Raw genomic sequence first — 144,179 nt, 5'->3', positions numbered from 1 at the left:
TAATTTAACATATTATTAAAAGTATTGTCGTCACTTATCAAAACGCAGGCCATATATTGTTCCCCCTGACAGTGTATATTCACTTCTACTAATTTTTGTTCCGTAGAAAAATAAAATAAACAAAGAATTTCAATAAATCCTCATACAAAATGCTTATTATTTGCACACCGATTTTAATTGTAAAGAACAATAAAACAAAAACAAAATACTCATCTTACTCTTCATATATGATTAAGTCAAACTGAGATCTTCAAAATAAGTATAAACCATAGTTTTCGATTAATTTGTAATGCAATAATTTTTTTTTGGTCATCTGCTTGAACAGAATATTTTTTTTCATCAAATTGGGTATCAGAATATTATTTTTTACAGAAAAACCATAACCGCCGCCCCCAACTTTTGAAGTTAAATGGTCGTTTGCTAAGGGGCTCCGTGAAATCTAAAGGAATCAGAATTAAACTGGTGACCAATAGACAATGGTATAAACATATACATCTGATATTGAATGCACACTTACATGTACATTTGTATGTACAGGGTTGTGTTCAATATCGTAGCAGCTACATAGGGCTAAGAAGATTTTTAACTATTGAACGTGTAGCTAGCCTAGCTACTAAATATATCTTTATAGCAGCTAGGCTAGCTACACGTTTGGTAGTCAAAAGTCTACGTACCCCTATATAGCTAACGCAACCCTGGTACGATATTAGGGGGTTGTTAATCATTGTCTGCTACCGACATTTTATTCAATAATTCAAAAATATTTTCACAATATATAGGGTATCTGACATATCTTTTTAAAAGAAATACAAATCTGTAATAAATAGTCTACATACCAACTTGGCTAAAGAGAAGATGTTCGTTCCTGCCTTTGATAATGTCTCTACCAAAACAGGGACTATTGCAACAGATAACTGCTACCAAAACGGCAAGCACTGTAAACAGGTTCATGCTTTGACCTCTAAAATGTACTGGTGACAATTTAAAATCTAAAACCCGAAGATGAACAAAAGCCAAGATGTGCGTTATTATATAGCACCGCTATGCAGAAGGATATCCGAAAGTTAATGCCTATCATCATCATCTTTATTTTATAACACATGGGGGCAAGCAGGAAAACTTCAACGTCCTTCCGACATTTGTTTTTTCCAACAAGTTTGGCAGAATACAACACATTTTTCTGCGTGTTTATTTAATTACGGTGACCGTTTAAATAACATTTATAAGGTTAATTTCTTAACAAAAAAAAAAATGATATCAAACTTGATTAATATCAAAAGAAAACTTAATAAATGATTGTGTCTATTGAATTGGTGATTGCTTAATGTCCAGTGGCAAATATCTCATACATATATAGGACAACAACGATACTAAAATTGTTGATAATGACGATAATAATTACTCTAAAGACAAAAGAAATTATATTTGGACGAGCGAAATTGTTGGCTAAAACTCGGTCAAGTTGTGATTTTCCGATCAGTAACTGCGAGGGTATTTTACGAGCAGACATTTCAACCACTTCCTTGTAGGAAAAAAGAGATATTAATGTATGCTTCATGGCTATAATAACATCATTTGTATAAGTCACAATTGATTCAAATAAAAATACTAAGAGGAGAATTAAAAAATCAAACGTTTGCAAAAAACAAATTAATAAACGACATAACCAAACCAGATAAAAAAAAGAACAAACATCATGAATTAATTGGAAAATCTCCAAACGATACAAAATCCAAAACACAAATTTTGAAAATTAAAAAAAAAAATAATAGAATTTTGAAAATTAAAAAAAAAAAAAAAAACTAACTAAACATTGAAAACTTTTTATAAAATTTTGAATTGATAAGTGTAACATGGACAAACAAGCCTTAGTTTCGGATTCATATATTGGCCACTCTTTTGATACTCGTGAAGACCTCCTTTTGTGTGTCGCTTCTCTTCCTTCCACAATAAATTAATCATCATGTCCCTGTGTCCTATAGGTACCATGCATAATCGCATTTATATTCCATTATTATGATTATTCAGTTTGGATTATTTTGAGAGAAAAACGGGGAAAAGGTGTCATACCACCAATCTGTTCAACCAAATTTTGCAATTTTCACAGCTTTCTAATAGTCCATCAGCTAGTTCTCAAAAGCGCGCTAGTTAAGGAGTTTGTGTTACACCCCGGGGTACCGCGATTTTTTTGGATAGAATTCAACTTTATTTTCTTATTGATAAAATACAAGGTGTTAGACTAAAAAAAAAGTGTCCAAAAGAGGATTTAAAACGTCCCTTCCAATGGTCCCCTCATTTAGCAATCACGACTAAGTAATTTTTAATTAAAATTTTTAATATAAAGCGATTAAAAAAAAATAAAGTATAGGTTTAAACAACTAAAACAGATACAAAACTATCATATTAAATTTAACTCGGAAGATTTTTTGTTTAAAAAAAAATGTTTTTTTACATTACAAACAATCCGATTTTTTGGGTTCAAATTAAGGCATATTTTCTCCTTTCAGCAATAAATTCGTTATACAATTACACGTTTTAGTTAATTAAACTTGAGAATTAATCATTATGCAATGTTTAAATCATTTGCAGTATTTATATATCGTTTAAAATATGAATTATTTAATAAAATATATGTACGTGCAAATACTCGTGAAATACCGGAAATCATCAAATTACCGTCTTTGATTCAGTATACAACATGTACAATGTATTCACTCATAAGCATTATCAATTTGCAACTGAAAACAAACATTTAATTGTCAGTTTATGATGTTTTTGTGAGACAAATTATTATATAAAGTGAATGTGTAACGAAATATTTATGAAAAAATTACAAATTAAGGTGATTTTTTTGCGTTCAGAAAAGGTGCACTCTATCGAACTCAATAAAGGTGTGCTTGATAACATTTTGTGTTTTAGCTATGTAGTGATTGACTTAAGATTGTTAAGTCATTCAATCGACAAACATCGCTTTGAACGAACGTCAAATAGTCAGTTGTGGTATTTGGCAATACTTTTTACTTTCTTAGGTTTCTTAGAGATACAAAAAAAAATGGTTTTTTGTTGGTTTCAGTTTAAATAAAGATTCTGATAAACGTTGGTTGCTAAAATTATGCACATGAAAGAGCTTCAATATCCTTAGAATGTCGAGATTTGGTAGGAATGGTGAACCCTGAAACATCCGCCCAGAAAGAACTCAGAAAAACTCGAATGAAGCGAGACGAAACTGATGTTTTGAAATTGTTTCAGACACTGCAAAGCTGGCCAATTCCATTATAACATCTGAGTAGTTATATGGCTTGTTCACGGGTTATTTTGCTTCTTCGGAATTAATGTGCGACCTTCTTAACGCCTATGAAAAGGGAAAATTTGCTTCAGAAATTTTCATTACGGAACGGCTTATTCAAAAGTTAACCGATATCTTCAAAACACTCAAAAGAAAATCATTGCTTACATTTTTAAAAAGGGAAATAAAAGGCAAGCAGTTATTGGCTGATAAGAACAACACAACATTGAGAGCAGATAAAAAAAAAATGTCGACTGCTTGTCATAGCCCAGACAAGATAGTTGGTTATGCGATAGGTTCTCCAGTTTGAATTAGGTCCTCTTTCAGTGTCTCTTGCAAACTTTGATGGTACACATGTAATGAAAAATTAAAATATGTCCTGTGTGGTCTTTTAGAAAAGGCTCATTCCTTAGGAAAGCATGTGGATATTTGATGACATGGCAGTTATTCAAACCATTACTAGGATACCAAGCACTTATTTTCGATTTGGCAATTATTATTTTAAAAACCATCCTTTTAGTTTCGAAAAGTGGTCCCTCATTGCTTTTGTCACTGATTATTATCCCACAATATTCATAAAGAAATTAGAACGGCAGGTCCTTGGGAGGGCAAATCATTATGATAAGTTCTAAACCATCACAATCGTGTTCTTGGGAATGGAAGAAATGTTTGTTAGTTGGGGGAAACAAAGTTGCTTTTGTTGAATTCTTTGGTTTTGCAAAGAGTAAACAATCTTATAATTTACACTTGAATGTATTGATTTATTTGTATCACATGGAAGTATGTGCCACAAAATATATGTTGAAAATGAAATAGCGTAGAATTGTTTAGCTTATAATCTAACAGAAAGAAGCCGATAAAAAAATGTTTCTTAATGCAAAAACATGCAGCTGACAAAGGTTACGACTCCCTTGTCAAAAAAAACTTCTGACACTGATGTGGAAGTATTGGCTAACTATTTTCACAGTTGCATATCAATTCTAACATTGTAAGTCTGACAAATACATCTTCGAAATGCAGATTATTAAATGTGTAATCAATGTGTGCGAAATTTGGTGAGAATGTTTGTAGAAAACTGCCAGGATTTCACGCCAATACAGGTTGTGATTCAGTAAGTGTTTTGTCTGGTCAAGAAAAAAAGCAAAGCATTCGGCTTTTTGACACGTTATGTGAAGTTTTCAGAAGGTATATTCCATCTTGTTGAAACCTTTGAATAGGTTGGTGAAGAGTTGTCAAAACACTCGAGAGGTTTTCGTGTTCTATATATGGCTAAGAAATTAAAAATATCGATGAATAAAGATCAGAACGTTTTGAAATGCAAAAGAAGCAATGTTAAAGCACATTAAACAAGCCAACTTTCAGACGAAGATTTGGAAATCTGCTCTTAAACACAACACTGGTCTGTTGCCAAACAAAGTTCTATATGGTTGGATTGTTTAGAGCACTTTGATCAGTATCAATTTGCTAGACCAACCAGCGTTAGATGCTTTGATAATTCTGATGTGCTGTTCATGTAAAACTGGTTGTGCAAAAAAAGATGTTCATGTGTTCAACACGGTTTATCCTGAACAGATAGCTGTATGTTTATGGTCAAAAGCTTGTAGATTATCCAAATGATATTGCTAACGTTGACGACGAAGATGATGGAAATGATGATAATGATAATTCGGTAGATGCATGTGACCAAACTGATGATGATTCTATGGATTGACCTTCTGTGTGACCTTAAAATTTGGTGATTCGATTGTTAAAAAAAAAATAGAAATCTAGAAACCCTGACAGTTTTGTGTGTTTTAATATGTGATTTATTTCATGAATATGATGTATAAATTTGTGACAGAATCGTGCATTTCTGGTTGCTTATGTTTGTGTTTCTTACCTTTAATTTTTTTTTTCAACAGCCTTTATATACTTTATGCTCTATGTTTCAATGTGAAAACATATACCATTTTATCAAAAAAATTAGTACGTATGGCACTTTTAATTCAAAAACTTGACTTTTGGAAATTACCCTCCCCCTTTTATTCTTGGTCCTCTACGATTTAAAAATAAATTAAAAATTAGCCTGCGTTTTAATAAGATATGATGTGTTCCATTTAATAAACAGTATAGTACTGAATACTTGATTATTTTTACATTTTTCTGTAAATATGTGCAAAACAAATTGTTTGATATACCCTTAAATAAGTCCCCTTTTAACTCCTTTTGGACACTTTTTTCAAAAGTCTAACACCTCTTAAAATATTCTTCAGATATTACTCTTTAAATTTATACAAAAAAATTGCGGTACCCTGGGGTGTAACACAGAACTGAATTTTTACCCTACCAGCTGATGGACTATAAATATTTTACCTTAAGTTTAACTTCATAGAAACTAGGTATATCAAGAATTATACAGGTGTCACCTTTCTGCATGCAAGTTTTCAACATACATTCAAAATTATATAAGAAAGAAGAGAGCTCCCGAAAGGAGGTACCACTAAAAATAACCCCTGGTTTTCTGGAAATCTTAAATTAGTATACCATGGAGCGCATTAATCCTCAATTTTAAATGCAAACTCCTAGACAGGTAAAATTTGGCTCAAAATGGTCTTAATATATTTCTCTTTCAACAAAAGTTTCATTTCTGCAAATTTGTTGGTTAGTTTAGGTGAACAATGACATCAAATGCACTATTTTTTGTCCGAGTAGGCCTACTTTCACATACGTTCTAAATTTGAGGGAGTAATTGGTGGTATGACACCAAAAGGCGTCCGGATATTGTGTCCGTCATAAACAAGACTTCAGTTTGCAGCTTAAAACTGTTTTAAAATTTCACATAACTTTCAGAAGTACTTGGGACAGGATATTTATTTTCACGGTTTTCTGTATACTATATTCATACATATATATACTTTTAATAAAATGTGTTTGCTATTTACTATCAGTTCCACGTTTACTATCCACTGTACACGTGGTTGCTGACGTGCTAGCTGATATATATGACATATACATGTAGTATATAAAGAGTCTCTATATGTATGATATATCATTGACTGCCTTGACCTACTCCTTTGTCCTGTCAACATCGCACCCGCAGGCTAAGAATTTTGATACCTTTCCTGAAATTAGCCAGTCATAAAATATTTTACAAAAATTCATCCTACAACAGTTTACATACTTTCAACTACGCACAAAAAGCCCGCGATTTCGCTGGTGTGTTCTAGTAAAGTCTAAATTGTAAACCTCAGCGTCGAGAATATACCTTTTCGTAACATGTCTAAAACTTGGAAATAATTGCTTACAACTGTATGTATGTACGTAGATCCCCCCGTTTACGGAGCACCACTCGAGAGCTACGAAAGTACAGTGGAATCCGCTTAACTAATAATATCTTATTCTATTTTATTTTATATCCGCATTGCCAAGGCATCGACCATTCATATCTTGTGAGGATAGCCGTGCATGTTTTTATCGACTTTAACCAAAACAAAAATCAGACATACTGTTAATTTCAGAGAGTATCATGACATGGTGTTAAACAAAATGTTCTTAAATTTTTCGTTGATAAATCAGGAAATTCAGAGAAAACTAAGATTCCAACTCCTTCACACCAGTGGTGAATTTGGCCAATATCTATTCCCTTTTGGCCATGTAGCTCTTTGTGTGTTCAGGTAATATACATTCTTCGCTTTCAAACGTTTGGGTTGTGCATTCCTGAACAGGTAAAATAAAACTAAAAAAAAAAAAAAAAAAAAACACTACCGGCGCTCGAAATTAATAAAATAATCTTTCTATTTATACAGAAAAAAAGAAAAAAGATAAAACACATGTTAAATTTTATTTTTATCATATTTTTGTCAATAGAAACAACTATTAATAACACTTCCCTTTTGAAACATCATATTTTTCTCAAGAAATTCAGAATCAAATAATTTGATAAAAATAAAAATGCCCCTTTCCCAAAACAAATAAATTGTCGGTATTAAACTAGATTGGTTGATAGGGAGTCCCTGATTCCCACTTTTCTACCCCCAAACTCCCATTTCCTTCCCCTAACGCCCAGATGAAAATCGATCAAAAAGCTTCCTCAAAATATTCCTTTTTGATCTCGCGTCTTCCCCCGGTTCCCGCCCCCTGACTCGAGTCCCTTTTCCAGTCCCTCCTCTTTATCCCCCCCCCCCCCCCCTGTGTTCCCTTACCGCTGTCCATCCCTTCTAACTAGATCGTATTATTGCTGACTTATTTTCATACAATATAAAACAGGTAAATCTGGGGAAAATAGTTTCCGGTCATTGGTTGTATTTCTGAATCTTTGAAATATTGTAAATCAAAATAAAACAACGTTCTGTTTTTAGCGTCACAACAATGATTAAGAATGAAATTGCATATGCAACGGTATTATAATATATTAAATTTCTGGTAGTGTAGTTTAGTAGCTGTATATTAATATGTGCAAGTCGATAGCTACATAATTAAATATAAAAGTTTTTATCTTTTGAATTGTTGCATATTTTGTCCTACAGGAATCTTTTATAGATTAACATACGGTCTGAGTTTTGGTCATTGTTGAAGGTCATACAGTAACCTGTAATTGTTCTCATCTTTGTTATGGTCTCTTTGAGTAGTTGTTTCATTGGCAATTATTCCATGTCGCCTTGAAGGATGTCTTAACACCACAAAGTTCGCTTTACTTTTTATCAAACAGTATTTTAATGTAGGTTGGACATCAAGCGAAATGTCTGATGAGTACAGATTTTATCACAAAAATAATGGTCAGAGTACACAGATATTTCCTAGTTCATTTTTTTTTAGACAATAAATGTAAATAAAAAAAATCCCACCTGCACTTTCACAATAATACCGGTGTAATTATAGTGTGTTGTAGTACTTTTGGGACAAACTATATCAAAATTATAGAAAACTTCATCAGCTCTAACTCAAAATATGGACAATTGTATGTTCAGGGGTCTTGAAATCTTCTGAAAGCTTCCGAAATGCTAATTTTTTACCGTTTCAGCTGGACCAAATCACTAATTTACTTTAAAATGCATGAGCCACTTTTTTACCAGTGAAATGTCACCCCCTCCCCTTACTTGCTATTTGAGGCATACAACATGAAGAAATCAAAGTTAGAAGGGGTATAAAACAAAATTGGCTAGTAACACACTCTCCACACTAGGGACTATATTGTGCCTTACAATCTGTTTTATCAAGATGATAAATAAACATAGTTATGAATATATAAAATCATTTGATTAATTTTTCATTAAATGAATTAAAATATTTGAATATTTTCCTCGGTGTTATAAAAACTAAAATATTGCGGCCACAATGACGTAATTTCTTGGTCCATACCATGAGCCGGTGATTGGATCTGCTACAAGGAATATAAGTGTATATGTGCGCCATGCTAAGTCCGGATCATACTCGATGGGTAATCCATCAAAGCTATCTAAATGGACACCATTTATGCCATATCCAGCATACTGTAGGTTCATTTCTCGACTATTTATGCTGATAAAACATCTCGTTTTACCATCGGACGTAAGCTGTTTCTTTATGCAGTCTCCTTGGCAAAGATATGCTTTTGGTGGAGGGATATTACTTCCGACGCCTAGATATGGTTCTTCGGGTGACACCTTGAACATATCATTAAAAGCAGTGTAAGCCAATTTTCCGAGCGCACAGAACATACCAAATGGAGGCATTTTGATTGGCTTTGGTTGTCCTTGTACACTGATTGTCTTTGCTGCGATTGAAGTTGGATACATAACATTAAATTGATAGATTTTACCCGGCTGTATAGCGTTCACATAATCATCTTGCAGGTTAATATCAAAAAGTTTCTGATTATCAAATGCTACTATGTGAAAGCGGTTGTCAAAATGCGATTTCGTTACAACTAAATAGGTACCTCTGAAGAAATAAAAATAGATGATAATATTAATTCATGATGTGTATGTTTAAAAAAAAGGAATAACTATAACTTGTTTTTTTTAATAGTTAATACAAACTTCTTCGAATGTGTCCGTGTGGTGTCAAAGCGTGAATTGATGCTTATTCAAAACACCGATTTGAAAGATTATTTGCAGCTTTCCACTCTTTCATAAATTCAACACAAGAGCTTGTTAATATATAAAAATAAGAAAATGTTGTATGATTGTCAATGAGACAACTATATCTATCATAGTTTAAAAGAAGAGAATTTATCCTGATTAAGAGTAGTTTCTCGCAATTTGATTGGCTGATATTGTCCTAATACATTTTTTTATTACGTCAATTGGAATTATCTCCCTTGTACCATTGAGCTAATAATAGTATGCACACACATATGAGCAATTTGTAAAAACGGAATATGGTCTACTAAGTTTGCTATATATTAGTGTATAGAGCCTATAATTGTAATTAAAAAAAAAAAAAAAAAAACAGGAACACTTTAACCTATTTAAGGAGGCTCGCGGGTACAAGTTTTTCCGAAAAAATTAAAAATTTATTTTTCATTACAAATTTTTTCAATTACCTTGAGTAGTTGTTACTTTATCGTGTGGTACAAAAATTATTAAAAAAAATCAATTTGTGTTGGCCCCAGGTGACTTTTAAAATGTAGATATCATTGAAAAAGCTCCAAATTATCTCCCTTTGGTGAAAAGATGCCATTTTTTTTGGTATTAAAATTGAAATATCTTTTTTTTAACTCATCGGCGACCTATATTTTTATTGTTGTTCTCGAATAAGCTGTACATTAACCAAATAATTGTAAAATTTTAGCGATTTCTGTAATTTAGTTCTTTTTTTATTTCGATATTACCTCATTTTCTCCTATCAGTTCAACAGAAATTAAGGACTTTTACAAAAATGTATGCTTCTTTCGAAGGCAGATTGTGAGCGTAAATGGACGGTGACCCCATTTTTTTATTTCAATTTTCTATTAAGTATAAGATAAAGTTCATTTATAGAAAAATATAGAGAAATCCTATATTAAATAAAAAAAAAAAAAGATTTAGACCCGCTACCCCCTTAGGACAAGAAATCCCCTTAAACTACGCTTCTAGCTGGTTTGGCGAAAGTAAAGCGACATTGTCATACTAAACTAATATTTTTAAATATTATTAATACATTCACGCGCATATCTACGTAGAAAACCATGATATTGTTCGAAAATTTAATCGTTTCTAGATCGTTTCACTTCACTTCATTTTTTCTCATAAACAGGACTCGGATCAATCTTGCATTTTTGTCGATCTTGAGATATTGTGTCACGGAAGCGAGACATACTGATACTACAATCTGATGGACCGGTGGAGTTTTAATTCCCCGAGGGTATCACCAGTCAGACCAGTAGTCAGATGATGTCCACAATGCTCTTCAACTTCGGACTTTATTTGGCCTGTTTAATTTTTAGGGATTCGAGCGTCACTGATGAGTCTGTTGTAGAAGAAACGTGCGTCTGGCATAAATACGAAATTTAATCCTGGTATATATGATGATTTTAATTACTATTATGTAGATAGAATTTATGGTCAGTCTGTTGTTCAAGTATTTTCAGACATCAATAACTTTGTCAAGTTTTCATTGAATTTAATGAGATGTTTTAATTTCAAAATACAGTTGTATGTTTTTCACTGTATGCTTTGATCTTGTAGTTTCTTTAGTGAACTCATATTTCGTAATTTTTCAGTCATATGTATAGTGACAATATATATGATATTAAAATGATTTATCAATATTACTTACACTTCCGCCATCCTACTTGTGGTTGATTGTACACAGAAAATATTGTAACAGGGACATATAATACACTAATTGTATTAAATGTCTCTGATTATAGTATATTTTTTTACAAGAAGTTTAAATGTCTCTGCATATATTTCATAAGAAACATACTGTTGATTGAACCCTTGTTTATCTTTGGTTTTTCATAACATATATATATATATAATCTAGAAAAAAAATTGTCATGTAATTGAGACACAAGAAATGATTGAATTTTTCAATTGTGAACGTTTTCCAGATTTGGCTTTATAGCTGGTAAAAATCAACGCGTTTATTTCGAGCTGCAGTGTCATGTACCAATAGTTGAATTGTGGATGTTCCTGTTGCATCTTCTCAATCCATCCATCTAAAGATAGAATATCCTGCGTTGTCGTCGCAGCCATCAACATACTCTTAAGAAGAATGTAAAGGGTACTTGTAAGCCGTTACCTGATGTGCACGTCGTGTTCTTGTGACATGAATCGCCTTCATTCGTCTTAACTCGGCCGATTCCGTACCCTCATCTAACCTCGTCCGTGATACGTAGGTTTCCATTACTGATCTCCTGTAAAGAAGGGAAATAAAGTTTTAAAAATATTAATCACTAGCAGTAAACCGGTCATCTTCCGGCAAAGAAATGTTAGGCGTAGACACATATCACATACCGTATTTCAGCCGAGAGATAGAAGGAGAGTAGATTCTACCGAGGACTGCCGAATGGATCGCCTTAAGAAATGAATCCGATGACCCATCGATTCGGGTATTTTAACTTTTATTCTGAAAGATTGTCATGTGATCAACGAGAAAAAGTAAGGCACAATGGATTATGGGAGCTGATTTATGCAAACGTCGACCATACATAATCTGACAATCTATTTACAATAAATTAACAGAAATTTAAGAACCGTCAATAATTCAATTCTACACTTTCATTAGAATAAAAGGAAATGTGATTTGTAATTTGTATGTACGTCTTTGGGACAGCAACTTTATAACGTCATAGGTAGGCATGACATCTTGAGATCATTATAGGGTAGCTGGCGTCAATACCATATTTCAAACTCTTAAACTACAAGATTATATGACTAAATATAACTATAGACAAATCAACACAGACTATCGAATATCCATTAAATTCTTCAAATAAGTATACGCTTATAGTTGTTTTCAGGGAAAGACTTCTAAAGAAAGACGGATTTCGATGGACAGTATATCCTACAGTGTATTTAACGTTAGTACATTTATTTCTTGCGTATGAAACATAATTATGTCGTATTTGACCCCCAATTTTAAAACTGACTAATCATTATACAATTACGTTTTCAAAATTGCAAAGATTTAATAGAAAACTCTGCCATGTCGATCAATTCAAAAAGATTTAAATGCTGACATTTTTAACATTTAACTAATAATTATTATTCTAAATCATAGTAATTATGACTTTTTGTTTGCAAGTTTTTTATACAGTGATTTGATTCTTATTTGCTAACATTTTTTTTAAATTTCAGAAGCTCATTTGAATGTAGAAAAAAAAATATCACTGCCATTCAATTGAAAAAAAACCCACTGAGAACCTGAAATTCCGTCTTCAAGTGCCAGTACATACATGTATTTTTTTTTAGTATTACACGATAAATCAATTACTTTTATTTTGAAAGAAAATCGTTCGTCTTGTTCAACAGATTATTAACCACTACACGAAGTTACGACAGATGAAAGCATGTGTATTTAAAGATGAAAATAGAATAAAATAAATCGAAAAAAAGGTGGAGGTTCGAGAAGATTTACTTTTAAATCTTTAAGGATCTGTCATATTTGTTTTATTTATTAATATGCACATTACAAAATCAAATGAAATATGAATCACATCAATCACAAAGAAAACAAGAGGGTCTCAATGGGGTTTACAGAAAACAGAATAATAAACAAACAATATAAAGATAAGATGAAAATACGATAAATAATAAAGAATGAAGATTATTTCTGTGTTTTTGAGCATGCCATTATTCTTTATTCTTTATTTTTTATCGCATTTTTCTCTAATCTTTATATTTTTGTTCATTATTCTCTATTCCTAATATTTCATCATGTAATTATTCTCTGTTCTTTATTGTCTTGTCTCTTATAATCGTTATAGTTTTGTTCATTTTTTATTATTCTCTATTCTTTATATAGTATAGCATCTCACATTATTCTTTATTTTTATTGTTTTGTTGTATTTTTTTCTAATCTGCATTGTTTGTCAATCATTCTCTATTATATATATATATATATATATATATTTATATATATTTCATGAAAACTAAGCACAATCCCTCCCGTTAGGTGTTTAGCATCATACCATTAAAACATATATGAGAAGAACATGACCCGTATCATGACAACAACTGGTTTTAGGATACATATATTTATTTCCGATAGCAAGATCCTACGAGAGAATTAATATTATTTATACCAAAATATCCAATCCTTAATGACCTGGCAAAGTATCGTAACTATATTCCTTCTGAATTATTCTGTTTTAAAGGTTTGGTTAAAAATATAGCTTTTTTGAGGTGAATGCCATTTTTTTACTTTTTATAGAATATAACCAAAAAGACGTTCTTTTATAAAATTTTTGTTTGACTGAGTTACGTCCCCTTAGAAAGGTACGAATAATAAATATTATATATTCGGTGCATAACGTTTGCGCGCATTAAAATTATATTCGGCGCAAAAATCATTACGTTTGCGCGGAGATTTTGATTACAGTTGTGCGCATTTTTTGACAGATAAACTCCGCTAAACTCGGATAAATAAGGTAAATGCAGGTAGTAATACTTTATTAAATAATTTATATTTAATCATTGACAAGCCAAGTACCCCTTCTGTTAGTCCACTGTTCAGCAACGAGGAGGTGAAATCTGTAATTAATGTTATACTTACAAAACCAACAATAACTGCGTAAAGAGTGATTTGTGAAAAGTTACATAATATCTCAAAGATAAAAGATGTTGAAAAGGGGTTAAAACTGAGTTCAACAGACCATTTTTTTCTTAAAATGTCCTTTACCAAGTCAGGAATACGGCAGTTGTTATCTAATAGTTCGTCGCTATGCTATTTGGCGGTTTTTTTTATGTTGCACTTCAGTGTTCCTGTTGTTCCTTTGTTTTCTTTTTATAGTTGATGTATTTTTCTTGGTTTTAGTTTGTAGCCTGGATTTGTTTTCTCTCAATTGATTTATTACTTTTGAACACCGGTATACTTCTGTTGCTTTTATTTAAATCATGTTTTTGCATTTGTAACAATATCAAAAGTCTTCAAATGTCATCACATGTTCAGACAAAACACACATAAATTGTTTTATCCTTATAATGAAAATATCTAACTAATTTTTAAATTAATACATGTTTTTTAAAAAGTGAGGTATCAATATAGATAAACAATATAAGGTGAATGTCAGAAAAATATAAAAAAAATTGTATGAGCCATAATGAGGCTGAAAAACTGGGGAAGGGCGAGGTCCTCCGACCCCTATCCAAAACTCGTGCCGAATACAAAATTGACCTAACATGTTTTTATACTGAAACTTTAATTAATTCATTGATAGCTTTTTATATCTTAACACAAATGTCAAACTTATTTTAATCCCTTAATGAACCCCTGATTGTGGAGAAAGTGTTCCATGATGAAATTGACATTGCACAACATATTTTATAGCTTTCAGTGGACTTTGCAATCATATCACTTTCTCTACATGTATGTCTTCAATATATACGATTGCCCCTACATTCAAAACTAACATGTCAAATCGGTAAAATGTTTCTAATAATATTTACATATTTTTTCTCCTAAAAAAAATGTAATTACTTTGTTACGAAAATATAAAATATTATGTTTAATTGATGGAAATGTAGATTCAATTCGAAATTCAAAATTTCATTTATGTTCGTTCTTTGACAAAAAAAAAGTCCGTAAATAACACGTTTGAAATATGAACACTTTTGTATAGGAAAATTATATTCATTATAAAGCACTTATATAAATTTATTCTCAGTAATGAATTCTAAGATTCTGAGTGAGTCTATCTGCATTGATCCCTGTTAAAACTACTCATATATTTTTTGAATTCTGGTTTTATGATAAATTTAAAGCGCGTCTACTGGCTCGTATTTTAACATGCATTGTTTGGATGTGTCTTTCTATTTAATCTAAAATAGCATTTCAAAAGTAAAAAATATATGACGAGATTTAATTTCTGATTTCTTGATTTTTTATTTGATAGATTTACTCTACTCTTATTGTTTTTTTCTTGTCTAGCTTTATAGGTCATTGCTTATATTTTAAAACCCATTTAATCTCATTTTTTTTAAAATCTTTTATTTTTGTTTTATTTTCCGTAATCCTCATCCATACCCTCAATATATTAAGATAACAAAAAATACAGTCAACATTGTAATACAGCGACCAGACTAGATTTTCATTTGCACAGTATAATTTGCATAACAGGATGTGTAACAACAATAAGTATATTAAGTTTTGTGTCCTTAGTTCCTATTATTTGCACTTAAAACATATTTAAGTTTTACGCATTACTAATTAAGGACAACTAATTCATCTTTATACATACAAATCTAGCATTTTCTACGAAAGTGTAATACACTTTTAGAATAGCAAAATGTTTTTTTTTTTTAATTTCTTATTTCGCGTAAAGACAACTTTATCATTTGCGTATGGCCATGATGACAATTCATATTTTTGTCCTTTATTTTCTTTTACACATAATTCATGTTCCACAGACTTTTTACGTTTCTCCATCTTGTAAAATTTCACCCCTCTTTTGTCACAAACCCGAGAAACCTTCATTTATGCTATAGATGTCCTTGTGAAAGATATATGTTTTAATTTCTTTTCTTTTCAATATCTACTACGATACAGAATTTTGATAGTGGTTGTTTGCTCTTAATGCTTAATTATCTACTTCTAAACCACATCCAATACACTACTATGCTTACCTTGGGAGTTGTAAAATGTTGAATAATATAATCTTTATCCATATCCATGACAAAAGGACATGGATGCTTACATTATATGCATGATTTTTTTATTAGTTGGTTTTGGCTTTGTACTAGCTCTCAGTAATTTCGAATACTTTCATGCCTATACTTTTTGTTTTGGCCCAGAGGATGTAAAAGTATCCACCCACGTCCGTTCTGTGTTTTTGTAAGATGCATTTCTATTTTATCCGTCTGATGAGTTAATAGTTTTAAGAATATGTGGAATAAGTCCCGATTAGACAACTCTGCATCCAAGTCACAATTTGTAAAAGTAAACCATTATAGGACAAAGTACGGTCTTCAACACGGAGCCTTGGCTTAGTTTTCTATGTTGTGATTTGTATACTGTTTTTCATTTTGTTTATTTTCCATTTCTGAGTTTAAACATCCCTTTGGTATCCTTCGTATGAGATAGCGGTTCCAAATTCTCGAAAGCAGACATCTATTCTTTGTAAGCCATAAGTTGTACACAATATGGGGTTGTTTGTTGAATGATAAGTTTTTCCCTTTAATCTTGACTTAAAAGAAATTAAAAAAAAATGGAATGGCCAGGCTTTTTGGATTAGACTGTTGATCATTTATTCTTTCATAAAGTGTTATTCGTGTTTCACACACTGTAACATTCGATATCGTTCACAATATTTGGAGAAACAAAGGCAACATTAGTATACCGCTCAAGAGAAGTGCCCTCCAATCCTTATGACAATGTGAAATTTAACATTGAGTCGTCAACGTTTTTGATCAAGAGTAATACACCGGTATACCATAATTTAGTTTTTATGTTAAAAGTAAATTCACAAAATACTGAACTCCAAGGAAAATTTTAAAAGGAAATTCCCTAATCAAATGGCAAAACCAAAAGCTCAAACACATCAAATGAATGGATAACAACTGTCATATAATGTATATTTGTTGTTGTTTTTTTTTTTAAATTCTGGAACAACAATTACTAAAATTATAAAAATTTAGGTATGTGATATTGTAAAAAAGGGCCAAAAGATACCAGAGAGACATCCAAACTCACAGATCGACAACAAACTGACAATCCCATGATTAAAAATGAAAAAGACAAACATACAAATAAAGTGGACAAGACCCAACATAGAAAACTAAATTAAATTGACTCAGAAACGACAAATAAAGGAATTTAAAATCCCGAAAGGAAGCTTTCGTCTTCTTCAACGACATAGATATTCCATATAAGTTTCTTATTCTTATTTTTAAATTTGAACAGAGAAACGTAAACAAAGACGGACGGACAAACAGACAGATATCCCATGTCCGGAGCCTGTAATTCAGTAGGTGTCGTTTGTTTCTTTGTTGTATATTTGTTTTCGTTCATTTTTTTATATAAATAAGGCCGTTAGTTTTCTCGTTTGAATTGTTTTACATTGTCATTTTGGGGCCTTTTATAGCTGACTATACGGTATGAACTTTGCTCATTGTTGAAGGCCGTACAGTGACCTATAATTGTTAATTTCTGTGTCATTTTGGTCTCTTGTAGAGAGTTGTCTCATTGGCAATCATACCACATCTTCTTTTTTATAGATAGACAATGGTATAGCATAATACGTTATGAAGCCGTATACCAAAGCATTCAGACCATAAACAAAATGGTAGAAAGAATAATGACGAAAGGAGATGTTAAAAAAATTGCGACATTTCTAGCCAGGCGTTGTCATTTTATTTTCGATTTATAAGTTTGACTGTTCCTCTGGTATCTTTCTTCCCTCTTTCAAGAAACTGCTTAATATCTGAAAGCTTTAGCTCCTCTTATATGGAATAACAGTACAATTTTAAGGTACAAAAAGCATATCAAACCAAACTATACTAAACTACAAACTACAATGTGGATAACATGAATTATTTGCTGGCTTATATTGTGGTTGGACATTTGTGTTCTCGGAGAAGTAAAATATCGCATTCGTTTATATGAAAAATAGCGCACTATACATGTAAGAAAAAATATCGACTTCTATAACTTTACGTTCTAAAGATTTAATAAATAGATCGATATATTTTATTTGGGTGTCACACATTGATTGATACATTACATATTGTATACAAATACATTAAAGTAATATCTTTAAAATGCAATCAATGCCCAGCCAAACAGTTGACTTATGAGACACTACACTACAAAAGTCAAAAAGTCTGAAAAGACCAGTTTTTGTCTGAATTTGCATGAATTTTTACTCGACATTCTTAATTTGTCTTAATAATTTTTAAAAATTCTTGACATAGTAAGAATTTGTTTAATAAGGTTCTTGATTTTTCTTGACAAGTGTCTTGGCAGTATGAACATTGTCTTAAAATTTCTCGACACTTCCTGTATCATCTGATAAGAGTCTGGATAAGTCTCGACCAATTCTTGACTGTTTTAAATTTGTCTCGATCTGTCTTGACATATTCTTGACATTCTTAATAATGTCTGAATATATCTTGACATATTCTTGACATTCTAAATAATGTCTTAATATGTCTCGACACATTCTTGACAGTCTTAAATATGTCTGGACACTATCTCAACAGTATAAATTTGGCCTGAAATGTGCACAGACATATTCTGCACTGTTTATGACATTCTATTGCTGTTATATACTCCTATTTTATTATGGCTAAACTAAACTTTGAAGAATCAAGGATTAATTAAGTATAGTAAGATACCCTTTTGGTGCATCTAAGTTGGAATACTATGAATAATCCTCCATGTAGTTTAATTTTGATTTATTTTTGATAAACGTTTAATTAATTGTTTTCACTTGGAATATAAGTCGAAGTTACTGAGAAACAGCATTTAGATTTATGCCGTTCGCAAAACTGCCAGTCAAATTTGCTTTTTCTAAAATAGGTGTCTTGTAGGCAGTTTTGAAATATGACCATGTGTCTCTTTCGGATCACACAATTCATCTTTATGGTGTGTGTGGCTAAAAAAAAGGGGGAGGGGCTTTCGTTTAGGTCAAAGAATTTGTTCCCATCTTGATTCAAAAACCTTATTCATTTTTTAGGACTACCAAAACACATTTAAATTTTAGTGTTGAATAATATATTTGTGATAACTCCTTCCGGAAAAGAAACAAAATGTTTAGATCTTTATTATGCATGTTTTGAGATCCATTTCATAAGACCAATGATAGCTAAAGAAAATGAACCCATTATAAATCCTTTTTTTATTATTCCTGGAGTAGATAATAATTTTCTTTTAATCTTTGTGAAATACTCCTTTTTTTATCTTAAAATAATTAACTTCATAAATTTGATGAAGAAAATCCATTTTAATTCATTTTTTTTTTCATCAAAATGATGATTTTTATTTTCATTTATGAACAAACTTTTTAGATTGTAGTGGCATGGTCGGTCAACTGATAAGTTGTATGGCGGATTACAGTTAAAGCAGTAATTTCTATTCGACAGTTGCGTGTACTCTGGGGTGTGGAATACCTTAATTTTTTGTGGAACATCCTGTCCGTGTGTAATACTTAATATATATTCCAACTGATGACAATACACAATTTTTTCTTCTGTTAAATGAATGATTTGTGTATCATCATAACTTGCTATTTATATAAACCCCATTTTGGTACAATAATTATTTACCTTATAAACATTGAATATTATGAATGTAGAATGAAATATGTCTACAGTATGATTGGTTTTAATCATTTAATTTGTAAGATTAAGGAATCAAAATTTGTAATTATTTAAAAACCTAATTTTAAATTGTTTGATATCAACACACCCACATTTGAATTATTTTATACATTAGATTTCATAGCCATATTTGCATTTGTTAAAAATATTCATATACCCAAATTTTCAATTATTTTACATGCCCAACTTTTATTTTTGTTATAAGAAGTGTAACTTGAAACAACAGTATATTATATAAAGAGAAATAAAGATTAAAGTTATATCATGAATATTGGTCATGATTTGTAAAATTCACAACTGTTAAGTAAATTTAAGACACAATTCAAAATGTTCAGAATATGTCAAGCCATACTGAGAAAAAATAAGAATGTCGAGAACATGTCGAGAAATTTCAAGACTGTATTTAATGTCAAGAATTTGTCAAGAAATTTTAAGACCAAATTCAGAATGTCAAGAATATGTCAAGTAAATTTCATACAAATTTGATCTAAATGAGAATTTGTCAAGAAAAATTAAGACACAAGTCATACTTTTGGAGAATGTCGAGAAAAAGTTCCTGCAAATTAAGACAAAAACTGTTTTTTTCAGACTTTTAGACTTTTGTAGTGCTATTAACGCAAAATACTAAATATTCATATTAAATTTGACTTTGAAATCAGGCTGCTTAGTTTTTCTGTGTCATTCAGTTCATACGGTTATACATACAGACCCTCAGTTAAGACTGACACATATTTTTGGTAACTTGCAAAAATATATATATTATATAGATTTTTAGATAGATAATGATATATCTTTAAGTTTTTTTTATTGTTAAGAAGATTTTGTACTTGTTTTACTGTTACGAAACATTGACAATGTTTCGTTTAATGGCGTTTCTTAGAAATGAAGCCTTTCTGGTTTCGATTATATTCGTTCTATTATATAATTCTGGATTAGTTACAAGTTACGGTATACGATGTAAGTACTTAATTGATATTTGTTAATTATGATAAAAATAATTCATATAATGTATTAACACATCTGTAAGGTATCTCTGTTGTGTTCTTGACTTTGCATTCCCTCTACCCTTTTGACCGGACATCAATATTTTACGTATGTCTTTCTGTATTTATTCGGACATAACACAAATTCAAGCTAATATCCATCAAAGCTGAGGGATAAGATAATCCCTTTTAACACTGATTTTTTCTATTTGTTCTGTTGCAATGGAAAATTATAAGTTTATTTTTTTAATCCACACAACCACTAGTGAATAATATATAGTTATCAAAGGTACCAGGATTATAATCTAGTACGCCAGACGCGCGTTTCGTCTACATAAGACTCATCAGTGACGCTCATATCAAAATATTTATAAGCCAAACAACTACAAATTTGCAGAGCATTGAGAAATGCCAAAAAGTTGTGCTAAATACGGCCGAGGTAATCTATGCCTGGAATAGGAAAACCCTTAGTTCTTCGAAAAATTCAAAGTTTGTAAACAGGACATTTATAAAAATGACCACATTGTTAATATTCATGTCAACACCGAAGTGTTGAATACTAGGCTGGTGATACCCTCAGGGACGAAACGTCCACCAGCAGTGGCATCGACCCAGTGGTGAATAAATGTTAATCTCAAACGGTAATTTTGATCTTAACAGCCATTTGTAAATGATAATGTCAAACCTCGGCAAAAACAATAAAACAAAAACAAAAAATGTGTACTTGCTTATGTCATTACCGGTGAGCATGATTAGTGCAACAGTATAAGGTATAAATACATAAGTTCGAGATTTGTCAGAAATAAATTCAGATTTTTTTTCTTATTGAGTTATATTACTTTATCTTCTCAGTTCTCAGACATTTTTGATAACGCATATGACATCATTATATAAAAAAAAATGTTCATTTACATAAATATGACACTTCACACATATCTTTTATGTTTTAATTATTTCATAAATAATAAGTTATGTCGAACTTTAAGCACAAGAACAGCCATTAGTGACAGGAACAACAGAAGCCACAGGTGGATTCGGAGGAGCATGTGCTGCCTGCAGATATGTTTGTGATTGCGCATGTGTCAGACGAACCTGCGTTGATACATCTTGTTGTGGAGAAGGCGGATTTGCACCTGAAACTACATCACCATCTCCAGGTTACCGACAGGATATCTTCGAAGATCCCAGGTCCAGAATCCTGTCATATTTACAACAAAAATTGGATTATCTTATCAAACATCCCTAGTGGAGCTTATTGTAAATAAAAATGAACTTACTCTGATCTAAACTATATTTACACTGTGTTTATGTTTCAATTAAGGAAGCACTTAAAGATAATTGTCGTTTTATTTTTCGTCATCGTATAATAATACATTATGAAAAAAATATGTGGGTTAATGTTTATTAGGCAGCAACAAATTAATTTAAAAAATTAAATAAGTCATATATTATAGGAGGGGCTGTTTTAAGGTATTCATTTCTGTAAAATTTAATCTTGTGTGCTATTTTTCTATTCTCTAAACGTAAGAATGTTTTTTTTTTAAATTCAATTGTTTTTTTAAACCATTTTATATCCGTTAAATTGTTTTGTTCACACATTATTGTCAATATAATTGATTTTGATGCGACTTTCATACATATGAGAGGTTTAGCTAGCAATAAAACAAGATTAAGTCCGCCATTTTCTACGTACGCAAATGCCTGTATCAAGTCAGATTTAATGATGATTATAATGATAAAGTCCAGCTCCAAATTAATATACATATACAGGACGAGAACAAAGTAGTCTGACTATTTATCTTGGCTTTTACTAGACCGACACGCTGAGTTGAATCTTTAACGTGCTTGTTCCTACGGTAATGTTCCGCAGGAAGACGTGTAATCCGGACACTTAATTCTGATTCCGGGCTAACAAGCTTTTGCTCTTACCTCTTAATGTGCGTGGTTAGCGGAGAAGCTGCAAATACCAATGTTTAAGTCTTTGGTTTGACCAGATCGGGTTCGATCCTATGACCTCCCGCACTTGAGGCAAAGACAATTCTAAGTTAACAACGAGTCGGAAATCGTCTACTTCTAAACCAAATACATATAACTACTATTTATACCTTAGGAGGTGTAAGATGTTAAATGATATAATGCATAGCCATATTTATGTTAAAAGTACATACATAAAAAGAATGACATTCAATTTGGTAAAAAAAACATTATAATACCGGTAAATTCAAAACTTTTGTTTTTGTAACTTAAATGCATTTTCGAAAGGCCACCACTCATATTCATGACCATATCAAGTATAATGCATGTCAACTCAGAGGGGCTGACTACTGGGCTGGTGATACTTTCTGGAGGAAATCTTCACTGGCTGTGACATCGACCAAGTGATTAAAAAATAAATTCGTTGAAGATATGTACCTGGGTTGGATTGTGTACGTAAGACACGCGTTTGGTCTACAATATCATCAGTGATGCGCGAATGAAAAAAGTTAAAAACGCCAATTAAAGTACGAAGATAAAGAGCGTTGAGTAACTCCGAGTTGTTATGCCAAATACTGCTAAGGTATTTTTTTTACTGATGTGGAAAATTCAAAGTTATGTTAAAAGTGAATTCAAAATTATGACCATTTCAATAATAATGCTTGTCATTAAAGAAGTGCTGAATAATGGCATAACAGTACTGTTCTAGGGTACAAGAAGCATTACACCTCAAACTACAATTTGAACAAAATGAATTCGTTGATATATAATATTGTGGTTAGATATTTATGTTCTGGGGGAGATAAACTATTGCATTCGTTGTAATGAAAAATAACGCACCATGCATGTAAGAAAAAATATCAACTTCTGTACGTTTACGTTCTAAAGATATGAAGCTAAATATTGAATTTTTATTTTAAATTGACTATGAAATCAGACTGTTTAAATCTTCTTTTTCTTAAAATTCATACCGTTTTACTTAAAGACCCTCATTTAAGACCGACATATTTCATCTGTAAATTGTATAGATAATGATGTATCTTTAAGTATTTTTTGTTGTTAAGAAAATTTTGTACTTGTTTTACTGTTACGAAACATTGACAATGTTTCGGTTAATGGCGTTTCTTAGAAACGAAGCCTTCTTAGTTTCGTTTATGTTCGTTCTATTATATAATTCTGGATCAGTTACAAGTTACGGTATACGATGTAAGTACTTAATTAATATTTGTTAATTATAATCAAATAATTCATATAATGTATTAACATATATGTAAGGTATCTCCTGAGAGTATCTCTTTTGTATTCTTGACTTTGCATTTCCTCTAGACTTTAGCAGACATCTATATTTTACGTATGTCTTTCTGTATTTATTCGGAAATTACACAAATGCAACCTGATATCCGTCAAAGCTAAGTGATAATATATCCTCTTTAAAAGAGGGACGAAAGATACCAAAGGGACAGTCAAACTCATAAATCTAAAACAAACTGACAACGCCATGGCTAAAAATGAAAAAGACAAACAGAAAAACAATAGTACACATGACACAACATAGAAAACTAAAGAATAAACAACACGAACCCCACCAAAAACTAGGGGTGATCTCAGGTGCTCCGGAAGGGTAGGCAGATCCTGCTCCACATGTGGGACCCGTCGTGTTGCTTATGTGATTACAAATCCGGTAAATGACATTCGCTGAAACATACTGTAAATAAAAGGAAATAAAGCAAATTTACTTTGGGTTTGCTTTGTTTTCAAGTTCTTTTTAGAATCAATTTACTAGTTTTTTTCTTTTTACTTTCCTTTTTTTCGGAAAAGAAAACCACGTAACATCCCTACAAAATAATTCTTTGCTAGGAACTATTGCGGTTGTGGAAAGTTATGCTCTAAGAAAAAGGTAAAATGTCGCATTTTCATTTCTAAACAATTCGACAATGTCAGGAGTTATGGGTCAAAGAAACGTTTCAACAATGCTGGAGTGTTTTTAGAGTGGGTGGTTAAAATATGTTTCGTAGAATATACACTAGTGTTTTATCTTTATAAAAAAAACGGTATATATTAGTGTTGTCAAGGTTAACCGATTAACCGGTCAACCGTTCAAACGACCGAATACCGAATAGCAAAAACGCTAACCGGTTAATCGGACTTTTTTTCAATTTTAGTAGATTTGATATTGAAATCATTATCAAATAGGTATGTTTTATTTAAAAATTGTCATCGTGGTAATTAATTTGACAGATCAATTGTCCAGTATATTGATTGCTATTGTTAATAAAAAAAAAAAAACAACATAAAGTTAATTATATAGAACTTGTCGAGCTCGGGGCAAGATCTTAATGAAACATAATTAGTGTACATTTTTTTTAACCGTTACTTTAAATCAGTAATATGATTAAATTTTACGATTTACTTCATTATATTATGTTGAATCTAATATTGTATAGACTTAAATCTAAATGTGCAACCTCCGTCGTGCAAGCTGAAGCATGGTCATACTTTAAACTAAAGGCTAACTAAAAACTTGTGAAATGCAAACCAATGTGAATGATATTAATATAAACTTGATAGTACGAGTAACACGCTTTTAAGTAAAATCATTTCAAATTGAAATACTCAACATTTTTTTCGAAAAAATCAAGAGAAAAAGAAAGTATCAGACATATTCAATTCTACGAGATCAAGATAATTTTTTTTTAATTTTTCGATGTGAAATTAGTACACACGCCATAGTTGATACGGTGTATTTGATTATGAATAGTCAAACTTCGCCAGGAATCCTCACGGACAAGTTTTATAATGCCAAAAAAAAAAAAAACTTCAATTCATCGTATTATGAAAACGTAACTTTATGACTTGGATGAAACGTTGTCATATTGACACTCATACCAATTGCTTTGGTGTGAAAATAATGGAAAGTTATAAGCTTAATCTTCTAATTCACACATCAAATAGTGAATAAATGTTAATCTCTAACGGTAATTTTTATCTCAACAGCCCTTAAAAGACTGAACTAAGTTACAATGGATTACAGAATGAACAGTCACATTTAAGACTTATCTTATGTTCATGTAGTAGATTCAGTACTGTTCAGACTTTTCGTTTGCAGTCAATAAAAATAAGGTTAAGGTGGTACCTAACACCTGAACTAAAATTAATTTGGCTCGTTCAATTTTCTTAAAATTTTGACAAAATATTTACTTTGACCCTTTGACAAAAATATAAAAATTTCAAAAAATTTGAACCAACCGTTTAATCAGAAAAATTACACTGGTTATATAGCAGTTTAACAAACACTCATTTTGATCATTGAGAAGCTTAATATTCCCTTAAGAACACAACGTAATTAAAACGTTTAGCTGATTTTATAGAGTTATCTCCCTGTAGTGTTAGGTACCACCTTAAAACTGACCAGTCTGTATATATTCATTACGAATATTTGTAATTTGTTGAATATTTAAAATCGTGGTTCCCTTGTATCCACAAAATCCATGATATTGGTTCCAAACAAATATTGATGAATCAACATTAATAATTGTTTCGACTTTCAGATTATATAAAGGTTAAAATGGCTGTATAAACAATTGTCTCTAAGAATGATGATTGTTTAAATAGGTGTTACTTTCCTCAAAAATGTAGTGGAAAATAGTTCTAAGTGGGTATTTTCTATTTGTAATACCAATGCGTGAATGATTTATTATTTATCAATATTATATTTAGTTGACAATAATCAGCCAATTGGTTTGAGATAATAATCAAAATTGCATTTCTTGTATACAAGTCAAGCATCGGCAATATACAATAAAAACATATTTATATATTATATATGTGCTCATTATATTGCCGGAAAGCATGGTAAGTGTAACCGTATTTGGTATACGGTAAAATTTTATTTAATTTTTTGTTCCAGATTGATCAAACGTTAATTTAAATAAATCTTATTATTTATGTTACTTTATCAGCTCAGTTTTCAGACTTTTTTATTACGCATATGAGAACAATATATAGATATATCAATCTGCCTCAGGCTAAATGAAGTTGTCGTGATATAAATAAACTCATCATAGATACCAGGATTAAATTTAGTTTTCACGCCATACGCACGTTTCGTATACAAAAAACTCATCAGTGTCGCTCCAATCCAAAAAAAGTTTAAAAGGCCAAAAAAAGTACAGATTCATTTTACATGGAAGTGACACTTCACACATATCTTTTTTGTTTTGATTATTTCATAAACAATAATGTTTTGTCTAACTTTAAGTACAAGAACCGCCATTTGTGACAGAAACAACAGGAACCCCAGGTGGATTTGTAGGAGCATGTGCTGCCTGCAGAGCTGTTTGTGATTGCGCATGTGTCAGACGAACCTGCACTGATACATCTTGTTGTGGACAAGAAGGATTTGCACCTGGTACAGCAATATCATCTCTACGTTATAGACAGGATATCTTTGAAGATCCCTGGTTCAGATTCCTGTTATCTTTACATCAAAAATGGCGTAATCATGTCAAACATGAACAGTGGAGCTTATTTTGAAAAAAAAACTTACACTTTAAATTGCAATTAAAGAAAGTACTAAGATAATTTTCGTTTTATTTGTCGATATCGTAAAATGATACATTATGAATAAAATATATGGGTTAATGTTAATTAGGCAGCAACACATTAATTAATATTATAGACGCAATTTTATGGAAATAAATTGAGAATGGAAATGAGGAATGTGTCAAGGAGACAAAAACCCGACCAAAGAGCAGAAGGCCACCAATAGGTCTTTTTCCACATAGCGAGAAACTCCAACTCCTGGAGTTGGGCTCCAGCTGGCCCCTAAACAAATATGTGTACTAGTTCAGTGATAATGGACGTCATTTTAAACTTCTAAATATGTAAATGTCTTCATTTCTGTAATATGTAATCCGAACTTGTTCTTCTCTTTATACACAAGCATATCATTATGTTATATATATTTTTAATAACTCTCTTATCTTTTAACCTCATGCAAATTTCATACAAAAGAGCGGTTAAGCTAGCAATAAAACAAGATATAATCCACCATTTCCCACGCAAGAAAATTCCTGAAGCAACACAGGATTATGACAGTATTTATCAATTCGTTTGAAGAATTTGAGCGTTTGAATTTGACATGTAATACGGAACCTTCAGGTTTTTTTTGTCAGTTCGGTGTTTTAGTTATTTTTTTCCAGGAGGAGCGGGGCTCTTATCAAGCATGATAGTCTTAATGTACAATGTTTTCCCCAATAAGCCAAGTTCTTAATCGACCCTACTAGTAATGTCTATACACGTATTGATTTAATTAAAGATTTTCCACGAACATCAGATTATAATCATTCCATAACAGTTCGGATATACGGTTAACTCGAATGACCATGCTGTCTGGGCACTAGTGTTATAAAACTACAGAATAGAAGCATTACTAGTTACATATAAAGTCTAACATTGGTATCAGTGAATCGTCAGATTTGTCCAATTTCGTTAGTTGATTTATCCAAGTCGGAGTCTCGGCGAGGACTCTCAAATTGATAATTTAACTATCGAGATTGGATAAATCCGGTTACTAATGAGTAACTATGTAAGAATATGTTTCTGTTATTAACAATAAAATAATTTCTCATTTTTGATACACAAAATCGCTCTCGAGTGCCTTTCATTTTCCACAAAGTTGTCAGTGACTTTGAAACCTATAAGAACGTTTTAAATCATCCATTAAGCTGATAAAGATTTTCCCTTAAACTCATCCAATCATCTTTTGAGTTCATCAAATAAAGGCAACAGTAGTATACCGCTGTTCGAAATTCATAAATCGATAGAGAAAAAACAAATTCGGGTTACAAACTAAAACTGAGGGAAACGTATCAAATATGAGAGAAGTACGACAAAGCAGAAACCCAGCACCAAAATGTAACACACACAGAAACGAACTACTAGTATATGTATCAATGGTCATTTTCCTGACTTGGTACAGGGCATTTTATGAAAAAAATGGTGGGTTGAACCTGGTTTTGTGGCATGCCAAACCTCCCGCTTTAATGGCAATGTTAAAACATAAAAAATATGAAAAAGAAATGAGCTGCAAAGCTGGCAGTGTATTATGAATGTTCCAATTGTTGGACTTTAAAAGGCAGAAAGTATGATTACATTGGTGTATTCTAATGTATGGCGCTTCAGGCTTATTTGACCGGACACGTTTTGTGCATATTTTCTAATCTACCAAGAATCATATGTCCTGCACTGTTAAAATGAAAGTAGTCAATATCAAACTTGAATTGGGAGTTTTCTCATTGGCACTCATACCATATCTTCTTACATCTATTGACCTCGAATTTGACATCAGTAACAAAAAATTACCTGGTTTGTGGCATGCCAAACCTCCCGCTTTAATGGCAATGTTAAAACATAAAAAATATGAAAAAGAAATAAAATGTTAAACCAGAGAAATTGCACAGAAACAAGGGCCATAACTACAGAACAACAACAGTGAAATCGTCAATATCGAATTTGACCTTAATATTGGCATCAGTCACAATACATGAAATTTGAAAAGTATTGGTGGAATTTAAAAAATAGCAAAGCAAGAAATGATTTGAGGACAAAGAACGAAAACATGGGAATAATAAAGGAATGCATTTATTTTGTAAATGGTAACATCAATATTTAAAAACATCGGTAAACCACTGTTGTCTATATTTGTGTAATCATCACGGATATTCCTTGTAAATTCTAGTTTAAATCTAAACTCATCAGATATATTAGGTTAATAATTTGGTACGTCAGGCATGCGTTTCGTCTACATAAGACTAATCAGAGGCACTCGCATCAAACCAATGGGAAGTCAAATCAAATATGAATTGCCAGACAGACATAAAAACATTACAATCATTTCATACACCTAATATAGTTGACCTATTGCTAAAAGTATTAGAAACAGGCCAAAACACAAAAAATTAACATTGAGCAATGAATCATAAAAATGATGTGAAGGTCAAATAAAACATACCAAACTGACATGTACATTGTAGAATATTTTTATACACCAAATAGAGTAGACCTATATTGCATAAAGTTTTAAAACAGACCAAAACACAACTTAACTATAACCACTGAACCATGAAAATGAGGTCATGGTCAGATGACACCTACAAGATGGACATGTTCACCTTACAATCATTCCATACCCCAAATATAGTAAACCTATTGCATAAAATATTATAAAAACAGACCAAAACACAACAACTTAACTATAACCACTGAACCATGAAAATGAGGTCAAGGTCAATTGACACCTGGCCGTTGGACCTTTACACCTTACAATCTTTGCATATACCATATAAAGGATATTAATTGATTACAGTATCTGGACTTAACCATGAAAACTAAACGTTGTTCACTGATCCATGAAATGAGGTCGAGGTCAGGTGAAAACTGTATGACTATGAGGACCTCCCAAGGTACGCACATTACATATATGTCGTTATCTTATTACTCATGATAAGTGAGAAACTAAAAATACTTTTTTCAAGTAGTCACATAACCATGAAAATGAGGTCAAGGACAATGGACATATGACGGACGGAAACTTCATAACATTAGGCATCTATATACAAAGTATGAAGAATCTAAGTCTTCTATACCTTCTGAAATATTAAGCTATTAAGAAGTTAGCTAGCGCCGCTGCCATCAGATAACTATCCTTATGTCAATGCCAAAAAAATGCACAATGCAAGAACCTTTTTTAATATTCAATAACATCTTTTATGGATATTTTATTAATCAAAAAATCTAATTGTTATTTCATAGTTTTTAATCTAAACATGATGTGATCAATCACAGCTGTTAGATTGTTGTATTTAATATTGATGTTAAATAGGTCTATATATATTTTTAACGGAAGAGAAAGTACATAAAAGCCTATTTTGTGTTGCTGAACTTAAGTAGTGGTTCTAAGAGCAATCAAAAAGGAGATCATATGTGAATAGAATAGAGAAAAGGGGTCTTCCCTTATGCTATACTGAATTTATAGATATAAGAAGATGTGGTATAAGTGTCAATAAGACAACTCTCCATCCAGTCTCAATTTGTAAAAGAAAAATCTTTAAAGGTCAAAGTACGGTTTTTAACACGGAGCATTGCCTCAAACAAAACAGTAATTGTTTTCTTTTTTCACATTATTTGTAAGACCATACCTTTGAAGAATCATAAAATTTTGTGGGTATATATTTTCCTTGCTATCAAAGCATCATTAATAACATTTATTTGATTGTCCGTTTATGTAGCCAGAATAAATGTGTATCCACAAAATAATTTATGTATCTGTTCATCTTAGGTACTTTACGTGTTTCAAAAGTGGTCTAAAATAGAAAAATCAAAAAGTTAAAGCATAAAAATACTTAACTCCGAGGAAAATTCAAAACGGAAAGTCCCTAATCAATGGCAAAATCAAAAGTTCAAACACACCAACGAATGGATAACAACTAGTACTGTCATATTCCTAACTCGGTACAGGCATTTTCTTATGTAGAAAGTAGTATTCTTGAAAACAAACATATCAAGGTTTTCCCATCAAAGACCTTAATGACATTAAACATCCACTGACATGACTGACAAGATATAAGCTTAAACTTTTTTCATGTAACTACACCAATTTTGACCAATAACTAGTACATGACTATTTTGGAAGAAGTCCTAACACATGACATGACATATATTTTGTAGTATCAAATTTTCATTCTATACATTATAGTTGAACATTAACACACATATAGAGATAAATGCTGGTCAGTTTTATACACTACTCTGATTAGCCCTTCAATCTACTGTGATATTCTCCATCAGTTTTTTCCTGAAATACACTTGTTTATGATGAGTAGTAAATAACGACTCATTTTGAATTGGCTTAAAAAACAAACAAATATTTAATGATAAGGCTTTTTTTTAAATAACATATGAAATTATAAATTTATTTCAATAGTAAAAAATTGAAATACATTGCACCAAAACGAAACATTTAGTATACATCATGTACATGGCACAGTAGATGGATCAACATGCAAAATGTATTTTTAGTATGGCTTTGTCAACTACTGCTTAAGTATCTCAAAATTTCTATCAGGCCATAGACTTTATATACATTTGTATGGGTCAAAGGGTTTAACTTTAACACTATTTTATTAATCTGAAATGCATAAATTTATACATTTTGACACAATACCTTCCAAAAAATAAGTGTTTAAAAACAGTATAAATATTTTCAACATTTATTTAAGCAATGGGTGTACATTCCTGAATACTGTTGTTGATCTAACAAATTGTGTTGACCTAATCATATAAAACAAGAATGTGTCCAAAGTACACGGATGCCCCACTCGCACTATCATTTTCCATGTTCCATGTACTGTAAAAATTGGGTAATAATCTAATTTGGCATTAAAATTAGAAAGATTATACTATAGGGAACATATGTACTAAAATTCAAGTTAATTGGACTTCAATTTCATCAAAAACTACCTTGACCAAAAACTTTAACCTGAAACTCCCACTTTCATTTTCTATGTTTAGTGAACCGTGAAATTGGGGTCAAAAGTCTAATTTGGCTTTAAAATTAGAAAGATCATATCATAAGCAACAAGTGTACTAAGTTTCAAGTTGATTGGACTTCAGCTTCACCAAAAACTACCTTGACCAAAAACTTTAACCTGAAACTCCCACTTTCATTTTCTATGTTCAGTGGACTGTGAAATTGGGGTCAAAAGTCTAATTTGGCTTTAAAATTAGAAAGATCATATCATAAGCAACAAGTGTACTAAGTTTCAAGTTGATTGGACTTCAGCTTCATCAAAAACTACCTTGACCAAAAACTTTAACCTGAAACTCCCACTTTCATTTTCTATGTTTAGTGAACCGTGAAATTGAGGTCAAAAGTCTTATTTGGCTTTAAAATTAGAAAGATCATATCATAAGCAACAAGTGTACTAAGTTTCAAGTTGATTGGACTTCAGCTTCATCAAAAACTACCTTGACCAAAAACTTTAACCTGAACGGACGCACAGACGAACGGACGGACGGACGGACGAACGAACGAACGAACGAACGAACGCAGGAACGGAAGCACAGACCAGAAAACATAATGCCCCTCTACTATCGTAGGTGGGGCATAAAAATATATCATTATACTTAATTGAAATGTCATTTCAAACAATAACCAAATATTTTTAGAGTGATTACATATCACTTTGAAATTATGATCTGAAGATCTGAAATGTAATATTGCACTATCCTGATACCAGAGTTGTCAATGCTCTAGTTTTATGAGATTGGCCAGCCCAGTGGAAATACCTGGAAAACCTAGGTTTGACAGTAAAATACTGGGCAATACTTGGTAATATGAAATACTAATCCCAGACAAATTTCATGACAATACATATAAAAAAGAAGATGTGGTATGATTGCCAATGAGACAACTATCCACAAAAGACCAAAATGACACAGACATTAACAACTATAGGTCACTGTACGGCCTTCAACAATGAGCAAAGCCCATACCGCATAGTAAGCTATAATAGGCCCCAATAAGACAATTTAAAACAATTCAAACGAGAAAACTAACAGCCTTATTTATGTAAAAAAAATTACCATTTTTACACTTCAATGTTCTTGAGAAGGTTTACTGTCCTTATAGGACTTGTGAATGGGTGGAAGTTTACGAATCACTGGAGACAAAGTGCCTACTGGCAGTATAATTGTATTTTACATTTAGAAAATGTTTACAGACAATATGCACATATATTTTATCTTCAACAATTATTGAATACAAATTTCTTAATAAATTTCATAGCATTAATCTCTTAGGCAGTAAATAATAAAAATTAAAAAAAATAATTGCATACATTCATTCACATATTCCTTATAAAAGGTTAGAACCAACTTGATATATATGGCAATGTCGTTTTTAGCTCCCTATGAGTATGAAAATAATAATAATTTGAATAACATCATTGTCAATCATACCACATCTCTTTGTATTTATATTATAAAATTTTTGCAATGTTAATTTTGCTTAGCAAAGCAATTCTTCTTTGGTTAGTTGTAGAAATGTGTTTTTCAAAAATTGTTTTTTAATTTTTATTTTGAAAGGTTGAATAAATTGTTAAACGGGATATTTAACAAGCCAGTCCTGATGGGGTGTGTGTCAGTGCAGAAAGATTACAATCATATTTGACAGAGATAGATAATGAAAAGGGGTGAAAGTAGGTGGATCATTTGTCAAAGACAGATAAATTGTATTTCTCTAAGGTCACAGGACCAAAAAGAATAATTCAAAAATAAATTAAAGGAAAAGAGGATGGTTCCCTCCTAGAACTGGTGCATTGTCAGGTATGGAAATATAGATTTCATCACTGCAACAAGTATGTCATGATATTTCTCCATTACAGATAGTATTATTTTTATATTAAAAGCGCGAGGCTTGTCGAGCATTTAAAAAAATTAAAATTCATCTGTTGAGAGTGGAAAAAATATCGTAAATACACAAGTTATAATGGTGGAATCTGTCTCTTTTATGATTCTTATCGTACTGTTTCAAAGATTTACAGAATATATATATGCTCTTTATATTCGACGTCATCCAGCATGGTCCCCTTTTTTCAGGATGTCACAATAGGAAATTCAGAAGAAATCAAGAAAATTTAAAGTCATAACTAAATTGCAATCATTTGCTGAGAACAGATATTTCACTAGTGACGAGAAATATTTTTCTCACACCGCTCAAGAAATGTGAAAATAGCACAAAAATTAGAGAACACATTGTAAACCTGTTCAATTAAAAATCACATTGCATCTACATAATTTTTCTTTTACAAGTCATTTCTAAATATCACAATGATTTCTTGGTCTTAAAGAAAATTATTATTAAAGCGTTGTTGATATAACTGGATTCAACCCATGAACAAGCACTGTGGGAGGTAGGTCATTGGTCAGGGCAGTAAGGCTAAGTAGATATTCAAGCTGGCCAGTTGTATCCTGAGGTGGTCTCGGTAAGTACATAAAGGTCACTGCCGTTTTTTTGGAACATTCTTTAATCCTAGTGTTTATTTTCTGAACTATATGTTCTGGTATAGATTTATATAGAGTCATCTGGTGGTCCTCATCTTCGGATAAGTCTTTGTACGATTCCCCTAGGTCTAAAGAAATTGGCTGGATTTTTGCTGGAATTCGGAAGGTTTTCAAAACCTTGTCTAGTTTTGTTTCGACATTTTTACCTGCAACACCTTCATTGTTGGTACATAGCATGACCCTAAGATATGTTTTAGATTTCCATCCTGGAACCATGTCAAGTATACATGCTAGCTGAAGCATGAATAAACATGTGTCATCAAAAATACTTGCTGTGTATGGTCGAAATAAGTTCAAAGGCCATACATCAATATAATATTCAGTGGTTGACTTCAAAATTATAGATTTATCAAGCAGGTTAAAATGTCTACATATACAGACATTTTTCTGTAATTTCAATGAATCGTATATCATCTTCACGTAATCTGATGGACTCTGGTGCTTGTGACTTCTCTCGCTTCTGATTGGAAGGTTATCGAACATCATGTCCACGTCATTTGAAGAATTAATTTCTTCCGATGAAAAAAATCGTCTTTTTCTCCTCATACACTTCACTAAAGAATCAACAGGTTTTGAATCATCGTAAAATCCTAGGCAAACGGTATTTGGTTTCATTCCGCCTAAACCTGAAAGTCTTATTAAATGTGCTAGACCGTCTGAAACAGTATTAGCCAATGTTAATTCAGCGAATGCTTTCACTTTCAGTTTATCAATCAGACTCATCCACTGTGGGTATTCTGTCTGAACTGGGTCATAATCAAATTTATCCAAAGACCCAATTTTAACATGGCCTATAATGAAAAGTCCTCCCTTTTTTATATCATTGATGAAATGAATAAGTTCACATGCCTGTCTTGGATGGGCCACCATTAACAATATTTGTGGTCTCCAATACTTTATATGGGCTTTCCTGGGATCTAACATAAGCAAATACTTCCTCACCTGAAAAAAAAGACTGCATACTTAAATCTAAAAAGGGAGATAAGTCAAGAAAGATATAAATGACAGGTATGTCCTTTGTTGATGTGGTTCATAAGTGTTTCTTGTTTTTTATATAGATCAATATTAGACTGTTGGTTTTTCCCTTTGAATGCATATGGTTTTACACCAGTCATTTTTGGGGCTCTTTATAGCTTTAATACTGTTCAGTGTAATCCAAGGCTCCAAGTTGAAGACCTATCTTTGACCTATACTGTTTTTTTAACAAATGGTGACTTGGATGGATAGTTGTTTCATTGGCACTAATACCACATCTTCTTATATCTATGTTCTTATTTTCTTCTCCTAAAAAATGCATGGAATATTAGCTATTGGATGTCAACATATCTTCATATGCAATATTTCTTATGTTTGCTGTCAATTCATAAATTTTTAATTGCATCTATGATTGCATTGTAAATGTTAAACAATTGACAACCAGATGCTCTGCAGGGCGCAGCTTTATACGACCGCAGAGGTTGAACCCTGAACGGTTGGGGCAAGTATGGACACAACATTCAAGCTGGATTCAGCTCCAAATTTGGATTGTGATTAAAAAGTTGACACAGCATAGGTTTCTGACACAGAATGAATGTGGTCTAATGAACTTAAAATATTTTTTTTTGCCTTTGAGCAATTCACTATGCTGTTGAATATTAATCCTCTCAAAAAAATGTTTGAAGAAATTTTCTTTTTATTTATGAAATCTGAAATGATAAAAATTTAACCCCCCCCTTTTTTTTCCCATCCCCCTTTCCCTTTTTCCAAAACTGATCTCAATTCAAATTTCTAATGGAGTTTGCAACAATAACTACTCATTTAGATACATCATAAAATATTAAAATGTAAAATAAAGTGCTTGTTATCACTGAATGGTAAAGATTGTTTTAATTTATCAGTTGGTAGTAAAAGTGAATATACATTGTATATTGTATAAAACAATGATTTAAGTTGATTCAACTACTATTCTGGACAAAGAAAGATAACTCCAATTGAAAATTTCTTGCTATTGCACAATATTGTGCAATTAGATAACTCTTGCTATTGTGCAGTACTGTGCAATTGAAAATACTTGCTATTGCACAATACTGTGCAATTGAAGATTTCTTGCTATTGTGCAATACTGTGCAATTGAAGATTTCTTGCTATTGCTGACTACTGTGCAATTGAAAATCAATCCCAACCTTTCTTTTGTGGTCATAAACCTTGTGTTTAAATTTCATAGATTTCTATTTACTTATACTAAAGTTATGGTGGGAAAAACCAAGAAAAATGCTTATTTGGGCCCCTTTTTGGCTCCTAATTCCTAAACTGTTGGGAGCTCAACTCTCAAAATCAATCCCAACCGTCCTTTTGTGTTTATAAACCTTGTGTTAAAATTTCATTGATTTCTATTTACTTATATTAAAGTTATTGAGCAAAAACCAAGAATAATGCTTATTTGGGCCCTTTTTGGCCCCTAATTCCTAAACTGTTGGGACCAAAACTCCCAAAATTTGAGCAAAAACCAAGAATAATGCTTATTTGGGCCCCTTTTTGGCCCCTAATTCCTAAACTGTTGGGACCAAAACTCCCAAAATCAATCCCAACCTTCCTTTTGTGGTCATAAACCTTGTGTTAAAATTTCATAGATTTCTATTCACTTTTACTAAAGTTAGAGTGCGAAAACTAAAAGTATTCGGACGACGACGACGACGCAGACGACGACGCCAAAGTGATACCAATATACATCCAAAAAATTTTCAATTTTTGCGGTCGTATAAAAACCACTGCTAACAGTTTAAATTACTCACTTGATGGAAAATCAAAGCTTGGCTAATAGAGCCCCATTCTGATGGTACCGATTTAAAGTGCAGTAAAATCACCAATAACAGCATGATAATAATTGCTATAGAACTGTACATAGCACTGACTAAAAAACACATCACCATTGATCCAATTATCCCTAGAACACAGGTGTGCCAGGTAAATATATTGAATGTTGGCCTGAAAAATAATTTAGAATTGTTTTCTATGTTTTATTTCATTCCTTTCCTTTTTTGACATTTTTACCTATTATGTCTGTTTGTTTTGTTCACACATCATTGTCAATATAATGGAATTTGGTGTGACTGTCATACAAGTGAGAGGTTTAGCTAGTTATAAAAACAGGTTCAATCCACCATTTTCTACATAAGAAAATGCCTGTTTCCAAATGCCTGTCCTAAGTCAAATATGACTGGTCCGAGTACACAGTTATTTCGTGGACAACGAAAATCAAAGGACGATAACTGTGTACTCGGACCTAATAGGATAGAAAAAGTTGACCAATCTCTTACAAAGTTTCATAGCAATAGGATATATATTATAGACAATATGATTAATTCTATATTCAACTTTGCGTGTTAAATTTAGACATTGAAATTGAGAAATTTCAACTATCAACATTTGGGGCTTTTAAAATTAAAATATTGCAAAAAAATACCTTTAAAATGCCTTAATATATAATATATCATGTATTATAAGCAATAGAGTACTCATTTGATATATCAGACTTAGCATAATTATTCAAAAGTCAAATTTATATGAGCCTGTGCCTAAAAATGGAGGTTTTCCAATGAAGGGGGGCCTTACATGAAGATGTAATATTTTCCAGCAATTTTAAATTTGTGAAGCTTTTTGATTGTAAATAATCCTTATATATGTATTTAATGTACTTTAAATGGAAAGAAAACTTACAAATAACATATATTAGTTTGAAAGGGTCTTAGGCCAAGTAAGACTAAAAATAATTTGGGGTCAATTTAGGCCGTAACACATATTTACATTTAGAAATGCATACTGAAGCTACAGGAAATAAAAATTTGTGTCTTTTCTATCATTTCTATACTCAGGTGACATGATACAATAAATCTGAGCACAAAAAGGCTCTTACATTCAACTTTTTTAGCAGACAGTAAGGTCTGATACAAAGATTTTTCACTTTTTAGTGAAAAACTTGCATGCAATTTTAGTCTCAACAGGCTTATATTTGAACCACATGCTATCCTACAGAAGTAAAGAAAGATATTATGTGAAATGAAACAGGTACAAAAGACATTGTTAAGTGCTTTTTATACAAATTTAGTGAGGTCTTTTTTATGGACTTCAACTTTTATGTGCCATGCTCCTCACATTTAACTTGATCCAAACAGGGCGTTAGACGAGGGTCATTTATACAACACATTTTGCTCATATTGTCTGAGATAATCTTCTTTTCTGTAGATTCAGAGTTCACAAATGAGTAATACAACTGGATTAAAGCATAGAAACACAAAGCTTGACACATGAAAACATGTCCGATAGAAAGTCAGAATGCCACTTATGCATCAAAATTGAAAAATCTATGAAATGCTTATTTTGACCATATAATGCCAAAATTGGTTATTTTTGCAGAAATTCTATCAAATAAAAGTTTAAATCCTTTAGTTTTATGCTATTTGACAAATTGACACCATCAAATCATTCAGGGAAGTTGCCAAAGTACAGATTCTATATTTCCTGATTTCACCTCTTAGGTCCGAGTACACAGTTATTTCGTAGTGCATTTCTTTTAGACAATAAATGATAATTAAAAAAATCCCACCTGCGCTTTCTCAATAATATTTTTACAGTGTGTTGTACTACTTTTGGGACAAATTATATCAAAATTATAGAAAACTTCATCCACTCGAACTCAAAATATGGACAATTTTATGTTAAGGGGGACTTGAAATCTTTTGACAGCTTCCGAAGTGCTAATTTTTTATCTTTTTCAGCTGGACCTAATCACTACTTTACATTAATATTTATGACCCAAATTTTTTTACAGTATCATTTCAACACAACCCCCCATTTTGCCATTTGATTAAGGACTTTCTGTTTTGAATTTTCCTCATAGTTTAGTATTTTTGAGATTTTACTTTTTTCTATTCATGGGATACCAGTTTATGCTAATTTCATGGATAAAATAAAATAATTTACAACAAGATGTATTTTACAAAGATGTTAATGTGTGTTAAGTGTATTTTTTGTGTAAGCCTAGGCTCAAATTCAACTAGTCCACAAAGTATATGTAATAGGTCATTTTAGGTCAAATATATGTCAATTTTAACCTCTTTGTAACTTTACATGTACAGTGACATTACAAGTAATAATGATAATAATAATATTGAATATTTAAGTACCTGAAGTTTGGAGCTGATGCCAACTCTAATGCTAAACACGCCAGATTGACCGAGGCATAGGACAGAAGGAAGAACACAGAGGCAGCCGGAGCTATGGCATTCAGTGATCCTACTAACAATACTATCTGAAATACAAAAAAAAACAACATTTATTACATTTTGTGCACTTTTTATGGATTTGCCTTTATCCTGAACACACTAACTTTTAACATAGGGTATCTATTATTTAAAGTTTAAGATAATTCAAATGTATACCAAATAAAAGTTGAATTTCTCTTATTTATTTGAACGGCCAAATTTCACAATGAAAACATGTACATAGGCTTTCTTATTATTATCTAATTATCTCCCCTTGAAATTCTTAAGTTTTGGTAGTTTAAATATTCTGTCCTGGTTTGCTTATAATATCTTTAAATTAGAATGCAATCTTTTATTTCTAGACCTTAAGAAATACATTAAATAATCACAACTGTTCAGTAACTGTAAAAGGCCTTCTCAAATTACTCCCTTGAATCTTGTAAATAGATTTTGTAAACAATAGACAAATGTCATTTTTATTTTTCAACAAATTGAACTTTCAAGAAAATTAAGGACAAATATGAAAGACAGACAATTAAACATTCTATAAAAGCAATGTAGTTAAACAGAAATGAGAAAAAGAAGAAAAAATTGAATTTTCTTCTAGTATATAATAAATCTGAGTCTAAGGGAAATAACTCCACCTTTAAAATTTCTAACCTCTACTAGTTTATGAAAAAGCATTTGTATAAAGGATTACCATTAAACAACTGTAGGAACAAGGGTTGAAAAATAAAGCCACATGGCTGATCAGTTCAAATGTTAGGTATTTTAAGCAACTAACAAACAAGGTATCACAAATTTCTGTTACCTGAACAAGGAACCAGGAAATTAACACAGCAATGTATGGATTACCTCCCCTAGTAACCTTTGTAGCAGGCCTTAAAACAAACCCTGAAAAATATATGTTCTTTATTGAAATGCTGAAATACTCAGATATATGAATGACATATTAATCGCAGAGTGTCTTATTTATTAATTGTAATTTGTTTTGAACTAACTTTTAGTGACTGCTAGTAAATTTAGTTGGAAATTTGTGTCCTTTGTTTTTATGTTAGTGTATTCATTATTATTTGCTGTATACCAATTTTGTCAATTTTGTGGGTATCTGTGAATAACAAATTTTCCATCAAGGGTGTATGCAGACCTAGGCAGAACCATGAAATATAAAATCATAAAAAATACATCTTTTGCTAAATACAAAAAAAAATGGTACCCTACAAAAACAATGGAATTCACAATAGTTGATTTTGTGCTTTTTACTAATTTGTTGAGTCAAGCCATACATTCGACTGATTTTGACAGTTTCTTCGTACGTTGTACTGTTACACCATTTTTAGAGGTTAAAGTGCTCAAAAACATGTTCAACCCTACTACATCCCTTACATAGCTGGTCCGAGACCACAATTATTTTGTAGTGCATTTCTTTTAGAACATAAATGAAAATTTAAAAAATCCCACCTGCGCTTTCTCAATGAAATTTTAGTGTGTTGTACAGTGTGTTGTGATACTTTTGGGACAAATTATATCAAAATTATAGAAAACTTCATCAGCTCTAACTCAAAATATGGACAATTTTATGTTAAGGGCGTCTTGAAATCTTTTGACAGCTTCCGAAGTGCTAATTTTTAACCTTTTTCAGCTGGACCAAATCACTACTTTCCTTCAAATTTCTGGACCCAAATTTTTTACAGTGTAATTTCAACCCCCTACTTGCAATTTGATGGCGAAATAAATTTGGACGGGGTATAAAAAATATAAAAATTAATGGCAAGTAACCCACTGTCAACACTAGGGACTAATTCATGGACAACGAAAATCAAGGGACGACAATTGTGGTCTCGGATTACCTGTCTCAAGTCAGGAGCCTGTCATATGCATACAAAAATGTATTTGTTTCCATTGATTTTTTCTGGTCATAAATCAAATTTTCACAAAAAATGGATTTATTTACAATGACCTAAACTTACAAAATAATTCATCATTTGCTAACGCCTGTAAGATTCTAGATGCTCCAATCAGATTTCCTAAAGCTGCAGACAGGGTCGCAGCAAATATACCGATCAGGATGAAAGGACTCCACAGGTTAATGGACTGTAGAAACAGGTAATCATTCAGCAGAAGACACCTAAAAATAGCAGTTGCATTTGAGCATAAATATGTACATGTATAAGACTCGGATTGATTTTGGAATATCAATATACAACAAACAATAAAATAAAAGATGAATTTTAGTTCATTTGTAGCATTTGAAAGTGAGAGGGTTAGCGCTATAAAACCAGGTTTAATCCACCATTTTCTACATTTGAAAATGCCTGTACCAAGTCAGGAATATTACAGTTCTTGTCCATTCGTTTTTGATGTGTTTTGCCATGTGATTATGGACTTTCTGAATTGATTTTCCTTTAAATTCAGTATTTTTGTGATTTTACTTTTTGATTAACAATTCAAGTAGCAACCAGTTCCAGGCTTGAATTCAATTCTTGTTAGGTGGTATTCAAACAAAAATTAGTTGTTATAATATTTTATTAAGTTGCCAATGTCTAAATATTAGACAAGAAACAGAAATTCATTATAATATAATGTGTAAGTATAGATTATCAGGTTTTCTACACATTGATATACTAAAATATCAGCTGTGAGCCACAATGTGAACATTTTTTGTGAGTTCGGGCAACGAATGAGCTAAAAAGCTTCACATTGTATTGAACAGCTGATATTTTTCAATATCTATACACAGAAAACCTGATTATCTGTTTGTACTTCTATTCCTGGCTTTTTTCCCTTCCCTAAGACAGTTTTATGCTAGATGAAAGCAAGCTTAATAATGTCTCCTCATACATTATGATGTAGCTGATAACTTGTCCTCATACAATGTGACGTCGGTGATATTATGCTCGATCTCGTCTCAAAGCCCTAATACGAGAATTATAGGTAATATATACTTGGTAAAGAGTGATAAAGACTAAATTTTACTATCAAAAGTACTAAAATAAGAGTGACACATATGCATATGATGACCTAGAGCACTAGAGTTTAACCCTGGTTTCTGGTTGGGGTCAATCTTTAATTTTGTAGACCATTTGTCTGTTTTGTTGTTATTCTTTTGGTCTGTTTTCTTCAAATTACTGTCTTTGATTGCTACCTTGGTACATGTATATTCTACCATTCTTAATTCATGCATAAATAAGAGGATAGTATCGGGTTATTTCAATGTGCTATCCTAAAAAATAATGCAATACACGTCACTTTCCATTTTTCACTCCAAAAAAACCTTTTTTACATCCATTTGTTTGTAAAAATAAATGTAAGCTACAAACTTACCTTGCAGCTAAAAATGTGCTAATTTCAAATTTGTTTTGCAAATTTTACCTTAAGGTGGTACCTAACACTACAGGGAGATAACTCTGTAAAGTCAGCTTAACGTTTTAATTACGCTGTGTTGTAAAGGGAATATTAAGCTTCTCAATGATCAAAATTGGTGTTTGTCAAACTGCTATATAACCAGTGTAATTTTTCTGATAAAACGCTTGGTTAAAATTTTTTGAATTTTTTATATTTTTGTCAAAGGGTACTTTGTCAAAATTTTAAGAAAATTAAACGAGCCAAATTATTTTTAGTTCAGGTGTTAGGTAGCACCTTAACTAAAGAAAAAGATTTAAAGGACCAATGCAAATATGCAAGACAAAATTCCCATATGGGAGTCAAAATTCAAATGTTATTATTAACATCTGACAGGTTAATTTTTCAAAAAATATGCAAAGGAGGTTGTTTGATTAAATCATAACTCTTTATGAATTTCAAATCAATTCAAAACAGTGGTATTTTTGTCCTATATCCTTTTTGTTTAATCCTATTAAGGTGGTACCTAACACTACAGGGAGATAACTCTGTAAAATCAGCAGAACGTTTTAATGACGTTGGGTTGTTAAGGGAATATTAAGCTTCTCAATGATCAAAATAAGTTTTTGTCAAACTGCTATATAACCAGTGTAATTTTTCTGATCAAACGGTTGGTTCAACTTTTTTAAAAATTTTATATTTTTGTCAAAGGGTCAAAGTAAATACTGTGTCAAAATTTTAAGAAAATTAAACGAGCCAAATTAATTTTAGTTAAAGTGTTGGGTACCACCTTAACTTTCATTCTGCTATACAAAAATATTTAAATAAAAGTAAATAAATCATCAAAAGTCATGTTTTAAATCCTCCCCCCTCTGCCTGAACATTGTAATTTTGTATATCTCTCAAAATAATATAGTATACCTATCACAAGAAGCACCAACTAATACCATTAGAATAAAATAGGTCCCAAAAGTGAAAGTAACAGCTGACAGGGTGCCTTTAGGAATGGCTTTACTTGGGTCTTTTAACTCTCCTGAAATTATTAAAGTAGAAATTGTAATTTTTGTCAATTATATGTTTATATAGAAACTACACATGACAGTATTTTTAATTTGCATTTCAATTGTAAGTTGCCTAGGTGGTTCAGTGTTCTATGTTCTTCCGCAAATTTACAGATTAACATTGTTGGGGCGTTATTTAGACAAATTAAATATACAGAATGTGTTTTCAGCCTTGTATAACCATCACTGGTGATCCAATGGATAAAATCTGTTGTAGAGTTGTCACTGGTTCAGACGTATTTATGTATAGATATAAACATATTCTGAAAAAAAAACTTTGTTGATACAATGCATATGGTATATAGAAACACATAGTCATACATATCATTATTATAAGGCATATGATACATGTACATGTAATGTGCTGCGCCAGTCTTCACGACGAGTGACAGCCCAGGCAGCCCAGGCTGGTAAAATTGCTCTCAGGCCTGTAGTCCAAATAATTATGACGTCTTGAAAGGCTATTATAATTTTTTTCTTTGACGCCTTACTTCGACGAGTAAGGCGTCAAAGAAAAAAAATATAATAGCTTTTCAAGACGTCATAATTATTTGGACTATCGGGCCTGTAATAATCAGACCTACAGGCCAACAGAATCTAACTAAAAATTTTCAAAAATTGAGCTGCGGGCCAGTAGATTTAGCAGTTCAGCGTGAAGACTGCTGCACTATATAGACTTTGTAATTAGCTAGATGAGTTCAGTCTTTAAATGATCAAATTGACCTATAATAGAACATGTGACGAAGATTTTATGTTAATATCGGTGCTTGCGTTTATTTTCACATGAATAGAAAACATATCACCAGTAATAATACCATAAGAGGGTGATGCTGTTTTTTAAATACAAATTAGTTATCATTTGCATTAAAATGATTATTACATTATTTTTTAAATGTTAAGATATTTTTCAAAAATACATTCATACTAACACTAAAGAATTGATTTTAAATTTTAAAAAATACAAACAAAAACAAGAAAAAAACACATTCACAATGAAATAACCTAGTCATTAAATGGGAGATTACTCAGGTCTCCCATAAAAATTAAAATGTGAAGTTATCTCCCCTTAATACATTTCCTATCTTTTTTTAAAATGATATTTATTTCAGCTGAATGTTTTTTTATTATTTTGATTATAACAGCAATTCAGTAAAACGTATCAAGTGCCATTTTGATATAATGAATTTAACATTTCTTCCAACTTTAAAATTATCAGGAACTACAATCATGTTTCATAGCCAGCTTTTAATAAAATATTTTTCAATTTGCACTTTTCAATCTCTCACTGTCCACTTTCTCATCATACTAAATCTCCTCATTTTTATACTAAAGATTTTCTACCCCAGGAATAGAAGACCTTAGCTGTATTTGGCAAAACATATCAAAATTTTGGGCTCTTAGTGCTTCTCAACTTTATGTCCTTTCTATCTTTTTTCATTGATGCGTCACTGATGAGCTTTTTGTCAATGAAACGTGCATCTGGCGTACAAAATTTGTATCCTGGTATGGTTTCTATGATAAGTTTATTGACATAGTGTACCTTTACTTGAAGCAGAAATCAATCTATCATTTAGAAGTTCTTTTTCATGTCAAATTTGCATGAAAATGTGAAGATGAAATGTGCATCTGGCATATAAAATTTGTATCCTGGTATGGTTTCTACAATTAGCTTATAGACTTATAGTGTACCTTTATTTTCAGCAGACGTCAATCCATCATTTAGAAGTTCTCTTTCATGTCAAATTTGCATGTAATTGAATAATTGTCGTGCATTATGATTAATTGATTGTCAAAATAATGTTAAAAATTGAACAAAATCTTAAAGTTTATGGAAAAAAGATTAAATAAACCATGTTGTTTACATTTATACAAGAGCGTGCAACTCATCAATGTATAAAGGAAAAGTGCACATGTTGATGTGTCCAAGCTGATAAACTGATCCATGTGATCATGGTTGAAATTAGGGGGGGGGGAGGGGTAAGTCCTGTGGTTTATAAGAGTTCTTCAGTTACTACACATGTACTATATATGGATTCGTTGTTGTTTATTGTTTATTTAAACGTGTATTGCCACAATTAATTTAAATGATTAATGACAATTATTAAAACTATATATAATATATACTATTGTATGTTGGATACCACTAATCAATACCAATTTTTGTGAGTTTCTTGGGTACATGTGAACCACAAATTCAAATGATCAAGGAATAACATATTTTCAATAGAGATTGACAAAACGATGATATTAAATATCCACGAAAATGTAAGTTTTCAGCAATTCTAGAAAATTAATACCCACGAAAATAAATGAGTCCACAGTATCACTGGTATATCAGAGGGGGGATAGGACCTTTATCGGGACTCCGGGATCGGGTGTTTTTAAGCTTGGGATATCGGGATAGACCCCATTCGGGATCTTGGATTTTTTTTTTCGACTTTTGGGACTTCGGGATTTCAGGATCTCGTGATTTTAAGCCCGGGATTTAGGGATCAGGACCCCTCCTACCCCCTCTTATATCAGTACTGAGGTTGAGAGTTTGAGCTCAACTGTCAAGGTTCATTTGATTCTAAATTTGTCAGTTTTTCTGACGAGTTTATGTGGTTCTTTCTTGGAACTCCACCCTTCCTTCAGTGATTTACAGATTTCTGATGACGACAAAATGTGGGATTGCAATATCTCGCTTTTGTGACAATAGGCGCAGCGTCAAAAAAATGGGGAAAAAATAAATAACAATTTTCCTCTAGATACTATCTTTTGATTGTATGAAGCTTCTGTTTAAATTTGGAAAAAATCCAGGATAGTTTATGAATCTTTAATAAATAAATGTTTTGAAAACTTTAAATATTGCTATCAAACCTTATAATAATAAATTTGATAACAATTTATAAAACAAATAAATAGTTTTAAATAAATCATTTGTGAAAAAAATATTGTTATGTTGTTATTTTGTTTGTATGTAAAATGATTGTCATAAGTATTTAAATTAATCATAATTATATGAACTTTTATAATGATTCACATTAAATACAATACAGTATAAAAATGCCGGACTTTTTCTTGCTTTCAGAAAAGGGAAATTATTATGAAGACTTCAATCAAACTACAACCAATAAGAAAGATTTTTTTTAAATATTTATTAAGTAAGTAATTATTCATGTATATAATAAAGTGCCTTAGTAAATTTACAACCAAAAAAGTACAAAAAATACAAAACTTAGGTTGCATTTAAAAAAAAAATTGATATGAGTTTTTATTAGTACTTACTTACTTACTGCCCATTACCCAAATGAGTTTTAGTAATATTGTTTTATTGAAATAAAATAATAACTAACAAAAATTTAAAATAGTTTTCACATTATGTCTTTGAAGTCTTGAGAAAAAATATTCATTCGGGGTGATAAAGAATGTACCCAAAGTTGAAACCCAAACCACATTCACCTACAAAACACTTGATTTTCTGACCCTATATACTTCATGGCAAAAAATCGGAAAACAAAAACCTGAATATTTTTTTAAACATTATGTTTTTCTTTTCGCGAAACATAGAATCATATAGCAGAAGCTTATGTTTGTTAAATTGTATTGCTGGATTGCTGTTAACTGATATCTCACTAACATCTTTCCTTTATTCATAATGATTCAAACTTAAAAACTTACTGGTACCTAACAAATGCTATGCTCACTAACCTGACATATTAGCTCCATTAAGGATACCAGTTACACTACTGAATAAAATAGAAAATACTGTGGCAAAATCCATCTTGTCATGTGTTATATAGTCTCTACCATACTGTTCTGAAAAAAAAATGTCACAATTACTGAAAGGGGGTAGAAAAATGACGTATGTGCAAGGACGAAAAGGAAATATAAAATGACAAGTTTTGAAAGAAAGATCTGCCATTTACACATATACTCAATCATGTACATGTACATGGCATTTACTTAAAGACCATAGAGAAAATGTGTACATCCTGTATGTATGTGCCTGTTCCAAATCAGGAGCTTGCAATTCAGTTGTTGTTGTTGGATGTGTTACATATTTGTATTTGAATTTTCTTTGAATTTTTTTTTTCACATAAATTATATAATAGGCTGTAAGTTTTCTCGTTTGAATTGTATTACAATTGTCATTTCTGGCCCTTTTATAACTGACTAAGTGAATAAAGTTAAGCATGTCCAATTTGTACGTATAGAATTGTCCAGACACTGAAATTTTAAGTAAATATCTAAAATTTCAACCCAATTTATCCCTTAGTTTAGAATATGATTTTATATCTTTTATTACATATTTGAATAAATTAAGTGAAAATCAGTTTGTTTGCAAATGTTCATAAAAAGAAAAACTAAGGGACCAAAATTGTGTCGTGAATCTCTCGTGATCTACTAAATTTGAGCAAAAATTTCTTGGTCCAATTTCCTCATAAGAAACATGAACAAATCTACAAAGTCCAGCATTCTGTCTCTGATATTTAGAACTTTTAAGGTGGTACCCAACACTTTAACTAAAATTAATTTGGCTCGTTTAATTTTTATAAAATTTTGACAAAGTATTTACTTTGACCCTTTGACAAAAATATCAAAATTTGAACCAACCGTTTTATCAGAAAAAATACACTGGTTATATAGCAGTTTGACAAACACTTATTTTGATCATTGAGAAGCTTAATATTCCATTAACAACACACTGTTATTAAAACATTTAGCTGATTTTACTGAGTTCTCTCCCTGTATCGTTAGGTACCACCTTAAACAGAATCTACATAAAATTCTCATGCAGGTATGCCCTTAATCTATGAAAATAAATGAATTCAAAGTACATCATACATTGTCATATGTATCCAATAATATACAAACCATAAAAATTATCTTTGAACGTTGTTCCTGAGAGACCTGTATAAAAGGTATGATTAGCACAGGATTCATTCCTTTTGTCTAACATATCAATCCGAGGGTTCTGTATCAACTTTCTCTCACTCTTGGCAAATATACTGATGTATACAGACAGTGTACATACCACAGTAATCTGGAAAATTAAATTTCAAAATACAAAACTTCTTGCGCCTGTCTTGAAAGCCAGGAACCTGTAATGTGGTTCCATTATGGTCAATCTAATCAGGGACCTTGAGTGGGTGGGTGGGCTTGTGGAAGGGCCTTGCAACAGATATTGCATTATAAAAGACCTGACTGTAAAAGCTTAAAAATTATCCCCTTCTTAGAGCCCCTGTAACCCAGTGGTTATTGTTGGTTGCTGTCGGAAATGATTTTGTTTTGGGTTAGTTATTATCAAATCAGCCTGTTGATTTTCTCTATATTATTTTTTCACATGTTTTAATCTCAAGTCTTTTTATAGCTTACTATTTTTTTGCCTCATTTGCAATGATCTAAATCATGTACAAATCCTTATTTTCATATTGACCAATTTTATCAAATCAGGAACCAAATAAAAATGCTGTATTAATTTTACATCTACAGATTAAATCAATCTAACTATAATCATGTGACATAGCCTTTGTCCACACTTTACTTACAAGTATCCCAAAACATTTTATTTATCTGTCCCTTAGAGCTAATCTCCTGATGCATGTAGAGTTAGACTTTGGTTAGCTTGCTTACTTTGTTCAAATGAAATTGGAATATATTCAATCAAATTTTAATATAACATATACAGGTTTAAATATGCCTATATATATTGTTTGTAGAAGTAAATATTAATTACAATGATTGTGCTAATGTTTATAAATACAACCAAACAAGCAAGCCAAACCAAAGTTTTACCCTACAAGCATTTTGAAACTAGCTCTAAGCTTAAGGTAATTATTACATCCTCCAATGGAGTTCCAGCCTTCAAACTTAGGAAGGAGTGAATCATAATGACAAGAGTAGAGTATCCTAAATGATTCAAAAGCATAAGGTCAGCACAGGGAGCAGTCAATATACATTAATTTTGAACGGCTGTGTATTTGATTGGTCATTGTCGAATTATAAACACTTTTTCAAACTTTTTTTTGAGTGACTCATGCTAAATTCCAGATTGAATGTTGACCTCTAAAACATGTTTTAATTTTCTTATGTTGATGGATTACTGTCGCATAAACATTAAATCCTTATTACTGTGATTCATTATTTTTAGTTGGATACAAGGGTTTCATGTGTACCAATGATCCATAAATTCAAATGTTCAACAAATTTTAAATTTTCTATAGGCTTCGTATGCAGATCTAGAGATTGGCATAACCAAAACCCCAAAATCAAATATTTACCAAAATGTTTACCTCATTCCACGAAAAAATTGGTAATCATGAAAATAAATGAATCCACATACATTTTAATTAAAACAACAAACAAATCACTTACCATAAAAATAACAATCAAAGTCTTAGCAAACATGCTTCCTCCAATCATACAAATGGCCAAACAGAAAAACAGGACTACGGATGAATACAGGTACTTATACCATTCCTTGCCATCTAGCGGCAAATAGGCCCCGCCATCTGATATCATGCTTCCCTTAGGACCAAAACTGTCCAGCACTGCTTCAACGAAGCCAGTCACGTAAAGTCCACACGCTAAAATATTGGCTACAAAAAACAAAAACCCAATACTGCCACCAAACTCTGGACCTAAAGCCCTGCTTATCATATCTGTGCTTTGTTAAGGTCTTTTGGAATACATTGGCTTCTGCCAGATAATGGCCACAATCAACGAACTGATTATATTACCATGGATTTGGTGCCCATACCAGACCACCCCCCTCCTCCCATTACCGGACAGTTCAAAATTAGAAAAGAAATTTCTGCAGCTTTTCTGAGGATTACTTAAAGATTAAATAGACACCCATTGAATAAGAGTGTTACCATTCCAGTGAAAAAACTAGTACCAATTTATATACACAGAGGAATCTTAAAAGGAATTTAGTGTTTTATTTGAAAAAAAAATATAATGTTAAAAAAATACAATAGATCGTTAAAATACCCTTAAAAATGAGACTCATCTAGATTCATATTGGTGAACATCTTGACCTTCCATGATTCTTTTTGCTGTTTAATGCATATTAGTAAAGTTTAAACATGCCTTATAAAGTTTCTCTTTATCATAGCCTCGCCAAAATACTTCACATATTTTTTTTAAATCATTTGGTCCAGATGAGCTTAAAATATCAGGACTATTTACTTACCAATGTATTTTTATTTTATCATACCATTTTTGTATATTTGGGTTTTATTCTATGATGCAGATTAATTTTTTATTGGCAATTAGTGTTTATTCAGGATCTTTTATTGGCAAGTTTCTTTATTCAGGATTTTGTATTGGCAAGTTTGTTTATTTAGGATTTTTTTGGCAATTTTGTTTATTCAGGATTTCTTATTGGCAAGTTTGTTTATTCAGGATTTCTTATTGGCAAGTTTGTTAATTCAGAATTTTTCTTTGCCAAGTTGGTTTATTCAGGATTTTATAATCATTGGCCAGCTTGTTTATTCAGATTTGTATTGACCAGTTTGTTAATTTACGATTTTGTATTAGGAAGGTTTTTTATTCAGGATTTTTTTATTGGCAAATTTGTTTGTTTAGGATTTATTTTTGGCAAATTTTTTTTATTCAGGATTTTTTTATTGTCAAGTTCATTTATTCACAATTTTTAATTAGAAAGTAAGTTTTTTTATTCAGGAAAGTACATTCTTCTTTTGTTATAATCCTGAGAATGCCATATTTGGAGAAAAATAAAAAAGAAACAAAAAAACAAATATGGTAGACCTTAATCGCACAATTTTAGTTTTAATGTATAATTACGTAAAACATATTTTTCATGTAATTATGCATTCAAAACTATGAATTCAAATCTTATAAAAATGATGCATAAAATCTCATTATTTTGCTGAGTTGACATTTTCTACATGTACCTAACACTGATATGCAAATTGTTTTTTTTAAGATTTTAAATTAAATTTATGTTGCAAAATCAGCTATTAAAAATATTTCTTTTCTCCTAGAGAAAAAAAACATCAGGAAATGTAATGTTAAGACAGTTAACTTTGTTTTAAAAAAATATACTACATAAATCAATTTATAATACACGATGATAAAGAGAATAAAAAGTGAATTTATAGCTAATAAATAAATGAAATTTGACTAGCTCTTCTTTTGTTCAGCTGATACATTGAAAAATCTACATAATATCAAACATTTTTGTAGATTTTCAAAATAACTAATGATGATGGAATTCATAACACAAATGCAATTTATAGCATGTGGAAGTCAAAGTTCATTATCAAAGTTTTAAAAAAAAATTTAGATGTATGTTGTTCTAGATTTTAATTATAAGCAAGTTTGATTTAGTTTTTTTTATCTCTTAAATCTTGTTAAAAAATTGTAAACATCTGCTGTCAAGGATACAGTAGGCTCCTCCTCCTTCTACTGCCCCATTGGTTGAAATTGCACAGATTGACAGGACTGTCATCATTAAAATAAAGTAAGCTAATACAAGCTGTAGCATGATTTCAAGTATTCCTGCTTGACCAACCACAAAACCTGAAAAAAAATCAAAAATTTCAAGTTTGAATTAATTCATAATGTTAAATATCAAAACATAGGAAAAGCCACCTACAAATGATCATAAAGTCCATACACAAATTTATATTTCAGTAATCAAAATATACAAATTTATATTTCAGTAATCAAAATATACAGATTTATATTTCAGTAATCAAAATATACAGATTTATATTTCAGTAATCAAAATATACAAATTTATATTTCAGTAATCAAAATATACAAATTATATTTCAGTAATCAAAATATACAAATTTATATTTCAGTAATCAAAATATACAAATTTATATTTCAGTAATCAAAATATACAAATTTATATTTCAGTAATCAAAATATACAAATTTATATTTCAGTAATCAAAATATACAAATTTATATTTCAGTAATCAAAATATACAAATTTATATTTCAGTAATCAAAATATACATTTGTATATTTTAGTAATCAAAATATACAAATTTATATTTCAGTAATCAAAATATAAAAATTTATATTTTAGTAATCAAAATATACAAATTTATATTTCAGTAATCAAAATGCAAGTTCTTATTCTTGCAAAACACACCCAGTTGCATAGTTCACATTTAATAAAAATTTGAAATAATCTCAGAATTGACAGAAACTGATGCTTTGTTTAATTTCTCCACAATTCAAAAAAATTTGACACCAGTTCCAGCTAAGAAATGGATGCATATGATGTGACATGTTTAATTGCTCATTTCTAAAAGTCTGCTTTTTTTTGCAGTCCCTGGCAACATTTCTGTAAATTTATCCTTTTTCCCTGTGGACTTTTACATGTATCTTAAAAGTATATATATGCATTAATTGTTTCTATAAATTTAACTTTTTTCCCTGTAGCCTTTTTCGTGTATCTTAAGGTGGTACCTAAGACTACAGGGAGATAACTCTGTAAAGTCAGCTAAACGTTTTAATTACGCTGTGTTGTAAAAGGAATATTAAGCTTCTCAATGATCAAAATATGTGTTTGTCAAACTGCTATATAACCAGTGTAAATTTTCTGACAAAACGGTTGGTTCAAAATTTTTGAAATTTTTATATTTTTGTTATGGGGTCAAAGTAAATACTTTGACAAAATTTTATGAAAATTAAACGAGCCAAACTAATTTTAGTGAAAGTGTTGGGTACCACCTTAAAGTGTATATATGCCTTATGTCTATAATTTTTTTTTCCATGATAAATTTTTTGATATATCATATTACCATTTTGTGAAACTTTAATTATATCTAACTTTTATGTAAATTTTACTTTTTTCACTGAAGACTTTTGAAGATAAATTATTTATGTGACCATTTTGTGTATTGTTAATGTGTATGCGATGTTTCGGTAAATTTTATTTCACCAGTGGAAGTTTTTGACTTATTATGTTACCATTTTGTTTATCTTTAATATATATACATGTAATGTTTATATAAATTCTATTCTTTTAACACTGAAGACTACGTAATATGTGACATATTATGTGATAGTTTTATTTATCTATAAGTATATGCGTTGTTTCTGTAAATTTCACCTTTTCCATGGAACCTTTGGTTATATATTACGTGACGATTTTGTGTATCTTTAAGTAAACACGATTCATGTGCCTTTTTAAGAAATTGCAATGGTTCTCTAAATTTAACAATATATTATGTGACCATTTTCTGTATCTTTAAGAATATTAAGGCATTTCGAAAGACATGCAGAATGACAAATGATAAAAATATTACATTGTTTTGTATATGTTACAGAAAAAGCTATATAATTTCTGTTGTGTTTTCTGCAAAATGGATGCAAATTTGAAACTCGTTTCAATTTAAGATACCTTAACATTGTTTGTACGATCAAATCTTTTAAAATTAATTAAAAGATGAAACATTTATGATGGCTATGTAAAACATATTCTGTCACTTGTTTTGTTAAATTTGAACCATCCGATGAGCATCCGATGAGCTTCATGTGGAGGTCATTTTATTTTATTTCGTTATTTGAACATCATTGAATTATATTATCAAAGATGATACATTTTAGGAATGTAATTTCAATGTTTGTGGATCATGATCCCCGTTATTGTGAATTAAAGGCACAACAGTTATAACACAAATTGTTAAATCAACATGAATTAGAAATAAAATGTGGCCTTCAAAAAAAGAAAAGCACATGAGAACAAAACAGTAACTGAATTTTGAAATTTCTATAAACTGTCCACTGTGGACAGTCTATTCTGACCTATCTATACTTATAAAATCAAATCTCAAATTATGTAAACAATTTTTAAAAAAACAGAAAACAAGAATGTATCCATAGTACACGGATGCCCCACTGGCACTATCATTTTCCATGTTCAGTGCATGGACTGTGAAATTGGCATTTAAATTAAGAAGATCATATCATAGGGAACATGTGTACTAAGTTTCAAGGTGATTAGACTTTCAACTTCATCAAAAACTACCTTGACCAAAAACTTTAACCTGAAGCGGGATGAAGACGAACAAATGAATGGACGGGATGGACAGACCAGAAAACATAACCATGATAACGGCCCTCTATTATCGTAAGTGGGGCATAAAAATCTACTTATTTTTTTTTCACAGTTTCGATTATTCATTTCTTAGTTTCATGCAAGAAAAGAAATAGGAATATTCTAGAAGTTTTGGCTCACTTTATGCCCAATTCCATCGTACACATGTAAAAATGACAAAATTCTTCACAAATGTTAAGTGAAACTACATGTACAGTACTTCATGTATACCTCCTGTTCATTTGATTTTTAAATATAATGCATCATAGGAAACTGATGTAGAATCCATGGACAAAACTATCAGTCACCTACAATTTGTCATGATATACATGATATATAAAACAACATTTCAAAAATTATTGTAGGGTAACTTCTGGTGCTTTAAATGAACTTATAATGGATCACCAATAGAAGCAGTTTATTCGTTTGTTTGGTTTAATTTTGTTATTATGCATTTTAATTTCCTGATGACATATACAAGTAAAGTTTTTGTTCCCTAAATTTCCAACATATGTCAAACAAATTAAAATGTAAAAAAAATACAACTTTATATGTACATGTTCACATCATAAACAATCAAAATAGTATTAAAACAAAATTATGACGAAATAACAAAAAAAATTGGCATAAATCACCACCTACATGTACAATGTATATGATCTAGTTAAAATACAATCTTTATAATAATTTTTTTAATGGTTTTTAAGGATGTACTTAGGTGAGGTTTAGGAATTTTTGTCAGATGTTTTGGACACCCATTTTCTTTCAAATAAGACTTCAATAGCTTGCCAAAATTTAAACAGATTCTAAATTTCTTTTCTTTTGATTTGATACCCAAATAATACCAATGCAAGTATAAGGTAAAAGTCCTAGACAGCCTTTCCCCATCATTTAAATAAAAATAAATCTTGAAAAGGAGCTCCATATCAATATTTTTAGCTTTATTATATATTCCTTTAGTTTAAACATATCTATTTATAGTGGATTGGGAAACAAGTTTTGCAACTTATATTAACCCCTTTCCACTTTGCGGGTGCGAGTGCTGCCTTGTAGCAGCATTAGCCTGCTCTTTTTCGAAATCTACAAGGGTGTCTTTGATGTGCAAGAGATATGGCTCTCTCTTAACACGGGTAAGCCATTTATTGTCCCCTTCCGAAGGACTATCATCATTTCCTTAAGACCATACTCGCAAACATTCCTTTAACAGATGCTCTTTGGGCGGGTCATTGTGTCTTTGACAAATTCTCCATTTCTATTCTAAATTTTATCTTCTGACTTATAGTATTAAATTGGCACTCATACCACATCTTCCTATATCTAATTATCATGCTAATACATGTTATAGCATAAATCTAAAATTCTAGATTTATTTAATTTCACGTAAGTTCATCCTTATAATATGAAATATTATGTAGTTAAGGTGGTACCCAACACTTTCACTAAAATTAATTTGGCTTGTTTAATTTTCATAAAATTTTGTCAAAGTATTTCCTTTAACCCTTTAACAAAAATATAAAAATTTCAAAAATTTTGAACCAACCGTTTTGTCAGAAAAATTACACTGGTTATATAGCAGTTTGACAAACACCAATTTTTATCATTGAGATGCTTTATATTCTCTTTACAACACAACATAATTAAAACGTTAAGCTGACTTTACAGAGTTATCTCCCTGTAGTGTTAGGTACCACCTTAAAGTGTACTAGGTCACAAATACCTATGTCCTGGCAATGCACTGTATGATAAAACTGGGTATTAGGTATAATAAATTATTCTGCACTACAAATATTCTTTAAAAAATCAAAGAAAACAATTCAACCTTTGCCTAATGACTCGTATATCAAATGATACATTCTAATTTACAATTTACATGTTATGAGTGTTAATTAGTACATTTGTACCACTTAGAAAAGGTTTCTCTTTAGCACCACTTCAATTTTAACTACATATTCCATTTTCAAAATGATTCATACAATATTAGTTCAAGCTAATACTTGTGTTTGATCTAAAGAGTAAAGGGTAAAAAACAATCCATACATGTACCGGTAAAAAAAATGGCTCTGTCACCATTTCACAAACCACAAGTACCACTTTAGTTTTATTGTATTTTAAACTGCATTCCATTTTCAGTATGATTCATACAATATTATTTCAAGCTAATACTTGTGTTTGATCTTAAGGGTAAAGGGTAAAAAACAATCCATACATGTACCGGTAAAAAAATGGCTCTGTCACCATTTCACAAACCACAAACATGATGATTTCATGTAATTTCTTAAATTTTTGTCTTTAGACCGAAACAAACAATACTGTCACATGATGAAAAAAGTTAAGGTCAGAAGGTACAGTATTTCTTTTATGTTTACCATACTTTTTTTACCATGAGTTTATCAAGGAGACATATTGCAGGGGTAGAAATAATTTTTTTGACTTAGTAGTCTAAGACTTTGGCTAATATTATTAAAGATCTTAAGTGAGCAAGCTCACATCAGGGGTTCAAATAAGTGTTGGACTGAGATCCTGAACCAGTCTTTTCTATTAGAGGGGCTTTTCCTTTTTAAATGAAAGAAGTTCAGGACTTCCAAAACTTAAAAATTCACACTGATGTAAATTAGAACAAATGTTTTGGTTTTAAATGAGGACCTTTCATTTGAAAATTCAATTAGTCCTGGACCTTTCAATATTTAAAGCAAGTTTGTACCCACGCATATATACCACTCAACATCTTCCCTCTCCCCAAAAAAAATGATTGTCTGACACAATTCTATTTTTAGTAGCAATGACATTGACCTAAGATCAAGTGACTTGAATATCAAAAGAAATCTTCCTCGTATTAATATTCAAGTAAGATTACAATCCCATGTATAGTACGGAAACCACTTTCCTGCACTAATTTTGAAATTTTGACCTTGACGCAGCAGACTTAACTACAAAGGCCATTTTACAGGCAAAGGAAACTCATACTAAATTTTCCAGAAATTGAGAGTCAGTCGTATGGCAGCAAAATTTTATCATCAAGACTATATATAATGTTCCGAAAAACACTTTTCAGCACAATTTTCTGTTTATTTTTACTAACTTTTTTTCTAAAAATAAAAATAGATCATCCTCTCATTAATGTATATTTATTTTTGCATTTTATGTTACATCTTTTTTTAAATGATTAAAACACTTTAAAAAAAAAAAATATTGTCATCTGAACCCAATGATCATTTATATAGAAATGTATCAGTTCTTTCTATAATAAAGTATGATCAACCATAGCTACTGTTTTACGTGTTGTTGTAGATATGTTACACATGTATATATATCCTTATTTTCACATATGTGAAAAATGTATATGCCTTTCACAAGTGAAAATGCATCAGACAAAATATAATGTATCTGATTTGCCTTTTAACTCTTGTCAGTTTGGGATTGTGAAAGGGTTGGAATCCCCCCCTTTTTTTTTATAATAAACGCTTTTGAATGGGAACATATGGTTGGAATCCATCTTTATCCTGGGTTGGAACCCCCCTTTTTAAAATGGCTGAATCCGTTACTGCTTGTATTAATTACTTGACAAAAAAGTTACCTGCTCTCAGAAAAAGAAGAGTACTAAACATTGACAATGCCACTGGACAAAATACACCAGCAAAAGTGCCCAAAGTTCTATTACTGGACCTAGGTCTGGCAGGATTTCCATCATTGGCATCTGGTATTAGGTAAGCATTGGACTGTGACATCTGCCAAACCAAGCGTGTCCGTGGGGACGACTGTCCTGACACTAAAGGTGAATGTTCATCATCGACTTCATTGAAGGAACCTGTTGTTGATGAATTCATTCTTTGCATTGGTGTGGAAGGGAGCTGAAAAATATGTTAACAGTTAAACATTTGAAGTCTCTTTTTAGTGATTTAATCATTATTTGGTTCATCTTAAAGCACAGTAGATTTAATGGAATATCAAGTACAAAATTGACATACATCATTTTACACTTTAATTTTTTATATTTGGCAGACAATAACAGAGCGACAAAAAAGAGCATTTCAATCATCCATGTTGTTAGGATACGAAAATATTATATCTGATAATGAACAAAAAAGAGTTTTATTTTAATCTTGAGACATGACAGATGATAGTTTTGAGGACTACAATTAGTGTGAAAGATGTTATGACCTTGACCTTCACTGGCACAATAATCTTGTTCTTACTAGGTCTTACTTTTGTCAAAGGACATTTACTAGCTAAATTTAGAAAGATATAAACATGATAAACTGGAAACTATAAATTGTCCCAATTTCAGACTATTAATTGCTAAATGTGACTTTGACCTTTGACATAAAGGCCTCAAAATCAATACATAATTAAGTCAGACTTAATCATCTCATGGGACACTACAGTTAAAGTTGAGGAAAGATTCAAAAGACAACATCCAGAAAACATAATTTTCTATCTAAATTTGCTTTAGTCCAACATTTAACATGTAGCTACTTATAATTCTTATCTCATGGGACATTATCAAACCAATTTTGGTGAATTTAAATAGTTTGGCATACACGCAATACATGTATGATTCAAAAGATGATATCTGGAAACCTTAATTTTGTTCTGAATTATATCAATAAATGTGGCCTTGACCTTTGACCTATGACCTACTAGTTCTAACTAAAATCAGTAATATTCTTTCCCACAGCAGTGTGTGTTATCAAAACTCATTTTGGTGTTAAGATATATAATTTGTTTCTCTTCCAAGATTTTTTTCTTCTGGAAATTGAAATATTGGTGTACAGACACTAGGATATCATTCAACATACATGTATTATAAGCTTGGGTCAACTTTGCTGCAACTAGGTTAATACAACAAGAATGGTTAAATTATAAAATTGAGAATGGAAATGGGGAATGTGTCAAAGAGACAACAACCCGCCCAAATAAAAAACAACAGCAGAGGGTCACCAACAGGTCTTCAATGTAGCGAGAAATTCCCGCACCCGGAGGCGTCCTTCAGCTGGCCCCTAAACAAATATATACTAGTCCAGTGATAATGAACGCCATACTAATTTCCAAATTGTACACAAGAAACTAAAATTAAAATAATACAAGACTAACAAAGGCCAGAGGCTCCTGACTTGGGACAGGCGCAAAAATGCGGCGGGGTTAAACATGTTTGTGAGATCTCAACCCTCCCCCTATACCTCTAACCAATGTAGTAAAGTAAACTGTAATGTCTTATGAACCAAACTTCAATATGAATTTAATATTAAAACAAGATCGATACCCTAGCCTGCAGAGTTAAGACTGGCCTGTGGTTCTGATGGACCAGAGACACAAATAAAAAACGAGCTGAATAGAGTTAATATTTTATTTATATTACGTGTACATGTATGAACCCCTCTGAATTTGGAGGATTTTCAGGAAATATTAGAAAAGAAAATCATATAGAGAAATAGATGAGCAAAAACTCTTTGAAATTGTGATGAAGAAAGTCAGATTTTTTTTCTCAGTGACCTGTATTTGTCCCATCTTTACCCTTTATTTGTTTTCAATTTTGTCCCATTGGCAGTGACATACCACATCGCCTAATTTTTCTTATTTTGTTTGATGTTTTTAATTCTTTAATATTCTACATAAATACTAATGTTGATGTGACTATAAATGGTTTAGCATTTCTAATCTAAGTACATATACATGCGTAGTCATTAAATTTTAAAAACAAACTTTAAAGCTTGTCAAATTTTAAGAACAGTTTTTGACATACATTTTGTACATCAAGCAAACATGACATAGATGGCTTCTTTTTATTTTATTTTTTGCTCTTTTCAAGTCTTATGATTTCTTGTTTATTATCACATGATTATAGAGAATAAATTTACATCATGTGTTAACTGTACAGGTATACATGGTATACGTGTGAATTATGTAGAATATTAAAGAATTAAAAACATCAAACAAAATTAAAAAAATTAGGCGATGTGGTATGACTGCCAATGGGACAAAATTGAAAACAAATAAAGGGTAAAGATGGGACAAATACAGGTCACTGAGAAAAAGGATCTGACGGTGATCCTTTAGTATGAATCTGTCATAGTCCCTTTATACATGTAATATAAGCTACCCTCTTTCTGATTTAATTTTCCTCAGAGTTCAGTATTTTTGTGATTTTACTTTTTTGTATGAAATCTAGGTTAAATGTCAGGTCAATACCACTTTAAGGTATAGTACTTCATAAATTAATAGAAAAACAAAGGATATGGGGTATCAATCCGTGACACAAAATCATTTCATGCAATTGCATAGCAACAACAACAACAAAAAAACACACAAAAAGCAAAGGAACAGCGCCGTTATTCATCTCTAAGTCACAGCGAGGCCTTCTATTCAACAGGGAGCAAAAACTCTCACCTCACTGCAAATTTAGGACCTCATTTAAGACGGCCCCTATTAACTAGTTGAGCGGAATACTTTGCAAAAAAAATTTGGATTTACTTTTTTTAAGATGTCAGTTAAATGTACCTCAGGCCTCTTGTATTAAGTCAGGTCAAAACACCAGTCCTCTCATATGTCAAGTCAATACCCTCTCATATCATGATGATCATACATGTATACAATGTTTGTAAGGTCAATACCTCTATATGTCATAAGCATGATAAGTCAGGTCAATACCCCTTTCATTTCATGAACTGTAAACATGGTAAATTCACTTATTAATGATTGTGAGGTTTTTAATTATTAAAGCAAAAAATGTGACTTAATTGTTGAGTATCGCAATAATAAGAACTCTTATTCTGATCTATTACATGTATATTTACATGTCAAAATCAATCCGGTATAACTGTTTGAGAGTATATATATATGGTCTTGAGAAACAATAATAGTCCATCTGAAGGTGACAATAAATGGCTGATCCGTGTTAAGAGAGAGCCTCATATCTTGCACGTAAAAGACACCCTTGTAGATTTCGAAAAAGAGCAGGCTATTATACCACTACAAGGCAGCACTTGTACATCAATATAGTCTATGTCTCCAATGAGTTTTTTTAGATGTTAAACATGTCATTTCTAGCAATTTAGCAGATACATTTTTTACCCAGGTAGATTACCTGTCCATTTAAACTTTTGGAAGTCCCCCCTTTTTTATGAATAAAATCCCATAACTCAGAAACTTAAATCTTTGAAAAATACAAAAAAACATATATTTCAGAACATGTTTAACATGTTCAATATTTAAATTAAATAATTTTAATCAATGAGTGATAGATTTCTTAGAAGAAATTTAAAAGTCCCAGTGAATAAACTACACAGAGAACAATACCTGTTGTATTTGTTCAATGGGACATTAGAACTTCCAAAAGTTTAAATGGACAGGTAACTATCAGTTGAATCTGTGGTAAAGTATGATTGGGTTCGCAATAATAGATTTAAACCAGTCACCTTAGTTTCCTGAAAGTAATTATAACTGCTCTAAGTATTTTTGAGTTTTTGTCTAAAATCTGGAAAAGTCCCCCCTTTTTTATGAATAAAATCCCATAACTCAGAAACTTAAATCTTTGAAAAATACAAAAAACCATATTTCAGAACATGTTTAACATGTTCAATATTTAAATTAAATAATTTTAGCACCTTTTAACATGTTTAATATATATATGTATGATTTATATGCAGTGAAATGTGTATATACATTTGTAGCATTTATCATTTTTATGTTAATTATAACTTTATGAGAAGTTATATCTAGACTACTGTGTATATATATGCATCACAAAAACATTTACATGATATATATAGTTCAGAAGTTAGTACAAACCACAAAAATCAGCAATTTTTCATTTCTGTTTCATCTTTTAAGCATTATTAAGCTTCTCAAATTTGTACATCACAACAATAGACCACTTTTGAGTTCATCGGTCACCGGAAAAAAATCGTCAATTATGCACGCCTTTATGACGTCATTAACCAGATAGAGGGGATCGCTTATATCCCTGCACTATAAACGTTCATCAAGTGTCTTAGTGATCATCATTGTGCAGGATAAACTAGAAATAATATTTGTTCAGTACATGCCACATGTACTTTAAATCACAATTCGCTGATGACAGCTGTACTGAAAGACAATTATGAGAATTCAATTTGCAGCATAATTCATGCAATATATAGCTTGCAATTTTGATAGTTTTCCAACCACTCGCTCGATCAACATTGGAACGGAAGTGAAGACGCCCCTAATGCACGAATGATGTTCACTAAAAGCACAGTTTTTGACGGAAATGCATTGAACTCGAAAGTTGTCCATTGTTGTCTATTGATCAATTAAGCTGATGAAACGAATTTTCTTTTTAGAAAAAAATTATAGAGCTGATCTTAATTGAGAAACTTGCTGCATATCTTTACACACAAGAGTTACCATGGTTACTTACTGCTGTCATTGATCTTCAGTAACATTTCCTAAATAAATTCCTCTGAAAATAAGCAAAATTACACAATTTCTATATACACATGTACAATTCATGTAGTTACACTTTCATATACCCTGAATCAAATACAATTTACTCCAAACACCTCCCCAACTGTTAGGTACATTATTCATTAATCTATGGTGGCATCGGGTTGACTTTAACCAAAACATTATTTGGCCTCAGACTCGTTGCCAAGAAAGTTAGGCTCTGCTTATTGATACTTAAACTCTTCAGTCATTTGTCAGTTCCTTCAGACACTTGTAAAAAAACAAAAAGGATCAAAAGCATATTTCCACCACCATAATGCTGTTTTTGCAACTTGAATTAAGATATTCAATCATTGTTAATCAGAACCAGCTATTTTGCTATTTTGCCCGTGCTAGTAAACATTCAGGGGTGCTACTTAAACAAGTGATTTCATTATCACCTATTTATATATGTATAATTTCTATAATTGCAGTGGCGGATCCAGAAATTTTCATAAGGGAGGGCCCACTGACTGATTTTGGTGTTTCCTTTAATTTATCATTGTTTATCAGTCAGAGATATAACTCTATAGGGTTAATTACAGAAAATAACTTGCATGTGTTATTACAGATTCTCTTCCTAAAATTTTCTAAATCTGTAAGACATATGTATGTTATTTGTAAAATTATTTCAATTATCATGATTATAGTGGGCTCTAGGGAACTCTTGAGACTTTGCCAGAAACTAAATGCATAGCCTTGATAACTAATTTCTTAATTAAATTAATACATTTTTGATTAACCATGGTAAATCAATGAGACGAGGCTATTAAGGGATAAACTTAGCTGTAATAACAAGGCTTAGTTATTAAAGGAATGCAACTCAATCATGCAACTAATTATATAAGACACTTGGGAATTACTGAGAAACTTGCACAGAACCTCACTGTCATGCTCTGGTCATTATTTCTTACAATAAATTAAAATAAAATGTACATTGTAATTAAGCATGATCTACATGTATGTCTGAGCAAATCCTTTGAAGTGATATAGAGAAGCTGTAACCCTTTAGTTATTACAGGCATATTTTTTCTGTGATAACATACATGTTTGTATAGGTGTATTATGCAAAATGGCAAACTATGAACTGTTATATCTTTCAATAGTTAAGTATACATACATGTATAGACAAAAGTAATATTAATAGAACTTTTACAAATTTTAACGAAACTAATGATGTATATTGTCCCTATGAAACATGTAACATACATACATGTATGTTATCACAGTTCTTTGATTTTTTAGTCTACAATAACAAATGTATGTTATTTTCCTGTAATAACCCTATAGAGTTTTATCCCTGACTGTTTATTGATCTTCAAATGCTAATTTCAGTGATTTTCCATATTTTCACAAACTTTTCTATAATTTTCATACATAAATCAATTATTCCTTTATCATGTTTCTCTTTGGATATCAATTTCACCAGTGCGCTTGGGCAGTAAGTTAGTGCGCTAAAGCTTCTAAAAGTACGCTTGGGAATTGTTCTGTAATGAAATATTCATTAACTACTCTTAGTCTTTTACTATCAGACAAATGTCAACAATATTAGGTAAACTGATTGGTTTTCTTTAGAATTAGAATGATTCATTTTAAGGTTACAAATGTATGTCCTAATTTACAAATTATTCCAGTTTTTGCATATTCATGATATTCAAATAAATTGTAAAAACTGGCAGGCTTATCAAGCAAAAGATAATTTCTGCATGTACATAGTTGTTTTTTCAATGGGATTCTTGGTTTTTTTACCAACAAAAAAATTCAAGCTGGTGGGAAAAATATCCAAAAAATGTTATAAACACTTATTGAAGTGATTACCATGATTACATTTTAACTTCTCAAACATTGTCAAATTACTTGTTTCAGTGATTTTGGAAAGTTTGTGTGAAATTTTTAATATTTCACAGCCAAAATCACTCAAAGAAGTAATTTTGAAATCACTTGTTTAAGTAGTACCCCTGACTGGTAAAATAGCCAAGTGGCAAGTTGTAGTGCTGCCTTGTGTTTACATCTTACACCAAGACAACTATTTCTTGGCAAACATAAGCGATTGCATAAGACTTGACTCTGGCACTTGCAGTGTCTCCCCAGATATTTCGTTTAACATCTTGGTAAACAGGGAAATTGAAATACTATCTTCTTTCTAAAAATTATAGCATCACATCCATCACATATTAATATAAAGAAATCCACTTCAGATAGCATCACATTTAAGATTATATCATCACATTACTGTTATGCTAAAAGGCATTGGGGAGAGCACTGACTTGTTCTACTCGAAAGTAAGCCCCTCCTCATGTCTTTCTTCACAATTATATTTCCTTTGGAAGAAAGAGGTTCCCGCATGGATTTTACAAGTGCCTGTAGGACAAAAATAGCTGCGAAACTGTAGATATCAGGGGGTCATAATAATTTTTGACAATTTACAGTCCATAGACTTTATATCATAGACATAGGGACCCAAGAGCTAGGATAACAAATGCTTACAATAAAACAAATTCATATGATAAATTTCCACAAATTCGCACAAATGAAGTGCTTACCTCGCTTTCATGAATTGTCTGTCTGTGGCTTTTTTTACTTGATACTATCAATATGTCGAATCAATGACAAATACAATGGTATGATATATTAAAAGTATTTACTGGTAACCACCAGATCGGTGATAGTCCCGTGATATTTTTTTTTCAACCGGAAGTAAATAAAGACATTATAAAAATTAAAAAAGGAAACCAAACACGGTAATTTAATTTCGGTATTTGTCGTGGTTTTTCGCACTCAGACTAGTACTGTATATATTATGTCTCTATACTTTTAAACAACCATGTAGTCGTAACACATTTAACAGCGATAAGTAAAATGTGGCGACAATATTAAACTGTGAAACGGTTTATCAAAACTGAGACAGTATAACACTGTCTACTATGATTAATTATATAATGCAATTATATAACTCTGGCTGTTAAAAAAACAGGTTATTTAATGTGCCAGAGAAACAATACAATCGGCGAGAGTAAAAAAAATGATGATAAAGCATCACACTTTTTCAAAGACGGAAATATCTTCTATTCGTATTTATGATATTTAGTGCACCTTTAACCCCCATTTCATTTCAGTGATGTTTGAACCCGCATTACCGTTTTTCATGATTAAATATTTTAAGATAAAATCAGGTGAGTATGATTCATTTAAGAACTGAGTGCTTTTTTTTTTGTGTAAAAGTGTTAACCGAAGCATATTTTGTATGAGAAGCGCTTCATTCTAGAAATGTGCGCACGATCAACACTTTGCTTCCTTGTGAGCAGAAACCCTCTATCAAGGAAATCGTGATAGGAAATACAAGCCCGGGAATATCATCATTTGAGATATATATACTCAGTAATATGCAGGCGCTGCTTGAATGTTGCTACATAGAAATGGGAAGTTCATAATTGGGAAGTTGAAATTATTTCTATTGCCTTAAAGCTTTGTCAATTTCTATAGATTTAAGTCAAGATATGAGGCAGACTCAACAGTATCTGTTGTAACCTTTATCTCTAGTTCGATGGGATAAATGATTTCCACATAGTCACTAAATTTTGAATTCATTTAGTGAGTGAACAGTCATCTACATAGCGGAAAGTTAAGTTAAAGAACATTGCTACCTTTTTTCTTAATGTACACGAGGCACTTAACCTGCTGATAAATAATTGCATCCTACAATCTTACTGAGATTACATTTTAGTCATCTTGGATATGCCAACATTCATGAGGAAAATGAAAACCCGTGATTTATTTAGGAGGAAGTAGAAACATGTAGCAGTTAATTATAAAAATACCTATTCATTCTATGTATGAGGAAAATGAAAACCATGACTTATTTTCGGGATAGATAAACAGGATACATTATATGTCCAAGAAAAAAGAGCGTGATTGGGTTAAAACACAAATACAGGGAAACACACTAATAAAAGATTTTAATTAATATTGAAAATTACATGGACACTTATAATTTCTCAAAATAAGAATTCTAGACCGGATTTCAGGTCACGCAAAACAGCCAATCTCACGTAGCGTGCATTACTGACACACAGAGATCAAGGCTATATTGTTATTATTAAAAAGGAGATGTGGTATGAGTGTTAATGAGACAAGTCTCCAACCAAGTAAAGTGTATAAAAAGCAAACAATTAAAGATCAAAGTACGGCCTTCAACACAGGTCTTGGTACACACAAAACAGCAATCTCAGCATAAAGGGCCGCAAAATGACTATAGTGTACCATATTCAATCATGTGTTTGAGATAGTAATTTCACATCGACTTCCATGGGCTGAAGTTTATAGTCCTATTGTCAAATTGCCGAAAATAGGTGAAACAGGAAAATCAACGGCCTAATCTATATAAACACGGAACTATATGATCTACCCCAACAAACGACAAACAATGAACAACAGGCTCCTTGTACAGTTGTATATGGGGATTCTGGATTAAGAAAAAGGGAGACATTAAAAAGCTTATATATACGGGCCTATCATCTATGATACTCAAAATATCATATTATGTTTAATTAAAAATATCAGAAAATGTTCCACTTACCGACGTAGAGAGATGACGCATTGAAAGACGTTATATCCAAAGGAAATTACCAACAAAAGTTTGAGAATTGATTGAACCATATGGGCTTAAAAAATATAATGTATTTATATTCACTGCAAAGTTCTAGTTTCAGTGATTGTAAGAATAAAAGGAAGGTTATCATAACCAAATAAAACTTATTAGATATCTTCCTTATTTATTAAGTGTAAATGATCGACGTCACATTGGGTATAAAGAATGTAGTGTGTTTTACCGGGAAAATTATCTATATTCAAAAACAGAAAATGTTGATATTAGTATACTAATTAAATTGCTTCAGTTACTGAGATTTTCATTTTCTATATTTAGATTATAAAAGCTTGTAATTTTCTACGTTAATTACATTTAAATATTATCAACACACAATTAATCTTCCCTATTGAATATCCAATCGAAAATTAAAAAAAAAACTCAGAATATGATTTATCTAATTTAAATTATATATCAAATTATTAAAACTGTTTCGATTAAATACCAATATGAAACTAAATAGAATTACTGGGTGTAAATCAGTTGTTTTTTTTGTTTTTGTACTCGTGTGAAGCAGAATACCTTCAGAACCTTCTAAAAGACCCCCAAAAAAGCACCTTGCAAAATTCTTTAATTTTACTTTCAGACATACATGTATTGATGAAATCCTATCACTGAATAACCCATATTTCAGTCAGTACTTGCATCTCATATATCCCAGTGAACTTGAAATAAAGGACAGTACTGATACAAAACGGACTGCTTCATACCTTAATCTTTTCCTCAATATTGACACAAATGGACGAAATCACACTAAAATCTATGACAAACGGGATAATTTCAACTTCCCAATTATCAATTTCCCATTTCTCAGCAGTAACATAACCTCTTCTTCGTGGTATGGTGCTTACATATTTCAGTTGATACGTTGGTCCTATCACTGAATAACCAATATTTCCAGTCGTGTACTTGCATCTCATATACTAGTATCCCAGTGAACTTGAACTAAGGATAGGTTTACTACTGATACAAGAAGGACTGCTTCATACCTTGATATTTTCCTCACTATTGACATAAATGGACGATTTCACACTAAAGTCTATGACAAACGGGATCATTTCAAATTCCCAATTATCAATTTCCCATTTTTCAGCAGTAACATATTCTTTGCTTCGTCGTATGGTGTTTACGTATTTCAGTTTATACGTTATACTTGTGCTTGTTCACACTATACTGACGTCATATACATGAGTGTGCTCCTTACGCAGAAACTGCTCCAACAGAGTTATGAGCAGGGAATATTAAAAATGATATTCCGTAAATTTGAATGATACCATGACGAATTGGTTGTTATATGCGTTGTGTCAGTGTCGAAACTCACTTTTGGCATTTTCACCACGTCTCAGATTGTGTGGTTTACCATCTATGTCGGCTGTTTGCTTAGTACCGAAAGTGACATATTCCCGAATATAACTGTTATATATAGTGTGAATTTGCATTGGTATACGACGTGTATCAATATTTTGTACATCCAACATTCATGTATTTACTTTTAATGATCCTGTTATGGTTTCGGTTGAATTTTGTGTTATGTCTTATCGTTTGTTGTCCAAATAGTTACAAAATTTCATTTTAATACAATCATTGTCCGATTCCCGAATACATGTATGACTGTTATACCGAGTGTGAATTTGCATTGCTATACGTCGTGTCTCGTTATTTTGTACGTGCAACATTCATGTATTTATGTTTGATGTTTCTGTTATGGTTTCGGTTATACAATCTGTTAAGTCCCATCTTTTGTAGTCCAAATTATTATAAAATAGTCTTTCCATAACATCATTGTCATAAAAATTCTTTGGACGATTATTGTGTAAATAATTGAGATCACCCCAGTTTTTGGTGGGGTTCGTGTTGCTTACTAGTCTTTAGTTTTTTATGTTGTGTCTTGGCGTTGTCAGTTTTTTTCTATCTATGAATGTCCCTCTGGTATCTATCACCCCTCTTATATAAAGTTTTAGATTGCATGTTAGTTACGTAAGTGCGTTACCTTTTAATGTATCATGTGGTGTATGTCGTTTATGGAATATGGTTCCTTTATTGTTTGTGTCGTGTGTTTTTGGTGTTTTTCTGTCACGTAGTGTTGTTGTTTCAACTATATTATTTAACATTGTCTATGTATGTTGGCGTTTGTTTTTGTTCCATTTTAATGTTGTGTTTCTGTTGTGTCGTATTTCTCCTCTTATATTTGATGCGTTTCCCTCAGTTTTAGTTTGTAACCCGGATTTGTTTTATTCCCTATCGATTTATGAACTTCGAACAGCGGTAAACTACTGTTGCCTTTATTTGTTGTACGTAAATGTATGTGAAGTCATCCTTTTTGTCATATATTTTAGTGTGAGGTTGTCAATCTGTGTTAATATTTAGGAAAATATCATGGTATGAAGCAGTCCTTATTGTACCAGTAGTATCCTTAATTTCAAGTTCACTGGGATTTATGAGATGCAAGAACTGACTGAAACATGGGGTTTTCAGTTATAGGACATCATCAATATATATTTCTGAAAGTAAAATTTATGAATTTTGCAAGGTGCGGTTTTTTTTTGTCTTTTAGAAGATTCTGAATTACTTCTGCTTTACACGAGCACAAGCCGGACAGAAGGAGTGCACAATTAGTATCCATTAATTTGAATACTGGCTGTCTGTTGAACTATCAATCATCCAAATTTATAAAATATATTGTCGATTAAAAAGTCCAGCATTTTCAAATATCATCTTCACCGTATTTCTTATAGAATCAGAGTGATTCTTTACAAAATATGAATAATTATTTATTAACCCAAAACAAGCAATTTATATCTACGATTCCCATTTTTATAGAAAAAGATTTTTTTTTCTAAATGAGATGGGGAAATTGATCTTTCAATTGAACATGGGGAAAAGTATTGTAAAGCGTAAAACAAACAAAGGTTTTAATGTTGCAGAGATTGTGATCTTGAGATTTAGCAGTAGATCTTTAGAATATTTGAGAATCCACATCTGATTGACACCACTGATTGCGTATATCTCATCACAATATTTTTGAAGGCCATATTTTACTGCAGAAAGAATAGTACTCAATAACATCTTGTTGATCCAGCTATGTATCGTTCTTCATACGGAGTTTTGTGAAGTTTTGGTATCCAGTATAAAGACCGTAGATTTTCTTCATTTTCATTGATGTTAATATAAAACGATTAGTGGTTTTGTAAAATACATCCGTTACTATGCATTTCTTTATATACATGCATATACAATATAATTTGTATGTGTTGTTGGGTAAAGTGTAAAGAGAGGCAAATAATACAAAAGAGACATTCAGCTCATAAGTTGAAAATAAGCTCACAACGCCATGGCTATAAAAGACAAACAGACAAACAACAGTGCACAAAACACAAAACAGATAAGTATTATTGACATTAATCCCCATATGCACATCACAATTCATTTAGTGTACTATAACGGAAAGTTAAATCACACAAATACTGAACTCCGAGGAAGATTCAAAACGCAAAGTCTCTATAATTAAATGGCAAAATCAAAAGTTCAAACACATCAAACGAATGGTTAACAACTGTCATATTCCTGACTTGGTACAGACAGAATGTTTCATTAAACCTGGTTTTATAGCTAGCAAAACCTCTAACTTGTTTGACAGTCGCATATAATTCCATTATATTGACAACGATGTGTGAAAAAAACAAACATGCATAATTGTTAAAAATGTCAAAAATAGGGGTACAGCAGCCAACATTGTGTGATAATCTTAGTCACTATAAAACAAAAAAAGTTTGTAAACAAACGTTTGCACAGTAACACAATGACGAGATGGACATTGTTTATATATTTTCTCCTACACATGTGTTTTCATATTTATGCAATATTACTAACACATTACACCTGATACAAAAACATCAATATGACTTACGTACATAATAAAGTCATTTTGTAAATATATTTCTAATAGATTGTTTGAAAATTTGTTTTTATTATACAGGACAAGATTTTACTAACAATAACTCATCAATCATAGTCTATCAATAAGACAGCTACATGTACATTTATACGTTCTACGAAATTAATGTTTTACTTACAAAATGTACTTCAGGTATAGACATTTCTTTTCCGTCATCGATCTTACATGTACAATTAATGCAGGTGTAAATTTTCCATATGTTACATTTTCATTGATTCAAATGTAATATTTTTTCCGTAATGGGGCTAAATTCAGATATAGATTTTTTGAATATTTGGATCTTTTAATTATAGTAAGGGAACCTTTAAATTTTCGAATGCGGAAAAGGTGTGGGATGGGGAGGATAATTTTAGAAATGTGGGAAATACTATCCTGGTAAGAGCTGGAAAATTCTGCTTTGCTTAAAAGACAAGATGGACTAAGTAGCCATAACTTCTTGTTACATGTAGCAGACACGATTTTATATGATACAAATCCCAATAGTTATAAATCTCTTTGAATGGTTTGAAGATAAATTACGTGTTTGATATCCATTTTAATTCGGTTGACAGTTATGTTTTTTCGACACTCTACACTGCACTTCAACGTACCGAATAGCGGGTTATTTTTGCGGGTGTTAATTTCACGATTTTCATTGAAATATTTTGTCGGTTATTTTTTGACGGAATAAAAACTTTTATCAATACCTTTGCATGTGCCGTTTTAAATTGGCAGAATTTATTTTAGCAATTTGATTTTTTCCGCGAAATAAGCGAAAATTGCACCCCGCTAAAAATTACACCGCTGTATGCCTATCAAACAGAAGTTGTCTTATTTACTCAAATTTTTCTTTGACAATATATTTGCGTCAACTTCTGTAAACCATTTTCTTTGATGAAACATGTAACAATGAAAGATATCCTTATATAAACTGTGTTGAGATGATTAAAACTGTAAATTTTTCTCCTTGGTATCATTCATGTACGTTTCGGCAATACAATTGATCGCAAGAATTTAAGTATTCATATGGGTATACATTGTAATTTTTCAGATATTTCGAAACAGTAAATTATATAAAACCTTTACTAAATTAAATCATAAAGCAAATATTAGGTTATGACGTTTGGCTGCTGCAGAATACTTATTATAAACTGCATCTCACATCCTAAATTTTACCGTTTAGAAAAAAGTACTTAACTCTGAGGAAAATTCAAAATAGAAAGTTCCAAATCAAATGGTAAAATCAAAAGCTCAAACACATCAAACGAATGAATAACAATTGTCATTCTCATGACTTGGGACAGGCATTTTTCTATGTAGAAAGTGATGGATTGAACCTTAGCTAGCAAAACCTCTCACTTACATGACAGCCGCATCAAATTCCATTATAGTGAGGTAAACATGTCAAATACACAGAATATTTAGATATTATTCTTTGGATAATTTGATCCTTTAATTAAAGTAGGAGAACGAACATTTGATTAACAGAGAGGGTGTGGGATTGTGAAAAAGGGGGGTGGGTTAGAAATGTATGATATCCTAGCCTGGTAAGAACTTAAAACATTTATTTTGCATATGACAAGATAGAATACGTAGCTATTACTCCCTTGTTAGCAGACGCGTTTTTATATAATATAAATCCAAAAAGTAATAAATATCTTTGAATATTTTAGATAAACTACGTGCTTGATTGTCTTTTCAATACGGCTGACAGTTATGTTTTTTGACACTCTACACTACGCTTCAACACAATCCAATCAATGAAAAGTTGTCTTATTTAATCAAATGATTCTTTGTAAAATCTGATTCACAATCTATCTGCTTCAACTCCTTTAACGCCTTCTTCTTCGATACAACGGTAGATCAAACTATGTTGTACTGATTAAAACTGAAAATGCTCTCCTTGACATCAATTGTGTATGTTTCAACGATGCAATTGATCAAATTGATACATGCATTTTTATGGAGACTCATTGGACCCTCTAATAACAGACGTTTTCCTGTAGTGGCAAGGATCAAAGCTGATAGAAGCCCAAGTCAGTAAACTTCAGTCTAAATTCTGTTTTAATAATGACAGTTGAATAACACTTTCTGTTTTTTGTATGGTACGTTTGTTCTCAATAACCGAGATTTTCTTAGTACACGAGTTGCAAAAATTCATACAGGTGACTAACTTGAAATAAATCTAAATTACAAACAGCCAAAAATTGTTCTTTTCTAGATTTAAATATTTCACTTTCGCTATTGGTAATTTTCGTTCTTTTTTTTTCTCGGACGGTGACGTTTATGTTGTTCCTACTAATAATGTGTACGTTTCTTAACTCGTTCGCTATTCTCGTATCGGTGGTGAATATATTCTATATTTCCTATATTCTTACATAATGCAAAGATTTTTTTATTAAGTGTTACCGTCATGCAAAATTCTTATGATAAGCGGGATATCACATCCAAATAGTGTGTAATTTTGTGTATAAAGCCCATACAGATATAGTTGTGTATAAATCTATGTAATACCTTAATTCAAATCATTAAAGGACAAGGTACGATATGGAGCGTTTTTTTTTTTGCCTCCTCTCCAAATAAGTCTATATTAATATCATGGATGGTCTAAGTGTATTAACTTGAAAAAAAAACAATGATTGTTTTGTATTCCGGTGATAGGAAAGTTGCCTAGCAACGTTTTTTTTTTATTAAGAATCAAAATTTTAACATATTAATGGATTTATCAGTACAAATTTAAATATTTCCAAAAAATATTGTTTATACTAGAAGAACTTACAGTCACAAATGAAAAGTCCTTATATAATTTAGGAAATTATTTTAAATTAAGGAATATCTATTTCCTTCAGTCAAAGCGCTCATTCATGACCGTTTATGCCTATACTTCTTGTCCTTTATGTTAGTACGCTCTTCATCTTTTTTATTTGTTTTTTATTTCAATTTGATAATCACTGACAAGACGTTTTTTGTCCAATACGCATCTGGTGCAGCAAAACATGGCACCAATGATTTTTATTAATATCGTAGTAAGATTTCTGAATTTTTTATCGTTATAAAAAAAATAGCTCTACATCCAAATTATGAACTTCTTTTTTCATTACATAAAGTCATGATTGTGTCAGCTTAAGATGTCTTAACACTAAATCCGTTGGATGTGTTCCTATTGATACCGAGGAAATTTTCAATACTATCTATTTAGCACTTAATAGGCTTTGAAATAGCTTTCAATTACTGTGATTACACTTAGTTGGGATTTTTTTGTGGTTTCTGCCGAATGTAATGAATTAAAGATATTTACAACTGATATCTACAATGTGTTCTTATGATGTGATACAGTTCTGTCCCAGTTTATGAAAGGCTGAGCGATCACAATTCATTGTTTATACATGTGCCACTCCGAAGATAAGATACTTTAAGGAAGTTCGCTTGTCATGTTTGGGAATTTTTGTGAGATTTTCAGAATCCTCTGGTTTTATCTATTTAAATGCCTTTTAAAATTTTGCCCATTGATCCCCTTTTTTTCTTTTTATAAATCTTTTACACGTATAATAATAAGCCAACTGTAAAAATCTTATAAAATTTTAATTATCTTTTAATAGTTTTTGAGAACTTAAACTTGTCAATGATAAAGCTATTAGGGGCAAGAGAGAACATTTTCCCACCAACATTTCAATGGCTAATATCTCGAAAACAAGCACATTGACCTACAAATACTTTTGTTTGCTCTTTTGATTCCTTTATTAGTCACCTATCAATGTATACTAGTGTTTTGAAAAGTTAACTATTTGGAAACTGAGAAGCGAACTCCCTTAATTCATTTTAACAACAAAATACTTGTTTAATCTGAATTAAGTAGTATATATAGTCTTTAACCTGATACAAAAATCGGGAATTCATAGGAGTACTATTGAACACATAATTGAAAGCTTTTTTCAGCTGGTATCTCTTTTTTACAAGACATCCTAGAATGAAGTATCATACTGTATTCAAACCATCCTCCTTAAACGACTTTTTATTGATATTTTTTGTTTACTTTGCAGTTTATTTTTCAATAAATTAAATTGAGTGCTTACATTAATCACTGGTTGTCTGTAGTTATATCCTAATGTTCTACTTTCTCATTAAAATCAGACCTTTCACTTTTCTTCGTTACATCATTCGTTTGTCGCTCGTGTATCAGCAAACACGAAATACTATGAAATATATTGGGGATAAGTTAAAGATCTAATGTTAATGAGATTGTAGAACATTAAGATATAAATACAGGCATACAGTGACTGAAGCAAAACCAGATCTTTTACTTTGATCCAATATATTTTATAGTCGTTCGTGTCAGCCTACACGAGCGTGCGACTAACACATCTAACGGAATAAAGTGAAAGATCTGATTTAAATGAGATTGAATATTTTGTATTCCTTAACTTGAACTTGTGTTACCGCAGATCTTCAATTGTCTCACTTAACATTTAAAACATATTCAGTACAGAATATGTGCAAAATTCATATATTGCAAAGTCATTTGTCTAACATTGGATATAGTATATTGACCTATAGATGTCGAATCTCCTCTGTAGCCAAGTGGTTTCAGTAGTTCATTTAATTCTGAACAGTCACATGTCGACACCCAGGCTGTTAGTTCGAAGCACTCTCGTTGCAAAGTGCATGCGACTTCGATCTCAATTGACCATTGGGTTGCACTTATTTTAATCCTGGTATTTTTTATGAGTTTATTTGTAGCTGTTTCACAAACCACCCGAGATTTGTAAACATGGTAAAGGCAACAGTAGTATACCGCTATTAAAAAGTCATAAATCGATTGTGAGGAAACAAATCCCTGTTACAAACTAAAACCGAGGGAACACATCAACTATAAGTGGAAAACAATGTAACAACAGAACACTGAAGTGTACAAAAGACAATGCAACATACATAGACACGAACTATTAGTTAACAACTGCCATGTTCCTGACTTGGTACAGGACATTTTAATAAAAAAATAGTGGGTTGAACCTGGTTTTGTGGCTAGCCAAACCTCGCGCTTTTAGATAAGGTTCAAAAATATATGTTATACCATTTAGATATTTGTTTACCTACTGGTTCCTAGATATGGTCTCTATGTTTCATGTCGTAGAGATATATCTTGGGCATGTTACCAGTATTAATACACATGGCTAGAGGTGAAATCAAATTCCGAGGAAGACCAAAAAGGAAGTGATGTGTAGTACAAGATTTTAATACAAGTTAAAACTCTTAAAAGTTATGTCCATATAAATGTTGAAAATAGTCCGCACAACCCTATATTTTGACCTTTAAAAACATAGTGGTGCACATTGGAACTTTACTATATGATACATTTTTTTAAGAAACTTCATTGTAAACCTGACGTAAAATGAGTACCTATGGCAAATTGCATTGTCTCTATTTACAGAAGTTCAATCTATGATAGGATTGCGAGATTTTCTTCAAAACACCGTTGGTTCTTTTTGGTGTCCTCAAAATATTCATATCTAGCCGCCATGACTTGCGTTAAACAATTAATCAATCAGTATAGAGGTTTCGTTGTTTCTTTTGTCTATATGTCTCGCCGTCTCATTGATATAACATGATACCTTACATCTTTCATAAGTTCACTTATGTTTCAAGATTCTATTTCCGTTAATTCATTATATGAGAAGATTATTATAGCAACAAACACTTAATTATTAGAGCGAAAATGATACATCAGAATTTTGTATATACTAAGTTTAAAACTTGTCAAATAAGCAGCCGTATGCATGGAGACAAGAAAGTAACCTTTTTTAAGTTGATGGATGATAAGTTATACAATAATTGTCCATTATACCTATATATCTTACTATTTATATGCACATCTATGTCAATTCTATATTGCAGATATATGCCATATGTGCACTGCTGCAATGATCCCACTAACAGTCCTGGCAAATTTCAATATAAAATCTATGAAATTATTTAAAACTGAAATGATGCTTAGTTTTAAAGTCAATATCAATGACAGAATGCACTGATGTCAACAAAACGCGACATTTCAGCTTAAGTAATTGAACTAAAGTTTAAAAACGAGAAAAAGAGGGGGAATTTGTTGTGTAAGACATGTAATCTGTCCTGTTTCACAAATGACACCCATTGCGTTCTGATGTTATGCATAATTCTGCAGGGGCGGATCCAGTCATTTTTAAAAGCAGGGGTTCACAAATCAAGAGAAAGAGGGTTCCAACTATATGTCCCAATTACAATGTATAGATCGTAAGAAAAAATCCGCAACTGATCTGTTTCAGAGGTCATGGTCGAAGAACGGTGAACGGGATATGGCTTTGACGCGGTCATCCGTTGTATATACCTTTTATAACGGCCAATGGTGTCATTAAAGCGTAAGGAAAACTTAACTTCTGCTTTGTCATTAAGAATGATTCCATAGGTTTTTGTAAGCAACAAAAAGCTATTAAGAAAACATAAATCATTATGCATGGAAAAATTAAAATAAAAAAATACTGATTTCATAGGAAAATCAAATCGGAATGTCCTTAATCAAATGGCAAAATCAAATGACAAAACACATCAAAAACGAATGGACAACAAATGTCATATTCCTGACTTGGTACAGGCATTTTCAAATGTAAAAAATTGTGGATTAAACCTGGTTTTATAGCACTAAACCTCTCACTATGTACAACAGTCTCATCGAATTCCGTTATATTTACAATGATGCGTGAACTAAACAGACATAATAGATAAAATAGTCAAAACATGGGTACAGCACTCATCATCGTGTTACAATTTTAAAAGAAACAATTCGCGTGTCTGTCGTCAGAAAATTTATACGTCAAATATTTTTGTCGTTCGATGTTTAACACAAGTTTCCGCATATCCTATTTACCAAGCTTTTCTTTTTATAATTTGGGTATGGATTACAGCGATCGAATAAAAAGTAAAATCTCAAAAATACTTAAAATTCAAAACAGAAAGTCATTTATCAAATGGCAAAATCAAACGATCAAACTCATTAAACGAATGCATAACAACTGTCTCATTCCTGACTTGGTACAAGCATTTTCTGATGTCAAAATTGGTGGACTAAACCTGGTTTTATAGCTAGCTAAACCTCTCACTTGTATGACAGTTGCATCTATTATATTGCCAACAAAGTGAGAACAAAAAAAACCCCAAATATAATAGGTAAAAATGTCCAAAATATGGGTTCAGCAGTCAACATTGTGATATAGTGTTATATCATATTAAACGATCAAAAAGGCATATCGACAAAGCACATTAACAGAAATAAAAGACAAGAATACAAAAGTATCATAGACAAATAACACAATGACGAGATGTATAAGAACAGAGTCACGTCATATGTAACAAAGAATCACAAAAAGTCAAATAGACAAACATATTAGCAAAAATGAAAGACAAAACAAAAATTATCATTGAACAATAACACAATGAGTAGATGTTTAAGTACAGAGCAACATCATTGATATCACGTACAACAGACTAAACAGTAAAAGTTATATTCATAAATATATAGTTCTTCACCTTTGGTTAGAATCCCAAAGACATTAAAAAAAACAATTATCATTAAGGAGCTCCTATTTTGTAAGTGTATTTGGGATCAAGATCATGAAAAATCTACAATAAGTCATGTGACATAAAATGTCGATTCCAATAATGTTTTAACTAATGTTCGCAATCATTTTGTAATTAAAAGTGCATGTATATATAACATTGATGGAGAAAAAACTAAATCATGTTGTCTCTGTAAAAATTGCAATCTCCTACTGAAAGGCATTGTCATCAGATTTCAAAAGCCGTTTAGGTGTCATACCACCAATTACTCCCTCAAATTTAGAACGTATGTGAAAGTAGGCCTACTCAGACAAAAAATAGTGCATCTGATGTCATTGTTTACTTAAACTAATCAACAAATTGGCAGAAATGAAACTTTTGGTGAAAGAGAAATATATTAAGACCATTTTGAGCTAAAATTTACTTGTTTATGAGTTTGCATTCAACATTGAGGATTAATGCACTCCATAGTATACTTATTTAAGATTTCCAGAAAACCAGGGGTTATTTTTAGTGGTACCTCTATTCGGAAGACCTTTTCTTTTTTAAATGATTTTAAACATCTGTTGAAAATTGGCATGTGGAAAGCTGATACATGTACAATTCAGGATATACCTGGTTTCTATGAAGTTAAACTTAAGGTAAAATATTTAGAAAGCTGTGAAAATTGTAAAATTTGGTTGAACAGATAGGGACTTTTAATTGGTGATATGACACCTTTAATGTTATAACAAGTCTTCGGTTTTTATCCACGATTAGTTTGGTGCGTTTTTCTTATTTCTGTCTAGCTTGATACATCGTACTGATATAAAGCATGTCATATGAGCAGCTATATAGAGACAACAAAGTGACTTTTTTTTTTTAAGTTAATGAATGACTCTAAATATAAATATTGTACATAGATCTATACATGTGTATACTTGCTAGACAAATGCACATCCTTATCATTCCCATATAACTGACGTATAACATGTGTACTCTGGCATGAGACAACGAACAGTCATAACTATTTTAAAAACAAACCTTTTGTAAAAGAATAGAATAAAAAAATCAAATGGTGCTACACTTTAATGCAATGATTGTACTCAAATTAAAGTAGCGACCATTTTTTAAACTTTGAAAGGGGTTGACTATTCTGAATCTAGATTTTCCCCATACCTTATAGTGTTAAATTTTGAAGAAGAAAAAAATAATTTTATTATAACGTCGAAAAACATAAAAAAAATAAAATGTTCGCGTTTTGCATGAAAAAAAAATTCTGACTCAGACAAAAACGATACCCCCCACCCCCCCTTTCCCCATTGGAGTTCCTAGAATGCGCCCTAAAGATTGAGCAACACAATCCCTACGAGAAAAACAAGGGTATAAACTCAAGAAAGTAATTCAACACCAAAGACAACGGCCGGATTTATATAGAAATAAATAAAAGAAAAACAGAAAAGATATAGACAACAATTATTCATTAGCATTAAATGTCAGCTTGTAGCGCAATTGAAACCTGTAACATATTCTATCTTTCCATTGGATAAAATTATGATATATTCAATGGTATAGTCTCTAAGCTAAGATGATCCGAGAGAGATGTTTTACTTAATGGTATATTCTCTAAGCTGAAATAATCAGAGTGATGATCTATCAAATGGTACAAAATGTAAAGTATCTAAGCTAATATGATCAGAGGGATATGCTCTATTAAATGGCATAGTCTCTGAGATAAGATTATCAGAGAGATATGCTCTATCAAATGGTATAGTCTCTGAGCTAAGATGATCAGAGGGATATGCTCTATTAAATGGTATAGTCTCTGAGCTAAGATGATCAGAGGGATATGCTCTATTAAATGGTATAGTCTCTAAGCTAAGATTATCAGAGGGTTATACTCTATTAAATGGTAATTTAATATGGTCTATTAAGATTATCATAGAGAGATATTATATTTAAAAGTTTAGTCTCTAAGCGCTAAGATGATCCGAGGGAGACGTTCTATCTAATGGTATATTCTCTAAGCTCTAATGATCAGAGTGTGATTATATATTTAATAGTATAGTATATAATCTAAGATGGTCATAGAGTGAAGATGTATTTGGTATTATAGTCTTTAAGCAGCTAAGAGTATAAGAGGAAGCTGATCTATTTACTGATATAATTTTTAAGCTAGAATTATGAGAGGGAGATGATCTTTTTAATGGTATAGTCTCTAAGTAAAATGATCAGAAGGGGGTTCATGATCTATTTGATGGTATAATCTCTAAGCTAAGAGGATCTAGTTAATGGTATATTCTCTAAGCTAATATGACCGTAGAGACATACTTTCTGTGTAGCTATGAATATTTGTAGCGTTGTAAGTATTAGAAAGTAAAATAACAAAATACCGAGTTCCGATGAAAGTTTAAATCTTTAAGTTCATCATAAAATGGCAAAATCAAATCTCAAACACATCAAACTTATGGATAATAAATTTTATATTCCTGACTTGATACAGCCAACTTCTTATGTAGAAAATAGTGAATTAAACCTGGTTTTATAGCTAATCCTCTCACTTTTATGACAATCGCATATTTTTCATTTATATTGACAACGATGTGTGATGTACCTCAGACGCCGTTCGGTCGATCTGGTGTATCTTATTTACACCAATTCATTATGAGCAATGAATAAGGATAGAATTCAATAATTAGGGAGGGGGTCCTTCATATTTTACAATTCTTACTTTTCACAATTAGTATATAGTATTACTCGTTTGCTAACATTATAAAGTAAAGCATATCATGCATCATGTCCAATTACATTAAAAGATATTTTAGTGTAGATTAAAATGCTAGTTGACAGAGGTTACATGACTTTTATATGATTTAGATTGTATAACATTCTATGTTTGTTTGTTTTTACCTTGGCTTATGTTTGAACTGTTGTCTTTAAACTTTGTATACATATCCTTCATATTTCGCATGATACAAATGTCAATGTCAAATGAAAGGTAACCTTAGTTAAGAAGGCTCCACAGTAGTTAAAGATTTTCGCTCCTCTGTTTCAAAATTGCAAGCTTTTTAAAAGGCTGTTATGACTTGATAGTTCTAACATAGCATTACTTAAAAATTTGGAAAAAAAATGAAAGATTCCGGCGCGTCATAATAGTTTGAAATTTGGCGCCAAACGATTATTTCGAAATTTTTCATACATTTACCATTGGCAGTGCCTGTGAAAACTATGAAAAACGAGCAAGGATTTTAATGGACTTTTTTTCGAAAATAGCTTTTAAAACTTTGTTTTATTAAATAATGAAAAGAAAAGAAGCCGTTAGCGTGCAAAATTTTTATTGACACTACATCTATCCGTGAATTTCGGCCTTTTCAACCAAATAAAACTGACCGCCACGATATAGCACAATAGAGTTGAAAGTGGCATAAACCGACAATCAATCAATCAATCAGTCCCGCCATTTTCTAAACATTCGTATATCTCAAAAATGAGTTTACTAACCTATCAATATTTTTAGCTTAATTTGTCCCTTCAGCACTATCAATTTTAAGTTCTATTTTTTTTTCTAATTTCACCTAAATACCATGTCATCCTTAAGGATGTTTGCTACTTTGTTTTAAACCATTTGTCAGATATATAATTGACCGTTGTGTTGTCCAGAATGTTTTCTTGAATGAGTCCAGGAAATTGTCGAAAGAATGTATAAACAATACCAATTTAAGTACTAATAACAATGTTATGAAACATTAATATTCCCCGTGACCTGGCCTTGTCCCTTGTTGTCTGATTAATAAGCTTTGTTTACGTTGTGGTTTACATTAAATGATAGTGTATTAGTTTTCATGCACTTATCTTATACATAAGGAAACTAATTAACGAAGTCACTTTTTTTGTACTTTTGATGTACAACGTCACATTTAAGACGCAGCTGATGGTACCAAACACCTTGACTAAAATTAGTTTGTCTCTTTAATTTTCATAATTTTTTTACCATATATATACTTTGACCCTTTGACAAAAATATAAAAAAAAAAATTAACCAAACATTTCATCAGGAAAATTTCATTGGTTATATAGCAGTTTGACAAACACTTATTTTGATCATTGGGAAGCTTAGCATTTTTTTAACAATACAACGTGATTAAAACGTTGAATTGATTTTACAGTGTTATCTCCCTGTAGTGTTAAGAACAACATTAACAGGACATCGAGAGAAAAATTATAACGAGTGTATGATTAGGAGTTGGTGACCATTAATTTACTTTGTGGAACTCTAATATTACATTTTAAAGTTTGTTATTTTATACTTTAATTCTCTGTATTATATTATTCATTTATTTCATATTTTCGTTTCTTTTTACATTTCATATACAGGACTTAAATCAGCATGCATGCTTTGATATTCAATTTAATATCAACCTTGGATTTTGAGTGACATGTTTTACTCTAGAATAACTGTCAGTGACAAATTACCTTTTTCATAATTATGTATTTAAATATCATAATCAATTTAGTAATTTAATTTTATTCTTCAACTTAAAAAATATTAATTCCTTGACGGTTAACATTATCACTGAAATTGTGATAGTTTCTTTTTTATGTTAATTCTTATCTCTCTAAGTTTGTATATTTACTTGTTGATACTTTTAATGAATTAGATTCAACTTTTAAAATACTTCACATTAAATACTGTTCATCGAAATTAAAAGCATTCCATTCTGAATTATTGAAGTTCCAGAGTCTCCAGAGTTTTAGACCAAAGTTGTCGTTTCGTCCCCGAGGGTATCATTAGCCCAGTAGTCAGCACTTCGGTGTTGACGTGAAAATCAATTACGCGGTCATTTTTATAAATTTCCTGTTTACAAAACTTTGAATTTATTGAAAAACGCAAGAGTTTCTTATCACAGGGATAGATTACCTAAGCCGTATTTGGCACACCTTTTTGAATTTTGGATCCTAAATGCTCTTCAACTTTGTACTTGTTTGGCTTTATAACTATTCTGATATGAGCGTCACTGATGAGTCTTATGTAGACTAAACGTGCGTCTGACGTACTAAATTATAATCCTGGTACCTTTGATAACTATTGTCATTGTCACACGGTTTATCCGATGCCAAATGTATGTGTGTAAGTGAGAGTAAAGAGTGTTTTAGCGAGTTCCTATAAATAGAACGATGCCAAATGTATGTGTGTAAGTGAGAGTAAAGAATGTTTTAGTGAGTCCTTATAAATAGAAAGAAACGAAAACAGAAACGCATCTTAGAAAATGGTGGTTAAATAGAAACGAAAATATAAACATATATCATGCATATATCGGAAAACAGAGAAATATTTGCGTAAGAAAAAAGTAAAATCACAAAAAATACTGATCTCCGAGGACAATTTTAAACGACAATTCCATAATCAAATAGCAAAATCAAAAGCTCAACAAAACTCAAAGGAATGGACAACAACTGCCATATTCCTGATTTGGTAAAGTCAGGAAAATGGCATTTGTTATCTTATAGTTCGTTTCTGTGTGTGTTGCATTGTCGTTTCAGTGTTTTGTTGCACTTCAGTGTTTCTGTTGTTTCCTTGTTTTCCTCTTATAGTTGATGTGTTTACCTCAGTTTTAGTTTGTGACCGGATTTGTTTTCTCTCAATCGATTTATGACTTTCGAACAGCGGTATACTACTGTTGCCTTTATTTAGTACAGGCATTTTCTTATGTAGAAAATGGTGGATTAAACCTGGTTTTGTAGCTAGATTAACATTTCAATTGCATGACAGTCGCATCAAATTCCATCATATTAATAACGATGTGTGAACAAACCATACAGACATAATAGGTAAAAATGTCAAAAATAGGGGTACAGCAGTCAACATTGTGGTATAATCTTATATCACTATACAAACAAATAAATATGTATCAAAGAAGCACCAAAAGGTATATAGACAAACTACATTAGCAAAAATGAAAGACAAGAATACAAAAATTTACAAGTATAGCACAATAACTGGAAGTATAAATACAGAGGCACGTAATATGTATTAAGGAAACACTAAATGTCATAATAAAAGAGCACTTTAGCAAAAATAAAAGACAAGAATACAAAAATGATCACAGCACAGTAATACAATGACGGGATGTACATGTGTCAGTACAGAGTCACGTCAAATGGATTTCACCAAAAACAGAGTAAACAGTAAAGTAATATTCATTAAGACGTATATGTTTTTTTGTTTTTGTTTTACTAAAACAGTTTATTAAGATGATAAACAACGTCAGCACCCATAATCTATAATTCAAGACCATCGTGTATTTTTTGTGAAGTTGATACGAAATATTTGTCACAAGGTCTTTGTACCTTCCGATGAACGTTTTTAGAAAAAGGACGAGACATTCTTTTACATACCCCTGGTTCGTCAATTTTCTGCTAGGACACTGGTAACGCTTTAACATGGTCTGAGTAGGAGCTGTAAGCGTTTGAAAGCCGAATAAGTTGGGAAATGTATATCCCATATGCAGGTGAAGTTGGTAGATTGCTACTCAGGTGGAGGAAATTGAAAAGTGACAAAAGTATAAGTACATTTTGCAGTTGGTAAAAGTCAACAAATTGACGGTATAGTAATGTTTTATTCATGTATACGCGTAAATTTACATACGGTATAACACGTGTTATGTATGTTAGGGTATCCGGTATCACGATGACCATAACTGACCACGACTGACCACAATGCGGAAACTGTAAAATAAATACACAACACTAAACATACTAATTAATAATTTGAAGAAAAAAATGCATGTTATTGTTTATCAACAGTTTATCATACATCAAAGAAATTTATTCTATTTTTTGCTAATTAAATAAATTTTATTTCCTATCTATAAAAGTTGTTTGAATATTTGCTATTATAATACTGTAAATTCAGAAAATATTGCGTGCATTTATTATTGAGATTTTTGGTGTATTGACAAAATGTGAAATCATATTTTGCGATTTTGGTGACAACAGTATACAGTTATATGTATCCGATATCAGAATGCAAATGCTTATTAAGGTAGCACTACAGTCTAACAATGATCTTTTGAAGATATTGTATATCACATAATTTTGAAGTAAGTATAATTGTGCACTCTTTAAAAATCCCAAAGTCATTATCATATCACAACAGGGAGTAAATTGATAATGAACGTATGTAAATACGGTATAGTAATGTTTTACTCATGTATACGTGTAAATTTACATACGATATGACACGTGTTACATATGTTAGGGTATCCGGTAACACGATGACCACAACTGACCACGACTGACCACAATGCGGAAACTGTTAAATAAATATACAATTCGACACGTCCATACTAATTGATAATTTGGAGAAAAAAACCTTCATGTTATTGTTTATCAACAGTTTATCATACATCAAAGAAATTGATTCTATTTTTTACAAAATAAATAAATCTTATTTCCTATCTATAAAAGTTGTTTGAATATAATTACATGCAAATTGCAGTGCACTTAGTGGCTTGACTAAAAAGATATAATTATACCTGAGAATATAAAAGAATGATTAGTTTTCGTTTTTTCCGTTACATCATATAAGACAAATTAGGGTTATAAAATAGAAAAAAAAGGAAACAGATGTCGGAATGGACAACGACATATCCTGCGCATACTTAGATCATGTTCATATAAATAAACTTAACCAAATATAGGAGCATGCATATTTAGGAATATTTTTATGGAACGTACTTAACAATGCATATATCGGCAGTTCCTAGTGATAATAACTTAAAAGGTAAATAATTATAAAATGAACTATTACATCATATTTATGAAATAACGGATGATGAATTTAAATTAGGCTTTATAAATTTAAAGCATCCAAATTACTTTCTGGATTTTAATACCTTCAAAAGCTACGCTCAAACCCAAAAACTTTACAGCTAACGATGTTTATATTTATTTATATCTTTCTAAATACGCAAAAGCTATTTTATCCAAACTAGAATATTAAGATTAAAAAATATCTGTAACTAAAAAATACTCTCTGCGTTTGAAAATTAAAAATACTCTTTTCGAAACAATCTTTTCAAAGCAACACATTTTAGCAGTGTCAATTTAAAACGGTATCAACAATAATAGTCTACCCCTTGAGGTGTATGCTCTTATGCTTTTTTATTTAAGGTAATCATGGTTATGGCGTATTTATTCTTGAGATAACTTCTCTGATTAATGCTACATCATTTTCTCAATCAATTGCACGTCTGTGTAATAAAATGTTAAGATTCACACTACCTTTACGTGTTCCCCTTCCCAATTGCTTTCTTCATTAAATTGCACTAAAAAAATATTGCGAACGTGGTCAATATGTTGTTATTTACACATCAGACAGGTTATTGGTTTTTGGATCTTTGAATACACTAAACCAGGTACTTCATATCTTGAGTACATTGTAACAGACAATATATGCCTTCAGTTTTAAAATTCTTGCATACATTTTTGTATTATTAAAATTATCAGTCAAAAATGGTTCTACAAGGATACAGAGTCATTTACCTCACGTTTGATACCTACATTACAAACATAAAAATATGTTACATAGTTTGACATTTGTGGGTTCTATTTTGTTTTAAAGCTGCTCCTCTTTTTTACGTTCTTTTTGAATGGGTCCTAGTTAAAGGGTTGTGACTTGTGTAACATCTTATCTAGTCGACCGAATTATACAAACGTACGTTATATACTTCTAACATATATCTCAATATGCCCTGTGGTTGTCTAAATGTTTGTATTGTTTTTGCACGCTTCCGTGTGATTTTCCGGCCTTATTAGACAGTACGTGTTCGATTTCTTTATCAGATTTCTTTTATTGGTATATCTCCATGGCTTTATTTTGTTCTTCAATTTTACATTTGTGGCGTGATCTTCAATCTGTGAAGAATTTTCTTTTAAACCGGTTCTATGGTTCGTGTTACACTTGCTGTTAGGTGATAGTTTGTTTTATCTGCGTTCAAGGTCTCACTACAACTTTGAAATGAATAACACCAATAAAAGCGCTGTCCCTTTGCATTTTGTAGGGTTTTTTTTTTGGCTAAAATCACACTAAATTTATGTCATGGATGTATACCCCGTATCCGTTTTTTGCTATTATAATACTGTAAATTCAGAAAATATTGCGTGCATTTATCATTGAGATTTTTGGTGAATTAACAAAAATGAGAAATTATATTTTGCGATTTCGGTGACAACAGCATACAAGTATATGCATCAGATATCAGAATGCAAATGCTTATCAAATCGAGACTCACTCAATTGCATTATTTGGATTAATTAAAACCTTGCAATAATTTCTAAGTTTTACTTAAAAAAGGATCACATCTATGAAATATCATCACCTCACCATAGTGTTGAATAGGGTAGGCAATATGACTTAAACAGGGGGGGGGGGGGGGGGGAGTGAGTCGCATGCACAAGATAGAAATTAAAGATACCAGCGATCGAAGCATGCAACATCACAAATGTTTGGGCAATGTGAGCTCCCATCATACCAGATATGAAACCATTTGATTCGGAAAATGTTACACTCCATATTTTGTATTCCCAATCCAAGTTATGTCCGGGTAATTAAACATTGTGAAGGGTCTAAGACCTATGAGAGCCATTCTAATTCAAATGATTTATAAATAAAGAGTCTGTGACATCGCTTCAACGTTATATTGGAATAACTACTATGTCAATAAAGAAATTCAGGGTGCCTCTAGTTTTGCAAAGGGATATATCATTTTGCGGCAAAAAAAGAGTATCCCGATAAGGATGATTCAAATTAAACATGTTCATGTAAGCGTGGACGAAGGCTCTGCATTAAAATCGTATTTGCAAACAAAGCAACAACATACACAAGTTGTTTTTATTTTTTACAGCACTGGCAAAACATGCAAAACACATAAATCAACAAAATGAGTTTACAATACATCATAAAAAATAATAAAAGACATATTAAACATATTAAACAGTATGTGCATGTGTAGAAGAATATCTGGATTGGGAAATGAAAATATTTTTTTTTCTTTTTTTCTGTAATAATTATATAACTTAAAGGTTTATTTATTAATAATTAAATAAGGTTTATTTATTCGGTGCTTCGGTAATATATCTAAATAGGAGTGTTAAACCTAATTATTTTATTTTCTACAATTATTCTGTACACTTTTTCATTCTATTATTCTCTACTCTTCAATTGTTTGGTTCTTTTTTCACTTCTCATTATTATTTCCCACTGTCCAGGTCAGTGATCAAATTTTCTTAATTGTATTCATTAATTTTTGCTACAAGTGCAAATTACTGTTTTTAACATCGAGTTTGATGATGAAGCCTTTTTTTCCTTTTAAACGTTAATTGGTTTATATAAGCGTTTTGAAAAAGAATATTGAATTCTGGGATGCAAAGTTTTACTAGTAAAAATGACTATGTAGAAAAATAGAATAATGTATTTATTATGTAGTTATAATTTACTGATCAAAGAAATGAACGATGATCAGAATAAAGACATCATCTTGTAAGAGAAATTTGAAATGGAAAAATTATGCACGAAAATGTTTAAGAGTTTTTTCAGATCTTGTTTTAAATGTATACAATCTTTATATATATATTTCAATATATCTTAAACAGACCAGTTCGCGTTCACATTTGCACAAACAAGATCGATCGATCGTGATTCGTGATAGATCTTTCACAATCTAGTGCGTTAACACTGCAACATAAAAAGAATAGGTCTGACCTAGTTACCTTATTTTTCGTTAACAAAAAATTAGAAATAGAATATGATCAGGTAATAGCTGGTTCATTGGAACTGCTTATGTAGTTATCAATTATCTGTTTGATTCACATGTTATAAGTCATTAAACAAAGAAATATGATAAGACGTATAACATGTATAAAAGAAAGGACATTTCGTTTGAAGATAAAGAATTTGCAGCAAAGAAATAGGATTTGTCTATTTTTCTATTTAGATGAATGACTTAAAAAAACGAATTTGTTTTTTCTAAGTTATAACTGTTCTTTCAAATAATTGAAGAATATGAGTAAAAAATCGAAAGGCAAATATCCATACGGATATACAAAAAAAAAAGACATCAGTATAAGAATGATCGATCTAAACGTTTGCACTTGTAGATAATCGATTCATAAAAATCGACCTTTTTTTAAAACTACCTCTGAAGGTGTACATTCTAAGTCTGATTTGAATATCCATCTATACCGTTTACATTAGACAAAATATCGATCTTTTTAGTTAACATAAGACAAAATATCGATCTTTATCGTTTACATAAGACAAACTTTCGATCTGTATTATTTACATTAGACAAAATATTGATCATTTTAAGGTCGATCAGGAAAGGTCGATTATGTTTGCTAGTGCAAACGGGGTCCAGATAATGAAACATGCCTTTATCTTAAACTATGGTCTGGTTGTTGTCTCTTTGACACATTCCCCATTTCCATTCTCAATTTTACTTTTTCTTAAACTGTATACCTTACCAAAAAATATTGTCCTTTATCTGTGATTATTATTGTATCTGACGGCTCTATGTTCGAGGTTATTGTGTTTTTTTTAAACTGTTTAACATATCACAGCGGTATACTACTGTTGCCTTTATTTATTTACCCCTTATGTCATTGATTTTGTATTTGCATTGTATTATAGATAAAATCTATTTGATCAGTGAATGTTCACTAGTGTTCATATACCGTTTGATTGATATTTTATAGTGACTGTGTCTTTCTATGTTGTGATGTTACACTATTGTTTCAGATCAAGGTGGAGGTTAGTACCTATATTAAAACGTTTAAACCCGCTGCATTTGTTTGCACCTGTCCAAAATCAGGAATCTGATGTTCAGTAGTTGTCGTTTGTTGATGTGGTTTATAAGACTTAATATTTCTCGTTTTTTATATAGATTAGACCGTTGGTTTTGTCGTTTGAATGGTTTTCCACTAGTCAAGATTTGGACGCTTTATTGCTTGCTGTTCGATGTGAGCTAAGACTCCATGTTGAAGACCGTACTTTGAACTCATACCACATCTTCTTATATCTCTTTACATTTTAAGGAATACACAGAAACTAAGACACCATATATATCCTCATTATATATGTATAAATATATACTACTGCATAACACATAGTTGATATAATTGCTTCATTTTCATTGTCATTCAGGATTGAAAGAATTGTACTTGCAAGTTCCAGGTGAGCAAAAATCGGAAGTGCTAGAAAATATTACACCACCACCAAGCTACGACGACTGTACTACACACAAATGTCTTCTACAAATAAAACACAAAAGGATAGAGAAAATTAGCATCAAACAGATTAAACCTATAAAGTGCACAAGTTATGGTGACATTTCAACCCAAACGTCAGTATTCAACAGAAGTAGTTCATTTCATGAAAAATTTGGAGAGGATACTAATCCGGAAGAACATACCTCGACCAATCAGAACAATGAACGGTGCGTTCTAGAAAAATACGTTTCTTGTAGATGGAGAGTTGCCTTTCTGGCCCTCTCGGGTCTCATCATGCAAATAGCCCATAGAAACTGTATCAGTGTAGCAATAGTCTGTATGACAAAAGAAGTTGTGATGAACGTCACCACAAATGGGACAGTTACAAGTCAAGTAAGTATAAAGTTTTGAGTAAAGTGTTGGTAGTTTAATAAATATCAGATTATCAAAGCCATAAGTATGAGATTAATAGATTTCATGATAAATATCAAAGTCATGTGTAGTAAGGGAGCTACCATTTGATTTTTATGGGGGGGCTAGGATGAAAAATTTTGTCCTGCCTTTTTATTTTTCACTCTATTCGGTCCTGCCTTTTTATTTTTCACTCTGCTCGGTCCTGCCTTTTTTTTTTAGTTTATCCTGACTTTTTTTTACCTAAATTGTCGTCCTGACTTTTTTTTTTGCAAGTGTCTCATCCTGCCTTTTTTTTTTTCTCTAAACTCCTGTCCTGCCTATTTTTTTCAAATTTCATCCTAGCCCCCCCCATAAAAATCAAATGGTAGCTCCCTAATTTAAAAGATATCAGAGTAAAATATCCAAGTCAATGTACATGTGTGGTAGTATAATAAATATCAATGACTGAGTAAATATTAAAGCAAAGAAACAAAATGGTTGTCACATAACAAAACAGACACAATATAAAATGAATATATCCTAGTGCTGTCAACGATTATATAATGTGTTCCGCCTAACAAAAGTTCCACTGGAAAAATTTTCATAAACAATGTCATAATATCTGTTCCTGATGGAACAAATATTCTGTACCTTTATTCCGTAAGGAACACAAATACTGTAATATAAGTTTCAATGGAAATAATATTGGAGAATATTTCTTCCACTTGGAACTTATGTTATTAAAGAGCTTCTATATCGTGACAGTGCATGAACTTGTGACCATTGATAATCAGAATAAAAATTATGTTTATATTATGTTAAATATATTTAAGTTTGGCATCAGACACCCAATGTATCTGTTTTAACTATAGTGTAACATGTACAAAAAGTAAGGACTAAATGCATGTACATTATAGTTGTGCAATTTGGGAAAAAACTAAATAAATGAACAGCACACGAGTATCAACACTTTTAAATAAAGAATTAACACAAAATCGTCTGTAGAGTTCGAGAAAAACGGGTAAATTAACAGTCACTGTGTTATAATGCAAGAAGAACATATTTTAACGGGGGAAAACCTGACTGAAATGTATCTTTGAAAGTTGTTTGCGTCTTGTACTTTTTTTTTTATTCATACTTATGTCTTTATTTTTTTTAAATTTTTTATTCATACTTATATGTCTTTAGTTTTTTGCTCTATGACAAGGTTTATTTTTCTGAATTTGACTTGAAATTGCTCAGTGCATGCTTGGACATGTCCTTTTAGTTTTTTCTCTTTCAATTGCATTAATTCTTCCTTTTTTACTTGTATGTTTCCGTGTCATTGAAGTCTTTCAACAGCTGGTGGTTTTGGTGGTATTTTATGATTTTTAATGTCAACTTCGTCACTACAGAAAGTTTAGTTGGAAATAACAAGTCAAATCAGGAAATGCACACCTTTTCAAGTTTGTCATATTGACTTTAATTTTTGAGAAACGCACTTGATGGTATTTAGTCGAAGAAGGAACATGACGCTCTGTATTTTTCCTTTTTAAAACCTGAACTAATATGACAAGCTTACATCCGACAATACCACATAGGAAAACAATATGCTAATTAAAATTTTTAATGATACGCTAACTTCAATAAATTAATTTGGTATGACTTTCTTTACCTGTTTATAAGATTGATTATTGGTTACTTTGAAAACGTCTAGTGGCAAATATTTCATACTTGCTCGGATCGTTCTAAGAATATGAAAGGAAACGAGCGCATAAGCAGTAAAAACATTGAAATAGACAGTGTTTGTATAGAATATATTTGACATTATAACATCTGTACTGTTTATTTGTTTTTTGTATCGCTTAACTTCCAGTGGCAAGTATTTCATGAACTTTCACGGCGATTTTAACTGCAGATTAAATAACCATATGGTTTTATGATCGACTAAATTATACTCTCTGAAACAACAAAATATCCCAAACTTTTGTTTAGAATCAGTTCCTTTTTCTCAATTCTTATAACAGTGATTGAGGAACATCGCAAATTGGCCATAAAAGAAATAAACTTTCTGAAAATGGGTCTTCGTATAGCTCCAAAGATAGTCCCTCGTGAAAATAAAAACAATTTAAAATGTGACCTTACTTTCAGTTATAGAAAGCATATACATTTATAGATTAATTTTAATTTCAATTATCAAATGTCTAATTTTTTATCTCAACACATTTGACATTCTTTTTTTTTAGATATATAAAGAATATAACTGGACATCCGAAATGGAAGGAGTCATCCTGTCGTCCTATTTTTATGGACAAATTATCTCGCCATTGATATCCGGGATGTTATGTCGCCATTATGGTGTGCGAGGGCCAATGACGGTGTACGTTTTTTTATCATCGTGTTTGCTGATCTCAACGCCTTTTGTGGCACACTATGGTGCATGGGGCGTGATTATAATCAGGAGTGCCCAGGGATTTTTCGGGGTATGTATACAAATGTATACTTATGAATGCAAACGAAACATAAAAAAATAATGAAAATAGATTAAGATATATCAAAAAGAGGAATCAGAATCTCTCCTAGATAGTTAAACAGAAAACTTTAAGAGAGAAGAAAAAGAAACAAAAGCAAACAACAAAGTAAAAACAACAAAAAACAAAAACAGATTACGCAGAAGACGTTTTTGTAAGATTGCGCGTTTCATTTTCCACTAAAAACTAAGATCAAACACGGAGTTTCCAGAACGGTTAAGTAGCACTACACCATCACATGTGTGAAAAATATTTTAAATAAGATGATTTGACGAACCAAAAAATCTTTTTTAAATCATAATGAATTCTTATTGTGAAAACTGGTGAATTGTGTTTTGTTGTTGTTTTACAGTCAGGTTGTCTGCCTATGTATTCACATTTATGGTCTCGTTGGGCTCCGAAACAAGAACGAAGCCAACTTATTTCGTTTACGTTTTCCGGTAAGTATACAATTTAATTTGATAAACTTTTATCTGATCTCGGAGAGCTCCATTCTATTGACTTTATTCAAATAAACTACAGTAGCTCATATTTTTTTTTATACTTTTTTTATAATTCTAAAAACGGGTGTTTCATCATAATACACTCTTAGTTTAGCTCTTTACAAGGTAAAAAATGAACTTTTAAAAACTAATGCACCTATGTGGTATAAGATATAAAATATTCATCAGAAACATATAGATAATATAATAAATATTTGGAAGTTGTTTTTGTTTTTTATCATCAATGATGACATTAACAGTGTCATTATCATTTTAACAGAAAAAGTCGGAAAGTACTAAAGAAAGAAAGAAAGAAAGACACTTAAAGCCTCTTGTGTGTATTCTGAAATGCCATTTCTCAAGACTATTGTAATTGGTGTCTTATTTCATCTACATAAAATATCTTCATCTACATGAAATATCATTCACTGGACATTAAGCAAAGACCAATCAATGGTTTAATCTATCTTATTCATCTGTGTACTATTTAAGAATTGAATGCTTCTTTTTGTAACTTCATTGGCCGGGTGTAAAAGCGTTGACCGAAGTACATTTTGTATGAAGCGCGGAAGCGCTTCATACTAAAAATGTGCGCACGGTCAACGCTTTTACACCCCTATGAAGTTACAAAAAGAAGCATTCAATACTTTAATTACATTTTTTTAGCAATGATCATGAAAACACGAATTTTATTATTGTTTTATTTAATTCACCTGTGCACTTTATTGTGGGACCACGTGTTATCACGAATGAAAAGTTTTATTGAGCAATGCAATTGCTTACGGAATAACACGTGATGTGCAGTTAGCCAATCAAAATAAAGTATCATAATGAAACATACATCTAATGTAATTATATGAATTTATCATTCTTCAACAGGATTGGACATTGGTGTCATCGTGGCTTTTACAGTTTCTGGATGGCTGTGTACATTATGGAATCATCATGGGTGGCCTCTTATATTTTATGTTTTTGGTGAGAAAATTATATTATAATTGTTAAATCTAAAAAAAAAAAAAAAAATCAAAAATCACAGGATTTGAATAGACTCTAAAAAATCGATGACTCATTTCAGATAAAAATAATCAGACATTAGAAAATAATTATTTTATTGTGATTTTGCACTGTCACATTGGATATTGAAAATCTCATGTTTTTTTTTAAATCAAAATGCAAAATATATTGAATAATAACAATAGAAAAGTAATGAATTTATTGAATCCCTTGTAATCCTGCACTTTTCGACAACATAAACATGACACTGTAGTCCCAATGAGAGGCGAGACGGTTGGGGATTGGCAAATGAGTGTTTTGCAAATTAAATGTGTCATATATTGGTATATACGTTTTCTTTTATAAAACAAAAATGGTTATTTAAATATTTGTGCCATGGCCTTTCAATCCTTCAAACTACATAGTTCGTACCCTTGTTTGTCAGTATATTATAATACATTAAATCTAAAAAAAAAGAATATAAATGATACACCTAAAATAGACAGTGCTAAAAAAAAAAAAAACCATATCTTTATAATGTTTTCATTTTGTAGGTGCTATTTCAATATTGTGGTGTGTAGTTTGGCTCTTCTTTTTCACTGACTTGCCAGAGGAAAATTCTTTTATTTCAAAGCGTGAATTGAAGTACATAATGTCAGAACGTTCATCTGAAGTTAGCAAGGTATTATATTTATATTACAAAATCGACATTTCTCACCTGTAAGTATTTGCAAAAATTTAAAAAAAAATGATGTTGCAAAAGAGGTACGAAAAAAACCACTAACCAGAGGGACATTCAAACTCATAGATCGAAAATAAACTGACAATGTCATGGCTAAAAAAGAAAAAGACAAATAAACAAATAATAGTACACACGACATAGCATAGACATCTAAAGACTAATCAACACGGACTCCTCCAAAAACTGAGGGTGATCTCAGGTGCATCGGAAGGGTAAGCAGATCCTACTCTACATGTGGCACCCGTCGTGTTACGAATTGCAACTGTTATTTATCACAAAATGTACCTTAATGATTACTAAGTACAAATGTATCAGTAGTTAGATTAAAAAAATTCGAGGTGACTAACTAATGTTAAAAGTGCAAGACGCTAATGTCTTATTAAATACTCTTAAAATTATCTTCTATACTGCCCTTCATATATTAACTCATGATGTGTTTTCGTTCCTTGTGAGTCGGAGACATATGTAAAACACCAATCAATGTTCCAAAAAGTAAGATGTCGTAAACAGATTTAGTATACAACTTATGAAATGTTTATGCAATACCATTTGTATACGTACGTGTATTGACTATTCGTAATGTGTCGTTTTACGGTCTAAAAGGATTATTAGTGTTTTATTAGTTCATACAGGCACCAAAATAAAACTACCACGACTATTACACCTAAAATCTACTTCAGATAAGCACCGAATATTGATTTACACAAGTTTAGGATTTATTTTATTTTCAAATTTCACTTCATTAATAGACGTGACCTATAGTTGTTAATTTCTGTGTCATTTTGTCATTTGGTCTCTTGTGGAGATTTGTCTCACTGGCAATTATACCACATCTTCTTTTTAATATGTTTATTAATAATAAATTATTATGTTTTTAGCACACATCGACTCCATGGTTTAAAATATTTACTTCCGGTCCAGTATTTGCCATGATTATGGGGATGTTTACAGTGGCATGGGGAATGACAGTTGTGTTTTCTTTCCTTCCAAAATATATGAATGATGTTCTGAAATACGACATAAGACAGGTAATGCTAGCTTTGTTTAAATAATAGCGGTCCCTTAAAAAGTCTTTTTTGTACTTTTTATAAATAATCGTTGGTCATCTCAACGAGATTGATTTTCTCGCTTGAGCCGGTACGACAGAAGTGAAAAAAAAACAATCGAGTTGTGATGACCAAAGATAACTTGTTATCGCTATTTTACATAATGACGACGTCGGTAATTTCATTGACCTCGTCGTGTGCACTCTAATTTTCTAGCGATACTTTTTCAGATCACTCTACTGTTTTGAGAAAGGAAGTTATCAGTCTGTAAGATCAAAGGAAAAAATCGTAAAATAGCGATAGTAAACATTATCAAGCAACTAAGGACTTTCACAACCGAGCTAGTTCTTGTTTTATACAACATGTACTTCCTCTGTTTTTCTACAGGTTCCCTTTATTGTTTATTGGGGTCTTGTCCTAACGAGGAGCGAAGGTATAATTGCATCTTTTACATACACAAAATAGATGCTACCATGCACAATGAAAGTCATATTTGATATTTACACACAAAATTGTATACACACAAAAAAAGGCTCAATATTTACGGTATGCCATTCGAAATTTGTTTGATATATTCAAGATTTTCGCACAAATTGAACGGAAATGTCTAATCAATTTGCTTTAATCTCCACCCTGATTGAATGCCAGTTATCTCTCTTTCAACAGAAAATCGAGTATCTGGCTTTTACCTTTATATAGTTATATATTCGAAAGGATTTATAAATCCAAAAAAACTCTCTTATAAAATAAACTTCTTAATGTGTTTTTCTTTTTTGTGTATTTTGTTAGTTGCCCAACAACCTTAAAAACATAATTTTTCAAATTTATATATTTCAGAATGGATTATTTTCGTCCCTGCCGTTTCTTGGAAGAGCATTTTCAATTATCCTTATTGGAAGATTGACAGATTACCTATTGAATAGAAATAAGTTTAAACATACAACAATGAGAAAAATTAACCAATGTGGGGGTAAGTCTATTATAAACCTTTTATTTGGAAAAATAAAATGTTCAATACCCTATTCTATGATATCATTTATAGGAAGACAGCATACATGGTTTCAATGATTGAAACTCATATGTAAATAAAACGCTCTTACATACAAACTTAGAAGCAAAAAGATATAGGAAGATGCGGTAGGATTGACAAGTCTCAATCCACTTAATAATCTACAAATTTTAGAGTAAACCATTATAAGTCAAGGTACGGACTTCAACATAGAAGCAAATACTTAGACATATCCAAATCAAATTTTGAACTTTACTTTGTTGTGAGCCGGCAAATTATAAAAAAATATTTAAAAAAAGGAAAAGTTGAGAAGAAACTGACAATACCATGTCCAAAATCGAGATGCAACAAAAATAAAAACAGCGAAAATAAAAAACAAACAAACAAACAAACTTCGTAGTGCGCCAAGAAACCACTGGAGGCGTTCTCAAATGCTACAGTACGTATTACGTAGTAATCATCATGGCAAATGAAAAAAATACAAAAACAATACAGCTATAAGAACCGTTTATCCTCAACCCTAAAAAAACACGAACCCTTACATAAAAATCAAAAATGGTACAAATAAATGATACAGAAAGGTAAACTGGTCCTGCACCACTTTTTGGCACATGTCGTAAAGCTATCACTTTTAGCACTATCGTAAAGCTATCACTTTTAGCACAAGTCGTGAAGCTATCGATAGTTTGCCTCACAAACTTGACAAAACAGTTAATGCATTACAAAGACAACAAAAGAAGTACTGATTGGTATTTATTGCCAAGCATATATATACTTCATTAACAAATTCTATTTGTTTTATTTTCAGCTGGAATTCTGGGAGCAGCTATGATTATACCCGTCAGCTTTTTATCTGAAGGAGATAGCTTTTCAGCAGTTATGTTAATAACATTTTCATCGATGGCTTTGGGAGGGACTATGTCTGGTTCTTATGCAAATATCCTGGAAATATTCCCTAGGTAGGTATATTTATATGTTGAAACTATCTCATATTACAAAAAAAGGATCGACAAACACTACCACACAGTACAACAAACTATGTTAACCAACACCATCCGACTCCAAAAGCATACAAACAATTATCATTTTTTAGGTACCAGGCTTATAACCTTTTAACCCTGCCACATTATTTATGTATGTGCCTGTCCCAAGTCAGGAGCCTGTTATTCAGTGGTTGTCGTTTGTTTATGTGTTACACATTTGTTTTTTTACATTGTCTTATCGGGGCCTTTTATAGCTGACTATGCGGTATGGGCTTTGCTCATTGTTGAAGGCCGTACGGTGACCTATAGTTGTTAATGTCTGTGTCATTTTGGTCTTTTGTTGATAATTGTCTCATTGGCAATCATACCACATCTTCTTGTTTATATTATAATTTGATACACCAAACGCTCGTTTCGTCATCATAAGACTCAACAGTGATACTCAGAAAACAAAAAGTTAGAAAGCCAATCAAGTAAAACGCTGAAGAGCATTTAAAACCCAAAATTCCCAAAAGTTGAGCCAAATACGGCTAAGGTAATCTATGTCTGGATTGTGCCAAAACTGTTAATAATCTGGGCTGTGCGAAAGCGTAGCACAATTGTGAACGCCGAACGGAAAAACTACAAACTGAGCACAAGTGTTAACACCAGATGGTAGAAATCCAAGCTGTAAAGAAAAATAACGGATGCAAATAAGGCTAAACATAAAATATTCCTTTTTTCAGCCATGTATCTACAATTTCTGGTGTAGCCTTTGCAATGAATGGAATAGGCCAAATTACTGCTCCTATTATTATCGGACAGATGATTAAAGAGGTTAGTCGTAATTATATATAAAAAAAATATGTACTTTAATTGTGTGTAATTACAATGGCGCTAATTCTGCTGAACTAGTAAACTGTTGATTCTTTCTCATTCGTTGGGTACCAATTTTCGTGGATTTTGTGGAAACAAGCGAACCACAAATTCATATGTTTAACGAATTGCAAATTTTCTAGAGGCTTTGAATTTAGTTTAAACATATTTATTTATAGTGGATTGGGAAACAAGTTTTGCAACTTATATTAATCCTTTCCCACTTTGCGGGTGCAAGTGCTGCCTTGTAGCGGCATTAACCTACTCTTTTTCGAAATCTACAAGGGTGTCTTTAACGTGCAAGAGATATGGCTCTCTCTTAACACGGATCAGCCATTTATCATCCCCTTCCGACGGTCTGGTGTCAAGGGAGAGCCGAAAATTGAGTTCCTGAAATTTTCATCCCAAACGGGAATCGAACCAGGAACCTTTGTGTCAGTAGTCCGATGCACTAACCACTACACCACGGCTCTCTCGAGGCTTTGAATGCAGAGATTAGGACTACAACGAATTCAAATATCCACGAAAAGTTTTCCTCAATTTTCGAAAATTGATACCCACGAAACAAATGAATCCATATAACATTATTATTGTTTATTGGCAAACTGAATAAAAAAAGAAGATGTGATATGATTGCCAATGAGACAACTCTCCGGGGGAGACCAAATGACACAGACATGAACAACTAAAGGTCACTGTAGGTCTGCAACAATTGGCAAAGCACACACCACATAGTCAGCTATATCTTAGTATTCTTCTTTTTATCCCATAGAAGACATCTAATATAATATCATCCTGAACATGCATGAAATGTTTGCCACTGGACGTTAACCAACCAACAATCAATCAATCTAACATAAACGTACAGTTGAAAAATAAATATTTTTATTATTTTCAGGGGAGCAGGGAAGAATGGATATATGTTTTTATTTCAATTGGTGTTGTTTATATTATTGGTGCTATAATTTATGCCCTACTTGGAAACGCTAATTCATGTGAAGACAATAACGTCAAAATAACAGTATCCCAAGAAGAAAATATTGATAATTCAGGTGTACAGACAATTTCCGGGAAAATTTCATCGTTGTCACCAACAAATAAACAGATAGTATATTCAATTTCGGAATGTCCAGTAGTTTACAAGACAAAAAACTCTTATACTTACACTCTTTAATTTTTATTCCTTTGTTTTAAATATTATTTATTTATTTAATTTATATTTCATATTGAATATATATACTCTATGAATAAATCTTAAAAAGAGCTAGATTGTTTTGTTTTGATCTGTTTTGTATGCCATGAAACATTTTGCATTATTAAACACACAAAGGGTCACTGGAGAATGGAATTATGGTTGCCCCTCCTGGTAACGTTTGTCAAAGAAGGGCGTCCGTTTGAATGTGCGGGATGCATAAGGACGCAACCACGTCATGTCAATGAGGACGTTAAATCCGATGACTCGTGTAGAGAAAGAGTGCCCTCTGCACGATAAGAACTTTGAAGGTCCGTAGGTGGAATATTGCAAGGCTAACTTACTGTTTCTATCCAACGTACCATAATTTTCCGGTAGCATTTCATAGATATTTCCTTGACCTCCATCCTGGACGGCCTTTTTAATATGACCAATTTATTATTAGTAGTGAATTTTTCGTCCTGAATATGCATGACATATTTGCTCCTGGACGTTAAGAAAATATAAATCAATCAGTCTATCATTGTTTCACTATTAAGCATATCATTATTTACATTTTACTGATACATAAAAAAAAAAACAGGAATTACCAAAGCAGTACAACAGCACATATTTAAAAAAGCAGGGTTCATTCGAAATAAATGTACGTATATAAAGAAGTACAAGCAACTACGAACAACCCTTGTTCTATATAATAACCTGATTGGTACATGCACACAATTTGGCGAAATCATAAAAAGATGTATGTGAACACAAATATCCCCCTTTTGCCTGCATAAGCTTTAATATGTCAAGGTAAAACGCACAATAATAAGGGCCCTACAATGACAGTTTTTTTTCTGTATCAACATTAAAGTAAATCGAAGATACATCTCAATGTTCTGTCCCTGTTAGAGTCTAGAATTTTATATTAGTTTTCAAGATAATATGCAAAATTGTGCATATTACCCCTATGTTCTGTTTTAGACTATTGAAAACAATTATATGACATGTAACAAATTAGCTTTGTTTTTACTTTTCAACATATGATTTTTTACCTATTACAATGAATTAAATGTACACAAAAAATAAAAGGAATTGTCTTAAATACAATACAACAATTCACCGAGGTCATCCAATAAAAGGAGGAACAAATACAAAAAGTAATCCACAAATTATGGTTGTAGTGCCTAACAAGATTTTGTGAGGTAGACGAAATTGACCTTAAGACGATCGTATCGACTTTTTTGCTCCAAAAAAAGGTAGATCGGACATATTTTGACTTTATTTAATGACCACCTTATTAATTGTAATTAGCATGTTCCTATGAGACTGAAAAATGTTGTTTTTTTGTAAGATAAATAATAATTTTACCTGGCGTAGCCGTTTGTGAAGTGTATTTTGGCATTTCTTTCCGAAAAATGACTTGTTGATTGAAATAAAACGTCTTAAGCTTATTTGTAAACTTTTTCTGTTTTTCTCCGCAATTGACTATTAAAGAACAATCTATCTACTGTGTATTTGAAACATTTTGTGAAAATAGGAGAATTGGCAATTGTTACCTTTCATACCTATACTTTCATTGATAAAACATAACATGGACTCATCCAGTGTCCAGTTCGAAGGTCATTTTAGTTATTGTCACATTCATGCACGTTCTGATTTTAATAAATAGTCATGTATGTAAAGCATTAACAGTTTGAAGGTAAACTAGTAATAACTTAACCCAATCAAATTGCGTAATATTCAATATCAAACAATGACTGGTCCACATTATAATAAGTAATAGGGGTAAACTGAGTAGGGAGAAAATGTAAGATATTCAAAATTTATATTTTTGCAACAACGAATAAAAATTTGTCAACCAAAAGTTTTGCTATAATTTCATAAACATGTCGTTCTGTATTAGTACAGTTTTTGGATCTTTCATTTATGTATTTAAGGCCATACAAAGTTTGGGCTTCAAAAGTCCACATAATTATTGACTTTATAAGGAAAATTTGTCCTTTTAAAGCATAACATGTTTCCAAAACAATACGTTACTACAAAATAAAATCATTTCTCAAAACTCTGCAAAAATTTTCATTTCGATTGGTACAGAAGTATTCTCATAAAGTGCGTTGAAATAAACAGTGGTATAGCAAACATCGAATTCCCTCACATAATCTTGTTAGGCACTATAGTGCAAAATGTAGCAGGACTAAACAAGTCTTGTGTGAACACATATTACAGCTCTTTGCCTAAATAGATTTTAAGACGCACAATAAAAAAACACACCTGCAAATGCAGTTACCAATAGGATGACCATAACATGAACAATAAGGAAATAAAAGATAGCACATTTGGATACAGTATCAAATGTGAATGCTATACTATACTACTACAAACTCCCCGGCAGTTTCAGTTCCGATCCGCATACGGGTCCGAATACTACTCCACACTAATTGATGGAGTAAAGGAAAATAGTTCCGGAACGGAAACGATCACTGTCCGGAGTTAGATACTACTACTGTATATAACTAAGGAAGCGACAGATGTTGGTTTAGTTCCGTCGTTGATTAAGTTCCGTCGCTAAAGAAAAATTAGAAACCAGAAACTACACTCCTATCAGGTTCCATAAACTCTCATCATATACCTTAATTAATTATATTTAATTTCTGCATACCACTATATGTTTCCTTTGTCTTTTCGAAAATAAAATGTTGTTCTTTGACATAACTCAAACTTTCAAACTTTATTAATCAAACTCAGACGCAGTAACTGCGCTACAGGAGCATCACATATGTATAGTATATTATAATTACAGATGACAGAATGAGTATAGAAATTATCTTACATGTATATATTAAACTATATGATTTCAAGTCATTTGAACTTATACAAATGTATTATATATACAAAGTAAATATAGGTAGTAGCATTATCGTATATATATTATAATTATTAACACATATTTCAAAGGTGATACACAAGTTCATGCTTCAACTATGTTTTGAGTGTACTCGATTCGGTTACAGTACGTCACGCCACCACGTGTAAATAGAGTGTTGTGTAATGGAATGTAAATAAATATGTCATCCGAGTACTAGATCATGAGAGTACTCGATCGTAAAGTAATGTGACTTTTCAGTTTGACTCTATAAGAGTTTTACAATCTTTTGGAGGAACCATGATAGGTGAGTAAGAACTTGTGTATTACCAATATTCAACATTTTATTCAATTTTGACTCACTGGGTACATTAACAAAGTAACCCGTTATATATTTAGTTCGGATATCTTTCAATTCATTACAGCAGAAAATATAATGGAATTCGTTTCCAACAACTTGTTTACAGAGATTGCACAATCTTTCATTCCTTGGTATACCAGCCCAACGTCCCGTCTCTATCGGAAATTTGAGATTGCATGTTCTCAGTTTACATATATAGTTTCTATTTACAGGATTTAACCGTAAAAGATAATCTTCTAATTCAAACTCTGTCTTAAACTTAGAATAATATTCCCCGCGTGAAGAATTAGACACATCTGAAAACCACTTTTGTATAAATTGATCGTGCAATCTCTGTCTTACAACATTTTTTATAAATTCAGGATTTACATATTCTTGGTTATTCCATATTTCACTATAACCCGTTTCATCAAATATGGATTTAATATAATTAATCCAGAGCATACTTCTATTGCCATTTTCATTTAGTTTGAAAAGTAATTTGTACATTTTACCAGATAATTTGTCTGTATTTCCAACTAGTTTGTTCCAGAAACACAGCATTTTTAATTTTATCTGTATTTCTAAAGGGTATCGCCCAAGTTCTCCATACACCATTAAAGTAGGCGTACTTGATCTAATTCCTAAAATTTTCTTACAGAACTGTAAGTGTATTTTTTCTATAACGTTTTTATTTTCAAAACCCCAAATCTCAGATGAATATGTCAATATAGGAGACACCAATACATCAAAAAGTTTTAGTTGCAAATCTATAGGTATACTAATATTACGAATTTTCGTGTACAATGAGTATAGTGATTTCTGTGCTTGTTCCACAAGTTTTTTTCTTGCTTTACAAAAACTACCATTATAATTAAACAAAATTCCTAAATAGTTATAATCATCCTGCTGATATATTTTTTCACCAAATATTTCAAAATCATAGTCGACAGTACACTTTCTCTTAGAGAAAATTACAACTTCTGTTTTTGATACATTAACTTTGAGTTTCCATAAGTTACAATAATTTTCAAAAACATTAAGTGCTTGTTTTAATTCCTGTGGTGATTCTGCAAATATAACAGTATCGTCTGCATATAGTAATACAAATAGTTTCATATATATACCAAGGTTCTCAAAACTTAAAGAGCTTAGAGTGTCAAGACCGATTTCACAATTTTCAGACAGATATTCTTCTAAGTTGTTTAAATAAACAGCGAAAAGAAATGGAGATAAATTCTCCCCTTGTCTAACACCAATATCACATGTAAAAAATTCAGAGTATCTATCACCATCTTTGACACAAGATTTAATGTTATTATAGAATGAGTGGATCACTTTAAACATCTTCCCTTGGATGTTACTTTTAATTAATTTCTGCCACAACCCTGCCCTCCAAATTGTATCAAATGCTTTTTTAAAATCTATAAATGTGCAGAATAACTTTTTTTTCTTTGATAAAAATAGTGTAACCAAACAATAAATAATGAAAATATTATCCTGCGTAGAATATCCAGTTCGAAAACCTGCTTGTGATCCAGATATAAGACCCGCATCATCTGAAAAATTATTTAATCTTGTGTTAAAGATTGAAGTAAACACTTTACCTAGACATGACACTAGAGAAATCGCCCGGTAATTGTCGGGGTCCTTCGGGTCACCTTTATTTTTGTAAATAGCTTTAATAATTCCTAATGTCCATGTTTCAGGACTTTCACCACTATCAAATACTAAATTAAACAATTTATGGTAGTATAGTAAAAATTTGCACAAAGTTGTTTTCATGTATTCATTTACAATATCATCTATGCCTGGTGCTTTTGAATTTTTCAAATTTTTAATCGCTTTAACGATTTCATCCTCTGTTATTTCAGAGTTAAGAAGTTCAACGTCATTTTGAGAATAAATTTCTGAAAAATCATCCACACTGGCTTCTTCATTACTGTTATTCAAGTCTTTAAAATATTCATATAGGCGATCAAGTGTAATATTATTTTCATCAGAAGTTTGAAACTTTGAGAATCATGATTTCAATATACCCCAAAATTTTTTTGTATCAGTTTTAGAGGCATTCCGAAGTTGCGTCTCAAATTTCTTCAAATGTTCACTATAACATTTTTTCATTTCCTTCTTATACGCTCGACTCGATCTCGTGAGTATCTGGCCGTGTTCACACCAAACGCCATGTACACTAAACGTGTTTACAATTAGTTTAATATACTGGACATTGGTTTCACATTAAATTTGTTCACATCTATACACCTTGTTTAATTACCTGTACAAAAGATTTGTTCACACTTGTAAACTTTATGTCATTTAAATGTTCATTACGTAGAACCGAATGCAAAGTTTTCGGACAACTTTTCTAGCAGTAAGGGAACGACATTTGACTTCAAACGGGGGTGTGGGTCTCGATGGAAATATTTCGAACCCCAATTGGATAAAAAAAAAAAAGGTCCTACAGATGATACAAAAATATTCTAAACCAAAAGTTTCCCCATACATTATAGTGTTAAATGTTGAAAAAAAAATTGATTACCAGCATCGAAAAAAACCCGCAATAAAACGTTTGCGACGGAAAAAATCTGGCTCAGATAAATTAACAAAATACCCCTCCCCCTTTTTAAGTTAAGTGGTTGCTTCTTTGTGAAAGCCATTTTTACAATTTGCAGTAGTTTAAAAATAATAAAGATGTCGCGATTAAGCATTAGAAAACGTAGGCTGCAGCAGCGTGCTTACAGGCGAAGAATAAATATTTTTATTCTCATAAAGCCAATGCATTACATCGGTACAGAGATTGAAGGAGAAGAAGGAATGATATATTAGGGATCACTTTATTCCTATCTTTTCTGTTTGTTTCAAATGGTATTTCTTCTCCAAGGAGTATTTGGCAAAGGGAGGGGGTAATGGTTTTTTTTTTAGTTTTAAGGGTAATTTAACGGATCCGAGATACATATACTAGACAAACAATACATTTACCTCACACTTTTTAAGTAATGCATTTATGAGTGAATCGTTTTTTTTTTTGAGTAAAGACCAGTGACAAACATTTCTGTGCAAGTCAAGTCGATTCGGAAATACCTTAGTTTTCAAATGAATTATGTGTTCGGTAATGATGCTGCTTTGAGTCTTGACAAGGGCTTAATAAAGCTACGTTAAGTTTAAAAAAAATATATATCAAGTTTAGACAAATATTTCTGTAAAGAACTTTATTAATAATTGTTATAAATATCAATTTTATTCAAAAATTGTTTCTTCCTTAAATATGCACGGTGAAACTAATGTTTTAAATGCCTAGTTTTGTGTACACTTAATCTACACAAGGCCTACATCGAGTATCGACTGCATCTAGATAAAACATGTTTTACACTACATGTAAACATTGAATTGTATCAATGGGAACGTAATTATGTTTAGTTTACGTGTGAGTTACACTTACACAACACCGAGTTTAGGTCAATGTGAACACGGCCTCTGTTTGTTTACAGACGACTTTCGCAGATTATATTTTTTACGGTTAATATTAAACTGCTTTCGTTTTTCCTGACAACTTTTAGTATACCACGGCTTATTGTCAGGTTTCATTTTTTTTTCGAGTCGAGTTTTTAAAGCCAAAAACAGATTTTGCCGTGTTTCTAAGTATCTCACCAATTTTGCTCACCGCTTTATCAATAATATGTTTCACTTGATTGCCTTCACATTCATCGTTAAAAATAGAATCAAGTTCACCGAATGACAATTGGCTACTAAAAATAGCTTCGACAAACTCGTCCTGTTTGGCAGCATTCCATTTAATATAATTGGATTTACTACAAAGACCTACATTTTGTTTTGTAGTATTTTTCTTTACATTGGAATGCAAATACACACTTAGCCCACAATGTACATCTGAATATAGGGGATTGAAATCTAATACATCAAAAGATTTTACAGTTGGAAAACATTTGAGGATAATAAGAAATAATCTACAAGTGATACATCTTTACATGTCTTTTTACCAACTCGGAACAAATTGCCCCAAGAACCACCCCTCCCTCTTTTCCAAAGTTGAATAGACTTTGATCAATGACCTTGATCGACCTCGTCCAAACTATATTTGTGAGGCCCCTCATGGGGGGGTCCTAGTAATCACATAATCACCATTTTTTTGCCAATATAATCACATAATCATTAAATATTTGCTTATCTTTAGTAATCAAATAATCATAAACTAAAAATACAGTCCTAGGTAATCAAATAATCATGAAATATTTGGCTTAATAATCAAATAATCATTAAAAAAACGGCCAAGTAATCACATAATCAAAAACCCCATGAGGGCCCTCATTTGTCTAGAAAAAGACATTTTATTGCTAAGGCGCTCATCTCATGTGTCAACGATTGAACATAATAAGTTGATATATTGTCTTAACATAAAAGTACATGTCCAGGTTTTGAACCGGTCAGGTTACGCCAAATTGATTTTTGTTTGTTTGGATATTTTCCATTGAAATTTCTGATAGAAACAGGATTTTTTTCAAATATTTTCTCCGGTATTCTAAAAGAAAAACATTAAAATGCTGTCTTTTTCAATTTTGAAATACAAAAAAAAAAAAAAATAACACAAAACAAACGACCCCTCCCTTTCCCCCTTTCCAAAAAAGAGGCAAAATGATATATATCGGAGACCAAAATGACGTCAATGGCCATATACATATGTATGTCCGAACTTAAACTTCCAGACTAAACATATGTACACAAATGGACAATTGACGTCAATTAGTTACCGCAGGCAAAATGCTACAATATATTTTAATTTTGTAGGGAATGATTTTTTTTATTATTTAATTTTTTTGAAACTCAGCTTTTCAAAAAAAAATAGTTTGTTTCCGTTCAAAATTAGAAGAAAAATAAATTCAACATAGAGTTTCAAATCAAAATCATAGATCGGTGAATAGTAAGATTTACAGTAAATCAAATGAATTTATTTTACTTGGCCTATACATATAGTTATTGTTGACCATTGCCTCGAGATATTGTATAAGTTATTCTTTGTAATAGGTCACTTAAGGATTCTTCACATAAGTTTTATATAAAGAACAATATAGATATTCATTTTCAGTTTATATATTATATATAAAAAAAAAAATCTAATAAATTTCTATTTTTAGAAATTAAAATGTATGCAAATTGGTCAGTTGCCGAAAGATCCACAAGGGAATCGTAACTTACCAAAAATCCTTTGGTTGCCTCATTTAATAGTTGTTTTGTCTATTATAAAACAATAGGTTATTATTCTTGACAAAATTAGTATCTTGCGATAGAAATGGCTTTAATGGTGGTATCTTCAATTCTGATTTTTTCAATTTCCTGTGTTTTGGTTACCTGCTTTAGGATACCAGGTTTCGGTGGATCGACTGGTATGCATGGCTCGCCTGGTTTAACGGGTTTTCCGGGTTTAGCTCCACCAAGTAAGTATTGTTTTTTCGGTAATAAACTTTAAAACTATTAAGATATCAATTTATACTTTTTATTGACGATTGCTTCAATATCATACTTTTTTTTCATTACATGTGATGTACTTTGAATTTAGATAAATTGAATTTAGAATTATTTATTCGTTTTATTATTTCATCCGTATTTTTATTTTATTTTTGTATTCACCAAAAATACCTTATAAGTTTCATGTAGTTAATCTACATCATTTCGATTAATCATTCGCTTAGCTAAAAATTGTAAATCATTATTGAAAAAAAAACCGACAAAACTTGTATGTATCCGGACCAGAACTTTTTGAACATTCTATACAATTAACAGGGTTTTATCTTTCTATTTTGCTCCTTCAAGTACATGTATATCACTATATGCGAAATGTATTGTGTAATGTATAATATTAGCCGCTCTCTCCCAATCTTGAATTCGCAACTGCCATGGAAATGATTTTTCCTACGCCTTCACTAAAGTGTCAGTAAATCTCAAAGGGGTTTGAATTTTTGTTGACTCACAGCAGGTGTAAGAAAGTTAATCACTTTCATAATATCAAAAACAAATGACAAACTAAAAGTGAAATTTATGCAAGTACAGATCAGAACAGTTTATACAAGTACAGACGCAATTCATACAAGTACCGACGTAATTTATACAAGTACAGACGCAATTTATACAAGAACAGACACAATAAATACAAGTACAGACGAAATTTATACAAATACAGTCACAGTTCAGTTTTACAAGAACAGACACATAAATTTATATTACACTTAACTCTTAAAAACATGCAAATGTTATGCCCGACTACTGCTTGAATTGACAACCGTGTAAAATGAATAAGCATTATATATAGCTGACAAGGTGCGAATTCAGAATTTTGAGTCAAGTAGGGATCGTTGATAAAAAAAGAAGAATTGTGTGTTTCATAATAATTATAACAAATACCGAATTGAGAAGCTATAGGCGCGTAAATCACCATCCCGGTTTAATACCCTATCTGTAGATCTAGGGGGAAATCCTTAAAAAATCAACAAACCTTATTTACATGATGTTGAGGTTAAATGATGGTCTCCGATTTTGTTAAGCATGGAAACATCGCAGAAAATTTGGTAAACATTAAATAATAGAGACAAAAAGGCATACAATAAAAAAGAATTAGGCAATTGGCAAAATAAAATAAGAGTAGAGAAAAAAAGCAAAAAAAGACCATAATGCAGAAATGAGGAACCCTCGACAAGACCTTCATATTTTATGCAACTACTATTAGAATAATATGACATTGTTTATTTACTAATTTCGAACTTTGTGTATTCATTCTTTTATTCATTTATGTATTTATTTTTTGTTTATTTACTTCAAAATAATCCACAAGTTAACATATACTAGTAGTTAATTGTCTTTGCTCCAACTACTTTATGTCGCGTGCTTAGTGCATGGAGAAGCAACAAACTTTATTTTTAAACTCTTCGGTTGATACGAATTTGGAAATTCGTACACTCCTGCACTCAAGGCGTGCACACTGTCGCGAGACCACCGTCGTTAAAATTCTGTGGATTCTGATTTTGGTTGTACCAATTATTGTGGTTTGAGGAAAACTGGCATATTCTTGGATATTTAATTTCATGTTTTTAGAAATTCGGCACGCATTCCTTTAGAGTATTTGTAATTCGATGAATTTTTAAATTCTTGGTTATACTATACCCACTAGATTAAAAAAAAAAATGATATTCAACTAAAAAGACGTCCACTGTGTATTTTTTGTCATATTGGCAACATTACTTACTATTCTAACATTTTTTCTATTCCACAGCTTGTCAGACAATCCAAAGCAAACACTGTGCTAAATATGGATTCAATGTAACAACCTTTCCAAACTATCTTGGACATAATTCGGTGGAACTTGCAGATATAAATTTGGGCACCATACTCGAACAGATTAAATTTTGTACCATAGAACGAACACGGTCCCAATTGATAGCATGCGCAATACACGTTCCGATTTGCATTGAGGGCAAAAAAATACCACCTTGTATGGAAGATTGTAAAGGTAAGTCCAGTTAGAAAAAAACATCTAACTTCCAGTTGGGGGGGAGGGGGTGTTCTAAACATTATTCTGGTCTATTATGAATACGAATTCATAATTCACCAATACCTTATAGTGTTAAATTTTGAAATATTTGATTTGGGGAAAGGGAGAGGTGCTGCTGAGAATTAGGAATAAGAGAACCATATTTTGACACAAAAAAAGTCCTCTTAAATTACGTTAATTCTCATCGTTTAATTTTTTCAAGGAGAAAGTTGGATGCGCTGGGTGCGCTTGGTGCACTGCCGCCTGAATCCGCACATGTGATAATAACTACTGATCGGTATAAAAAAGCATCTTTGAATACTCACACAACTAGTTTAGCTCTGCTTCGTGTAATTTTTTATATGACCCAGAGTCAGTTCGAAACATTAAACTGATGCTAATAAGAACTATCTGAATAATATATTTGTTCACAGAATTGTATTATTGAACTGATCACATGTATTTTTGACACACCTACTTAAATGTATTGACTTTCCTTTTTAATACATATACACCAAGAGAAAAATTACTGATAGAATCGTATAACCTCAAAACGGAGGTTAAAATGTTTAGTAGAGTTGGCTTCCGTAGTTCATAGTAAGACATACTTACGAAACATGCAGTACAAATTATCAACAATAACTTAAATTTTAACTGTGCAACAGAAATAACTATATGAAGTTAAACATGTTCAAAGCATACAAATATATATATGTATGCATCTGAGCAAATATAAATGCAGATCATTTATTATACATGGAGCAGTGTGCAAATCCATCTTTTGACATTTCAGAAGTAATTACGACTTGTAAGGTAAACCAACTGCCAGGATTGCATATGGCTGAAACACTTTGTGGAATTTTCCCATCCAAAGTAACTGCAGGAAACGGTGGCTGTATAAGTATGCCATAGAGTGAAAGGTACGAGGTTTGTATGGAAATTAAACTATAATATTCTTGCTGATTTAGAATACAAGTAACATTAATTAAATCAATTCAATTATTTCTTGGATTTTTTTTTTCTCGCATTCTTGTAACTTTAATGAAGAAATAAGTTGTTTGTACATGTATACTGATTTGATAAAAAAAAAAAAAAAAGGGCGAAAGATACCGAATGTAAAACCAACATCACTCACAAGTCGCAAAGAAACCGAAGACATCATGACAAAATACGAAAAACAACGAAATAAAACAAACAGTTGCAAAACACTACCTTCCGTACGGTTTTATTGACAGGGAAGACCGAACCAATATAATGAACATATGCCATATTTCAGAACAATCGTAACTACTCGGCCTTTTTCGATAGATGTAGCGAGAATTGCCGAGTAGTAAGGATTGACTTAAGTGTTAAGCATTATAAAATTAGAAACAATTTGTCCAAGTCGACAATTTAAAATTGACTATTATACTATACATGTGCTTTACGATATTTATTTTTGTTGTAGGTTCATATACAGATTGGGATAATCGCAGCATTATAGTTGTATAAGTAATAAATTCATCAAGACAATATACCCATCCTGCATGTGGTTGATTAAACAAAAATGTTGTAGTGTTGATGCCATCTGTTTTTAAATCACGGATATCATGAAATTAGCTATTATAGAACTTTTTGATGGCCATTCAAGATCAACCTGTTAGAATAATGTCTACGATTATAAAATATAGACGATTTTGTTTCAAACTTTTGTTCCTTGTTTTAATTATAATTTATTAGGTTATGTTGAACTTGTCAAATGACCTTTGATATATGTCATAGTTTTTTGGTAATACAAGTAAGGTTACTGCAGACTGCTAACCTATCGGCATAATAAATTTATAGCAAATGATTCCGCTCAATTTGATGCGATGGTCCGTTTTCAATTTGCTGTGTATTACGTACATGGGGGGACATACACTCCCCCCCCCCCCCCCCCCCCCCATGCCGCTAAAGTTATATGTCGAGCAACACATAGCACGTTTATTTCAGAGACAGACAAATATGGATTATTATACAAAGGGACACAACTCTAACGACTTCACTACAAAACACATACGATCATACATGTATATATGCATATCATGTGATGTGGGAGCTTTGTATCCGTGTTGAAGCTTTACTTTGAATTTTGAGACGAACAACAGCTACACGAAAATTCAGTCCTCTTTTTTTATTCCCATTCTTAAAACAATTTAGTCCAGTATTAATCAATGTTTTTTTTTCTCTCTCTGATATCAATATTAATGTTTTTTTTCTCTAATTTGTTGATAATTGTTTCTTCTGAAAATTTTCGTCCTATTTATCGTTGGGCCCTTTGATACTCCAATATCTTACTCTTTTTTTTTGGTTATTGGTCATGTTGAAGACCCATCAAAGTGACTTGTTGATATAAGTTTCGTTCTTCGGTCTTGGGTGCTTACATGTAACTGTCTAATCTTTAAAACAAACCGAAATCTCGTATTGTATGTACAGTGCAACCTGTGTTATCCGACACATTTGGGGATCAGAGAAAATGTTGAAATAAACAGGATGTCGGAACACTCAGTTTTTTTTCTGCAAGGATAGGCATATTTTGGGACCATAAAAATGTGTCGGTTAAAGCAGGATGTTGCAATACTAAGGCGTCGGATTAGGCAGGTTACACTGTATATAATCTGTTCAATGGCAAACATTGATGGTGTGCATGTCTCAAATTAGCTGCTATAATTCAATGGATGTCGGTTGTTGCTATATATCTTATTTGCTTTTCGTTCTTTGTTTGTAAGTACATTAATAAGGTGTTAATTTTTCTTGTTTGAATTGTTTTACATTTGTCATTTCGGGGTCTTCTATAGCTGACTATGCGGTATGGGTTTTTCTAATTGGTGAAGGCTATACAGTCCGTAGTCTATGATCTATGACATTTGGTCTCTGTATGACGGAGAGTTGTCTCAATATCAACCATGCCACATCTTGTTTTTATCTACAACTACATAAATAAATACTTCTTCACTTCAATATGTTGAAGATTACAAGAAGATTATAACTAATGAAAAAGAATCATTCTGTTAAAAGAGTTTTATGAAAACGGGACGCCTTCCCTTCACGAGGCATTTGTTTTATGCATAGTTATACATCCAGCGTTGTTATACGGACAGTTAAATAATAATAAAAAAAAAAGAAGATGTGGTGTGATTGCCAATGAGACAACTGTCTACAAGAGACCAAAATGACACAGACATTAACAACTATAGGTCACCGTACGGCCTACAACAATGAGCAAAGCCCATACCGCATAGTCAGCTATAAAAGGCCCCGATAAGACAATGTAAAACAATTCAAACGAGAAAAACAAATGCCTTATTTATATAAAAAAAATGAACGAAAAACAAATATGCAACACATAAACAAATGACAACCACTGATTTACAGGCTTGGATGCCAGATATAAGTAGGCCATATGGGAACGAAAATTTAACTTCAAGAGGGTAGGGGATAGGTTTTGGTTTTTTTTTTCCAAAAAAAATGTTCTAATCGCCAAGTTGATGAAAACAAATATTCTGGTCAAGCAGACGACAAAAAAAAAATGTTCTGAATGTAAAATCCCCACATACTTTATAGTGTTAAATTTTGAAAAAGAATAAATAATTTGATAAGCGTCGAAAAAAAAAATTCTGATTAAGAAAAAAAACATATTTCCCTCCCCCTCCCCCTTTTGAAGTTGAAAAGGTTTTCTTCCAAAATACCATGGTTATGTTCAATACCACCAACCTATTCACTTAACACTTTCAAGCTGTAACATCTGACATATTCTAGCGGCAAATCATATCATCTTGTAAGAAGGAAGTCCCACCCCTCAGACTCTGTTATACTTGTTTTTGTCTTAATGAACTGGTTACAACGGGTTATGTCTATACCCATTTGACAATTCAACCGAATTAAAAAAAATATGGACTGATATTCTGACAGTGGTCTAATATTAAGACAACAAATAATTAACCAGTCATAACGATTGACGTATTACTGTCTATTTCTTTTCTCTCTTTCTTTTAGTTATTTGCGGTCTAATTCATTTCATTGTATTTTACCTTCTGGTTAGATCATATAACGAAACAATTAAGTAAGCACACATATTGCCTTTTTTCAGTTGTTATATCTAGTGTACGGTATGTTTTTGGGTCAACTTTGGAATTTATGAAGTCACGATTTTTCTTTCTCGTGAATTTAACATACTGTTCAAAAGGTATAGCGCAGTTTTTTCACGAGCAATCGAATCGAGACCAGACGTAACTGTGTATTTATACCGTGTGACTAAACTGACACAGCACGAGTCTTACTGCCCGTTATTGAAAAAGAATTTGCCCTGAGAAAAAACAAATACCACAGCCACAAAAGATATATGATCGGTGCCTATACAATAATCCAAAACTCTACCCATTAAATTAGGACACAAATACACGAACCAAATAATAAATGAGTTTGAATTCAAATTTACAAATAGGGTCAGCATTTCTTTCTGTACTCGTAGTATCGCTTGTGCCAAGTAGAATCACCGTTTTCGGTGAACCAAAAAAGTGAAAATAAAAAAAAACAAAAAAACACGCATTGCATTAAAACCAAAAACGTACAAAGAACCGTAGCAAATCTGACGATAGTACACGTACTTTTAAAAGTATCGGAATCTCGAAATAATTTATATAACATAGAGACAAAACAGGTTCCTTCTATAGCTGACTATGCGGTATGGGTTTTGCTCATTGTTTACATTGGTCGCTTTTGGAGATTTGTCTCATTGGCAACCATACCACAAATTCTTATTTTTATATCTAAAACTATACAATGAAAATTATTAAAAAAATAATCATGTCATTATATTTCCGAAAGGTTGTGTTCTATAGAATTCTGAAATCGATACAATTTTCTGCATAACAATATGAATTTCCTAAGTCAGTAGGCTGTAATACAGTTATTTACGTTGGTTGCTGTATGTCGCATTGTGTTAGCACAAATCAAACATTTAAGCTTCATAAATTAATTAATTCATAGTTGACATACCAGACTCTTTTATAGCTTAATTATATTACTATACGCATACGGTATATGTTTGGCTCATTGTTGAAGGGTGTACTTGTATTCGTTTATAGCTTTATTATGTTACTATACGCATACGGTATAGGTTTAGATCATTGTTGAAGGATGTTCGTTTACATTACCGGTCTTCGGTCTTAGATGGATAGTTATCACATAAGCAACCATACCACATCTCCTTTTTCTTAATCATCTAGGATCGAATAAACATGAAGGAACGGCAACTTTATAGTTGATGTAAATTTTGATTATTCATTATTTCAAAATTGAAATTAAACTGTAATGTTCATAGCCTGACTAGTACCTAAACATTTGCAACTGTCAGATATAAATTGTGTTCAAACAGATGCGGTAATGGAATGAGATCCAAAATTAAGGGCATACGATACAGTTACAGGGGAGGTAATGACGTTGCTAACGTAAATTGTTATTTTCGCGACGTCAAACGGTGACTTATTGGGAAAAGATGCAGTTTTCGGCTAATTTTTAGCATTCATACTGATTTAACTTGAAAACGAGTTCATGGACCCCCCTTTTTTTAAATGACATTTGGTTTGATTACGTAAGAAGATTATGTGTACCAATTTTCATGAAAACGTAAATAGTGCAATTTTTTAAAATTTGATAAATATACAGCCAAAAATTACGTTTTTTTCCTACATTCATGATCATTTGATAAATTTGAGTTATTTGTAAAAATAAAATGTACAAATTTATGCAATATTTATATAACACACGAATTACAAATAATTTAACAAAAAACAGATCGTGTTTATCTTTTAAAACAAAAAAGTTATGTCTTTCTATCGAAAGGAAAAATATGTCCACAAATCCGTATTTTGAGGAAATATCTGAAATTTGAACCTCAATTTACTCAAAAAGTAGCACATGAAGGTATAATTTTTATAACATATTTGATTTGATCAGGTTTAAAATAGCCTATATGCAAATTTTCATCAACTTGTAAATACAGGATCAAAACTGTATCGTATGCCCTTAAGTTACGCTCGATAACAAAAGAATCGGTCAAATACACATGATGTTTGGGAACATCAATCAAAACATATTGACTAGAAACAGCACCAGTAATACTCGTTAGACTGCTTTTACTCTTATAGAAATTAGCCTGGGAACAAGGGTTCAAACTTGACTTTAATACGCGTATGTTCTGAAGAAGAGACTCAGCCTACACAAACTGCTATGTTGAAGATCTTACATAGCCCAAAAAATGATTCAAACCTCATCCTTTTATCTTTGGAGGATAGTTGTCTGAATCCTCTAAAATCTCTGCTCATTGTTAATGCAATAAAACTTGCTTTATGCTTATTATTTTGGTTTTTCTACATTTGATTTGAAATAAAATTAGATGTATGAACATTAACTTTGAAGTAAAAAAACTCAACTACAAGAGAGTCGAAGATACCAAAGGGACATTCAAACTCATAATTAAACTGACAACGACTTGGCTAAAACAGACAAACAACTGTTCACGAAACACTACATGTACGTAGAAAACTAAAGACTGAGCAACACGAACACCACCAAAAAATCGGGGATGATGTCAGGTGCTCCGGAAAGGTAAAACGATAAGGATATGCCAAATGTGGAATAAAAACGTATCAGAATTCCTCAACTGCAAATTCGGAACTTCACCGTATCAGTGTACTCATGTAATATTCGAAGCACTCACTGTCTTCATTGCAGACTATATCCCTTGTGACTTTCTTTCCAGCAACACCTGTACAAACCCAGTAGTAACAAAATAAACATGATACAATTTTTTTATGATGTTCGTTTTAAACAAAACGAAATATATAAAGTGTAAAACAAACATTTGTTTGACTTATGCTAATTGCAAACTGGTCACATATGCAATAAAGTAAGAAAGTCAACACAAACAATCGCTGCAAATTTTCAATCAGATCGAAATCGCCTAGCTGCTACTAAAATAGCACTCTGGTTTTACATTATGTAACTCATCATCCTTCAAATTGTAATGCAAACCAATAGCCAAGTAAGTTTATTATTATTATATATTTAACTTTTATCAAGCAAGAGTTTGCTTAATATGCAAATTTAGTTGTAACTTGTTGCAGTTTTAGTAAAAAGCAACTATAAAATGTTTTGTCCGAGTAGAACTTCTGTTTTTAATGCCGATTGGTTGAATGGGTTGTAAGATACCTACACAGTAATGTTCGTCTTTAAACTATTCCTTTTATCCACTTAAGAAGTCTAGTGTTAACTAGACTTATTCACGCGGCGTAATTTCGAAATTACTTGAACCCAAAAATTGTCCTAAAAACGAACCGACAAAATCAAGGTAAAAAAAGAAATGAAAAACAACCAATAGACATAAAGTATACAAAACACAACGTAGAAAAGTGACTGATCATCAACAACCTCACCAAAAACTGGAGGTGATTTCCGGGGCTCCGGAAGGGTAAGCAAATCCAGCTCCATATGTTTCACCTGTCTATTTGCTCTCATGGAAGTCCAATTTCGGCGATAAGTCTTAATAGCTAGGTCACACTAGGTTACGACAGTGTAAATTCAACATATCAATGATGTGTTGCTTGAAAATTACGTATTCTTATCTTAAATGGTTTCTTACTTAGGACAGGGACATAAACCAATACAAGGTCTAGTATTTAGTAGTTTTAACATCTATTTATATCGTCGATAGATTTTTGAAATCATACAATGAACAATGCACGATACAGAAGACGCATAAAGAAATTATAGAAATAAAGGACCCCCTTTACATTCCAACCCGTCATCTATACATGGATAAACATTTGTCATTAAATAAAGGACCCCTTTACATTCCAAACCGTCATCTATACATGGATAAACATTTGTCATTAAAACAATCGACCTACGGAATTATGTATCTGTTTCGTTATCTATGGTCTATTTCATTAGGTTACTGATATCTTTGTTTTAAATAATTATTTATTGTAATTTTAGTCGTTGCTATTTTTCATTAATGTATGCTCCACTATTTCTTTTATTATCTATATAATCTGTAGATTAGATCTTTAATAGATCATATTAGAGTCGTAGCGGGTTTACTTCAAAAAAAAAAAAAAAAAAAAAAAACATACATTCGAAGGAAGGTTTTAGGAATTATCCTATTAAAAAACTTTATGCAAAGAAATGTAGGAAATCTTTACCATTACAGTATATATGCTCATCTCACATCAGTATACAGATAATATAGGAAATTGCCATTATTTACCTCAATAGAAACATTTGAATTTGATATTGCCCCTTAATGTCCCCATGTTGCATTTTAACATGTGACCATTCATAGTAATATATTGACTTAAACCCGATTTGCATTCGCATTTGTTAATCCAACGTTGCTTGGTAGACATGGAAAAAATAATGAAATTTTTACTGTTGATAATATTTTACGAAGCAATTCCATGTCTTGGACAGATGGGTGGAGGCGATGACGCAAAGACTCTTGTCACTAACTTGTTTTCAAGTTATAGTACTATGGTCCGACCAAACAAGGATTATTCGAAACCGATGAACATTGATCTAGACATGATCCTTGTTGGAATTAATGGTTTAGATGAAGTTGAGGGTAAATTAACAACAACTGGCTACCTGTCTGTTAGATGGACTGACGAATATTTAGTATGGGACAATGATATCATGCAACTGTATATTCCTCAAGATAGAATATGGAAACCAGATTTGACACTTAAAAACGGCTTTACAAAATTGACCACACTTGGGTCCGATTTTATCCTAGTCCAGATTATGCAAATGGGACTTGTATGGTGGCTGCCGTTCGAGGTTTTCGAATCTAAATGTACGATTGACATTACTCACTTTCCTTTTGATCAACAAACTTGCGACCTGGTTTTTGTTGTTTGGTCATACTTCATAGATGACGTGAATGTTACAAAAGGTAACAACGGAATTGAAACAGAAGATATGGAAGAAAGTGCACAATGGAGCATAGTTTCCACTTCCGCAAAAGAGGATAAAGAAGGAACAGAGTCAAAGGTCACATTTACACTTACACTACAACGGAGCTCTGGGTATTATATTTTTAACATTATTATCCCAGTAATATTTCTAGGACTTCTGAATGTTTTTACTTATGTCCTCCCAGCGGACAGTGGAGAAAAGATGGGTTACGCAATGACGGTTTTCTTATCATTTGCCGTTTTTTTGACAATCGTAAGTTCGGAATTACCCAAATCGTCCGGATCCTATTTCGGATATTATCTGATGGCCTTACTCGGATTTGGTGTAATAACTGTTTGTTGTACGGCACTTGAGCTCCGCCTGCATCACAATAAGCACAAGGTGCCTGGTTGGGTTGAAAAAATGTTGAGATGCTGCTGTTGTTGTTGCAAAGACAACCGCGTCAATGATTTGGGAAACACAAAGAGGAAAAAAGACGTGACCTGGTCCGATGTTACCTCTTTTATAGACTTTGTAATGTTTTGGATTTTGTTTATATCATTTATAGTTTTAACTATTATTGTTATGATCGTTTTGAAGCTAAGGATTAAAATATCATTTTGATTTGAAAAATATTTCCTAACAATTTAGTGGAATCATTTTTTTTTTCGTTGAATATTTAATTTCGTGGTTCACCTGTACTAACGAAATCCACGAAAAGTGGTATCCCACGAATAATAATGAATCCATAGTATCTACTTTGTTTGTGTAGCGAGGGAAACAAATATGTCCTGGCCCAAAGATTGCAATCGCAATCTAATTTACTTACAATTTTTGTATATACATTTCGACCTACATAAATATATTTGATATAGTAGACGTTTATATGATTTCTACGAAATACTAAGGATTTTCTCATCCCGGGCATAGATTACCTCAGCCTTATTTGGCACAACTTTGGGATTTTCAGGGTCCTCAATACTTTTCAACTTAAATTTGTACTTGTTTGGTTTACTATTTATTTTGGTCTATGCGTCACTAATGCGTCTTATGTAGACGAAACGCGCGGCTGGCGTACTAAACTATAAGCCCTCTACCTTTGATAACTATATAAACATAGTTGCATATAAATGTATTTATCTTGACATTTATCGAACCAATCTTATTAAAATACATCGCATACATACTTCAACTTTAAAGAGTATTCTTGCGAGCTATGGAACGGATGCTGTGTTAGAGATTCTGAAAAATATTTAGCGCTTGCAGCTTGCGGCAGCCAGAAATATCACTGGTCTGCGCGCGCAATTTGCAAGCAAAGAATATCTACTTTATGAAACTGGATAGGAAAATTTGAATTCTAGAAGAAATAGACGTAAATTATATTTATTTTAAAAAATACATAAAAATAATATTCCAAAATATCTTATGGATTGTTTCTCATATTATGCAGATAATAATTAATGTAATACTAGAAACCGCTCGCACTATAGAGTACCATGATGTAGATTGGACATATAGATGGGACATATTTTCTAACTATTTCCCCTTCCTCAATTGGTGCATGTAATGTATTGCTGTTCGACATAGGATCAATTTAAACAATTCCAAATCTCAAAAATACAATCCTGCGAAATGATATTTTTTTTTGGTACCTAAATATAAACTTATTGGAAAAAGGAGGGATATATTTTTCATACAAATTTACGACACAGGCGTAGTCCTTTAAAAGCTGATTTATACAAAGTTAATTTAGTAAATGCCCCAAGTTATGAATGTGGGTGTCCATTGTACATAATCATCATAAATCCGCTTTTTGAAAATATCCAACGCTTAGTTGCTATATCCATAGATCATATTTTAGTTGGAACAGACGAAATTAGAGTTAAACAGAAAACAATGCAATTCAGATATATTCATAATTATATACTCCATACAAAATGATTCTGTGATTAAAATTGCTGTATCTTTAAATGTACTCGTATCTAACTGTTACTGTTTAAAATGATATATTCATTGTATATAATATTATTTATTATTGTACTTGAAAAATGAAAACAACACGTTTAATAATTACATGCGTTGTATGCGCTTTTGTGGATTTACCTTCATCAGGAACACTCAAAGCCGAAGATTTGAAAACCATTATATAACTTCTGTCATCTTGATTTTTTTGTATCTTGAATTTATTTGGAGATTATGTGAAGTTGTTATGAATTGTATCCAGTACTATTATTTTTTAGACAATAAAATTTGTTAAAATAATCTTAACATTTTTTAATTCGTCGATGACTTTTTGAATTTATAGAATGCACGATGCAATAGAAGTAGCAGAAATATTAAACTACAGGCATAAAATGCAGACTTGAGATTTAGTGTGTGCTTAAATATAAACAATAGAAAATATTTGGCGATACTTATAAAGAATAGAGTCAAATGGCTAGAAGGTTAAAGAACACACATGTGAAAGAACACTACTTTCTCCAATTCAGACCGTTATCTATATATAGTTAAACATTTGTCAGTAAAACAATCGAATAACGTGATTATGTATTTGTTTCGTTATTTATAGTCTAATTCATTAGGTTAAATGACTTTTTATCGTAATCTTAGTCGTTGCTATATTCTAATAATGTATGCACCACTATTTCTTTTATTATCTATACAGATCGAATATACTTGATCCTACTAATGGTAGCGTGTTCACTTACAAAAAAAAAGAGACACAAAACTTGCGAGGGAAGATTTAAGGAAATATCCTTTAAACATGTTTGAATAATTTTTGCAAAGGAATGTAGGAAAAAATTAACTTTTATATATACTCACCTCTAATCAGTTTATAAATACTATATGAGATTGCCATTATTAACCTCATTAATAAAAAATAACAAAAATAGATTTTCCCTTAATGGCACCAGGTTGTATTTTAACATGTGACTTTTAATATTTTAACAGTGACTTACACCCAATTTGCACAAGCATTTGTTAATCCGACGTTACTCTGTAGACATGAACAAGATATTAAGAATTGCACTATTACTTATATCTTTCGACGCAATTCCATGTCTTGGACAGGCGATCGGTGGCGGAGATGCCGCCCAGGCTCTTGTCACGAGCCTATTTTCAAATTACAGTACAATAGTTCGACCAAACAAGGATTATACGAAACCGATGAACGTTGATCTAGACATGATCCTTGTTGGTATAAACGGTTTAGATGAAGTTGAGGGTAAATTAACAACAACTGGTTACCTGTCCGTTAGATGGATAGACGAATATTTAACATGGGACACTGCTGAAGTCATGCAACTGTACATTCCTCAAGATAGAATATGGAAACCAGATTTGACACTTAAAAACGGCTTTACAAAATTGACTACACTTGGGTCCGACTTTATCTTAGCCCAGATTATGAATGGAGCTGTATTTTGGCAGCCGTTCGAGGTTTTCGAATCTAAATGTACGATTGACATTACTCACTTTCCTTTTGATCAACAAACGTGCGAACTTGTTTTTGTTGTTTGGTCATACTTCATAGATGACGTCAATGTTACAAAAGGTAACAACGGAATTGAAATAGAAGATATGGAAGAAAGTGCACAATGGAGCATAATTTCAACTTCTGCAAAAGAGGATAAAGAAGGAACAGAGTCAAAGGTCACATTTACACTTACACTACAACGGAGCTCTGGGTATTATATTTTTAACATTATTATCCCAGTAATATTTCTAGGACTTCTGAATGTGTTTACATATGTCCTCCCAGCGGACAGTGGAGAAAAGATGGGTTACGCAATGACGGTTTTCTTGTCATTTTCTGTTTTTCTGACAATCGTTAGTTCTGAATTACCCAAATCGTCCGGATCGTATTTCGGATATTATTTGATGGCCTTACTCGGATTTGGTGTAATAACAGTTTGTGTTACGGCATTTGAGCTCCGCATGCATCATTGGCAGAGCAAGGTGCCAAGTTGGGTTAAAACAATTATTCGATGTGCATGTTGCTGTTGTTGCTGCGAAGACAACCGTGTTGATGATGTGGAAAATAAAAAGAAGACAAAGAAGGTGACTTGGCCTGATGTTACCGCTTTTATAGATTTTGTTATGTTTTGGATTTTGTTTATATCATTTATTGCTTTAACAGGAGTAGTAATGGTTATTTTAAAACTTAGGATTAAAATGCCATTTTGATTTCTTTGATTTTTTTTATAATCTTTTCTAAAATTTTAGTTGGTCTACTTCAATAGTTTAGCGAGAGAACAAAAATATATCATGTCCCGTCATGAAAATTGTGATGGCATTCCAAATGAATAATCATATATCAATTGGACCTACATGTATATATTTGATATAGTAGACGGACGTTTTTATAATGATATATACAGACATAAGTGTATACTGTGGATTCGTTATTATTCGTTGGATATCAATTTTCGATGTTTTCGTGGGAACAGGTGAACCACGAATTCAAATGTCCAAAAAAAGTAAAATCACAAAAATACTGAACTCAGAGGAAAATCAATTAGGAAAGTCCATAATCACATGGCAAAATCAAATAACAAAACGCATCAAAAACGAATGGACAAGAACTGTCATATTCCTGACTTGGTACAGGCATTTTCAAATGTAGAAAATGGTGGATTGAACCTGGTTTTATAGCTAGCTAAACCTCTCACTTGTATGACAGTCGAGTTACATTCCATTATATTGTCACCGATTCTTGAACAAAACAAACAGACACAACAGACTTATCAGATGTTGACTTATTTTTTTTTCAAAATAATTGTTTTTATAAAATTGTTATCATGTTTAAAACCTATCCGGTTTCATAAAAAAAATTGTTGAATGCAAGACTATAACATAAATGCAGGGGTCATTTGCCTTAGTTTAAAACACTAACACTGTCACAATTTAACAGCCACTATATAATAGCATTAATAACAATTATATACACATTGCTAGAAGGAACTGCGAAATACCTGCTCCCCAGCACAAACTTCTTAAGGAAGTTTGCTTATTTCAAAATAACAAGCAGTTTAAAAGACTGTATAAATTGGTAGTATATAAATAAAGAAACTAATAAAATCAGTAAATAATTGGGGCTGGGGTGATCAAAGTGGTTGTTTTTGAGATATAAGCCTCTCTTTCTTGGCGGGAAATACTGCTCTACTGATTTTTCATATATTTAACAATGGCACCTTTTTTGCTTAAAACAACAGAAAAAAAATAACAAGAATTTTATAAGATTTTCAAAGATTACATTTTAACTCTTTGCAATCCAGTTCTGGAAATAAAAGTAGGGGATAATGGGCACAATTTTTTAATGTCACTACATGGATAAAACCAGAGGAATCCGAGTATCTGTCAAAAATTCTAAAACAAGGAAGCGAACTTCATTAAAAGAAAAACTAGTGCCAGACATGTGTATGATCTCATTTTTTTTTATGTCATAACCCATATCAAGTACAAAATATTCTTAAAACATTTCAATAAGCAACAAGCAGTCAAACAAAACAGAACAATTACCTTTTGACTAAATTAACAGTATAAAGATCTGCAAGGTCAAATATTTGATATATATTTAACTAATATTTAGATAAAACTAGTTAAAGCTGTAAAGGATTATTTCTGCATGAGTAAAAGTGCAGTGACAAATACTAATGAATTCTTTTGTTTCTTACTTTATTCTGTACATGCCACTCGACTTTCTTTTATGCTTAATTTATTTGTTTGGTTTTTTTTTGTTTGGGGTCATACGTTTATTGTTTTTACGAAGAAAGCATACATGTATTTATAAATTTCCACTCTCAACGTTGGGGTCCCCGATAAGGCTATACACGAGTCCGAATATGCTAAAACAACGTTAGTATTCATAAAACAACAAATTAAGTAATGTGATGCAAATTATAAACATTAATTAACATATATACATATGAATAGATAATTCATTTTAAGGAAGGCAGTTCATTTCAAAAGAGGCTTGAAAGATACCAGAGGGACAGTCAAATGGACATAATTATGGTTCAAATAATATTAATTAAGAACAACTAGTAAAATTGTACACAATTTTGCATTTTAAACACAACATTGTAAGAGTCAGAAATAAGCAACTCATACAATTTATCAGTATAATAGTTTGTAATAAGATATTACACGGTAATCACATTTCTTTTGATCATGGGAAAACGTACAACCTACATGTAACGCGTAATGCTAATCATTCCATAGTTGTCTTTTTTTTAAAGTCTCAAATTCTTTCGTCACGTTCTTACCACAAGAGCGATCCCTTGCAATAGAAGCTGTTATAAATGGAGGATGAAATAGAGAATAGAAATGGGGAATGTGTCAAATAATCAACTACACGACCACATAGTTTTAAACAGCCGAAGGCCACCAATGGGTCACCAGTACAGCATACACTATACACTGAGGCGAACTTCAGCTGGCCCCAAACAAAAATGTGTACTAGTTCAGTAGAAATTGACGACATAATAAATTCCTCAACAAACAAACATTTAAATGAACTAGAAATTTAAAAAAAAATTGCAAGACTAACAAGGGCATGAGGCTCCTCACTTGTGACAGGTGCAAACATACGGATCTCAACCCTTCCCCTTTTCCTCTAGCTTTTGTAGATTTAATAAACACACAACAATAAGCACAATAAAACTCAGTTTTAAAGAAGTCCGTTTCTGATTTCAGAAAAAGGTAACAAAAGAATCAAAGGTTAATTACAATTGTCGTGAATATAGGCAAAGAGACTCATTCTAATGTAAGCGCTTGTTTGAGCATTGTGTAAGTTTGGTAGGACCAAAACAGAGTACATACAACGTGTCGATATACTTTATAAACGATGAGGGACGAAAGATACTAGAGGGATAGTCAAACTCATAAATCGAAAATAAACTGACAACACCAAGGCTAAAAATAAAAAAGACAAACAGACTAATAAACAGCACACATGACACAACATTGAAAACCAAAAAATAAACGTTCATACAAATGAAAAGCTTTACACTACAGGTCTAGTAAATATATTTAGCATATTTCTTTATTTAATAACAGAAGAAAGCTTTATTTGAGCAGTCCCAGCGAATATACATACGTTAAAAGCACATGTATTTCTGCTGTTTTATTGTAACGACACAAGACTGTGGTCTACGGTGACACCTCTTGATTGACCCTTGACGTGGCATACAATTATACATTCTCTAATGAGTGTACAATTCTAGTTGTGTTATTTTGTTATTTTAAACCTTGCGTTTTATGCAAAAGTTTTGCTTAATTCGGTTTAAGGGCATACGATACAGTTTTGATTCTGTATTTACAAGTTGATGAAAATTTGTATATAGGCTATTTTTTACCTGATTAAATCAAATATGTAATAAAAAATATACCTTCATGTGTTACTTTTTGAGTTAAATGAGGTCGAAATTTTGTATATTTGCTCAAAATTCGGATTTTTGGCCGTATTTTCCTTTTAGAAAGAAAGACATAACTTTTTTGTTTTAAAAGATAAACACAAATTGTTTTTGTTAAATAATTAGTAATTTCTGTATTTTATAAGTATTCTAAAAATGTATGCCTTTTTTGTTCAGAAATAACTCATATTTATCAAATGGTCATGAATTGAGAAAACAAAAGTAATTTTTTGCTGTATATTTATCAAAATTAAAAAAATTACAGTATTTACAGTTTTATAAAATTTGGTCCACATAATCTCCCTGCAAAATGAAACAAAATGTCGGTTTCAAAAATGGGGGTCCATGCACTCGTTTTCGAATTAAATCAGTTTGAATGCTAAAAATTAATCGGAAATGCATCTTTTCCCGAAATGTCACAGTTTGACGTCGCGAAAATAACATTTTACGTTAGCAACGTCATTACCTCCCCTGTAACTGTATCGTATGCCCTTAATGAAGATTAAAAGGGGTATCATTAAGCAGCCAAAAGACAATCAAGGTTTTCAAGCATTGTCGGATTCTGACGTTTCATTCGTCTAGAGAATAACACTTTGCAATTAAAATTAAAAAAAACCCGAAAGTTTATGAAAGCATTGTAAGGATTTACTTCTTAAGCAAAAACAAAACGTGTCTCGCGTATTTCATGTGATAAAAAGCACAATTATAATACTTTTATAAAACACATCCCACTGTCTGATAAGGCTGTTGTTCCAATGCCGTGTATACCGCATCTATCTTTTACATATGTACTTTCTTTCTTAAAATATTAGGAAATTAGTCACAACAAGTTTCTTATGCTGTACTGTTATACCACTGCCCCAGGTTAGGGGAGGGTTGGGATCCCGCTAACATGTTTAACCCCGCCACATTATGTATGTATGTGCCTGTCCCAAGTCAGGAGCCTGTAATTCAGTGGTTGTCGTTTGTTTATATGTTACATATTTGTTTTTCGTTCATTTTTTTTTACATAAATAAGGCCGTTAGTTTACTCGTTTGAATTGTTTTACATTGTCTTATCGGGCCTTTTATAGCTCACTATGGGGGATGGACTTTGCTCATGGTTGAAGGCCGTACGGTGACCTATAGTTGTTAATGTCTGTTTCATTTTGGTCTTTTGTGGATAGTTGTCTCATTGGCAATCATACCACATTTTCTTTTTATATAATTCTTGTTTAATCTTAACGATATAACTGATAAATGAACTTTGTGGAATTGGATGAATATGTATCGTAATCCTGGTGGACTATTGGACCCATACTATTATGGAAAACATAAATACCATGGTGATCCTCATAAAATGATTTCTATCTTTTGGCCGAAAAGAATTAAATTAAGAAGTGAGAAATACTTCTAAAACCGGTCAAACCGGTATACATTTTTAGATCATATGCAATTTTGTCTCCTTAACTCATAAACTTTTGACTTGAAGACAATAAATCCGTTTAACTTTAATTGTATTGGTTTCATTTACCTAACCTTTTAGTCAACCTTAACATTGTTATCTTGAAACAAAAAAACGAATTCTGATATCTTGCCAAGCAGATTTTTAAACTTTTAATAATGCATTTAGAACCTTATCGCTAGCACATATCACTTGCACAAATGTTTAAGGGTCGCTAACATGTATTGAATAAACTAATTTTAATGACGTAAATACAACGTGTGTGCTATCAATATTTCAAAGTATTTGGCAAGTGTATGATTTAATTGATATGTATTTATATTTTTTTTTAAAGGCTTTTTTTCATTTAAAAAATTATCAGTGTTGTTTACCTTTGAACTGTTATTTCCCAATCTATTTAAGTTTTTACCAAAGCAACACATACTTATATTCAAGTTAAATTTTTTTTGGTATTTGACAAATACATTATCTTTATCTGACAAAATGTATGCGTTTTAGTAAGACACATTTTAAGGTACAAAACTATTTTTTTCTTTTATCTACTCTTTTCCTAATAATTAAAGTTTAAGCTAACACAGTAATTTTTCAATGTATTTCGTTAGCATTGCATGAGCACGCCATTGTTACATTCAATGAGTTTGATGTTTTTGAATAGATCTAACCAATCTTTAATCTACATATAGTTGGCAGCAAAAATCGTCAAAAGTCGACAATTTACGACTGTAACAACGAGCTGATGTTGCGATTATATCGACGATTTGTTTTTTTTTTTCTCTCACTTAGAACAGTTATCAAAGGTACCAGGATTATAATAATTAAATACCCCAAATGCGCATTTGAAAAACCGCATTGAAAGATGTATTATATATATATGATTTTGATGTTTATGAATCGATCTTACCCATTTGTCATCTACATATAGTTGGCATCGAAAATCGTAAACAGTCGCCGTTTTACGACTAACAACATAATTACTTTGAGCTTCAATAGACGTTAAGTGCTAAAAAAAATCACTCAGAACATTGCTCTTATTGATAATTATGATAGTTATATTTTTGAATCAATCTAACCAGATATATATTTGTAGTCGGCTGCGAAAATCGGTAATAGTCGTCTTTATCTGACCATCAACGACATCCCTTCGCGCTTATATCGACGATTTGTGAACTTTATGTCAATTGCATTAGTAACGCCACGTGCCCCTTAGTTTCTAGCGATAACTTTTCATATCACTGGACTCCGCTGACAAAGGAAATTATCAGTCAGTAAGATCAAAGGAAAATTTCATATTATAGCAATAATAGAATTTATGTAATATACATAAATTCGGTTATTCTAGTGGAAAGTTTTAATCTCGGCCGTTGCAGTGCTTTCCTTTATAAACTCATATGTAGTCGATAAGATGTATAGTGGTGACGTCAATTTGACGTTAGCGTTCTTTCTAACTTTGAGCTGCAAGTGAACAGACGTGTATAATTACAGAGAGAAGTATTTTGAAAATATCAAGTAGATTACTATAGTGGATATTAAAGTTGGTATTTTATATATGTATAATATGCAAAGAGATATATGGATAATACAAAAAATTGTTTTAAAAAAATAATTGTAAAATAGTTAGAAATTGTTGAATTTCGAAACGGCGTGGCCGCCACGTGATGCCGAATATGAAATAAAAGAAAAATTATTTAATCACAATACGACTTAAATTAAAGAAATGATATTTTTGTTGTGACTTTATATTTGGTGAATAATTCACCCAGTGCGGAAGTAATTACTTCGTAGAATACGACATACTATCAATTCAACAAAAACGATACATACATCGTTTGAACGGCTACAGCTTTAAGATATATTGTCATTGATTAAAGACTTTTGGTTACACACACAAACAAAACGAATAAATTTGAAATAAGTAAATAAATAAATTTAATAAAAATAAATGAATAAATAAATCTATTTGTGAGTTTCAGTGTGTTGAGAAGAGGTACCAGGAAGCGTACAGCATCAGCGAGAGCTGGAGTAAGAAGGACCCCGGTGGTGTCGAAGGGAGTTTCGTCACGGGCGTCAGTACAATCATCTATGACGGTTACAAGGCCTGAGGCTATCTATACATCTGGACATGACGGCGCTGCCATACCAACAACTGCAACAGTATCAAGGACAAGAATGTTGATGCCAACATTTTCTAGCAATCAGGACAACTCCGTCCACATTCCGGACATGATACCATGGCAACCAAGACGAGCAATAGACCTCCAGTCAACTGTTGATAACACACAGTTTGTGTCACAAACAGGTAATGTGACCAATAATGATTATGTACAAATTCCCAATAGAATTGAAAGTGTTCATGAGAATCTAGGCATAAATGTAACACAGTCAATTAAAGAAAAAATATTGAAAGGGGAATTCATAGATTTAGCTTGTCTATTAAATGATTCAGTCAACACGGGTTCTGACAAACAAAAGTTGACATGGGCTCAAGGGGAATTCATTTTACAACCCATTTCTCAACAATCAAAACTTACAAATATTGAAAAGTGGACAGATGCTTTCATCATTTTTATTTATATTTATTGTGCTGTGCACGTAAACCTATTTAAGGAACTGTTAAAATACATGCACACAATACGCCTTGGGGCTCAAAGAAACCAAGGTATGGGTTGGAAAAATTATGATGAGCAATATAGACTAAGAAAAGCTCATGAACCATCCAGTTTATGGAGTAATATAGACAATGAGCTTTGGTTGTTATATATGCAACCAGTGAATACTATCTCAAATGTGTCCTTAAATTATCTAATAGTAATATTCAAGACAGTAGTGGTCATGGGAACAAATGCTATAGTTATAACTATGAGGGAAGCTGTTGGAAAATACCTTGCTTTTATAGCCATTTGTGTTTAAGGTGTAATGGTTCACATCCAATTATAAACTGTCAAAGACAACTGGGAAATGTGAGACCACATGTTGGTAATACACAATATAACACGGGCTCTCAGTTTCAGTTTCGGGCACCCGGGGCTCAGTATAGAGCAGGGCCCCAGTTTCAATTTCGCCCAAGGATCGCCGAGTCAAGAGTCAGATTTTCCCCAAGAAATGCCACACAGTTCACACAAGCAAGATCTAGACCAAATATCAGAACTATGGCGACTTGGTAGAACCCCTATTAAGATTGGTGTTTTGAAAAATATGCTGAGGGCATATCCGCATGCAGGTGTAGCAAAAGAATTATATGAAAGATTTTTATGTGGTTTTCGTTTGAAATATTCAGGTCCGAGAATTTCTTTTATTTCCAAAAATTTACAGTCGGCAAATTGTCATAAAGTTGAAACGTTGGATAAGTTAGATCAGGAGGTAAAAGCGGGTAGGATGGCTGGTCCCTTTTTAGAAAAGCCGATTTCTACTCTTAGGACTTCTCCTATCGGTCTAGTACCAAAAAAGAAAGGTTGGAGGTTAATATCTCATTTATCATATCCGGAAGGTTCCGGGGTCAACGATTTTATTGATCGCGATGAATGTTCCGTTCAATATGCATCTTTTGATGAAGTTATACAAATGGTCAGCTCACTCGGAAAGTCTGCATTGATTGGGGTACGGAACATAAAGTCCGCTTTTCGTTTGCTGCCAGTGCACCCATCAGATTTTGAATTATTAGGGATTTATTTTGACGAAAAGTTCTTTGTAAATAAAAGTATGGCTATGGGATGTTCAATTTCATGTAATTTATTCAATAAGTTTTCAACCTTTTTACACTGGTTAGTAGTTGAACGGAGTGGAGTGAAATCACTTGTGCATTATTTGGATGATTTTTTATTTGGAGGCCCTGAGGATACACCTGTATGTCAAATGATGCTAGACACTTTTTCAGATATTTGTGAGGAACTAGGTGTTCCGATTGCTTCGGAAAAATCAGTTGGACCTGTAACATCTTCGAAATTTTTAGGATTGGTCATTGACACTGTTGAAATGGTTGTCAGAATACCACAAGACAAATTGTTAAAGCTAAAGTCCTTACTTGGACCGATTTTGTTGAATAAAAAGATTACACACAAGGACTTAGAATCAGTAGTGGGTTTGATGGCTTTCTGTTCAATGGCGATTACTTCGTCTAGGGCTTTCCTTCGCAGGTTTTATGATGTCATAGGTTCTATAAAAAATAAAAAGCCTTTTTATTCAATTAGAATAAATAATGATCTCAGAGAAGATGCAAAAATTTGGCTGATTTTTCTGAAACATTTTAACGGAGATTGTTATATATCAGAAAACACGTGGATAACAAATGAAACGTTGCATTTGTACACTGACAGCTGTGGTAACTCTGATTTAGGTTGTGGTGCATATTTTGATGGTAAATGGGCACAATATAAATGGCCGGAAGCATGGTCAAATATGCCAATCATGAGGGACATTACTTTTTTAGAGTTAGTTCCAATTGTTTTAGCTATGTTTATATGGGCATCAAATTTCCAAAATCGAAAGATTTTATTTCGAATTGACAATATGGCATTAGTTAGCATTATCAATAAAAGAACTGCCAAGTCGAAGCGTGTGATGGCATTTATTCGTCCCCTTATTCTTTTTTACAATGCAGCACAATATTCAGTTTAAAGCACAACATATTGATGGTTGTAAAAATGAAATTGCAGACTCGATTTCTCGTTTTCAGTTGAAGAGATTCCGGGAACTAGCACCCGGGGCCGAGTCGGTTCCAGAAAACAACCCAGAAGAGTTCAGAGATTTGATATTGAGTCTGAAACAAACAGATTAATTAATTGTTCGCTTGCTCCTAATACAATTCAAGCTTATCAACGAGCCTTAAATGCTTTGGCTAAATTTAGGGATAGTTTTGATTTAGATCATAGTTTTCCAATACCATTGAACCACATTACTCAGTTCATTGCATACATGTCTTGCTTGGACATGGCTCCATCTACGGTGAAATGTTATATCTCAGCTATCAGTTTTTATAATAAGATTAATAATTACGAAGATATGTCTCAATTATTTGTTGTAAGGAAAATGATTGATGGAATGGCAAGGTAAAAGTTAAAGAGACCTGACAGTAGATTACCTATTACTTTAGATCTGTTAAAAATATTATAAAGATTTTGCCCGCATTTTGTAGCTCCAGAAATGAAGCTGTCTTATTTTCTAGTGCTTTTTCAATTGGATTTTTTGCATTTCTGCGAGTTGGTGAAATGACAACTGCATGTGGCAGGGAAGGGCCTAATCATGCCATTAAAATTGAAAATGTGGAGGTTACTAATCATAATATAAAAATATACTTGGCGTCTTCAAAAACAGACCAGCTAGGTCGAGGGATTTCAATTTTTGTGGCCCGACAATCAAATGTTGAAATTTGTCCGGTAGAATTACTGCAAGAATATTTAAAGATTCGACCTCGAATTAGCGGTCAATTATATTGCCACTTTGATGGCTCTCCGATGACTCGATATCAGTTTTCAGGAATTCTAAAACAAGCCCTGGGGTATATTGGTTTTGATCAATCAAAGTATGGGACGCACTCATTTAGAATCGGTAGTGCTACTTCAGCAACTATGCTTGTTTTTTCTGACGAGCAAATTAAAGTAATGGGTCGTTGGAGTTCTGATACTTTCAAAAGTTATATACGAATACCACAATTTTGAATAAATTTCGTTGAATTTGATGGTCAATTTAGAATATTTCATGTCAATACATACATGTATTAAATTGTAGGCCAAGAAGTGTCAGTATGGATAGTAGGCTCATCTTTGATAAGAAATGCATTTGTACATGCAAGAAGTAGAACAGGTGGTGTTAATTTCGGTCTCCATAGAATAGGAGTTAAAATTTGGTGGCAAGGGTATGGTGGCATGGGTATAAAAGATTTGGAATCAACAATAAAAAGACTGATGAAATATGAAAAAGCGCCGAAATATCTTGTCCTTCATATTGCTGGAAATGATTTGGGGAAGACAAAACTAGGGTTTTTAAGGAATGAAATCAAGACCACCTTGGAGAAGGTACAAAGTTATCTACCCAATAGTTCGATTGTCTGGTCTCAAATTTTACCGAGAACAAATTGGCGTCATTCAATAAGTCATGATAGCATGATGGCATGCAGAATTAGGATAAATAGTGCCATTGCATCATTCGTGTTAAAGAATTGGGGACATTATATAAAGTATCCAGATATTCTTCCTAATAGTACTTTTTTTAAAGGAAGATGGTGTTCATTTGACAGACCTCGGTAATGATATATTTCTGAATAATTTGCAAGGTGCGCTTGAAATGTTTATTTGTTCTGGTTCTTATACATATCCAGATACATTTGGTACTAGTATGTGTATATCTTAAGTAATTTTAAAACAGTATTGGCCACAGTCCTATCGCAGCTTCATCCCCACTTTAGTGGCGGTTGATCCGGTACGGTTGAGTTTGACATATACCGTACCTAATCAATTTGGCAACTTCGCTGCGTGTGATAAACTACAGTTACAGTTGTCTATATTTTAGTGATATTAAAAGTACATTTTGTGGATCGCTGTATCCCAGGATCCAACAGCTAAGTTAGTTGATCGCTGTATCCCAGGATCATACATCTATCTATCTATATATATCTATCTAGTTATCTGTAGGTTGCCAGAGGTAACCAAAAAATGATCTATACATCTATGAATCTAGTTATCTATGAATCTATCTAGTTGAACAATATATATCGTTGAATCTATATGTGTACATATTTAAATTTGTGTTTAATAATAAAAAGCTGTGGTCAATACTGCCAATAAATCTTAGTTTTACAAGCCATCTCGAATAATGATAGATTATCGTTGATCATCTCAACGAGATTGATTTTCTCGCTTGAGCCGGGACGGCGAAAGCGAGATAGGCAGTCGAGTTGAGATGACCTATCAAGGCCGTAACTACCCTTGAGGCAAGTGAGGCAATTGCCTCACTAAAATTTCGACACTGATCATTTTGTTTTATACATATATATAAATATAAAAGTCATTTGTTGTTCTGTCTCAACCTTAATTTCTATAACTTGTCATCATTTCTTTTAATAAAATTAACGGTACCAATTTTCTTGCACCAGATGCGCATTTCGACAATACATGTCTCTTCAGTGATGCTCGTGGCCAAAATATTTGAAATCCAAAGCTTATATAAAAGATGAAGAGCTATAATCCAAAAGGTCCAAAAAGTATAGCCAAATCCGTGAAAAGAATCAGAGCTTTTAAACTATTTTTCCTGGATATAACTCAGCATCTCAACGGGTGATGTTTCTTGATAACATTAACTTAGTAACGATAATCATCATGGATCTGTAGTAATAAAAACAGGCTCTTGCAGAAAAAGAAAAAGTCACTGAAGGTAAAGAAGGAATAATTCTAGTAAACTAGTTTTTTTTGTGAACAGAGTCTGAGTATTGCATATAACTTCATTAGAACAATCCAAAAACGATAAGTAGACTGACAAATCAAGTACTGGTCTTCGGAAGGGGGCAGTCCTGTCTGCGTATTCATTTCTCCGTTTCACCAACTTTTGACAAATCAAGTAATGGGCATCGCAAGGGGCAGTCCTGTCTACGTATTCATTTCACGAACTTTAATCTTTCTCTTTACAGATAAATAAAACATAAATAATATGAAACATGCATGGATTAGTTTTTATCCATGTTTCTTTAACCTTAAAAATTGAAAGAATATCCCATATTCCAATTTGATATTATTGAGGAACGGTAGAACCTTTAACACAGGATTTTGTCTTTACTTATTCGGGACTACGGAATTTCGTTTCTTTATATTCGGGGTTTCGGAATCGGACACCCCCAACGATTCTGGAACTAAAATATCACCAACTTTTTCCAGAAATAATTACGGACCTACTGTCACAGTGGCGGATCCAGAACTTTTCCCAAGAGGGGGGGAGGGCGCTGACTGACCTAAGGGGGGGCCCCGCTCCAGTCATGCTTCAATGATTCCCTATATAATCAACCAAATTTTTCCAATGAAAGGGGGGGGCTGCATCCGCCTATGCTACATGTAAACGTCAAAAACTCCATTCTAATTCCCCTGTACCCATATCATATATACTTACTCTATAGATATAATCATATACATGTATCTTATCTCATTCTATCCCTAGTTTGTCTACTCTTTGTCAGCATAAAAGCAAGTTTAATATTTTGTAACTGCGACTGTATGATGGTGCTTACAGGAAAGCTTAATTCCCTTTTGCAAACAAAACTGTTACTACCGATGCTGATACCGAATTGCTGATGGAGAAGGAATTGGAAGAAGACATTGATCATTGTGTTGATGATAATGTGCTACCTTTAGAAACAAAGACTGCCCTGAAACGACTGAAAACTTGGAAAAGAACATGCATGAGTGGCGAGAGAGTGTGCGGTCTTGCCATGCTCCATGTTCATCGCGATAAGGATATCAGCAGACCAAATTATGATTCTGCAGCGATTTGACTGAACCGGCCATAGAAAAATTTGGCAAAGTCTACTGAATCGATGTTTGTTCTATTTTCTGGCAGCAGACTCAAATCAGTGATATTTGGTTGATAATCTTACATATAAATTTAAATAAAGTTGTAAACAAATTTGGTGTTAGTAAAAGTCTAAAAATATCAAAAAATTATATAAAAAGTGTCCAAATTCAAAACATTATCAAACTCTCTAAAAATGCCTAGAATGCAGGATTTTGCACCATTCATTTTATACCCTCCAAAAAAATTTCGCCTCGCTTCGCTCGGCTCAATTATTTTGCCTCACTAAAATAAGATGCCTAGTTACGGCCTTGCCTATGACAATCTGTCTATCGCTATTTTACCTATGACAAGTTGTCAATTTCATGTCAATTTCGTTAGCAACGCCACGTGTCTGCTTAGTTTCTAGCGATAATCTTTCCATCTCAAGCGAGTAGCATGATATGAAGAAGATCAAACGAAAAATGCACAAAATAGCGATAACTTATTTTATATATTGCAGTATAGTAAACACTTTTTATTAGCCCCCGACAGAATGTTTAAAAATATGAAATGAACTGTTAGTTTTTATCCAATCGTCCTGGTTTAGGGTTTTGAATCGTAGGTCTACATGGTTTAGGTCTTGAGTTTGAATCCATGCATACACTTGATTTTAACTACATTAATTTTGTCTTATTGTGGATTGTTATTTTTGCCAAATTGTTACAAAACAAAGAAAATCATGCATAACAGATACTTATACAATGGTGAGCTGAGTCATAACGATATAAATTTGCACAATGAACTCTGCGGAAACAATTATGTATCTAAATCGCGGGAATGTACAAACTGATCAATACTATTTCGTAAAACAAATACATCATGTTGTTCAGAATGTTACTCTGGGTTTTTTTTTGGACCGAAAGAAACAAAATGCGAAATTGAAAAAAAAAAATCACTTTTTTAATTGGTCAAAACCAGTATACATTTTAAGATCATATGCAATATGACCCCCTAAACTTATGGCTCAATTAAGACCATAAATTCGTTTACTTTGATTTAATTGGTTTCATATATCCAACCTTTTCTTCAACCGAAAAATTCTTATCTCGAAACAAAGAATGCACTCTGTTGATATCTTGTCAGGCAGATTTAAACTTTTAGAAAAAGTATTAGTGTTACATGTTTGTATTATTTTAAATGATATATAGAACCTTATGGCTTGTACCAAGTTTCAAGGGTCGATTACATGAATTGAATAAACTAATTTTTCTGACGTTTAACTATTAAAAAACAACGTGTGTACTATCGATATCGGATTATCAAGATATTTGTAAGAATATGATTAAAACTTTGAGTGGTGTTTTTTTTTTTTTTTTTTTTTTTTTTTTTTAATTTGTTTGAATCGATGTTTTTTGTTACCTTGAAACTGCTATGTCCCTAATTATTAAAGTTTTAACTAAAATATCACGTTTTTAGTAGACTTATTTTGTTGGCAATGAATATATATATATCTCTATATTTATATGTTAAACTGTATGAGATTCAGGAAGACACAAATGTAGTTAGACAAAATGGAGATTTTATTATACAATCCCTTGATGGTGTAAACCATACATAATTCACCATACACCATTACACCATACACCCTGTGCTACTACACCATACACGTTACACCTTTTCACCATACACCTAACACATTATTATTGTAAATTATTGTATAAAATTAAAAATCTGTTCTAATCAATATTTTGCATAGTTTTAAACTTTGGTAACCACACATTATATACACGTTACACAATCACACCATTCTTCATACACCATAGCACCTTACACGTTTGGTATTTTTTTTTTTGAGGGGGGTTTACACCATCCAAGGGCTGTACAAAATAATTCTGCTTTGTATCTACGACTTTCCTAATTATTAAAGTTTGAACTAAACCAAAAATTATTCAATGTATTGTGACGGCGTTCAAGGAATATGCCATTATTACATCTGGTGATTTTGCATCTATATGCAGTTAGCAGCGAAAAGGTCAACACGTTTTACAGCTAACAACGCGAGAAAGTTACTTTAATAAATATCGAGTTGTTGGGTTGTTTTTTCATATTTTATATTTTATATATTATACCAATTTGAAGGTGTAATACCACTATTGATTTTCCCCTATTAGTCTTTGTTAAATTTGCACTTTTCCAAAAAATGTGCAGAATTTACCTTTGTTTCGAATAAATAAATACTTGGCATGAGTAAAGTTTTATCCTGTTCAGTACTATAGAAAAAATTTCACATAACATTTTATTGCATATGTTAGTTCATCGGTAGGTACCAGGATTTAGGATACCCCGGATGTTGTTTGTCATATTAATAAACCAGTATAGTACACTTTGATTTGCCTCTATAAATTATTACTTTTCCTGTTTAGTATATTTTTTGAAATATCCATTTGACGTGGCTCAGTACTTATACATACCGTCATTGTATAAATGAGCTAAAAATGTATGGTATTTTTTTGTATATTTTTTTGTATTCTAGTCGTTCTTTTTTGCTTATGTTCTTTGTTTATCGTTGTGAACATATTTGCTTGTTTGTGTAGTGAATAAGATTCTAACATAATGTTGACTGCTGTACACCTATTTTGACATGTGTACCTATTGTGTCTGTTTGTTTTATGTAAACATATATAATATTATATAATTTGTTTGCGACCGTCATACAAGTGAGAGGTTTAGCAAGCTGAAACTATAGCTTTAAAAGCAAAATTACAAGAATACTGAACTCCAAGGAAAATTAAAAAGGAAAGTCCTAATCAAACGGCAAAATCAAAAGCTCAAACAATCAAACGAAAGGATAACAGCTGTCATATTATTAACCTGGTACATGCATTTTCTTACGTACCGTCGAGTGTTCCCTAGAACTCGGAATAAATACAATGTCATACTAATAAGCTTTATCTTACTGTACCGTTCGTTTCACCAAATGTGTCGAGTTCGTTGCTCTCTTAAAAACAATCACTGTACAATTCGTTGACAAAAAAACATCACAAATCCCTTTCTTTTTAAAATATTCGAGATTGCATCAGCCACCCTTTTTTCTGTGTTTTATTGTAAATGTTTATCTGTAATTTTGACGAAATAGTAGACCATGAAATTATCAGTCATTCAAAGGCAAAATTGAAATGTTTTGACCAGCGCACATTTGATGGCAATTGTTATATTGAAGACTAGGAATTACAACGTTATTCCAGATGCAAAAAAGTTTTAATACATATATTACAGACGATAAAAATTCCTTAACTTACATTTTTGTATTTTTCAAAATGTGAGGCTCTTACAAATGCAGATGTTGGTCCAAGTGCACCTAAACGAAAGTGGCCAAGTGAGATCGTTGAACATTGTTAGCCGACTGCATTTGGTAACATTCCAACTGTTTTTTTTTATATAAAATTTGTAGATGTAGTATGCCGGCCAATGAGACAACTATACACCGGAGTTCAAATGAATTGGTAGTAAGCAGTTATAGTCCATTGTACGGCATTCAACAATGTGGGGAAAAAAACATACCGTATACTCTGCTGAAATGGGCCCGATATAAAAGATGTGAAACAATTAAAACGAGTAAACTGACGGCCTAATTTATAACTAAACAATTAACGAAAAACAAGTATGACAGATATAATCATTGTACTCATGCTCTTGACATTGGACAGGCACATAAGGAATGCGACTGGGTTATACATATGAGCCATCAACCCTCTCCCTTACCGGGGACACTGGTGAAACAACATAAGAACAAACTGTACAAATCAGTTGTAATTGGCTTAACTCTAAATATCGGTACGAGGCACAATAACATATAACATTAAAACAAATCCACATAAAGCACCGAAATAAGTAGTTACTGATAGTTATATCAAAGCTAATTTCAACTTGAGCAATACAAAATTATAAGTAAAAAGTATCGCGAGGATGTACGATCCCATGAGTTCTCATAAGTGTGCGTGTATAGTCATGTATATTTAGTAATGTTTTGATTTTTCATAAACAAATTCAATATTAGTACCGATAAAACAATATTTAAAGATTTTACTACAGTAACTGTTGAATTGATAACTTTTCCTTGGAGAATAAGTTTATTCTAATGAACAATTAGTTTACATGGAACGTGTCTAAATTCACGGGCTATTTAAGAAAAACATCACCGTTATATGATATCTCGTTTTTAATAAGAATTTCGACAGGTACAGTAAAACTTTCTAACCACATGTTTTTTTTTATCCATGAAAGAATTTTGTAAAGTCTATTTTCATCTTGTGTTTTGACACCACTGTCTTAGTTTAAGCAGATGATTGACTTGCAAACATGTTTAAGCCAATCGCATTATGACCCCAAAGTGTGACTAGGTAATATATACAATAATATATTATCACTTTGGTCTTCTTCCGACCTGCAGTCAAACCCTCGCCGAAGTAAGGCGCCCGTTTAGCTGTGCCGGATGTACTAGTACGTAGCCACGTCCAGTCAGAATGGGGATGTTAGATCCGACGCCTCGTGTAGAGAGAGTGCCAGGCTCTCTGCACTT

The 144,179-nt window shown here is 31.8% G+C and overlaps 6 protein-coding genes and 1 long non-coding RNA gene across 9 annotated transcripts in view; 5 read left to right on the top strand and 2 right to left on the bottom strand.

Annotated features, from left to right (window-relative positions):
- LOC143057840 (complement C1q tumor necrosis factor-related protein 3-like) overlaps positions 1-1,106 on the bottom strand; it is a 1,734-nt gene extending 628 nt beyond the window's left edge. Inside the window, exon 1 of the mRNA XM_076231270.1 lies at positions 837-1,106. Within this exon, the coding sequence (XP_076087385.1) occupies positions 837-951 (115 nt within the window). The 5' untranslated portion in view covers positions 952-1,106. The remainder of the gene's footprint in view (positions 1-836) is intronic.
- A 30,484-nt stretch (positions 1,107-31,590) lies between these two features.
- LOC143057045 (solute carrier family 12 member 9-like) lies at positions 31,591-66,639 on the bottom strand. Of its 2 annotated transcripts, none has more exons than XM_076230267.1 (12): positions 66,501-66,639; positions 59,072-59,345; positions 52,825-52,959; positions 50,788-51,074; positions 49,288-49,456; positions 48,121-48,228; positions 44,291-44,402; positions 41,998-42,155; positions 40,839-40,921; positions 39,950-40,074; positions 37,559-37,751; positions 31,591-35,729 (listed from the first exon to the last, which is right to left on the bottom strand). In XM_076230267.1, exons 2-12 carry the CDS (start codon positions 59,328-59,330, stop codon positions 34,584-34,586), a joined length of 2,775 nt encoding a protein of 924 aa, XP_076086382.1. In that variant the 5' UTR covers positions 59,331-59,345; positions 66,501-66,639; the 3' UTR covers positions 31,591-34,583. The 2 variants fall into 2 exon arrangements, with proteins under 2 accessions (XP_076086382.1, XP_076086381.1); XM_076230266.1 differs by lacking the exon at positions 66,501-66,639 and adding an exon at positions 63,893-63,920.
- A 21,159-nt stretch (positions 66,640-87,798) lies between these two features.
- Positions 87,799-102,637, top strand: LOC143056682 (sialin-like). Its single transcript, XM_076229835.1, has 11 exons — positions 87,799-87,882; positions 92,302-92,759; positions 94,985-95,221; positions 95,622-95,709; positions 96,631-96,726; positions 97,299-97,426; positions 98,365-98,514; positions 99,370-99,502; positions 100,350-100,500; positions 101,250-101,340; positions 102,278-102,637. Exons 1-11 carry the CDS (start codon positions 87,843-87,845, stop codon positions 102,551-102,553), a joined length of 1,848 nt encoding a protein of 615 aa, XP_076085950.1. The 5' UTR covers positions 87,799-87,842; the 3' UTR covers positions 102,554-102,637.
- Positions 102,638-111,038: 8,401 nt separating this feature from the next.
- Positions 111,039-114,982, top strand: LOC143056695 (uncharacterized). 2 transcript variants are annotated; one of them, XR_012972464.1, is made up of 4 exons: positions 111,039-111,209; positions 113,039-113,275; positions 114,090-114,216; positions 114,744-114,982. It is a non-coding gene; the product is annotated as an uncharacterized LOC143056695 (long non-coding RNA). The 2 variants fall into 2 exon arrangements; XR_012972465.1 differs by having other exon boundaries at positions 114,090-114,223.
- A 6,708-nt stretch (positions 114,983-121,690) lies between these two features.
- LOC143056747 (neuronal acetylcholine receptor subunit alpha-10-like) lies at positions 121,691-124,531 on the top strand. Its single transcript, XM_076229897.1, has one exon. The coding sequence runs from the start codon at positions 121,721-121,723 to the stop codon at positions 122,891-122,893; it is 1,173 nt and encodes a 390-aa protein (XP_076086012.1). The 5' UTR covers positions 121,691-121,720; the 3' UTR covers positions 122,894-124,531.
- A 718-nt stretch (positions 124,532-125,249) lies between these two features.
- LOC143056257 (neuronal acetylcholine receptor subunit alpha-9-I-like) lies at positions 125,250-126,461 on the top strand. The gene has a single exon (XM_076229346.1). It carries the CDS (start codon positions 125,276-125,278, stop codon positions 126,455-126,457), a length of 1,182 nt encoding a protein of 393 aa, XP_076085461.1. The 5' UTR covers positions 125,250-125,275; the 3' UTR covers positions 126,458-126,461.
- Positions 126,462-132,591: 6,130 nt separating this feature from the next.
- LOC143056884 (uncharacterized) lies at positions 132,592-134,569 on the top strand. The gene is made up of 2 exons (XM_076230058.1): positions 132,592-133,917; positions 133,953-134,569. The coding sequence occupies exons 1-2, from the start codon at positions 133,211-133,213 to the stop codon at positions 134,290-134,292; spliced, it is 1,047 nt and encodes a 348-aa protein (XP_076086173.1). The 5' UTR covers positions 132,592-133,210; the 3' UTR covers positions 134,293-134,569.
- Positions 134,570-144,179: the final 9,610 nt, after the last annotated feature.

The sequence above is a fragment of the Mytilus galloprovincialis genome, chromosome 13 (assembly GCF_965363235.1).
Source record: "Mytilus galloprovincialis chromosome 13, xbMytGall1.hap1.1, whole genome shotgun sequence".
Taxonomy (NCBI): Eukaryota; Metazoa; Mollusca; class Bivalvia; order Mytilida; family Mytilidae; genus Mytilus; species Mytilus galloprovincialis.
Note: the sequence above shows the minus strand (reverse complement) of the source record. Positions and strands in the feature narration are given on the sequence as shown.

Coding starts and splice junctions, on each gene's coding strand:
- LOC143057045 (XM_076230266.1), bottom strand. Junction 51,075..52,824: donor AGAAGGAGGAGGAGCCTACT/GTATCCTTGACA, acceptor AACAAAGCACAG/ATATGATAAGCAGGGCTTTA. Junction 42,156..44,290: donor GTTGGTGCTTCTTGTGATAG/GTATACTATATT, acceptor TGCTATTTTTAG/GTGTCTTCTGCTGAATGATT.
- LOC143056682 (XM_076229835.1), top strand. CDS start 87,843: ATGCATATATCGGCAGTTCCTAGTGATAATAACTTAAAAG. Junction 92,760..94,984: donor ATGGGACAGTTACAAGTCAA/GTAAGTATAAAG, acceptor CTTTTTTTTTAG/ATATATAAAGAATATAACTG. Junction 101,341..102,277: donor TCGGACAGATGATTAAAGAG/GTTAGTCGTAAT, acceptor TATTATTTTCAG/GGGAGCAGGGAAGAATGGAT.
- LOC143056747 (XM_076229897.1), top strand. CDS start 121,721: ATGGAAAAAATAATGAAATTTTTACTGTTGATAATATTTTACGAAGCA.
- LOC143056257 (XM_076229346.1), top strand. CDS start 125,276: ATGAACAAGATATTAAGAATTGCACTATTACTTATATCTTTCGACGCA.
- LOC143056884 (XM_076230058.1), top strand. CDS start 133,211: ATGACGGTTACAAGGCCTGAGGCTATCTATACATCTGGACATGACGGC. Junction 133,918..133,952: donor GTGAATACTATCTCAAATGT/GTCCTTAAATTA, acceptor TATTCAAGACAG/TAGTGGTCATGGGAACAAAT.